Here is a 144,179-nt window from a genome sequence, read left to right as displayed (position 1 = left end):
ACACCGAGCAACTGATGAATATAACTGGTTTGTAAATTGGACAGCGTCTTAAGTGCAGTTTAAGCAGGACCCTGAAACTGAAGCAGCTAAATGTAATTCATCCATTTTTTATTTTGTTATATAGGCCTACATCTGTGCTTTACCTAGGCTGTGTCCGAAATCACTCCCTACTAACTACGTAGGGCACTATATGTACTGCCATTTTATTTGAGTGTCTGGATTCTACGTGTGTAACTCTATCCACTCTTAAATGCCATAAAAAATTCCACAATGCAATGCTATGAATTTTACAGATGCAAAAATTACAGTTGAGCGACCATATACCTGTTAGTGATGACGCAAAATGATGATTAGAAAGTGTCCGAAATCATTTACTGCTCACTATTGGGTAAACCTATTGTCTGTTATATCGGGAGCAGTGAATGAATGAACAAGGAAGTGATTTCGGGCACAGCCCTACTGTGACATGTCAAAATGTACTCTGTGAAAAGGCCTGTAATGATAAGTGCTTTTACTTTATAAGTTTCTAAATGTTAGATTTATTTTCATTGAACCCCAGTGAGCAATGATCCAACTTTGCTGTCTTCGGGTCAGTTCATTTGTTTCTCACTCTGAGCTTGTGATGAGGTTGTGTGTTGGTACATTTTGCAGGAGTTTCCATCCTCTTACTAGCCAGGAACAGTGCCCCCATTTCAGGGAAAAGCTTGCAGCACAGCAGGGGTCAGACATTGGATTGAGTTTACATCTAGTGAAGTGTAGCTGTCCACAACGTAAAACCAACACAATAAGACGTGCTATGTATGTATAAAATATGGATCCTTTTTCAGGTTTACAGAGATTATACTACTCACATGCTTAAAGTTGATATTGAGGGAGCCTGATCTCATTTGAACAGTGATCATGCTGATCACAAAGAGCCTAAAATCAGACCAGAGCTGGATGCAGTTTTGCGAATTAAAGAAGAATCATGACTTGATGGCAGATTTGAGTGCCTTCTAGTTATTTTTGCTGACAAACCATTTAACCTGAGATTGATGAGATTTCAGAGTATTTCTGACAACACACTCCTCCTTTGAATAATGAATTTTCACCTGTGTGTCTTTTATTTGTTTTTCTTTTGTGTGTTGTCTCTCCTTTGTCAGAGGGGCATGGCAAGTGACACATCTTATTACATATACAGTAAATAACCTGGGAGGTTTATAATGTGGGACTTTAATAGAAGATCACTTCTGTTCCAGTGGATTTTCTTACCATTTGACATAAAAAAAGTGTCTAGAGAGCTCATTTACAGATTAAAGAGAAAGTGCTATATGTCACAGCAGGCAGCGCATGAAGTGAGCCTGTATTATGTTAATAACAGTATCTGCATAATACCTATACCCTAATGTTTTACTTCTAATGAACAGACAGCCCTTAAAGCACACACTCGACCCATAGTCCACCTACGTAGGTGTTTTCACTTAATGTTGCCTGATAAGACCTCCTCTCAGGACTGTATGGGTGTGTACAGACTGTGCTTGATTGATAGCTCCCTCACTCTTCTGTTGGTTTTGTCACACAAGTCAGACAACTTACACTGTTTTCATTCCTAGCACATAGAGTTTGGTGACATTACATAATGCCCTGCATAGCTCCACCCAACTTCCACCTGTTATTAAACACACCTGAACATGGGATAGTTCCCATACGGAACTTTATGTGAATGAGGAAAAATAAATTGAAGCCACGGATCCAGAGATGTTCTGCCCGACATCCTGAGCTTGCCGTCAGCCTCGAGGCGGCACTTCACAGACTCTACTAACAGAGTGAGAAAGCCAGAGCCAGGGCATTATAAAACAACAGATTGGACAGGATTCAATATATTCCAGTATCAGAGGTAGGGAGTTAAATGTATAAGGTAGGTACAAACATCAGGGTTGTTTCCTTTTTCAGTAATTTATACAGTGTGTGTGTATTTGCAGCAGAGTGTGGTGGTAACAAAATTTTGTTGTGCAGTAGTTAAAAGTTCATCGACTGATTTCAAGAAATGATAACCGCTATGCAGGTTACATAACTATAACATAGTCTCTGCAGACAAAATGACACAGTGAGTACAAACAGGTCAAATGTGGGGCATTAATATAATTGTATTATCACAAAGAAGAACATAATTGGAAAAAAGCACACAAATATAAGGAAAGAAATACCCAAAAAAGGAACAAAACACAAAATAAAGTGTGACCTTGGCTTTCTAGCTGCCTGTTAAATGTTAATCCAGTTTAATGGGTTTTTGTCTCTGGTGTGGGTCCACCAAACTAAAGGATCAACAGTATATTTGTGTTCAGAACGTATGGGTTTAATATTCACATAAGGAACTCATAAACCACTAGTCTATGCTTTACAATAAAGTAGTAACATCCATTAATTGGCATTATTCCACCTGGGGACAGAGGAAAGCTAAACAACCTAATCAGGACTGATGTATTAGTGTGCTTCATACAGTAGTTTGTTCCATACACTCTTGCCTGAGAAAACATGTCTGACAGCTATATAGCCACCTGCTAATATCTGCTGAATAGCTGTTGGCCAAAGGTCAAAATTCTCTTTTTAAGTGAGGAAATTATAAATTTTCTTTCCCCACATTGTTACTTAATAGAAAGGTAAACACAATCCTGGAGGCAACCTCCACCAACAACAGCCTTCTCTTGACCAGAAAAAGGTTACATCAATTTGTAACTTAAACAAAATTAAAATGCACTTAAACCTGCATTCAACTTGGAGGGAACAATCTGACAACCTATCATAGAGACCTGAGCTGTCAGGCGTCAGTCGTATGTTTTGTTGTTATGTTGCATTTAACACCCACACAATGTAGCTTCCACAGTAATTGCTGTGTTGCTTTCCTCGGTAGGTTCTTCTTTCTGATTAGCAACTGATTCATAAGTGACAGCACAGTTCATGGTGCGTGGCAAACTATTGCCATTTTCTTCCTCGTCGTAACTATGGTGAATATGAACTGGTTGCCTGGGATTTTATTTGTTTAGTTTTATTTACTCATCATTCCTTTGCCCCTCTCTTCCTTTCTTACTGTTTCCTCTGTTTGCCTATCTTTTGAGATGAAAGGCAGGGTATCAGCCTCTCTCCCCTTTTCCAAAGCCAGTCAGTTGCAGACCCAAGCAGTGAGAGGGATTATCCCTCTATTTCTATTAGTCACACACTCATAAGCCATGTATCACTCTGAAGCTTTGTGTCAGCAACTCCACACCCGAAGTGGAGAGACTTCTCATTATTGGCGGATTGAGAGGTTTTAGCTTACACAGGGACAGCAATATTCTGAAAGTCAAGTCGTGTTTGAAGCAAGGCAAATGCATTTCACAGATTACGACATGGCGTAATATGTTTTAACTTTCATTGCTTCTATGACTCCTTAATTGGTATATTAGTTAAACTTAGATACATGTGGATATATTAGAAATGGTCCTTAATTACACACATTTGTAAAGAATTGTTGTTAATATCTTTAAAGGGTGATTAACCACATACTTAGTGTCGGTGTATACATGTAATATTGGTTTTATTTTATTTTAGCAGTATAACAATTATCATAACTTGATCATTGTTGCAGTTATATAAGGAAAGTGCTACTTCACCAATGACAAGTTGATGCATACATTTAGCCGTTCTTAAAGGCAGCATTTTACTGCAACGGTTTTGATAATTGCTGCCTGGAGTAGTTACCCACAGCAAACATACAACTACTACCACCACCTTCCTCTTCTGCAAACACATGCCATGTTGCCCTTGTCCAGCATTTTCCCTCATCCCTGTGATGACGATGGTGATGCATGTGTGTCTGTGTGTGGCTGTGATTTACTCACTTCAAATTACTTCCCTGGCAATTAGAGTAAAAAAAGAGTAAAACTTCATTATTTTTATGTCATATATATATATATGACATAAAGTGGAAAGAAAACTGTGATACATTTTCTTTTAAAGATTATTTTTTTTGCCATTTTAGACCTTTTTTTGGGGGGTCTTCAACGTTTTTTTAAGCCAAGGACCCCTTAACTTAAAGAGATATAGCAGAGACCCCCTACTACATATATTGTATGAAATGAAGTTCCATAATAAATTGGGCCTACAATAACGTGTAGGGTGGCCTAAAGCCTCTATACATTATACTATACCTATACTATACCTTTTTGTAATATCAAACATACATGTAGCACGGTGAATCCTTAGGATTAACTGTATCTGTGGATGACCTTAGTGACTACCTCACCGGCCAGTAAGCAGTGGGGGTTTATATTTGCTAATAATATGTTGGATTCATGTTAAGACTTTTTAATTTTGGAAAAAACTTTCAAACTTTAACAATAATTTGAAGGCCCCTCCTGCATTGACTCTGAGAACGCCCTAGGGGTCCCGGACCCCCTGTTGAAGATCCCTGCTTTATTTGATAGGACAGCTTAGACATGAAATGGGGGAGAGAGAGTGGGAAACACATGTAGCAAAGAGCCGCAGGTCGGAACCAAACCCATGGCCGCTGCAGCGAGGACTAAGCCTCTGTACATGGGGCGCAAGCTCTACCAGGTGAGCTACCCAGGCACCCCACCGTGATACATTTTCACATTCATTCTTCAGGCACAGGAAACTGTTGATGACTGTTGAGTCTTTGTGCATTCAAATGTGAAAGAAGCTCCAAAGGCTGATGCAGAGGATAGTTTGATATGATTTAGTATACAGAAAGTCAATGTACCATGAAAAATCCTTTGGACAATGCTGCAGGGAGGAATAAACATTTAATGAATCATTCTTAGGTTTCTCCAAAGGCATATGAAACTGAAGTCAATCTTTGTCTCAGTGAACATCCTGTTTGTATTATCCTGTTTTCTGTGGTGCATCTCATTTTCAGTGATGTGACCTGATTTTTGCCTAAATGTAGTGCAATCACAGGAAACCTTCAGGTCTAATTCATTTAAATAAAGTAAAAACACAACAAGAAATTCAGTGACCTATTTTCCATTGAAGTCCCTTGACTTATAAAAAAATGTTAATGTGAAAATCCATTCGATATAATACAATACAAAAAAAGTCTAAATTCACAAGTGCAATATCAGCAATGGCTTCGTTGTCTATTCAAGTGCCAAGTAAGCAGTGAGCCAGCATGCACAACCAGGACCCTGAAACTTAAGCAGCTAAATGGAAGACAGCCATCATTCATTTTATTATTTACACCTGTGATTTTCCTACTGTGACTTGTCAAAATGTCTTCTGTGAAAAAGACCATCAGTGTGACACTAAATGAAAATATCTTGATAGGTCAATGTGAATTGACAAATAAAACATAAGAAATTACCACAAACATAGTAACATAGTAAAAACAAAAAATGTAGACACACCGCTATGTGATGTCAGATTTTATGTTTCTGCCTAATTGCATTTGATTTAGTATAAATGTATTGGTAACACTTTATAATAACCATAACCATTAATAAATGGCAAATTGATAATTAAACTTTAGTTAATTTTACTGATAATGATTAGTAATGTTATAATGTAATGTTATTATTAATTTAGTGTAATATAAAATAAGTTTATAAATTTAGATTAGTTAATACTTTGTCAGTGGTTAATTGTTTTGTAAACCATCCATAAACATTATTTGGATGGCTATAATTAAAAAAAGTTGGCTGTTTGCAACTTTCAGTTTGTGTTGATTCCAGCGACCCCTTTGGACAAAAGCGGTAGTGTTTTTACTACACCTGCTGTTGTAAAGGTCTTTTCTTTACGGTGCTGTATTGTCCACTGTATTACTGAGTTAGCGTTGCGTGGAGGTCATGTAGTTGCGTTGAATGTTTTGCTCGGACAGAAAATCAATAATTTATAATAAGAGAACACGTTACAGATGCATTATTGATTTTCAAGTGTTGCTTACGGTAACTGAGCCTGTATCGTGAGCTAAACTGGGTAACGTTATCACTGTCACTGTGTCACAAGCCAAAGCATTAAGAGTTTGTTGTAGCAGCCAGTGTAATAATAACTAAGATTTATATAGTGCATTTCATGAAACCCAAGGACGCTTTACACAGGTACAGGGGGACAAGGGAAAAAAAAATAGTAGGCCAACACAAACGCGGACTAAAAGGAATAACCCCTCAGCGCTAAATGGAAGGGGGATGTTGTTTAATGTCGGCTACTGACGTACGACCACATCGCACAATCTGAAGTTATTTTATGAATGAAATAGACATATTAACGTGCCTTAGGGCCAATTCGGGGTGGGTTTAAAATAATTTACAATCTCGTAATTGTCTCCATCTGTTGAAAGCCCGACCAAGTGTGATTGGGATTTTGCACGTTGTCTTTCACTTTCCCTTTTAGCTTTTAGTTGTTCTTTGTTTATTTCCTTTTTTGGAGTCATGGTTCCACCTGATGAATGTAAGTCCAATATGGAATTCTCTTTTTGCTCTGTTTTAGGTCTCTACCAACTCCTGAGGGAAATATCTGTCTCTTTAGCTCCCAAATGCTCCTCTATGTTCACTAGTTGCTAACTATGTCTTCCTGCTTTCAGTGTCATTTGACGCATAGGTATTACATAGATTATAGTCCCTTTAAAAAGGAATAGAAGTAAAAACAATGAATGAATTACTAACACAATGAATGGACAAGATGAGGGCAAAACCAAAACGCAGAACAACTTAATCTAGTAGTTGTGGCTCTGAATGGCTGAGTGGCTTTCAATTTCACATAGTCATGTAAGAAGACGTCAGTGAGCCTCATTCCTGATTCCCCACACATCTTTCTTTACAGGGATCAATATTGTTTCATGTTCTCCAGTGAATGTGCAAGAGGTTTAAATTTTGGACTTCTCTACTTTCTGTCACTTGATAATAGACTAGATTTAGATGAAGTAGTTAACCTCAGCGTAGACTCTATTTATCTCACTCTACACAAACATACATTCAAGACTGATAGAAGTCAAAACCAAAATCAACTTTATGCTTTGAAATTTACTGCATACTTCTGCTGTGAACCCTGGAGCCTTTTAAACTCACCCAGACTTGAATGCAGGCAAGGTGCACAGGTCCATTTCTTGTGAGTTATATTGTTCGCTCACAGTTCTCATTACCGATGATTCATAGCTCAATTATCATGTGTTTTTTTTTCAACACATGCAAAATAATGACTAGGTCGTAAGCACGTTTGAATCAGTTACTGTTTGTGTGTGCTTGCACTTTAACAGAAAAATGTGTCTACACGGGTCTTAACGTGTTGACATGTGAATGCTGAGCTGAAACGTGACGATAGATCGCTTACACAATGGGTACATCCTCACCTGAGAAATAAGAATCTGGATCTGCCATAACTGACTTGTTTTTATTTTATTTATCCAGTATGACCACATCCACTCTATATGTATTGAACACTTAACACTTGTTGAATTCTCTCCTTTTTTGTGCTGAAGAATCTCTAGAGTCATTATCTCTAGGTCTCTGTGTCAGACTGAATCTGCCCTGTGGTGATAGGCAGGAGGGAGGTATCCAACACACAAAAAAACAGTGTGAGATAGAAACGTGTGTGTGTGTGTGTGTGTGTGTGTGTGTGTGTGTGTGTGTGTGTGTGTGTGTGTGTGTGTGTGTGTGTGTGTGTGTGTGGACATATGTTGCTGCTTGCTTGAGTGCACAGTGTGTGAGCCAGCTGAGATTATGATTTATAGGTGGATGACATGTGAAATAGAGGTCACTTCTTCATCTGAGCTATGTTCCAGTTATTACAACTCCATATTGATTAGTTTTGATTAGATTGAAGTGTTTTGTGTGCATTTATGCTCATTATAGATCCACAGATGATATATAATTAAGAAGTATAGACTGTAGAGGAGCATAGTACATCAGCCCCCTTTAGAAATCTGACATTGTGCAGCACACCTGAATCCAAAATGCCTCACTTTCCCCACCACCCCCCACCCACAGCACAGACTGAAAATTCTGATCCTGTCCTCTTCGGGCTGGCAGAGTCACAGGGCTGAGCGTGGAAAACCTGGAGGCGTCGGCACAGGGGTGGATGATTCATTTATCTTGGATAAAGACTCCCACCTTCTCTTCAATAAGCTGATGCAGCTACATGAGTGCAGGAGTGCTTTAAGTGTTCATTTGTACCAACTGCCATCCGGCTTCACAAAGCTTTCTGCCACACACAGTATTTCTATCTACGCCTCCACTGGCTCTCTCTATTTTCACTGTAGTCCAAAGCAAACTATAACACTCATATACATTTTACATTAAATATGCATGTTAGCAGAATACTGTATCTTTGTGTAAATCTGTCTGGATATAATAAATATAATTAAATGTTATGAACAGCTAATGGTGCTCTTACCTTTTAAATGTACATCTCTCAATCTTAAACATTAACTGTGCACATCTGCACAGTTCTAGCATCTAGCCGTTCACAGGATCTACCATATACTTGTAGAATAATCTGGTTGAGTCTGAAATGATTAGATTTCAAAAGCTAAATTCTTTTTTTCCTCATCCTACAAAGAAACTTGATTATTAAAGTACAACCAATACTTAATCTCGTGATAATCTAAACGGCCTCCAGTGTACACTAAATCTAAAGATTCAAGTACTGGGAACGGAAACGAACATACTATACCAAAAAACAAGTGTTTGCCTTTAAATCTATCAGTGAATACCAGATGTATGTGTTGCATTATTCTCAGTTTGTCCGCTTTGTCCCTTTTTGCTCTGTTATCAATATGTTTTTCTGTGCAGATGCAATGACCTCATTTCCCCTGGAGTCATTAACGTTTTATCCATTTATCTAATCTAGCCTTTCTGATTAGGATACAATGCAAGCAAAGGTTGAATTCAGTCCACATTAGCTGATAGAAATCAAAGGATGAAGACCAACATCAACCTTAGATCTGGATCTTTTGCTCAATACAAAAATAGAAAACAAGGTGGCACATGGGGAATGAAAAGATGGGCCATTCATTTGTAAATGTTCTGAATTAATGTTTGTCTGATCCCTACAGCACAGAGATGAAAATACGTTCCGCTGTTTTAAAACATCTGGTTCTAGTAAAGTGGTAATTACTGAGCGAGAAGAGACAGAAACTTTGAAAGATTTGGAAGACATGAGGAAGGGAGAGGAAAATGAGGTAGGCACAGGAAGTGAAAGAAAGAAGGTGGGTGTGCTAGAAGGTGTTTATTATGTGGATATAGTATGAAACAGCAGGAATGTAACAGGCAATTTTAAGATGTTGTCAATGTTCAATAGCAGCCTTTCTACAACAGCTTGTAATTATCACACCCACACTTTTGACAAACGAAATAGCAGCACTTAGAAAATGCAAATCCAAGGTTAAATACGCTTTTCAGAAACCAATGTGTCACAGATGTTTTTTTAATGTTTCTCTACAGTCCAAGGCACTGATTTGGATGCTGGTATTGCAACAAACAATCCAGACGCACACACTTTCTGTCCCATTTTTCTAGAGAATAGGATAACCTCAACAGCAGAGGATAACTCCCTCTTATGGAAAATAATTGCAGCTTTTCCTTAATTAAAATTGTGATTGAATGGGCTAAATGTGCCCTGATGTGCTGCAAGCTCACACCTCAGCATGACACACACAGAAGTCAAAAGTTTAAAGGAACATCAGTGATGAAGAGGGCGAGCGGAGGGTAAGTCCATACACAAACACAGATATTAGAACAGCCATACTGTAATGATTTGTTATGATATGTCAGATGTATGTACCATTGAGCTTGTAAACTTTTGTGCAATGAAGGCCTGGCCAAGGTAGCAACATAGAAAGTTTTCTCCATGTCATTGCAGACCTGCTGTATTAACATGCATTAGTTATGGTAATAAACTGGCAAATTATTGTATGTACCATATTGTATGTTAAACGCTATTGCCAGCTGCATTACCAAGAAGCTTCAGTGTTAATAAGAGAGGGACAGAGAGCCTGTACTGTGGCTCTGGGGTACAGTTTGAGTGAAATCCGGTAATTTGAGCAAGAAGCAGCTGAGTCAGGGGTATGGTTCAGGGGTTATAATTGTCTACAAATAGCCTCATGCACAACTTACTTTTTTTCTGTAGAAAGCCTAGGAAAACACAAGCTAACTAACACACAAGCACACTTCAAACCCAACAAAAGCTGCATGAGCTGTCGACCTGTTGTGTATATATGTTTGCTTGCAGTTAGGGGCACAATGCTCTCAATCACAATCACAGGGATTTTTTGTTCTTCAAGCAGTTTCTTTCAGCACTTTCACCTCTCTGGAAGGTGCATCATAGTTTAATTAACTTTGAAATAATCAAAGTTAATTAAACAACGATTATGTTTTTTTTTAATAAGCAGCAGAACATATGAATTTGCTTATTGTTTTTAGTGAAACCACAATAATACAAAATCATGTTTGAGGCTGCATTATTACATCCCTATAATATAACAGAGATTGCTGCCTGTCATGGTTAAAGCCCTCTTTCTACTTCCAGAGGTTCTGATAAAACAAACTGAAAAATGCAAACTGCTAAGCACCACAGAGGATGTGGGGGCCAGAGCCAATAATTATGATTTCTCATGATCAAATTAATTCTGTGTGTGTGTGTGTGTCTGATCTTATAATCAGACCCAGAATGGAGGCCAGAAGGTCTTCATCCCTTCACCTTCATTACCATTTACAACTGCAGCTTTAGATAACTACGCTGATTTCATCTATTGAAACAAAACCACAGATTTCTTCGTTTAATGACCTTGGATGGCTTCATGAGACTAGAGGTAACTTATTGAACCACAGACCATAATGAAACGGTTGAAAATAGATATTTAACTTTCAGCATGTCAACAGCTGAGGTATGTAAGCTAAACATGTATTGGTTTATGTAATGAAATTTAATAAAAATAATTTGTCAAAACAACCAAATCATTCAGCTAGCCAGCTGCAATTGTGTTGACAATTATGAAACTAAAAGCATTACCATCAGTTTTCACATCAGTTAAAATAATAATTGAGTCGTGTAAGGCTGATGGTAATTAGTTTTGCAGTGTATTTGATTCTAAACCAAAGTATTGGACAAATTAAAATGAAAGGTCACCAAAGTGATCACAGTGAATGTTTGTACCAAATTATGGTATGGATTGCTAATACAGTAGTTGTTGAGACATTTCCCTTAAAGTGGACATATTATGCTTTTCCGTGTTTTCAGTCATACATACAATGTTATAATGTTGGATTTTAATGTTAAACGTCGCCAAAACATATTTCAGAGAAATCCCCGTGAGCTAAAACGTTCAGTTTTCCAACTGTTCTGAACGCTCCGGTTTCAACAGTTTTTTTCTACTCTCAGCTAAGTGCGACTCTAAGCCGGCCTGCTATGATTGGTCATCTGCTCCAGGTAGGCAGGACTGGAGTGTTTTTTAAGCTACTGCGTTAACATTGTCACATGTAGGTACATGCTAACGACAGTAAAATATGTCATCTTGGCTGCCAGTGTTGTTAAATTCTCCCCAATCCCGGGTCACATTACTCCTGAAACATTTCTGGTTATGTAGTATTTTGTTTAAAAGCCTTTATCTGTGATTTTTGACTGCAGAAAGTGCTGCTATATTCTATGAGTGTCCACTGCTAACTATAGTAGCTACATACTAACAGCAGTAAAATATGTCATCTTGGCTGCCAATGTTGTTAAATTCTCCCAAATTTTGGGACGCATTACTCTTGAAACATGTCCGATTGGGTAGTGTTTGGTTCAAAAGCTTTTATCTAAGATTGTTGACGGTAGGAAGTGCTGCTTTGTTCCATTACAATCTAACGTTAGCCTACTGTGTAATCTTGGTGGCAAATGTTGGTAATTTCTCCCCAATTTCGAGTCACATTACTGCTGGGACATGTCCGGTTGTGTAGCTTTTGGTTTAGAAGCCTTGGTTCAAAGTCCTGCTATATACTCCGTCGCAGTAGTTCCAGCTTCAACTAGTGAAACAACAGCGGACACTCTGTCTAATCAGAGCAGACTGGGCTTTGTCGGCATGGGGGCTTAAAGAGATAGGCGCTCCAACATAGGATCTCATACAGAGGGTGAATGCAGGTGCAGCAGCCATGGGCAGTATGAGAAAAATAAAGGTTTTTTTTTAACATTAAAGCATGTGAACATGTTCTAGAAAGTTCTCTACATGTACATGCCTGTGATTTCTACATTGTGTTACAGGCATGGAGCAGATTCTGCTGGTCTTCATAGGTTTAATGGGAACAGTTTGGGTAGACTTTGGGTAACAGATTTTATAGCCATCTGCCGCAGTCTGTTATTCTGTTAGTCTGCATTTTCTTTTTGGAGTTTGCTCATGTGAAATACATCAAGAGCTGTCAGTTGCCTTATCTGTCTTTATGGTTATGTTCTGCCTATGTGGGCTAAGCTACCCCAGAATTTTTTTGTTTTTCATTAATTGCATCATATATTTAAATTAGGGCTGTCAAAATAACGCGTTAATTTCGATTAATTAATCTGAGAAAAAATAACACGTTAAAAAAAATAACGCAGATTAATCAAATTAAATTCCATATTGACGTTTGACCCGGAGCCGTTCTAGCCACCATTCGACTGAAAAATGAAGGAGGGAGACGAGAATGTGCTGCCTGGATCATTGATTGGAACATTTACTTGAATCTAAATCTGAATAGGGTTGGCTACCGAAATCTGGTGCCACTGATATGTCTGCACTTCTCTCTGATGCTCTGAAGACGATACAGGCAACACAAACACCGCTGCACGTGACGCTAATTAACACTATACTCGACAGCAGCTAACGTTAGCCTACCGCTAGCTAGTAGCTGGATTAAACACGGTTAAAATGCTGACAGCTAACGCTAAACGGTGTAAAGTGTGACTGTATTTCACTGTAGAGGATTCAACACTGGGATGTAACAATCTGCAGCTGCCGTTGTCGGAAAAACAACACGTTCAATGAAACTGGTAAACTACAGCCTTGTGGTGCATTCAAAGTTATTGTTAAATGTCCTTTTCCCATCTGGTGGTTGTTTTTGTCATTCAACAGCAATTTACTAGTGAAATAAGTTATTGTTATACATTATTATTAAATCATTTCATTTTGACCATATGGCCTTAGTAATAAACAAGCTGTTCTTTAATGTCGCCGACTGTTGTTTAGTGCCCTGCTTTTTTTTGCTTTTTTTTTTAACTTCCTTAAAAAGTATCGGTTCAGGCACCGTTAATTATGTATGCGATTAATTTTGATTAATTAATCACAGAGTATGTAATTAATTAGATTACATTTTTTAATCGATTGACAGCCCTAATTTAAATGTATTAATGTATTATAGTGATTTAAATGTAGTTATTTACAAATGGGAAGTGTTTATAAGGCATCATTTTGTTTAATACTGTGTTTTCCCCCTGAAGATAATGAAGATGTTGAGGTAATATATCATATCTATGCCAACAATTTAGCAGAAATCCCCCTTTGTTAGGCACAGTAGAACAGAAAAGATTAAAATATTTACTATTCTTATATATATATATATATATATATATATGTTGGCCACACACAAACAGATGGGAATGTGAAACCTCAGAAGACTATCTGTTTATAGAAAGCCGTTTATAACACTTAAAATGTATATAATAATTCCCTTTTATGACATACTATAACTCAGGAATTTAAGAACGGAAGCGCCAAACCAGAAGGATGATTGGCATGAAAGTAATTAATCCAGTTATAATGATCTCAGGCTGTCAAAAACTGAACTATGTCTGTACATGCAGCACCCAGAACAAAGGGTTTACCTTTTGCAAGCGTGAATTTGCCTCATTATCATCATGAGAGGTGAAGATTGGGCAAATGACACATGAAAAGAAGAGGTCAGTGCTTGCAGGCTCGAATGGCAAAAATATGCATTTGCATTGCTCACACTGATTGTTGAATTGACAGAGAAGGCACTTTATGAATAAATTAATTATAAAAAAGATTTTCTTGGCACGGAGTGAAATTAAATACAGATGATAGATTGAAAGTGAAAAAGATTATCAATTTGAAAGATTGGCTGTATTTTCATGTTGTGTTTCAATAAAATATATATATATATATATATATATTTTTATGAGTGCATCTGTCTTTGACTTTGATGCAGCAGACTGGAATCTTGAAGGCCCTGATCACGTTCAAGGTTATTTTCAAACACAATTGGATTATATGCCTCAGATTAAATTTATCGAGGACAACAGAGAATTGTGAGAAAGATATATATCATAATTGGCAGGATGGGGAGGTGGTTGGCTCTAAAAGCAAAGTGAGCAACACACCATACAGTAGGTGCAATATATTCAAATAAAGAGCACAGTAAGTGTTTGGGGCACAACTGACCACTCCTCCTTAGTTAGTGTTGCAGCACGTGTGGTTTACAATGATAACAGTGCCAGATTTACCACTCAAAATTGTTAATAATTTTGACAGATGTATTACAGCTGCTGAGCTTAGATTGGAAAATAGCTGTTTGGGGTAGGGATTTGGTAAATTGTCGTTGAAACATTAGATGCTCCAGTAAACAGACCTGTTGCATTAAACCAATGTACATTACTATAGGTTCTTTTTCAGAATATCTTACATTTCACTTTACTGAGTCTCACAAAAGTAGCTGATCAGTGATTCAGTGTCCTTGAGCAGTGGCTTCGTACAAGACATGACATCAATAATGTAAGTGGAGGAACGTATTGTTTGCACACACCTGCTTGCATATTTCCACTCATTCATACAAGCACACACACACACATATTTGTTCTACGCTGATGTGAGTGTGCTGTGAACTAGTCTGGATCTTCCGCCGGGTGTTGGTTTCGGGAAAAAACAACAAATTTCGAGCTAGCAAGCTATTTGCTGAAAATGGCAAGTTCTTAAGAAAATTTGGATTGTGCAACAAGGCAGGCCTCCTTGGTTCCTTCAGGGAACGATTGTAAAGATTTACAAAGAATATGTTTACGGCATTTACTCTAACTGGGACGTTTTGGGACTGCTAGGGAGTTGCTATGAACATAATACACATGGCGATACACTGGTAAAAGCAAATTACGTTTAACCTTTACAAACTGGCATTAAAAACTCATTCTAGCCTGAGACATTAATTGCAACTACTTTGGTAATACAGGTTTGTCCATTACCTTGTATTTACCCAGATTGTGATTTTCCTTCTCTACTGTAATTGTGATGTTTTGGATGTTGGACATGATTTGCTGTTGGAGTGATCAGCTGTGAGCTCAGTCATGGTTAGAGCTGGGCGATATGGAGAAAATCAAATATCCCGATATTTTTGACCAAATACCTCAATATCGATATTGTGGCGTTATTATAGGGTCGATAATTGGTGCCTTCACAAAATATGCACAATGAGATTTTTGATAAATAATCATCAGTTATGTTGATATAACTGGATAAAGGCAAATAATGGAACAGCTAGAACAATCTGGTGTGTTTAGAAAATTACATCACTACTGTAACGCAGCCTTTAAAACCAGGAAAAGACAACACTTGTCATATCAGGATATTATGACATCCAAAATTTAAGACGATATCTAGCCTTATATATCAATATCGATATATTGCCCAGCCTTAGTCATGGACATCATGATGGGTTGATTTCAGGAAGGTTAGTTTTTTTTCTGCTATCTGTGTGAATGATGAACTTCAGTTTTGCTTCTTGTGTGTTTGCGTAGTCTGTCTTCTTTCCGGGTTACATGGTGAAGAGGAGTTTGCGTGGCTCAGGCTCTAGCTGTTTGGCAACAACTGGAAGCTGCTTGACATCTTCCTAGATTGATCTTTTTCACATTCTATCGTTACGACCTGATGTCTAGGGGTAAACCGGACGCAACATAACGTGTCACACACACACACACACACACACACACACACTCTCTCTCTTTTCCCACTCCCAAACACGGCCAGGACAAAGAATTGCAAGGTAGCAGTTTCTGTTTATTTCGGAGATGAGGCCCCAACACAACAAACAAAATAACTCTAAAGGCAAACTAAACTTTCCTAAACCAAAACAAAATGTAAAGAAAAGACAAAGCTCTAACCTAAGCTTCTGATAACAAAACAGGAGAAAAAGGCAACAAATCAAAAAGGACTTCTCACTCCTACCAAACTGCTACTAGCAAAATATGACAAAGAAAAACATATTCACAGCTAAAACAAAATGGCTGAAGGATAACAAATCCAAAAGCTCAAAACCACCATTTTGACTGAAGGCTGTTTAGACTACTCACAACAACTTGAGCACAAGACACAGGTTTACACAGGCACATGTTGGGAATGGCAGAGTGAAGAGAGAACCTGAGTTCCTGTCTGATGAGGCTTAAAATGGCTGCTGTCCTCCAGGCGACAAATCAGGAGACAGCAATCAGCCCTGCTGGACCAATCCGGCGTGCGCACCTGTTCTCCATTACCTGTGTACACTCAGAGGAGATCAACTGATAGTGCAGGGTGAAACAAATTACAAAATATGACCCCAGGGTCATAACACTATGTGTAGCATTTTGTGATATGGATTATCTATATTGTAATTATATTATGTTGGTCTATTCTGTACACAACATATATTGTATGTCTGTCCGTCCGCCCTAGGAGAGGAATCCCTCCTCAGTTGCTCGTCCTGACGTTTCTTCTATTTTCCCCCCATTAAAGCGGTTTGTTTGAGGAGTTTTTCCTTATCAAAGCGAGGTTTGAAATGGACAAAGAGTGTCATATGCTATACAGATTGTAAATCCCCCTGAGGAAAATTTGTGATATTGGACTAAAATTGACTTGACTTGACACCTCAAGCTACAAGCTGCTCAAAGTAGACTGCTTATCCAGATGAATGACCAGAGTTAGGGATGGAAATTGTTCAGTTGAGCCAGCCAAAGGCAAAATGTTCCCAGACTGGACTCATGGTTCCCACATGCACAGTTTTCTGTATGCAGGAAGTGAGTGATGCAGTGCAATGATCTTCTCCCTTACAGTCCAGTCTAAATCATATTTCGTTATCGGTTTATGTTGGCTACTCCCAGAGGTTTTCTGGCACTGTTGTAGATGAGTCAGACACTTTACAAATGAGGAAGAAGAGATCTTGCAACCAAGTGGTGTTATTGAATAGCTCTTCACAATGCATTTATCTTTCTTCCATCTCTTTCAGCATTCGCATTACCTGCACTTCTAGTACTTCCTCTAATCAAACACCTCTCTTCCTGCTGCTCGTCTCTTCTCCTGAGAGTCTCTCTTTCTGTGTGTAAGTATATGTTTTTTTCAGTAGTCTCTATATGGTTTTCAATACAGTTTCTCTGATACCACTCATCTTTCTGAAACTTTCATATGATAATTCAAAAGGCATTATTCAGTACTATTGTTCAAGGTGTTTTGATGTATGGACAGATGCACGCAGAGCAGGTATGACGGTGAGGATGAAACATGAACAGGAGAGGCCCATACTAAAGAAGCAGTGACAGAAAATAACTTATGGAGATGGGCAAAATGCATTTTATTGTATCTTAAAGGCTGAACAGGCTGTTCTACACTAAACTTTGAATTTCATAACTAATGCTTAGGCTTGCATAGTGGTTCATCCTGTGGGACTAAGTATAGGTATTTTATCATATAACAACACCTACTAATAAAGCACTCAACATTTGTTTAATGTAGTCTTAGAGATAAATCCTACTTTTCACATTGAAATGTTAAATCTCTGTAAATCAAGGGAGAATAAAAATATGTTCATGAAGGCTGAACACCTTCATCTGCATTACTTTTTAAGGATTCCACATGTTTTATTTAATGTAAATAGTGGAAATATTACCCTAAACTTCTAATTTAAGTAAATCCAGGTATGGGTGTCTTGTAAAATTGTATACAATCTGAAATAAGGTAAGACTTAAATGTGTCTCATAGCCAAAGACTGTATTTTCATTTGCCTACCACATACCACATTCCATCGCCCCAAACTCAATCTTTAAGATATTTCATTTCCACATTCAGTTTGGTTGTCCAAGGGAGATTAGGTTTATCAGCAAAGCAATTACCATTTCAAAAAAGAGCCTGTGGTCGTATTTAAACATAAGGATGATGTGAGAGAGAACTCTTCTGATACCACATTTCCTTCTCTGAATTTTACTCTAACAGAGCGGTAAACAGATTAGGGGGATTATAAAAAGCTCTCCTTCGCTCCTCGGTGCCCATACACAGACTGACATAATAGTCATATTCTAATGTATTGTCTGGAAATGTGCCGGAATGTGTCATTCATTTCTGTGGTGATAAACTGAAAAAATCTTGAAAGGCACACTGTGATGGCAGTGCTGCAGCTACAGTGGGTGTTAATAGGGCACAAAGAAAGAGTATTAGATATAAAAAAGGAAATGGGGAAAGTTGGCCTGTATAGAATGATTTTTTTTTTTCTTTGTCAATATTACAACCATGTGCATGAGGCCATACAGGGTCACTGATCAAAATCAGAAATATATGGGGCATAGCAGTCACAATAAAAACAGTAAGAGAAAAAGGAAAAAGCAAGTACTGCAAGTCAAGAATCATGATCATAAAATAGAAAAGTTTACAATAAAAATATATGTTTTGAAATGAAAAGAGAAAGTTATACAACTTCTAATAAACTTTTCATTCAAGGAAGCATGGCATTATTTTGGAAATCTGAAAACTGTAATGATTAAAAAGAAAAATAGGATAAAAACATTCATGGCTGAGAAACTACATTTCATATGATGATGCATTAAATATATTAATTTAATGAGTAATTAATAAAAAAAAAGTGTTAATTTTTGCAAACTTCAGAATGATTTTACAGGTTACCACATTCACAATAATGACACTGCATTATGTAATTTATTTGCAGCAAGGCAGACCACCGCAAAACTGATCCATTTCACAAACATTGAAATCTGAGCTGGTGTTTCCTCATGTGTTGTTTTCTATTCTGTTATCCTACCTATAACATTAACACCCCTGCCTCTGTCAGTATAGAGCCACTGTTGCGTCTATAGAGCACTGAAGAGTTTAGCTCAACAGTGTCCAAAGCCTTCAGCGTTTCAAGACTAATGTACCTTACTTCTTTGAACTGAAAGTAATATGCAATAGATCACAATTAAAAGTATATTCCCAAGTGCAATACAGCAAGGTTAAGCAGCCTAGATATATAGCTGTAGGCTGGTTTGAACTTGGAAGGCAGACATAGAATAGAATACAGCTTTATTGTCCAGCCGAGGCCAGAAAATCCTCTTTGGTCTCACCCAAATAGATAAAAAAAAAAAAATTGCAATGTTACCAACTTTCTTCTTACCCCTTGTGTTTTTTCACTTCAATCGAACTTTGAGCTTGAACTTATTTGCATTTCTCCATTATCGCTACCTTCAGAATTGTGTACTTCAAGGACCTGTCTAGATTTTCTTCTGAAGACTCACTTAGGAATATCTAATATCTGCACATCTGGATTTAAAAGATAATTCAAACAGTGACAGCTGTTTAGCAAAGACATTTACACTGATACATACTGTATGAAGGATGTTTTATCTTTCTACAAACACAAGCTGGCCCTGGACGTGGGTCATTTACTGTTTGTTTTGAATTGGTGAAGTGGAAGGTCATTAAATAAGCAAAATGGCCACATATGAGGCTAATTGTGCCATTAACGCCAGATACAGTACATGCTGTGCGCTTTCAAATTACAGAATAAAAAGAAGTAAGGAACTGTTGCAGAGTACAGCAAACAGATGAGTCCTTTCATCCTGAGCAATTATTGCTTTTGTCTGTAGCAGATGGGCACAATCATTACAAGGAGTTTTATTTATTCAGGCTCATTTACTATGTCTAAAAAGTGCTACTACATTGTTAATTTTAGATGTATAAGGCTGAATGTTTGACTAATTAATGCATGGTTGGATGGAAAGGTTGAATTGACTCCAAGATTAGAAAACATCAACAGAATAAATAATCCAACAAATGAATCTATGGACAGTGATTTATTTACCTCCCTCGGCGTCAGACATGTCAGCGGAGAACTGCTTGCTGAACAGTTTCTCCTTGGATGCATCCATCCAGTTCTGAATCTGCCAGCAATGTCAGCCTCAGGATGTCAAAAGGACACCAAAGTCATTTGTGTGTGTGTGTGTGTGTGTGTGTGTGTGTGTGTGTGTGTGTGTGTGTCTTGACCTCTGTGAGATTGTGTGTCCTCGATTTCATGACATTTCAGATAGAGTAACAAGACCTAGCATTTGTGAAGGAGTTAACATGGTGAACATTTGCATCAAAGTCACAGAGCACTCCAGGCATGTGTGGCCAGTCACATCAGGTTTTGTAGTAAAAGAGTGTGCACATGTAACATTTTGTCTTCTATTTTCTTCTGTATCTGTTGTTTTTATTCCAAAATAGAAGAAAAATCAGGACAATGGACCTTATTTGTTAATGTTTACTAAGTTCAGCCGCAAAGCAAAATAATTCCATACTAACTGTTTGATTAATTGAAAAATGGTTAAACAATAATAATTTAAAGAATGAAATAAAGGTAGATATTGTTTTTTTTCTTTCACCTGAAGATTGACTTAGTTTAAGTTTTCCAGTAGCCAGTCACGTCAGCCTCGGGACTGTGAGACAGACAACAGTACTTTATGTGTGTGTCTGTGTGTGTAAATAGGTAGAGACTGAGACAGTCAGACAGAGAGGTTCCTGTGCTCACTGTGTGTGTGTGTGTGTGTGTGTGTGTGTGTGTGTGTGTGTGTGTGTGTGTCCTGTGTGCAAATCAGAACATATCTGTACCCACTGCATGTTACTGTGGCTGTCAGAGTAAGATCTTGAGTCAATGGCGCAAACCTGTCATGTCACGAGTATGAAATCAGATGAATAGGCCAAGAGAGAGAAAGAAAAAGGGACAGCCTATCTCATATGTGAGCTGCTGTAGCATCACATATGGTTTATGATTCAATGTATCATGTTCATATTGTAAAACAGACTGCTAAATCCATACACCTTCACCATATGGGGCATGAGACACAACTATAGTATTTCTGTAATAATCATTTGCACAGTTAAATTCCAGTTTTTCCTGTTGAAGTGACACTGAAGTGTTTGTGTGTTGTGAAGGCCTTTTCAAATGAGTAGATTTAGGATTACTTAACAAATTAGGCAAGTGGACCAAAAAAGAAAGTGCAGCGTCCCTCAAGGCAGATGTGATTAAATGCCACAAATAATGTGATACATTTTGTAGCACTCAATCAACAGCAGTATCAGAAATGTTGGCTCTGTACAAAGTGCAATTACGCTAGTAATGCTGTATTCAAATGCAGTTACTGTATATATCTGGGAGTTTCAATCTAAAGGAAATGTTTTTACAAAGAGAAAAGCATTGTATTAGTCTGGTATTCTAAGTGGCTAAAATTTAGTTCACATCGGTTGAATGTGGTGAAAAAAGAATGCTAGAATGTATGTGTCATTAATATACTCTTTTTTATTGTTAGGTACATGCAAATGATTTCTCCCTTTTAAGTGTGAACATAGTGATAGCCAAGTGCCTGTGGATTTTATATTTTTGTCATAGTTCATTTCATCAAAGCCTGCTGGGCTTTAATGAAATAGCTTCATTATTTTTGTTACACAATTAAAGCATCTTAATTTTTTCTCCTTTTTTTTCTCCTGAATGTAATTGGAGAACCATTTATATGTTAATTAGAAGCCAGATGCACATTTTGTCTTTATTCTCTGCCCAAAATGTCTTTGTCATTTATTCTAAAAGACGTGATCAACCGGTGATCCAGCTTACCAAAGGGTGATAACAGCCTACTGAGCCAACTGAGGTAGAGTAAGGCCCTACAGCCTTACATCTGTGGTAGTGAGAACAACTGATAACGCCCATTTAATCGTTGTTTTCTTTTTTATATATATATATATATATATATTTTTTTTTTATCCCATTCTGCACCTATGGTAGTCACTATGTCAAATCTCCGCAGGATGTTCGAAATAGTAACTGCCGACTTCAGGAGAATTCTGTGGTTTCTCCCCTCAGGCTTTTAGCTTCAGTTCTTTTTATGACTAAAGCTTTTTTTTTAAAAAGAAATGACAATTTAACGATTTAATCTGAATTGAGAGTTTCCCCCTTCTATCTATATTTGATTACATCATTGGGAAACAGGTTTACTGTATGTATGGAAAATATTATCTGACCATTGTTGCCTTTATGTTGTCTCTGGTTGGTTTTTATAAATAAAGAAGCATGCAGAAGGGCTTAAAGGGGAACTCCACTGATTTTAAAAAACCAACACATTAGCCTAGTGTGCAGGAGAAAACCTTTACTCATCAACAAGTGACCAGATCATCCTCTCCTTTCTTCTTTCTAAAAGTAGAGTGCGTTCTCACTCTGTAATTATCTCACTTCCTCTGTGGTTAATCCACAGAGTGACTCACCCTGCTTTCCTTTTGCTCCTCATGTTTTATTCTCCAAATTACTTCTGGCATCTTCTTCCCACTGACTTATTTATTTATTTATTTATTTATACAGTTTAAAGTTACAGGGACAGTGCACATTAATATACATTTTTTGTAAATGTGCCATTTTAGCCATCTTGGAAAAATTTTAACTGCAGTCCCTGGGCAGGTGTAATGACACATTACACATACAGCAATACTATAGCAGAGCACATTTCATAAGAACACGTGAAAAACTTTAAAACAAGGACAACAATACCTAAAACATATATACATTCTAAATATATACAATATATATATATATATATATATATATATATATATATATATATGTGTGTGTGTGTGTGTGTGTGTGTGTGTGTGTGTGTGTGTGTGTGTGTGTGTGTGTGTGTGTGTGTGAGACATTCAAGCTCCTATATAGGAGTATGGTCACATGATGCTTGATTGCATTTTAACCATGACTTTGAATCAATTTTAAATGAATGAATGCATGTGTCACAGTCTCTGATGAGTGATGGCAGACTTATCAGAGATTATGATTTCTTAGGCAGTAACAATAGTTTCAGTGTTGTACACAAGGCTTGTGCCCATCCCTGGTTTCTGCCATGGTTGTAGAAATGATGAGTGGAAAATGTGGTCGCCCCTGTTTCTGATGCAGAATCCATGGTACTATATATTTGAAGGAAGAGAGACTAGTTGAATGCGTAAGGTTTTTATTGAAGTTCAGCAGCAAATCAGTAGGGAAGAGATAACCTACCTGGCTATTTCCCTCTGTCTCTTTCTCTCTGATCAGGTTTCATTGTCAGGTGCCGGTGGGATGAGACAGATATGCTGTTAAATGAAGTCCCAATTACAGGACAATTAGAGGGGGACGTGAAGAGAAAAGAGAAGAATAGAGGACAGAGGATGGTTGAAGAAAGTTGTGAATACTAACTCAGAATGAACATCGCTCTGACTTTTAATGAGCACCAAAACCCAAACAAGAGTCATGATATAGTCACTTGAAAACGTGTCGTTATTCAAATCTCCAGAAAATAGCTTTGTTAAGACATATGCATAAACTGATAATGACTAGGCAAAGATGATTTGATTTATTATGGTTGTTGAGTGAACCATGCACATCATCAATAATCCAGTGAGTTGAAGCCAGCACAAAATTGCATTTGTTAATTTTCCATTTAGTAAAGGGATTGGCTGATTAATCAATTAGTCAATTCAAACACCTACTCAGTCTACTCATCTAAACAGTTAAATATAATATAATGCAGTCCACATCAATAGCCATGCAATAAGTACTACCTCTCTGAAGTTTTGTTTAAACAATGCTAAACCTTTTTAACACAATTATTGAGACGTGTCTGCTGTTGATTGAAATATGCTAGCTTCAAAGGCTGTGGTGTGTGATGTATTTGTATTAGATTGCATCACACAATGAAGTTTAATTTTACATTGTTAGACAAAATCCTGTGAAGACTAACTTGAACCCTGGTTTCAACATTTTCTTTCTGTTTGTTTTGCTATGACGGCCACAGCAGTCTATTTCTATTTTAGCTAAAGGTTTAAATAACCTAAAACGCTATTTTTATTCATTGGACAGACACAGTTACGGTCTGAGATTGTTTCCTAAATTGATCATTTGAGGGATCAGATTGTTCTGGACCAATCACTGGAGCAGAGTGATTTGGTAGAGCTGGGCGATATGAAAATCAAATATCACAATATTGTTGACCATATACATCGATGTTGATATTGCGGCGATATTGTTGAGTTGACTATTGGTGATTTCACAAAGTATTTACACAATGAGATTTTAGATAAATAATCATCAGTAATGTGGATAAAATGACTAAGTGGGTAAAGGCAAATAATAGAACAGCAGTAAGTCTGGTAAGTTCGGAAAATGACATCACTTTACTGTAATGCAGGCTTTAAAACCAGGGAAAGACAACACTTATGTCATATCGCGATATTACGATATCCAAATTTGAGACAATATCTAGCTTCATATATCGATGTCGATATAATATCGATATATTGCCCAGCCCTATGATTTGGTGTCATGACTACAATTAAACAGTACCTTGTCCATGTTGGCAGGTCCAGCCTCTTTAGAATAAGCATGAGTCATAAAATGAACACACTTGTAGCCAGCAAGTGCACATGAAATGCACCCAGGCTGGTATTTAAATCTGTCATCTCTTAGTAATTTAGTAATCCCTGCTCTCACAGAGCACAGTTTGCTGTCTGCATCACGGTGTTTTGGCATCCATTCCTAAATATGACTGACATCTGACCAGGGATTATACCATTGCCCCAGTTTCACTCGGACCGTTGAGCAGAGAGTGCTGTGTCGCAAATAAGCTCCACAGACTACACAAAGATCAGTGTGTGTGTGTGTGTGTGTGTGTGTGTGTGTGTGTGTGTGTGTGTGTGTGTGTGTGTGTGTGTGTGTGTGTGTGTGTGTGTAAGAGTGACTGCCTGAATGTCTGAATTAATTCATATTCCTTTGTGTGTGTTTGCCTCTTAATGTGATCAAGCATGAATGTCCAAACAAATTCACTCAAGTCTATGTGAGCATATGTTTATTGCTGAGGATCATACACCAATGTTTGCTTTCATACAGTGAGTGTGTGTCTGTGCATGTCTAAGGTAGTTAAAAAAAAAAAAACTGTAGGCATGACAAATGTATTTGTGGACCTATGATCTAATGAATTTTCTTTCCTGAAATAATATAAATAATAAAAACCCAGTACACTGTTGAGCCATCATTTCTGTTTATTGCCATAACAAATGCTGCAGACAGCCAGATTATTATGCTCTGATGCCGCTCCCTGAGAAAGAGGCAGGACTTACATCCCTTACCCAGACATTTATATTCTAAATAATTGAACTGTGCTCAGTATTTTGAATATTATATGTACCAAACTCAGCAGGAGTGCCCCAGCAACAGTAAGGGTTGGACATAACTGACATCCCCCTAAATGGGTGGAAGAAACTAGGCCAGGACAAAGTATGAACACACACTGACAGGGAGACACACACTTAAATGCATTAACATTTGAACATATATATGCTGATTTAACTTAGCAAACTACACTTTCATTATGGCATACTGCATTTAAATATGATAGATACACCCTGACCATCATCAGGGTCACTATTATCATTTAATGCTGTAGATTAGTACTGTATATTTTCTTGAGTATTTCGTGGCTGGCTCACTAACATCAGTAGTCCGACAGGCAAGCCAGCACACCAGTGGACTGTGAGGTAAAGGGTGATGTGCTGTGAGAGACCAACTGTAGCTGATAGGTCATAGTTACCATCACTTGTGATCACAAGAGTAACCCTTTCTACCACCAAAGTGGCCTTGACAATGAACCTTTCGGTTTCTGTATATGCCTGAATGTGATGTTCATTTCTCATTTACAGTACAGTATTTTCGCCCGTTCCAGGTCCGGTTATCTCTCTTACAGTAGACTCGGGTTGCTAATGCTGGCTATAGTAAATACAAGTATAGTCCTGAAAAGGGTCAGACAGCCTACTATACATCCCTGAAACTTGGGAACACACGTCTACATTTTACCATATGATCTGACAACCACAAACAGAAAAATCTTCGGCGCAAAGTTACATCAGGCGGCAGGCGATAACAAGCTTACAACTACCTGTTCAAATGCTTAAAACAACCTATGGTTAAGTTTTCCTGTGGTCATGACATTCATTTCTGTGCTCTCTGAGTCAACAGTGGAAGTAACATGAAGGTAAAGCACTGCAAAGTCTCCGACGGGAGCATGCTGGGAGGGTTGGAGCGTACTAAGTGACTTTGACACTAGAAACTGCAGTTCCCATCCTGTCTCCAAACAGTTACATTTTATAAACTAAACGTTTAACCATGACCACAATGTATACCAATGTGTCACACAGATCCTGTTTTGAATTACTGTTATCCCATACAATGGAGCAGAGGGCTCGTCACAGTGGCGGATCAGAACATGTTCGGGTGAATTGTTTTTTTAACTGTCACATGGTTCGTTTTGGAGGGTCGTGACAAACAATCTATTTTTGTCAGTCAGGTATGAGGTGTTGTTTCAAGAGAATGATGTTGCAAACTATAAACAAGCTTTTCTGAGAAATAAATCAGATCCTGACAGAACAACAGCACATTTTGTGTTTTGCAGTGACTCACCAGTGTGTGTAATCCATAGTGCATAAAGTCTGTGTATTTGTGATTCGGATGGAAGATTATATATTATTCTGTTCATGGAAATTACTGTTTGATATTGTTTAGTTTATAGTATAGAAATGTGACTGACTTGTAAAAAAAACTGTAACACCAAGGAAAAACTCAGCTCAGACTTCATTTCAGACACTTGATTAATATCAAAACAGATGTTTCATTATTGTAGCTAAAACACAGTGTTTTTCAACATTAGTCAATAGAAAACATGGATGAAAACATGTTTTTTTTTTCTTCACTTTGTTCAGAACGGCACTAATTTTATGTTAAAAGCACATCCGATTCCACAAAGTACTGTACAGCTCCCATGACAAGAGCGACTCTAAGATCCCTCAAATCAAATTCTTTTTATCATTTATGTACATTGACAGGAAAAACTGAGCACAAAAACTTTGTATAACACTGAATACAAAACTGTCAGCATCTGCCAATGTGCATGTCTCGATGTCTGTCTAGTGCAGGAAACACCTGATCTTACTTACCTGATGACTCCTCTTCTCCTCTTGTAATTCCCTCCGGGTCTTTCACTCTCCACTGTTATTTTTCTCCTTCTCTTCCTTCGGTTTTCCTTCTCTACACCTCTGAGGGCCAACTGCTGAGAAGCAGCCTTTATCTGACAGCAGAAGAGATGGCCGAGGGAAGGGTTGGAGGTCTAGAGCATAAATTACACAGATGGCCATATGTGTGTACATTTGAGTGGTGTGTGTGTGTGTGTGTGTGTGTGTGTGTGTGTGTGTGTGTGTGTGCGTGCGCGCGCGCATTTACAAACAAATATTTGGCAGAGAAATTTAAAATAATTAGAATAAATTGGTAAATAAGACAAAAAATAAAGCGATGATGTCATATTAATAACTGAGGAGACTACAAAGCTATTGTAAAAAGATGGTTAAATCGAGATTTAAATAATGGCAATAGAAGGGGAAGATCAGATTGTTTGACAGTCTGGAAGTAACAATGAAAGATTCTCTGTCACAGTTTTTGAAAACCTTCACCATAACAAATATTTCACTCCAGTGGTTTCAGTTGTTTCAAATATTACATATTACATATACATATTAAACAGTCTGCAGCTGTTCATTGAAATATGTACAATGATAGTACATTTGCTGGCCTTGGTATTAAGACTTGTTTTCACCAAATCAAAAAATCAAAACAGTGCTGTCCATCCGCAGTAGCTGAGAGCCGAGGGAAATGGGAGATGACAGCAATGAAGTATGTGTTAAAAAAGAGAGTGAGGAAGAAAGAAAAAGACAGACAGACAGAAAGCTTGAATATGAAATGAAGAAGACAAAAAAACGAGGACTGCGAGAGAGAGAGAAGCTCTGAATACAAAACATTGGATATTTTCCTGTGTTGGGAGACAACAGGGTGGACATATATGGCTGTTCATTTCCACATGTCTGCCACATGCCCCCCCTTCTACTTTCTCCCTCCTTCCTCCAACTTCCCTCTATACTTTGACAAAACATCAATGACTGGTCTGCAATAATCAGTCCTTCTTCACATCAGTATCTAATATTCTGCACTGGCATTAATTATAGCACTGGAAGCTATTTTCCATTATAATTAGAGAGCCAAAGAAAGGATTAAGCCACAGTTCATTCCATATCTGATTGCCAATTGTCCCTAGTAAGTAATCAGGGCCATAAGGTCTTTTAAATTAATGGTCTAATAAGCCTGGTGAGGATTGTGCTTCTCACAGTGTGAAGAGAAGAAAATTATCTTACATTTAGCAGTTATGCTTAAATTAGTGATCATGTGTGGTATTATCATCTTGTAACGGTCTCAAAATGGAATGAGAAATTGCAAGTGAAGTCTTGTTTCTATATCATTAGATATAATTTTCACTAATTTCTTCTCAGTTTAGTCATTGCATATTTCAAAGGTATACAGTATCGTGGTTGTTTTGTTGCCCACCTTTGTTGGCCTTTGAAGGAAAGAGACAACTATGTACCTTTTCTTGCCCATACATAGTCACCAGCTGCTTCTGACCCTTTAATTCACAACGTCAGCGTTGTGTTAGGGTTGTGTAAGCATGTGCAACAATCTGTCACCTTTGTGCAGACTCTGAGTCAGTTCTGTTGTGTATCCACGTGGGGTGGGAGTAAAGAAAACGGCAAACATCAGGAAAACTGTGAAAACCTTATGATCAGTACTTAATATTTAAGTGTCTGTTGTAACTGAACAACTTAACAGTAATGAGTTTTTTTGCTATAATGGTATGGCAATAGGGATAGCAAAAGGGATGGTCTGTAAGTCGGTCCACCACACTGGTCAAGAATGAAATGTCTCAACAACTATGAGATGGATTTCCATGAATTCTAGTACACACATTCAGGTCCTTTTCATCATGAACCGTTGAACGTTGGTGATCCCTTAACTTTCCATAGTGCCATTTTTAGGTTGAAATTTGAATGTGAAATCTTTGGGTTTACCTTTGGTTGACATTCCCATCAGCCTCAGCTGTATTTTGTGTTCAGTACTACAGTAATTAGCAAACAATAGCATGTTATGCTATACAATGATGGGGGAACATGGTAAACATGATGCCTTCTTAACATCATTATGTTGGCATTTTCATTGTGAGCATGTTACAGTAGCATGCTGATACTGGCACAGAGCCAATTGTGTAGGTGTAGACTCATAGGGCCCTATTTTAACGATCTAATCGCCTAAGTGTTAATTAAGTGTTGTTTGGAGATACTTTGGTTTTTACACCAGGTGACAACACACTATTACTGATTGTGTGCAATGGTTGGCTTTGGCCTATCTATTATTGAAATAGGAGGACTACAATAATAGTAAGACAATACAAGAAAAAACAAAGATTACATTATTGCTGCTGCTATGTCTTATCAATTATACTGATTTGCCTTTAATTAAAATCTTACATCGCAGACACTAATGATGATGCATTTTTATTTTCTGTCATTTTAGTAACACTACTGGGAATTATTGAAATGCACACAAGGTGAAAACCTTTAGTATTATTGACACACTATGTCTGATTATGCTTAACACGGCAGGATGGTGTGCGTCTCCTCTTACTGATTGACTCATGCCTGCATCATTCATAGGAGATTTTGAACTTACTTTATGGTATTTGAAGCCAATTTCCTGGACATTTAAAATGTTGAATTTAACGTGTGTTTTTGTCCAAAGAGATACACCGTTTATCTTTGTCTTTTCCTCCATGTTGTTTTCTTCTCTCTTTCTCTGAAAGCTCTGTTGCATTCAGTGGGCGTTTCACTCCTCAGTGGAGAAAAACACAGACAGCTGACGGATTCATTAGAATACAAGCCTCTAATTAGAAAAGCTAGATATTCTTGTCACTCACTGAATACACTGTTGTTAGTACTGCTCATAAGAAAAACAAAGGCCTTATCTGCCATTCACAGAGGACTCTGTAGATGTATAATGTATCCAGTAGCTATTACAGATACAGGTATTCTTCTGGTACTTTTTTTTTTTTTTTTTTTTGCTGTCAATCACCGCTGTTCATCATTACAGCCAACAAATATCTCTGCAGCTTTGGAACGTCCTATGCACAGCAGAATACATATCTAATGTAGTTTGAATTTGAGTAGGAGTATGAACATCTGAATAATATAACTTGCTGTCATTCACACTGCACTGCCTCGGGACTGCATTAGGCGACGTGTGAGCGCTAAAGAGACACAGCGGTAAGTGGGACTGACAGACACACTCGGCACAGGTCACATCTTGTTTTATTTTGAATTCAAACCAAGAGAAGAGTGACAAGGATGCACACTGATAAATTACACCAGGTATCGCTACATATCAACTAACAACATCACGATATCTCATAAAAGCACTCCCGACAACAGATCCAACGTTACAAAATGAAAAATAACAGTACAGGAACAAAACTCGGCTGCAGTTGAAGCCCATCGATAAACATAACAAAACACTGCGGAAAATAACGGCAAGAGTTTCGGCAAGAGATGTTGATATGTACGGTATTTCCTTTCCCATCTGTAACATTGTGTTGAATGGAGCTACAGTACATGTACAAGACTGAAGCAAGTCTGTAAAAATCAAAAATCAAAAACTCCTAATAATAAGCTTATACAATGCATACACACAAAAAACTAGCCTGACCGCACAGTTGTATGTACAGCTTGGGTTATTGGGGGATTTCAGGATTTAAAATGTATAGCACAGCACATTGAAATATCACTGTATATGAGCTATCAAACAGCTATGATGGGAAAATTCATTCAATCTGGTCAAGACATGTTGCGGATGTGGACACTGGCGTCAAACTTTCCTCAGACAGTACGGCTGAAATGTTGTGTTTAAAAATGTGTTACAGCAATACAAGATTATACTAACATTTTTCGGGTTGGAATATGAAGTTGTGTGTGTGTGTGTGTGTGTGTGTGTGTGTGTGTGTGTGTGTGTATATATATATATATATATATATATATATATGTGTGTGTGCGTGCGCGTTTTTGTGTCGGACGTGTGTGTGTGTGCGTGTTTTTGTGTCGTGTATGTGTATATATATATATATATATGTGCGTGTGTGTGCGTGTTTTTGTGTCGTGTATGTCGGACGTGCCTGGGGATACGCTGTTTGGACAAGAAAGAAAAGGGGCTGTGAATGAATATACATTAACTACATTATACACACTTGCAGAAGAAAAAAAGCCTCCCAAATTCAGAGATCTCACAAAGAGGAAGCATGAAATTCAGCATTGACTCGTGCCTTTGTACAAAGATAATCACATACAAATCATTCATACGTTACAGTAAAAAATAAATATATCAAGACAATCAATAAATAATAAATTAGAGGAAAGGACTAAAAACATGGTAACGAGAGAGCAGACCGTGTGTGTGTGTGTGTGTGTGTGTGTGTGTGTGTGTGTGTATATATACGTGTGTGTGTATCAGCAGATGATGATCCCAAGAGAGCAAAGGTTCAATGGGAAATGCTCCTCGATAAGAGAATGAGCACAAAAATGGACAGTCAAGGTAAATCAGAAAATGACCTAGCATGTGCTTGTGTGTTCTTATGTCTGCATGCATGTTTTCACTCTATATTGGCTTTATATATGTAGCTGTTGTGGATATGTGTGTCTCTTATCTTAAATATTCACCTACATGTTTGTGTGTGGCTGCGTCTATATCTGCCTGTGTCTGTATTTCTTCATGTCTGCATGTGTTTACAACACCCTCTAACCATTCAGCTAACTCAGTGGCCCTCGTCACTCGGAGGTTTAGCGTCGTGCTGCTGCCCCGCCGCCCCTCCAGGCAGCCAGGGGGAGACAGAGTGCGAGGTGGTCTGCTTGGCCATGCTGTAGTGGCTGATCACTGTGTAGAAACGGCCCCTTGAGTTGGCATCCTGAGCAGCATAGTAGGCCTCCAAAGAGGCTGGGATACACCGCTTGTGCTGTAAGGGAGAAAGAGAACCATGAGGTTCAGAACATTTATCAATTAATTCATTGTTAAAGGCATCTACGTTTTTCACAGGGTTGAACGATTTGAGAAAAATATTTAAATGCAATTTTTCTTACCGTGATTTAAAGTCTAGTTGTGGTGTGCATAGTTTTAAACGAGATATGTTTGCACTGAGCGTAATCACATATTTATCTTGTTTGTACGTGAATAGAATCAGATAAAATAAGTTAGTCGGAGAAAAGTCTATATCTATAGAAAATTTACTAATTGAGCTCAGATCTATTAAGATATTACATTAGTGGTATACTTGACATTACTCAGTAATGTTCAAATATATTTGTGATATTCAAAACTGGCATGTCTAAGAAGCTAACATCGTTTACTTGACAGACAGAGGGCAAGCTGCTTTGTGGCTTGTGTTTTTTTTTTTAAAAAGTACTCTTTTTTATATCTAGCTAAAAAATATACTGCGTGGTTCCCAGTAAAAACATTTTTCAGAAGCAGAGAAAAAAATAAAATTATCAGTTATTTTTATCCAAAATAATGACCAAACCAGCCAAAAATGTCTCATGACAATTTAAGATGATGGGGAAAAAAACAGCCACAAGCCTATCTGTATACATTCCTGTTTTTATTAGAGGGAATAGGGAAGAGATAGAAGAAGCCATTTACATTACAGCTGTAGGAACGTATAGAGGGGAAGGGGACAAACAGGCCGTAATACTGTAATGTAGTGCATATGCAGTATTTTGAGTCCGTAGAGCATTAGAATGCGTTTGAGTGTGTATACATTTACAACCTTGTGTGCAGTCGTGTGTTGTATGTGCCACACAGTATTGTGTGAGTGTGTGCAAGTTTTTCTATTGACATTTTTGCACCCGGTGAACACATGCATGTGACACTGCTAATAATACCTCTGCAGGCTGCAATCAGAGCCCCTGTAGAGGCTGTGGGCCTGAAACTAGATTTATTCCACCTTAAAGACCAGATTTGTCCGGTGACACAGAATCCCAAGGTGACCTCTCACAAAGTACAGAGAAACTTACGTTATAAGTGCAGTGCAGTGGAAATCTATAAGTACCAGGGAGGTAAGGAGAGGCTGTCTGCATCACATTTGGAAAAGTGTAGAGATTCAACACTAATACTGTACATATCTGGGCAGCGGATTGTTAGATCAGAATGGGTGTTTAAGCGATTTCTTTTATGAGCTCAGCCATATAAATGGGGGGTTAGTGATCACAATGTGATAATTATTGTCAAATAGGCAGTTAGTTTAATTTTCATCTAATAGTCGACATGGCTAATGACATATGAGAACGGCCTCAATGGAGTTTCTTTTTTTGGCTTCTGTGTCAAGGAACAAAAGCCTAACATTACACTTGATTATACTGGTCATAACAAAATCACTGATGTCATTGATTCATGATTGCCTGTCTGATAAGCCCTGTTAGCCTCTTCTTGTAACATGACCTCAGAAATGAGTAAAAGTAGGGCGGGAGTTTTTTTTTTCTTTTCTCCCATAGGAGACTGGTTGGTGCACCCACCTTTTTATTTTTTTTTATTTAGGTAGGAAGGGAAGTAGAGAGGGAGATAGTAATGGGCAGAGAGGATTTAACCAGTCAAGGATTAGTCCAGCACATAACCCCTCTTACATTGGAAACTGTTGTTCTGCACTTGGGTTTTTGTATGGATTAAACAAATGATCGTTATAATGTTCTAATTACTGAGCTTTAGAGTTGTTGGTCTGTGGATTTTGTCTCGTTTCACCTTGTTTCCAGTCTTTGCGCTAAACTAAGCTAAGATAACCAGCTCCTGGGTATCCCTTCATATTCAATGGATTTCCCATCTTACTCTCCACCAAAAAGAGAATATTCCAAAAATGTTGAGCTCGCTTTAATTGACAGAAAATAAAGAATAATGAATTAATTAATCTTTTAAGCAAAAATGCCACTAGCATCTCAAATTTGCTGATTTTCTACATTTTATATCATTGCCAATTTAACATATTTTGGTTTTAGACTGTTGGTTGGACAAAACAAGTGATATGACGATGTAACCCAGGGCTGATGGAAATTGTGATGGACAGTTTGGGATATTTTATAGACTAAACAAATCAGAATTAGGATCTTAACTCATCCTGTGGATGCTAACGTTCACACATTTCACACATTTCAGCTGCCCTGTTAACCACCTGACTATCTCGGGGCTGTAAATAGGTGTATTGTAATGCTGTAAAATATAATGCAGGCCACTTATGGGTCTTACCTTGTAAATGAATCCATCTGGGCAGGCGTGGTCATAGGTGAAGGCCTTATAAACCACCAAGAACACGATGCAGGCGAGGAAGGCCAGGGCCAGGATGATCAGAATAGTCACCTGGGGGGAGGACAAATGCTGGTCAGTGTGTGTGTGTGTGTGTGTGTGTGTGTGTGTGTGTGTGCACCAAAGTAATAAAGCAGGATTGTGAGTGTACGGTTTATATACTGTATGTGAGGCAGGGTTAGGGTTAGACAGTGAGAAATATGGAGCGTGTGTGTGTGTGTGTGTGTGTGTGTGTGTGTGTGTGTGTAGCATAATAAATGGTACAGTAAGATGCTGCTGACTGAGGTGTGTGGGAAGTGTATCAAGTTGCAGTGGACTAATAGTATGATATTACATTCATTTGGCTTTTGTCCAAAGCAACTGAAATATTTTTGCATATACATACAGTATATTAAGAGCAATTGGGCATCTTGCTCAAGGACTTTATTATTATATTGTATTTTTATTTTAATTATAAGCAAATTGTTAATAAAAAAACTAGCAAAATGAGTAACTGAAGTTTTTGTTTTTAATGTGAGGGTTTTGTTTCATGAAATGCACAGCAATGCCATTGCATTGAACATCAATTTGATTATTAAGTCCGCTATGAAAGTTATGTTTTCAGTTCGCTGTGTCCGTCTGTTTATTGGTTTGTTTGTCTGTCAGCAGAATTACGGGAAAAACTACTGGCCTGATTTCTATTAAACTTGGTGGAAGGGTGTATCATGGACCAAGGAGAAACCCATTACATTTTGGAGCGGATCCAAATCACAGGGCATCACTGATGATGATTGCAGATACACACACTATACACTAATTTTCACTTTCATTAACATAATGAAATAGGGCATTTGTGCTGCATTCATGTGGTGTCGGAATAATCGGACTGGGAAACTTCACACATGCCTGGCCGGAGATCTACGTTCTCCAAGTGCCTTTCCAGTTTTTTTCTGTGATTTGCATACATTTTTCCATAATATTATATAGAGTATATCGCCCAGCCGTTAATGAAAATCCACACTGACTTTGCCGTTCATGATCGTGAAAAAAAAAAAGTATTTCAGTTGTTGGGTACGTTTTTTTTTTTTTAAATCAGCCTCCTGAATCAATCCGCATCTTTCTTGTCACCAAACCTGTGCCTATTGTCAGTGCACTCAAGTCACCAAGAGAAGCCTACTGCGAGAAGCAGAAGAAAGAAAAAAAGCTCTCCCTTTTCTGATTGTAAATATGTAGGTGGCAAACTGATTTATGAAATGCATTTTTTGAAACTGCAAGCAACTCTGAGGTGTTTAAGAGTGCAAATTAAGCTTTTATATTGCTGGTATAAATAAAATGTATGCAAAAAAAAAAAACTGGAACTAACTAAAACTTTCTGGTCAGTCTTCACAACATGGAACTAAAGTATGAAATGTTATCAGCATTTACTTGGACAGAATCAAAACACATCTGCAGTGTGAAAAATGCCTAATAGCAGCCAAAAGCAGAGCTAATCTAAAATGATGGAAATAACACATGTATTGCAGAGTACTGATGCAAATAAGAATGCCTCTGTGTAGTTTGAGGTGAAATATTCATTTCTCTGGCAGGCTAGACAATGTCGTAGTAAAGCAGATTAAAATATAAAAGGATTTATTTCCTCCTACTTTCTACTTGACATCGTGATTGGATGCTTCTGAGCGAGCATTTAATTAGAATTATGCAAATCAAGTGCAAAGGATAGTTGTGTTTAAAAATGGTATTGTCTGCCAAGTCACAAATGCCAATGTGTGTGGTGCATGCATATGCTTGTATCTGCACGTGTGCATGTGTCTGTTTTCCCCACACGCTCCAAAATAAAAAGCTGCCATTATCCCAGTGAGCGAGCTGAATAAAAAAACAGAACCTTCCATAATGGATGGTTTCTAATTTCCAGTTTCCATTTCAATTCTGGCATTAAAGTCCTTCCCGATTTACTGCTTTCTATATGATCTGTCACTGTGATATGTCAGAGCAATTACACATGGGTGTGATCATTAGTCTCCATCAGTGTTATGGGGGTGGACAGGGACACGCAAGCTAAGTGACTGTTTACTTGGTGTCAACTTGGGGACATGACTCTCAGCCTTGGCTGCTGCTGACACTCATCTTCCACACATCACACACTGCAATATACTAAAATGACGCATTTAAAGTCATGGTGACTCGCCTTTTGGAGGCGAAATAGAAGTTGAATGACTGATTAAGACCCACCCTGACCCCCTTTTTGAATTGTGATGCACATGAAACAGCTTATTAAGGAGGGGGATTAGTGTAAAGCTCCTCATATCATGCACCGAGCAATCAGTGCTTTATGCATTTGGAGACACAACTTTGCGTAGACACTTTGAAACATGAAACAAAGACTTAAGACGTAAGCTGCTAATGACTGAAGAACTAAAATTGACAAAATTTAAACAGCAAAGCATTTAAATTATTTATCTGTAAGGCCCACCCATCTGAAACATTCATTCGGCCGATTATTTATTGAATTAAACTGCCTTCTTTAAAATATATGATCTGACCACTCTTTAAGGATGCTTGGAATTAGGTCATGACCTAGATTAGTGGTATTAACCCTGGCATGGAAAGTGTAGCCTATGTTAACGTTCGGTGACATTTTCATTGTAGATTCAACACAGCAGCAGCAGTCAGAGCAACAGTTCAGGCCAGAACATACCCTGCCCTTTGTAATAGAAATGATCGCTCTAGAATCCCTGTTGATGCAGCCATGGCCATGTGGTGTATAAATCCATTAAAAATCTATCCTGACCTTTCTCCATTATTCATAATCTGGCTGAACTCAGCAGTAAACCTTAGGAAGTCGTCAGGGTAACGCTATAGCTCACGGATGAAGACTCCCACCGGGCATGAAGTGGATTCGTACATTTATCTGCCAGTATCTACTGGTCTGATGCAATATTCCTCTATGATACGATAATGCTCTTATACTTCTGATAACAGCTGAATCTGTGCTAAGGGTGCAGCCATATTAAACATAGAACAGAAGAGAATAGCACAGTAGAATCCAATGTAATAGAATAAGGCTTTTTCGGTGAATACAAGCTTATGATATCTCCCATCATGGCAGCTTCTCCCACCCACATAAACATCATCCTTTTTTCTGTTGAACACAGTCGATAGTGCTGTTTTGTCATTAGCGCTCCACTATGTGCCATCCTACACAACTATCACCACCAACACAACCATCATCCTGCTTGCTATGTGCGCCACAGATAACAGACAGACGTTTGTTTTTTGTGGATGCAGGTACAGTAAAAGCACAGCGCGCTGCGATACTTTGGACGAAGAGCACTGTGTCCTTAACAAGAACTGGCTCCATTAGTAAAGATTGGATTGACTGCATAACAGGTGACCCTGCCTGCTGGGCTTTAGTTGTTTGACCTAATCCACCCAGGGCCGATAGAAACCCCTTGTTTCTATGCACATGGATTCATTCACATGGTATTTAAAGCTGCACTGAGCAAGGATTTTATGCAAGAATGCATTTCACCAATATCTCCCTGTGCACTTAAACTGTTTGCTACATGAAACTGGAACTGACAAATATAAACTTGAGAGCAAAATTAAAACAAACAAAAACGAATCAGTATAATCCCTCGCCTCGTTTATCCCTATGTTGCATTGTACTGAAAGTGATCACACACAGGCTCCTTGTTCTTTATGCAGCATTACATCTTATTTCAAGGTACTTACGCTTATTTTATTCAACATTCATCCAGGAAAATCTGAGTTGAAATATCAAAATTTTAAGAGAGTCATGGTCAAGAGTAAGAACAATACGTTACAGACAACATAAAAAAACATAACTTAAACTTAACAACTTTAAATATGTATTGAGGAATAGTGAAAAATGCTCATCAGTTTTCTGCAGCCCTATTTAATGTCATCTAACTGCTTGTTTTGTCTATCGCTGGATTTATACCTGCTAGAGTACACATTATAAACATTTTAAGCCTTAAGTGGCCCTGATTGATTTAAACTCAAAACTATTCTTGGTATTAATATCTAAACAGTTATCATTCACAGAAAAGAAAAGGAGCGAATCTTTACAACTGAGAAGCTGGAACTGGGGAACATTTGGCATTATTGTTCAAAAAATTACATTTAATTGATTATCAAACTTGTCTATTAACTTTATTATACTGCATATTTCCATGCACATATTTCCCCATCCTTTGTTCTTGCATCACAGAGTTTGCAGCTGTGTATTATGGAAAAAGACAAACAATCATACCAGATTATAAAAGATCCAGTAGGATTGTTCCTCCATAATGTCCAACTGCAGAATAAGCATCTACAGTCTACCTATTGTTTATGTTTACCCATTTCTTTCATAACACACACCTGCTTATTTTCTCTACCGCTGCCTCTATTTGGATTGTAGAAAATATTTGATTTATAATTGATATTTTCCACAAATTACACTTCCCTTAGATTAGTTATGGCTGCACAGTGCCACAAAAGTTCAAAGGCAGTTTCCCTAATGGATGTGCTTCTTCACAGCCTATTTCACCACCATTCCACATATGATTTCTCTCCTCTTTTTTTCACGCCTATGTTAGAATGCAACACACCGCCCTCACTCTCACTGCTGGATCTTGACAGGCCATATGGGGGAGCAGACACTTCCTCACATTGGCTCGAGGAAAAGAGGAGAATATGTAAGAGTGTGTCTGAGAGAGCGAAAGGGAAGGTGGGTGTGTGACAGGAGAGGGGTGCGAGAGAAAAATGATGCTGATAAAAACAGATAACAGAGTGGCAGAGGGAGCAAAGTGAGAAATAAAGGAGGAGATGACAGAGACAATAAAGCAGCGAGCAAAAGGCAGACAAAGAACGAGTGATGGAGATCCAGGGGCAGATAAAGAAGCTTGTTCCCTCTCTTGGTAGCAGGTGACACACACAGACAGACGGACGGACGGACGGACGGGCGGACGGGCAGCCAACACAATTGGATACCGGTTGATGCCTTAATCAATACATCACTGATGGAAACATAAACAACTATTTTTCATTCATCTTCCTGGTATCCTCTGACACCTTCTCTATAGCAGCACAAAAGGCAGCTCAATCCACCAGGTCTTGGATTATTTTCTGCTACTCTACAGTGAAGCCTTGTGCTGACATGTTGAGATAGATGCATTAAAAAAGCTATTAATATCAAATTAGAAAAGTTCTAATATTAAATACATTTTATCTTGGCTGTAAATAGCCTCTGATGCCTTTAGGGAAGTTTGTTGATTAATGAAATTAATGAACTTGGTGACAGGGTGAGCTAGTGCGGAGAGAAAGCATCCCCTAAAAAGATACATTGAAAAAAGAAAAGCTTAAAAGGTCACTGGTCCGATGCATATGGCAGCAAAAGCCGGTATATGTCCACCAGATTCGACTTCCAACAGTAAACAACAGACAAGTGAGGAGTGCCCCCTTAAAGGTTTGGAGCTTTGGCCTTCAATTATATCCATTATAAAAACATTGTAGTTAAATGGAAAATGGTGATAATATAACCTGTCTGTTGTAAATATCCATCAAAGTTTACTGGTGTAAATTTGCACACAGTTTTATTCTGTTCTGTGATGTATTATTACCAGAATTACAAGTGCTCCCACAAATAGTGGTTTTGGGTAATCTGATCTGAACTGCTGGCTGGTTTACAACCTATTTGATCACCTGAACCACTAAGTCTGATGTCTTCTGTGAAAAAGGGGCATTTGTCAAGTAAAAATGGTAAACATTCTCTGGTTCTAGCTTCTCATACGTGAAGCTTTGCAGCTTTTCTCTGTTTTATATCATTGTAAATTGCATATATGCAGGACTAAAACTGTTGGACCAGTCAAAACAAGTAATTTGAGGACTATGGGCTCTGGGTACATGTGGTGGGCATTTTTTTTTTTTTACTGTTTTCCTACAGTTTATAAAGTAAATCACAGTTAAAATAATTGTTGGAGACATAATCCTAACTATGACATCAGAAAAAAACTGTAAAAGTAAAAAATATTCTTCATTCATTCTTCCCTCTGGAACAAACTAATCTAGCCTCAAGATTCAACAGTGGAGATGGAAATGTGTCTACTCGAGACACTAAGCCCTCACCTACAGTATTCATGTACGAGCGTTTAAGTCAGGGATCAGCTAGCTACATAAAAATGTAAATGAAATATTCTCTTATCCTCTAAGGCAGTCTTGTAATGATGAAATTAATGAAGCGAGTGATAGCATGCGTGTTAGGGAAAGTGGTTGGAAACTACAACCGATAACTGAAAGGTCATGCATTTGATCCCTGTATGTCCTTGAGCAAAACTCAGAGCCCCTAGCTACTCTGTCACATGGAATATAAATGTGCAGGTTGTGAAAAAGGACGTTAGGTAACTGATGCAGTCTGGGGCAACAAATTCAGTTCCTTTACACAAAACTCCACTTTGAGTAAAATTCCTGTATTCAAAATCCCACTAAAATAAAGGTACAGCAGTATTATAAGAAAAATTTACATAAAGTAGCCTATTCATAGAAAAAGTACAGTACTCATGTAGAACAGTTGCCCCTGTGACTGATATATTTATATTAGATTATTAGATTAAGACTGATGCATAAATAAGTATTTTACTGTTTTAACTGGAGCTATTTCTAACTACTTTTACACAGTTCTGTATAGTCCAGTGGTTCCCAACCTCCTGAACCTCTTTGAGCCTGATATAATTTTTTATATAAAACCATCATAAGCGGTTTGGAGGAGAAATCATAGACATCTGAAAGGTGAAAAGGAGCCCCAAATAAATCTTGCTTTTTTGTAAAGGAGCACAAGTCGAAAAGGTTTAACACCACTGGTTTAATCCTTAACAATGTATTGCCTTTATTATATGGTATATGGTTTACATACTAGTATGAAAAGTAACTGTTGCTGTTACATAAATGTAGTGACGTAAAAAATACAATTATTACCTCTGAAATGCAGTGGATTAGCGGTAAGGAAGGAACTTGTTTTGGTGGAACGTGTATGTTCAAAGGTTGTTTTATTCGTGCAACAGAAAACTCAGATTGGACAGATAGTCTAGCTAGCTGTCTGGGTTTACCCTGCAGAGATCTGAGGAGCAGTTAACCATAGTCCTCATAAATCGACCAGAGTTTAAAATTACAACACAAAGTAAGCGGAAGGTAACGGGACATCCGAAAACTGACATCTGAAAAGAGTGACATCGGGCGGAATTTCTGGCGGAATTTCCGGCAGAACGAGAGCAATCCCAGAAGTGGAACGTAGTGGATATAGACTAGGTAAATTGTATTAAAAAAACAAATACAAGCACCTAAAAATATGCGTATGTATCACTTTAGTTTTTAAACTTATGTTCAGAATCCAGCATGATGCCAGTTTAAGAAAAATGAATGAATTGATATTTCTGCTGTATGTGAGAAGAGCTCACTTTCTTCTTGATATTTTTCTAGGATAAGTTTTGCAGAGGTGACTGCTAATCTCTTTGCTCTTAAAGCATCTCAGTGCAAAGTTCTCTTTGTTTTTAGTCAGTGAAACAAAAGACAACTCTCAAAGCAGGGATCTCTGGGGAGCCAGCTACCTCAGAGCAGAGTATCTGATACTGGGCACGGGGATGTCAAGGAGACCGTGTACAGGGATTGGGGCTCTTGAGGACTTGCTATCCGGTTGAGATGAGCACAGCTAAAGTAGTGTGGCAACAAAGTACAAACACTCCACTGTCAAAATGCATTGCGTCTCCGATGGAAACACAAACCGTTAAAATGTAGGCCTGACAAAACACAAGATTCTCTTCTGATCTCAGGTCAGATCAAGCCTGCACACAAGAGCTTGTCTACCTCAGAGCTTTGCAGGAGGTTTTGTGAGCTTTCATGTAGTGAGGTCATAAAGCTACATGTTCCATAAACAATCAATAGAACATGCACTGATTGAATACTTGCGCTCATGCGGTTTTTCTTCGTATGTGAGGGCATGTCATGTCAGATCTACCATTTCATATAATTCAGCAACTCTTACTGCATATATATTCCTGCTAGCACACAGCTTCCCTGTCAAACACATGTATTTCTTGAATTAAAATAATCAAAATATCAGATCGGGAGTCTCTCTCTCTCTCTCTCTCTCTCTCTCTCTCTCTCTCTCTCTCTCTCTCTCTCTCTCTCTCTCGTCTCCTCGCAGCAGTGCGCGCCGCACACACAGACACACACAGAGGCAGACAGCTCCTATCCCAGAAAGTTTTTCTTGTCTTGTGTGGAGGTGAGTGGTGATGAACAAAAGACTAAGCAGCCAGTGCCTCGAGTTTACAGCTAATTAGACGAAAGACAAAACAAATAGTTAACTTCTATCGTGCTAACATGCATGAGCTACTACCTTATGTAGGTAGCTAAGATTTAGCTGAGGCATCATGGCCCTGCAGGCTAATGTACTGTCCTTAATGGAGACACCTCAGGTGAACAGCTACAGTAAAATCTGTGCCTAATAACAATAACAATCGCCACATTGATATGCAAATTAGGTGTTAACGAATTAAAATGCACTAATTTGCACACATTTGACAAGGCACTGCAGGTGAACAGGATACACAAAATAACTTAAACATATCACCACAGAACTTCCCCAGTTAATGAGTTAAGAGTCTTTGCCCCTTAAAAGTTAGGTTTAAATATATAGATTCATTTAGATGAAATCTACAGATGCAGCCTAAAACAAATACCATCTAAATATGTATTTTGGAAGTTCTATTTCCATTAGAGTAAAAGAAGACATGGAAGCAAAATAAATCAAAATCTCTAAATTGACCACAACATGTAAAAAGTGTCCTGCATTAAACAGTAACTTCATCATTTGGATCGTAGGCTCCTCATCTTATAATAACGTTGTTTTTTTTTTTCTTTATTGGTGCAGTGTTTTTTTTCTGTAAAATTAACAAAACAGCCTTTTTCAGTTTAGTGTCAAGATATTTGTTGAGACTTTTTATAAAAAAAGATTTTTTGAAGTGTTATTTATTCCAATAACACTAAAAGGAAATGAAAAAAATAAGATGTATTAAATGAGTTATTGCCATATGCAAAATAAACAAAACTATGTCCCTCTCCTTGGTGCTGTCACTTATTCTAGATATATACTTGAAACTAGTAGCATAGAAAACATGCACATTGTGGCAGAGTTTCCCCTGCTGTTTGTGATTAACCTGGTCAACACAAAAAAGTATCTGTGTGAACTGATTATTTTGTGAGTATTTATTAAATAATTGCGTAAGGGAAATAGGAAAAAATGGTAAGGTAGTCAGAGTTGTGTTAATATATTTAACGTTTTGTTTAAATTTAAAATAAATAATTATTTATTAACTATTAGGCCTTTTTTTTCATGAGCTCCTGCCGCCCAAAATGTCTGTACATGTCCCTGGTCACACAGATAGCAGTCTTAGATCACAGAATTCAAGAATTAAGACAGATTTGGTCATGTTTACCACTTATACAGAACAAATACAGAAACACACAAGATAACAACTGTTATTCTGTCTGGTATGAGCAAATAATCTCCCCCTCTCTCTCTGTGACTGCGTGTGCACACCCAGAGGTGAATGACTTAGAAACACTCGACTTAGAACGTCCTCTGCAGCTTACTCCCAAAAAGTGCAGTAAGAGTTGCTGAATTTTGTTTTAAACCAGGGTGGCCAGTGCACTGACTTGCAGCAGCAAAGTGAGGCCTCTGCATCCTACAGAATGTGTTCAAGCTATATTTGTGCAGATTTGTGCAGATTATGGTCGCCTCAGTTCAACAATTACAGTTTTTAATCATCTTAAACCACAGCATCACATCCATATTAGTCAATTTGACTTGTAAAAATCAGACGTCTTCGATTTAAAGGATCCAACTGCACTGATGATTAGCTGGGAGACAACAGATTTGAATCCTGCACACTAAAAGATAACATGCTGACTGTCCATGGTGACTTGGCCTATTTTTCAGAGACTGGAGCAGACTCTTTACAATCTCAAAAAACAGTTTTCATGGGAAAGTTAGGATTATAGCCTTCATATCATGCAATCGTGTGTGTGTGTGTGTGTGTGTGTGTGGATAGTGTTATTGTGAGTTTATATGTCCTCTGCTGCTTTGTAATAAGACGTGTCATTAAGGAACATCAAAAGTATTTCTCTCACATGCACGCAGAAATCCATGAGTTCAGTAGCGAGTGAGACAGTGCATGTTCAGCAGGAGATAGATGCTAATTATGCTAATGAATCCCAATTAAGCATGGTCTCTATGGAGACAAATCTTCAAAGGTTTTGTCGGAGCACGCTGTCATATTGGTTAGAGGAGAATGTGCTCTTGGGGTATAGACTCCAAATCAAATAGCAGGTGGGCTTAAAATGACAGAAATGAGCAACAGAAAAGAGTGAAAGAGACAATACGGAAAATGCATAAACAAGAGCACAATTAATACACATCACGTTTCCCTTTTCCAGGGTGGTCCATAATGATGCTCAGTTGCTCTTAAAATATGATCTGAAACCTACTGTAGCCTCACACCTATAAAACATGTGCACTGAGGAAATAGACAATACCAATCAATAATGACAACAAATTCAAATGCATCCTCAATAATGTGAACACACGAGCGCTCACACACAAAAACACACTCAAACAGACACTAATTATGAATCAGTAATAGTTCCCTGATGAGACACTAAACATCTGGATTAGATTTGCTAATCAGCTCTATACTCTGCTGGATGAAGATGTTGCAAGATATTATATTATTTTATATTAATATTATTAATGCAAGAAACCGCCTCTACGCACGCACGCACGCACACACACACACACACACACACACACACACACCTCTAAAATGTTGTTTACATCACAAGACAAGGTTCATTACTCTAATGTATCCCCAGCTCCCAGTCTCCTGGGTAGGTTTTATGTTCCTGCATATGTTCACCAACTGTGTGTGTGTGTGTGTGTGTGTGTGTGTGTGTGTGTGTGTGTGTGTGTGTGTGTGTGTGTGTGGAGCAATTTACAGTGACTACAAAACTAAAATTGGCTTCAGGTATTGGATCGGCCGACATTACATGCAAACAATGGGAATGCCATGAGAACCTAACAATCCTGCTGTTACAATCACAAAAGAACGCTGTTCAGAGAAGAAATATGAGAAATAAAGTTGAGCAGACAGATAGAAAGGATTGTTGTACTCTAAGTAAGTGAATGGAGAGATTTGGGTGAGGGGAGGATTTGTCTTGAAAAGGAGTCAAACAGATGATGGGGAGAGACTATAAGCTGCCTGTTGCCCTAATACATCATTTGTACAGTTTCACAATCAGTTGAAAGTGAGGAGAGTCAAGTATGTCAGCCAACACACTTTACAGTAAAAACGATGTTCAGAATATGTGGTTTATCAGCCTTAAATTATAGATGGGGAGCCGAAGGAACATGAATAATAATTATGATAATAGAACAGAAAGACAATTAATAATACTCATAATAAATAAAGACAGTGATACTGCTGATGTCTGGCCTGCAAAACAGCGTGAGTAACATAGAGAGATGGTTGGATCGATTGCAAGGACAGATGTTAAAGTGGGAGGAAAAAACAGAGAAGTGAGAAGTGGAGGGTCAGACTAGTCATCCACAGTCCGTCTGTGTCCTAATTGCTCCCATGGCTCAGCTTGTCAGAACTACAGCAGCAAGGTGAAGGACTCTGGCTGAGGACAGGGAGCACAATGTCCGCTCGCTATCTTTTATCATTTTCAAGATAGGGACATCAAAGCCTGGCTTTTTCTTGGGCTCATGTCTCCTTTTCTATCAATCTGAAATTGACTATGAAACGAGCATGCTCTGTTGAGCAGCAGGAATTTGTTCTTTGAGTCTAATCTGCCTAAAATTAATCATATCTGCACAGGGCTTCAATTAAAAGATTACATTTTAATCCCACAGTCTCAAAGGTAATGGCAATGACACCTGCTTAAATCTGATCAACCCACACAACTACAGATGATGAAACGTGGTCTACAGTATATCTTTTTTTTTTTTTTTTTTTACAACATATTTTATTGAGATCAGAATCAAGTTCTGAAAATAGATTTTTGTACAGTTTAGATTTTAACAAAATTACAGAGCACAACATATTATACATAAAAGGCAAAGAAAAAGAAACACAGAATAAATAAATAAAATAAGGCACACAACTCACCCACCCCACCCCACCCTGGCTTAGTTGGGTCTACAGTATATCTAAGCTATACTTTTGTAAACTATTAAAAATCTTGTTGACTCCATTTAGTGGTGTTTTGAAAAACTCAACACAACTTAGCTAAACAACAGCCTGCATTAATCATAATATGCATGTGGTAGTTTTTCACTCAAGTAATTCCAACAAGTCATTTAAAAAATGCCTTATCTTGCAATGTTAACATCTTTTGAATATTGCTAGATCAGCACCAGACACTAATTACTTTTTCCTCTGGCAATGGCCTAATTTTCCACCACATTTTATTGAAATATGCTCACAAGTTTTAGAGATATCCTGCTAGCTATCAAAACAAAAAGGCAAAGATGATAATTATGCTCACAGGCAGTTTCCAACCAGCCAATTATACCTAAAGAAACTGTGACTTGGTATGATCCTCTCACTAAGAATCTGTTCAAACTGAATTGGACCACATGGTGTTGTGATAAAGAAAAACAAAAGTATTTGCAAAACATCATGGACTGTTACCGTTCCTATTCTGAGATGACTGACACAGAACACATAAACAAATCAGGCTGCATATAAATACTGTATGTGTGCCAAGATGTTTAATGCTGTCAGACTGCAAGGACTTGTTGGCCATCGTTCGGGCTCAGAAATCCTTTTTAGCCTTGGCAACCCCTGACAACTGAGTTTGTTAAGTTCTTCTGTACAAAAGAGTTTGGATAAAACAAAACAAGACAGGATGGTCAATCTTAGATGGATTTAGGATTCTTTTTCAGTAATCACAAATTTGATTCTCTCTTTGGCCTTTAGGATAAAATAGAAAGTGCAGAAATATTTGATTCAAGAGTTCCTCGTTTATTGACTGGCTAAGAGATGATTTATATGTACTGTGTATGTATTCACGTCTGCTTATAATGATAGGCAGACGGTGATTGACATCTGCTGTCCTTTGAGGTTCTGCTTGATATGGGATCTCTAACAACAAGTAGAGCCGAACGGAAGCCATCTGGACTTATAAATCATCCCAAATATCACTCACACAGCAGCGATGTCTGTCTCTGTTGTTTTCTGTCCGTCTGCCTTTCTATCTGGTCTAGAAGATTGCGAGTTGTCTGTCCGTCCGGCCTGTCTAAGAGTCTGTCAGTTTACACAGGGGACCTTTTTGCAGTGACAAATGACTCAGACTTTACTCGGCATTGGGACGGCAGGCTGACCTAACCAGGACTGTTTGTGGTTCAGTGGAGCGTGAAGACGCACGTACGGCACCATCCAGCTGAATGCTGGTTTTGCTTTACGATTTTCAGCCTGTTAACAGCATCCTCTTCCTTTCTGTTTTACACTGATAAACGATTCTTCTGCTCACATAAAGCCAATAGAACCATCATATTCACCTGAGGCATAAACTGAACATCGCAGCCTGAACTGATTCATAATTTAACAATGACAGTCAGCAACTCAAAGTGTGTGTACCTGAAGTGTGTGTGTGCAAGCCAAGGCTAGGGATCACATCTGGCTAGTTCATTTTATCAGAAGCCAATTTTGAACAATAAGATGTCTGAGAATATCTGCCAATAGGAACTGGCATGGTAATAACAGGAACTGTGTGTGTGTGTGTGTGTGTGTGTGTGTGTGTGTGTGTGTGTGTGTGTGTGTGTGTGTGTTTGAAATGTATAATGCTTCCCAGAACTGAATTTGATGAATTTACTGCCACTAATTGTTGGCTTGTTATTACACGATAAAGAGGGAGAAAAGAAAATGGCAAACAAAAGTGCGAGCTGGACAGATGATGAGAGGGAGAGACATTTTATCAGAATACAGCATAGAAAATCTGCTTTGGATATAGGATATAACAACATAATGTAATTCTGCTAAATAAAACATTACATTCATTATTAATTTCACTTGTTTTCATTTAAACAAATTGTATAACCGAATACAATACACATTTTCTATAGGCTCAGTCTGTCACTTTTTTTTAAAAACAATTCCAGTGCTGGTTCCATGGTAACAGATATTTGGATAGTCATCATCAACATTAATTGGTCCTGTGATAAGGGCTACGGAAATTGGCAGAACAGGCTGTGACAGTACTCTGATCCAACGGAATCACAATTGTCAGATTGACAACGCTCTAGCCCAATGGAGGGGCTGGGGTTGTGGCACCAGGGGGTATCATATTTCGGGGGGGTCGGTGCCACCCTGTGCCCTCTTTCTAGTCCCACCCCTGTACATCAGGACAAATTTCAAAATTGTCCACTATACTGGTTTACGACCATTTATGACCAAGTACCTGAAAAATGTATACACTGCCATCAGCCTCGGCTTAACTTTGTTTATAGCACTAATGATAGCATGCTAACATGCTAAACATTATACCTGCAATTAATCAGCATGTTAGCATTGTTATTGTAAGCAAGTTAGCATGATGACATCAGCATTCAGCTCAAATATAGACTGACAGAGGCATTACGTGGCTTTAGACACTTAGCAAAAAATAAATCGGGGAATTGAAAGTGTACATTAAATTATTAATAAGTAGAAATCCGATAAACATTAATTGCAAAATATTCAGAATGTTTTAAAAACCATTTGCAGCACACAACTCTGTACTTAACTAGATTATTGTTTATTTCCTTCCTTAGAGGGACTCTGGTGCATAATCAGCAGCTTCATTTACCTCTCTTACCTTTCTACTACTGGGACCAATCTGACCTGTCTTTATTACAAGAGTGCCTAGACTTAGTAAACTGTGGTCATCAGTGTCTTCATGCAGCAGGAATCACAAGAACTTTTAGATGCATTGGGACATCAAATTTGAATGAAAATTAAACAATGAAATATGCAGTAGTTTTAAATTGATAGATCAAAAAAATAGATGACCAGTGGGAGTTGATGCTCGCGTACAAACACAGTATGATCTCAGTTTTCATAACACTTGCTGTACTCCAAGTGCAGCAGAGGAGTTTAGATGCTGTTGCTCCCACACCAGGAAAAATAAAGTATCTGCCCTTGTCTTCCCCTCCCTCTATGTTCTTCCTCCTTCAACAGCACATAAGGTTCAGAGTATAATAGTAATGCTGAAGGTAAATCAATTGTTCCCCCATTGTTCACTTGAATGTCTGTGTGTGTCTGTGTGTGGGTGTTTAACTGAAAGCCGACGACTGCTATAAAACACTCCCTGTAATGAGCGTGCTTTTAGTCATCCATACAAAACAAGGAAGAGGAGGCTGTGCGAGGTTACGAAAGACAGCAGTAATTACCTCCAACCTGAAAAACAGTGGAGGTTTTCTGTGGAGGCGGCAGATTGCTGCAAAGCTTTAGTCAGAAGGCGAGGTGGAGGTAATAATGGGATAATTGTTTTGGACTATGGCTGCCTCTCCCTTTTGCTACTTGCACAGGCCTGCTAACTTCTGCTGGCACCGAGCGGGTTCAGCTTGGCAGTAACGGTGCTGTCATGTGGTCACTGTCTGTGTGTGCATGATCAGGTTTGTGTTGGAGTGTCAGTCCCTGAGTGGGTGTGTGCATGTGGAAGTGTCTGTGTGTGTGTGTGTGTGTGAAGGTGAGAGCCAGCCAAGTACACCATGTTTTCTGGGTAGCAAGCGGGCCAGAAACCAAGCAGGACAACACAAATTAAATCTCCCTTTCATCAATCTTTACACCTGCATCTCTCAATCCCTGCCCTACTGTGCCAGACTAATCCTTTCCTCTCTTCCAAGTCCTGGTTTTCAGGGATGCTCTTCATGGCATTTTTTCTCCATCAGAAAGTCTGCAGTTGAGCATGGTGGCAAAAATGGAAGAGAAAGAGAATATATATATATATATAAATATACTGCAAATACCACAACACAGCAGCTTTCCTCTATCCTAATGTTAATCTTTCTCATTGGATCCCAGGCCAATGCAATTTTGATATTCGAATATCAAAATTATATATATATATATATATATATATATATATATATATACTGTATACAGTATATATTTGCCATTTGCACATTTTTGACAAGGACATACAGTATCTAAAAAATATCACACTAAATTAATTTTTTCTCCTAGAAATCACATATTTGGTCAATGATGACCTGGCAAGTCACACGAGAAATTAAATTAGTATCACTAAGAACTATAAACTCCACCACAAATGTGAATAAATAAATAAAGCTGAAATGAGGAAAACATTTTTAACTACAAAAAAAATGCAGCCTAAACCTATAATAGATTATACCATACTATAATAAACATCAAATGAAGTAGTATGTGGTGTTGGCAATACCGTATTATAACACAAAATGATTTATTTATATTTAAAATCAATTGTCCCCAGTGGTTAATTCATCTTTATGTATTAACTTTAAAATGTATCTTTAATTCTACGTGACTCTAGCTACAGGAGATGTTTCACAAGCATTATATATGTCAACAGACTGAACTCTGTCTCACTGAGACCTCTCCAGGTTCTGTTTAAACGACATGCAGCTTGTAGTCTTTATTTCAGATAGTTATGAGAGGGGAAATGTGCTCTCCTAGGTTTGTTAATGGAACAAAACAACTACAGGGAATACACTGTATCTCAGGTCGGCTGGGAGTAATCAGGAAGACAGAGAAAGAGAGGGAGGGAGGAGAATAAAAGTAAGGCAGCAAGGGAACGAACAAGAGGAGGGAAAAGGGAGGGGACTGGGGCACGGTAAGCAATGACACATGAACCTGCTCTGAAGGCAGGAAGAGAATGGATGAGAGAAGCAAGGAGAGACAGCAGGGAGGAGGGAGCTCTTGTGAGAATCAATTATTGTGTGTATGCTATTGTACCCTTTGTCCACCAAATTACAACTGTGTTTCGTATTATTGTTGCTTTATTCTTTAGGCAATAATGCACTGTGGATATTAACATGTCTGCATTTTCCCCAACTGCTCTTATTTCTGTCTGCTTTCCTTGCAGAAGGATCACTCTGAAGCAGTTTAAATCAAAAAGGAAAAAAGCAATGCAGTGAGCAAAAACGTGCGAGGAAAGGAAAGAAAGTAGCGTCAGGGAAGGAGAGAGAAGTGGAGAAAAGGATAGAGAGTGGTAAGCAGGAGCGAGGCGGTGAGGGAGGGCAGATTAGAGAGCATTTTACACTCTGAGCTCTTTATCCATCAACACAATCTGCAAAGCTTTGAAGAGAGAAGAGATGTGCAAGCTTTAATCCAGAACTGTTTGCTCGGCACTGCACAGCATGCTGTGTGTGTGTGTGTGTGTGTGTGTGTGTGTGTGTGTGTGTGTGTGTGTGTGTGTGTGTCTGCAGAATCAGCTCTGTCAGTCAAGCAAAGCAAAGCGGTTCAGTTGAGCACCCAAAACCAACCGACATCGCACAAAACCACACAGACTGAAATGCATTTCTACAGAAGCTGATGCAGAGTGGCAAGTCAGAGATGACATTAAAGTCTGCTGCAACATTTTGGAGCATCTCTGAAGAGCAAGTTGGCTCAGCATTGCTACATGGCAATGTGGACAATTTTGACACTGTGTCCTGATTTGTTTCTCCTAAAAGATCTGCAGATGTATCATTGCACTCTTACTGTATAATATGTATATCAGACTCATGATGGACTGTTTAATAAATTATCAAAATCGATGCAGCAGAACTAGAGATGTCGTATTTTTTATCCCACATATTCTTCGTCCTTGTCAAAACCATGGTGCTTACTTACCCACAATGCAACTTAACTACTGACAGTTTGGTCAGGGCTTCAGGGGTGTTATGCTACTAACAGCTCAATGTAGCCTTTACTATTTGGCCTATTTGACGTGAATTCAATGTAAGCACTGAACACCTCCTTCCTCTCTCCTCAAATGTTTTTAAATACAGACTTCTCATAAATGCTAATCGCTGTACAAGGTTGGGCGATATGACAATATACACCATGAGATGATGATACACCATGAGATGAGATATTCCTTATGCCTTTGTGGGTAACATCAATGTGAAGCTGTGAAAATGGGCGTGGCTAAAGCATAGGGGGCGGGTCAAACCATCACCAATTAAAAAGGAACTCTGTGCTGAGTTCAATGATACCTCACACAAGACTCTACCTTAGATGGGTCAGCATTTATGAAAGGGGGCTTGGCTTAAACATAGGGGGCAGGCCAAACCATCACCAATGAAGAAGGAAGTCTCTGCTGAGTTCAACGATACCTCACACAAGGGTCTACAACAAACGGGTCATTAGTTATAAAAGGGGGCATGGCTAAAGCTTAGGGGGCAGGTCAAACCATCACCAATGAAGAAGGAACTCTCTGCTGAGTTCAATGATACCTCACACAAGACTCTACCTTAAACGGTTCAAATGTTATGAAAGGGGGCGTGGCCTGAGAAAGGGGCATGGTTAAAGTATAGGGGGCGGCTCAGTATCACATGTAGACCACACATTATAAGTTTCATGTAAATCGGATGATGTCTGTCATATAAGGCGCATTTCCTGTTGCCAGCGGGGGGCGCTATGACCAAAAGTCAATTTTGGCCTGTAGGTGTCCTCAGGCCTGGACCCTTGTCAATCGTGAGAAATTTCGGGCAGATACGACAACGTACACTCAAGTTACAACAACTTCTTTGTTCATCGCTAAACACTCAAAATGCCCACCACGCCACGCCCACACTGTTTGACGAAAAGTTTTTCTTTTAATAACTTTTCATCTTTAAGGTGTTGAGATGGTACAGACCAAATTTGAAGTCCATCGGCTGAAATCTCTAGGAGGAGTTCTTTAAAGTATCATCATCATCATCATCATAGCTTTATTTGTATAGCGCCTTTCATACACAGAGTGCAGCTCAAAGCGCTTTACATCCAAAACATTCAACACAACTCTCGCAGGAGCACATTTAAAGCACGCAAACAGTATATTTGCACTGTTGCACTGGTATTTTGCTTATTAGTTGACTGAATAATAATAATAATCACATACATAACATAACATAGCAGGGACAGATACAGCATGACATGAAGGAGAGGAGAGGGAAAAAAAAGCAACTCTCAGACTATTCTCATAAAGATAAGAACAGTGTGGGAACAGGAAAAAACACCTCAGCACATAGGCACACAAGCAGTACATTTGCACTGCTGAACATAACATAACATAACATAAATGTACAGTTGCACATTTAGCGGCGAAGGCGTGGGACTGGGGAGGGGGTAGGTTGGGGGAGTTTGGCCTGCTGAGAAACGCACAGCCCGGCAGTCCCACTAGTGTCCCAGTCCGCAGAATGTTATAGCGATAACACAGCACGTTGCCGTGGTGACACCCTTGAACAGTCCAGAACCGATACGACAATCAGCAGGAAGAGAGTCTCGCTTGCAGAGCCCCAACAGGGTGACTGTTTGTTCCAAGAAACGGCCTTAGCAAGGCCGTTCAGGATAAGGGAGCCGAAAGATTAAATTTGTTTTGTCTACACGAATGGCTGCTCTAATTTAGACATACATTCTATTGTTCAACTGTTCAACTGGTCAATTTTTCTTTCCAAATCCATGACCTTCCTCATGATGGTATCCAAGCCGCGGGTCATTACCATGTTGTTTTCCATCACGCGATTAATAGTTCCAGTTTGCGAACTGATCGCTTTTTCGACAGCTTCAGTCAGGCCAGGCAGCTTCCTTGGGCTTTGGACAGCTACCAAAGTCTTTCCAATTTTTCGATAAACCAGAGCGAAGCATCCTCCAATCAGCAACATTCCAGTTATCAGGGTTCCAAATAGGTAGATATCCTCAACGTCCTCCACGGAAAGAGCAGAGAGACACACGACACGCCATTTCTCCCAGCCGTCCATCGTATACCCCTCAGCAAACGTCCCGTCAGGACATGCTGGCTCACCCGAACCAGTGCTCCTCCTCGAGAATACAGTGTCAATTGCGTTGAGAGACCAGTTAATCAATTCCATGATTTTTAGGTATTTGTAGAGCCTTGCAGGGAGAGTCTCTAAAAAGTTAACAACAGACAACACAAGACAAGATAGCAAGCAGGGTAGGCCTGGGAGGGAGAGGGAGGAAAAAAAGCGACCGCCTTCGCTGAGAGCTGGAAAAGAAAAGCGTATAGTACCTTGACTTTAAGGCCTACTTCCTGTTGCCACTAGGGGGCACTATGACTTTGAGTAAATTTTGTCCAGTAAATGTCCTCAGAGTTGGAGTGTTATGAATCCTGAAAAGTTTCGAGCCAGTTGAACAATGTACACTCGAGTTACACCCACTTCCTGTTTCGGCGGCGAAACGCACAAAATGGCCGCCCCGCCACGGCCACGCCCTATGACGAAAAGTTTTTCTTTTAACAACTTTTCATCTTTAACGTCTTAAGATGGTACAGACCAAATTTGAAGTCCATCGGATGAAATCTCTAGGAGGAGTTCGTTAAAGTATGACGTGGAAATGGACAAAATTGCACTAATTTCGAACTTTGAAATCAAAATGGCGGACTTCCTGTGGGGTTTAGGGTATGGCTCTAATGACGTTTTTTATACGTCTTTAATGCTACATATGTGTACCAAGTTTCGTGAGTCTACGATAAACGCACTGCAGGGGCTCAATTTTTTAAGTTTTGTAGGGGGCGCTAGCGAGCCATTTTTGTGCGCCTATTCCCGAAACCCTTAAAATACGTACATTTTCACCAGACTTGATGCGCCCGCCAATTTTGGTGAGTTTTTGAATATGTTAAGCCCCTCAAAAAGCCAATTCATTTGCAGAAAATAATAATTCCTTCAGTTCCAATAGGGCCTTCGCCGCTGTCGGCGCTCGGGCCCTAATAAAAGTACCTCAAGTGTTCAGGTATTAAATTCATTCTATTAGTCAAAAACATAGTATGTATAAAAAGTTCTCATCTTACATTTCTTATCATGATACTGTATCAATATTGTGATTTGACATAAAAAAGGTATATTACATACTGTGGCAGAAGATTTTATCCATATCCCCCCAATTCCTATCCCAGCTCAACCTGTCTGATGTCAAATATGGCTCATAAAAGGATGGATGGCTTCTTCCCCTTTATATGTCTGTATATGAAATTAATAAGGGACTGCAGGACTTCATGGACAAAGCAGATTCACAACAAAACAGAGGTTTCTCTACACAGAGGATTCCTGACATGTTTGTTCACCGATGCTGCCATTTCCAAAACACCAAGCTCATTGCATCGCTTTGGAGTGCCATAGAGGCCCAAGTGAGTCCGTATTCTACTTAACCTTGGCTGCATGCTCTGACACAGCTTCAGTGTAGCAGTGTGTGAATATACTGTAGCGTGTTCACTGCCTCTTGTGATGCCTGAGATCTCATTCTGTTATCCTCTGCTTTAAAGGACATTTCAGGCCAGTTTTACACCTTTCTTTTACACACACACCTACACTTAGACATTTGCACACCTCTGCTTGCGCACTTTCTCTCCTCTCTCTCTCTCTCTCTCTCTCTCTCTCTCTCTCTCTCTCTCTCAGTCAGGGTTGCCATGGAGGGAGGTTTTCTTTGCTGCCATGACAACGTGAATTCTCTTTGGTCTCCCCTAACGACAGAAGAATGGAACAGACAGTGCCTGGGTGATGTAGATGTTTTGAGACTGGTAGCTTAGTGATCCACACACACAACTTAAGTCACCTGTCCTAATCTTTGCCAGGCAAGAGGAGTGGAGGAATAAGTACACAGCTCCTTTACTTAAGTAAAAGTAGGAATACAACAATGTAAAAAATACAATCTAAAAGTCCTGTGTTCACAATCCTACTTAGCCTACGTGAGTAAAAATACTACTTCCTGTCCTGCATGAGATGATCATATAATTACCAATTCTTCCATTTGTTTGTCCGCAGCTCTGCTTGCATCTCTAGTTCCTGAGTATTTACATAGCAACCTGTCTGAGTCGATTGCAGGTGTATTTCTAAAACCAAACTGGCAGTTCAACGTGGTCGCATTTAATATTTGGAAACTGAGGGGGAAAATGTCCGATGAATGAATATCCTGCTTCCAATTAGAGACAAAAATTTCCTCAACCCACACACAGGAAATGTTCTACTTGGATGCCCATTATACTTTTCAGTCACAGACCAAGTACAGTAGGAAAGCACTGATCCAAACATTTTCTCTTCTGATATCAGAAGTATAGTGTATATATAGTGAGCATAGATCCGATACCAGAGCTGAATGAATGCAACTGATGGCGGAAACATATGATGACATTGACAAAGAAACTGTATTTACATCATAGCCAATCCCCCATCCCCTTAATAAGGTCAGGATCAGTGCAAATACAGATCCAGCAAATCGGATCTTATTCATTCTTACCTTAAGTCTCTCAGACACCCCGTCAGTAAAGCTGATGTTGAACTCCTCCACCTTGGGAACCTTCAGCCTCTTCTTCTCTGTCTGGTACTCCGTGCGAGTTTTTACCACCACCTGGAGGAGGGAGATAAACCGTTAAAGCAGGTAAATACTCAGGGAGGCTGAAGGCAATGAAGGGTGGATGGATGTTATTGTAGGAGGACATTTTTGAAAAGTCACCACAAAAGGTCTTACTGTACACTTAACATTAAAAGACATGAACCACCACCGGAAAACAAGATGCAGAAGCACATAAATAAGACATATGAGATGTTCGCTGCACTCCAGACACGATGCCAAGGTGCAAGAAGGCCAGAAGAAAAATCAGATGTTGTATGTTGTCTAGAGTTTACTAGAGGCATAGGACTTAAAAGACAAAGTTTAGAAGATGTCTTCTGAGGTGTTTGACAGTAATAAAGCATTACCTTGGACATAAAGACTTCTTTAGTGCATTAGTTTTGAGATTTACAGATATTCCATTTTGTATTGTTTAGATATGGACTAAAAATGTGCTTCCTCTAAATACTGGATGTGCATAATGTAGCTGTATGGGAACAAAGGAAAAGATATGACACTGATCAGGAGGTCATGAAATGCATAGGCTGCTGTTAGAGATACTGGATCTGGAAAACATAAAACACACAGATACACAGATAACACATACAATAGCACAACTGTCAATAGAAAGTAAAAATGTAGTATATTGTAATAGCAGTGAATTCCTGGACTCTGCTTTTATTTTGGCATAGGATCAGAACTCAGCTTCAGAATGTACATGACACCCAACACAGCTAAAAACCATCCTACAGTAACCACTGGTGCCAGGCATCTGGTAGAGCTCGACTGTATGCTAATGAGGTCTAGTGCCTAGAATCCAAGACCACAATCCAAAGGGAAAACATTGTGCTTTGTGCCGGAAGTTAGATGGAAAAAAAGAGCCAGGCTGCCCCAGTACTGTCAGTGTAACACTCCTCAAGCAAACAGGTTTAAAGGGGTGAGATAGGCACAGGGAAAAGAGACAGAGTGAAACTCCCAAACTCTTAGATTTGTCTACTTATCAACTTTCACTTGTGTTGTGGTAGGTACTGGTTCAAAAACAGTGGGAAGGAAAAGTGGATGGGATTTCTCCATCAATTCAGCAACTACAGAGGTTCCCTTGACCAAAGTGTCAAACTCCATTTCCCCAATTAAAGGATGATTCTGTGTTTTAACAAAACATGTCTTTTTTGAGATAGCATCAGTCGTTTCAGCAAATACTAAAAAACATGTTTATGTACAAAAGTGGCAAAGCTCTAGCCTGGAAATTCAGACCCAAATCCAAAAGATTAAGGGTCTGGCATTGAGTAATGAAAATGGCTCAACTCGAGGGGTGGCACCAAGCATGCATTTGAAAATCTCACTGCACGCAATTGGATAACACTACGCCCAATCACAACAATACACAGGGTGACGTATCCAGAGCCCCATACACTTAGCAACCAGCGGAGCTAACTGGTAGATTAAACTGTTGTCATCTGTTTAGCTCGCCTCTGGCCCGCCTATACGAATACGAAAAACTTTATTGTCCACAGATGTGACATTTTTTTCTTCGGTTTCGCCAAGAGTACAAGTGAGACAGGACATTACGAACAATACGTAGCCAAGACAGTAAGACGGACAAAAACAGACAATACATTTCATAAATAGTGACTTTACAAAGGTTACATTTACATTACATTTACAGTACATCTGTTTAGCTCGCCTCTGGCCCGCCTATATCAGATACACCGATGTGATTGGTGCAGCTCGGCTACAAGGGCATAGTTAATGAGCATCATTACTCAATGCCAGAGTGACTCGCCGAGCAAATTCAAATTGTGCTCTTGCGAGAACTCTGGATTTCCAGGGTAGCAAAGCTCTCTGGCTGCAGTAGGAATCATGACTCCTGTCTGTCAAGAGCAAAAGACAAAGTGGATAAATGGGTCGACAAAACGTTGGTCTTCAACACGGGAGATTTGTTTCCCCTTTCTGACATGAATGTTTACAATAGGGATTTTAGGTTATAATTAACCTTAGTAGAGGTCGACCGATTTATCGGCCGGCCGATTAATCGGCCGATTTTTGGCATTTTTTAACATAATCGGCATCGGCCAATATCCCAGTATATCAAGCCGATTAATAGGCAGGCGCATCTGCGGGCAGCCTAGTGTTAAAAACATGAATAGGCGACATTTTTTACAGCGTACCCAGACCAGCTGCCTCCAGCCCCTCCCCTTGTGAAGTCTTGCCGTGTGTCTCGCGCAGTCACTTCAGGTTCAGACCATAGACTGTATATATTAATATACTAATATATACAGTCTATGGTTCAGACGCTACCGTTAGCAGTAGCATGTTGCTGGTGTTCTTGCCTTGGGATTAACTGTACTAATAAAACCGTACAAAACACCGCGGCCACACCGCTGTGGAAGCTCCCCGAATGTCATTTATCAGAGTCTGGTTGTTACCCCTGTCCGTGGCAGTCTCATCCACTCCTATAACGGAGCTAACTGGAGCTAGCTAACCGCTAACGGAGCTAACCGCTAACAGAGCTAATCGTTGCTAACAGAGCCTTCAGTTCTCCGTGCCTGTATCCATTAACTGCATCTATGGACTTGAGCACGAATAAAACCCTTAATTTTATTAAATTGGCTGGACGAGTTTTAAATTACAACTAAGAGTTGTTTGAATGACAGAAATCTGCTCAGATAAGATCCTAATGAGGTCAACAGGACATGTAGCCTAACAGTAGGGTCCCCAAAACACAGATTAAACACTTAAAAATGAACAATGATCTAACAAACAAGGTGAACAAGAACTGACTTTAGATAGCCCTAGTCTTATGTGATTCAACAGGAGTTAGGAGGTAATATTGTTGAGATTAATAACATGTCACTTTCTGTGAAGCTTGCAGATTTGTATTCTCAGAAGTTTAATAAATGCTGCTAAGTGAACTAAACTTTATTTTTTTCATTCATTTAAAAGTTTATTTGACAAAGTTTATTTTCTTCTTACCTGTTTCTATTAATATATTTTTCATACATTATTTATACAATATACAGTATGTTTTTACATTATACATTTTTAATTGAAGTATACAAGTGTAGATTGGTGAAGTGTTCAATAAATGTTTTTGTTGAGAAATTCTGTGTATATTAGTGTTACAGTTTATCTTTCAAATAGAGGTTTAAAAACAAGCACATATCGGCCAAATATCGGCCAAAATAAATCGCAGCATTAATCGGCCATCGGCTGACCCTGATTTCTAAAGATCGGCATCGGCCAGAGAAAACCCATATCGGTCGACCTCTAAACCTTAGTTTTCACTTTCTCAGCAATTAACTTGATCAGTACAATGTTATCATTAACAATGGGAGTAATGGTCAAAAAATAAGACCCAGGTTTTGATAAACTGGAATTATCCTTTTCTTTTTCTGTTCATTGGCCATCAGTCCAAGACACCAGGTGGACACTATATGCATGCACTCATATAGTATCACCTAAATAATTTCTTCACGATTTTGCTTGAAAATTAACTTACATCCTTCTTGCATACACTCCTTACATACACTTTTTCTAATTCTGATGCAACAGTCTGTACGTAACACTCATATAAAAATCAAACTATGCATATATTGTGACCACTTGTCCTGTTTAACACATAACAGAGTGATGAACTTCTAGCTAGCATGATATACAGCACAATTATTTACTTACTTCAACAATAGAATTAATAAATCAGGAATTTTTCCATATCTAACATTGAATATCTCGGTTACCCTCTCAACACTGACTTGTAAAAATCTGAATTGTTAATCCTAAAAAACTTAATTAACTTGTTTTCTCAGCTTAAGCATAATTTTTTCATATTTTCCGGCACTGACTTAATTGAACAAAAGAATCGCTTTTTACCAGGTTTCACTTCATCACTGCACCTACGAAAGAGAAAAGGTGTCACTACTGTTTTGTGCATTCACTAAATATTAATGTGCAAAGGAGGACGGGGCAGATAGAGAAAAGGTGTACAAATGACAAGGCGGAAAAGAGGTGGAAGAAGAGAAAGAGAACAATGTCTCAGTGTCCTTTTGGCTAATTGCGCTGCTTCTGAGCGGCTCTCCTTCACTTTGAGACAAAGCCACAAACTGCTGTGCTCACAAACGGGCTCCACTATCCGAATAACAAAGCTGTCAGTTGGCTCTAGAAAGCCATTATCTAAGAGTTGAAGGCCGCAGTAGGTGCACTGAAAACATGCATTTGATTGGACCCCTGAGGCTCTGAAGCCTCGTGGCTTTCAGCGCAGCAACACCAAACACCACAGTCCTAACTAATGTCTCAATGCCTAAACTTTCTCTTTCTCTGACCCATTTCACAATAGCGTGCTCAGGGCCTCCAGGTTCAAACACAGCAACGCTTCATGTGGCTTCATTACTCTCTCCCCTCCTGTACCTCTCCTTTTTATTTCACATTACCTAATGACGTGGCTATCAGTCAATGTTGCCTCATTTACACAGCCCTTAAGCTATCAGCAGCAGCTAGGAATATACTAAGCAAAGTGCTACCTTCTCTGATTAGAGAGGTCCAACTACTCTGTGGGAAACCATAAATTTATGAACAATTAAATTTCATTTACCAAAGCTTGATGTAAAAAAACCAAAAAAAACAAAAAAAACATCACATGAACGATGCAGCCATAAACAGTGGTGATATGACTGAAAATGTAATTACAACTTGCTTACTTATGATTCCACAGAGGTAGCAGCTCATTTTTCATTTGTGATTTCTCTTGACAATTCATTTATGTGTAGTTTATATTTTAGCCAGTGGCTTTTAAGGAAGGCAATGTTGGTCAGTCGGGTGAAATGTCTTATTAAGTGTTGGGTGAATTGCCATGAAATGTTGAAGAGACATTCATGAAAAAAATCCTCCAAGTACCCAAATCCCAATGCCCTGACCTTTCCTCTGGCACTACACCAGCAGATTGACAACTATGGGATGGATTTCAATGGAATTTGGCACAGACATTCATATTCCCCACAGGAAAAATTGGGTTAGACTCTATAACACAGCCTGCGATTTATTGTGTAATTTTGTTGCATGAATGAGGTACCAATAAACCCCCTACCCATTCCTATGTGTACTTAAATGCGCTCTAAACTATATATACAGCACTTTTTTTGTTGGGGCAAGCTTACCTAATAATTGCAATGAGCAAAGGGTAAAATCATTTGTTTTTATTGCACTCTGTGTAGTGAAATAACTGCTGCCACACAGGATGTTTTTGAAGTCAGCAGGATGTGACATACTGTATGTTTCTCTCTCTCTCTCTCTCTTTTTTATATATATATATATATATATATATATATATATATATATATATATATATATATATATATATCATGGTATTTTTTTTAGATTTGATATTCCCTGTGGAAGTGCTGTCAAAAAATGTCTTTACTCCCTGTCTTCTCCAGAATGTTATTCCTCAGACCTGTTATCACTTTGATTGCTGTTTCATTTCTCATCCCCAAAGACTGAGCCGTGGAAGAGTTGGTCTTTGGTGAGGTTTCAGTGCGGAAGGCAGCTGCAGACATTTTTTTTATTGACGTTTTTGTCTTTTCTTGTGAATAAAACAATGAATGAAATTCATATAGAATTCAGAAGGGAGACCCCTGCAGACATGAAATAAAATAAGATATGCTCTATTTGGAATCCTGTTCTCACTAAAATATAGGTTTTCTAAATGCTCAACTCAACTAGTCGCTACCTGTGTCTGTCTGCCATTTGGTGCTGGCCAGATGGCGTAGAGTGAGTTTTAGTGCTTTTTTCAGCTGCCTGCTGCCTCTGAAAATGACACTAAAACCAAAACAATTAGCTCAAAGATGCTAAAGGGCTCAGTAGAGCAGAGGAGAACTGCAGAGTTAGGTGATAATGCTCTGTGGGTTTGTCACTACAAGCAACACTTTTTTTTACATACATGTAGTGATCTGATCTGTTCATATGAAAATATTGTTTATAGCAGCTTAAAAATGAAAAGCTACAAAATAAGTCATTGGGCTCTCTCCAGAAACCATTTAGAATAAGCCCTGCTGGTTCTCTTCACCCAGGTAAGTAAGTTATTTGCATTCCTTTGGCATCAGAGGTGTAAATCAATTTCTATCTACACAGCTAGAATAAAAACCAGCAGAGGAGCAGGACTGAAAACCAATGGTCCAACCAACAGGCAGCACTACAGTACTGTTGGATTAAACAGTATATACAGTACAAGAGTATGAAATAAAGCAAGAATGACTATTGAAGGCACGAGATGCATGCTGTTTTTCACTACTTTTCATTACCTCCACCAAGGAGACTATGTTTTCTTTTCGGTTTGTCTGTTGCTTTGTTTGTTTGTTTGTTTGTTTGCTGGTTGATTTGTGTGTTTGTTGGTTTGTCTGTTATTTTGTCTGTCAGCAGGATTATGGAAAAACTACTGGCCCGATTTTCATGTACAGAATGTTGTTCATTTACAGAACTGAGGGTTTAACTGAACGGGTATAGTATATACTGTACTTTAGATTTAATGGTTAAATACAAAATGTAAAATGAATCTGAAAAAAAAGCTTTACATTACCTGTTACAAAGCCTGCATTTGATTAATCAAAAACTAAGATAACAGGCTCTATCAGTGTGCAGGCTTTCCTTTTCATTAACAACATGCTATAGAGTCATTAATATTATACATTTGGTTGCATTCAAAAGTCATAGTTACTCTCACAGCCTCTTTGCACAGCCAGCCAGATACATTTACAAATCACTTATGTATAATTCGTGATCATTTGTCAAATTAAACTTGGATGCTGGCACATCTGGTTATGAGGCCTTACATCATCACAGCATGTAAGAAATCATTCATCGATCTATTACTGATTTAACATTGCTGACTGAGGATTCCTGCTCCCAGGAATTCCTCCCTAATTCATGAGGGTGAGAACACAAAGGCGTAAAGAATGAATGAGACTTAAAAGCTGCTCCAAAAGAACTGAGGAGAGAAACAAGAAAAGGATGAGGGTGTGTAAGGGGACATGTTGGACAGGAAAAGAGAATGGTTATAAGTCTGTCAAAGCCTTTGAAGCAGGTCTCTGTACCTCAGCTTTGTTCTCAAAAACAAAAACAAGCAGAAAGAAAATCTCTGTCTGTGAGTCTCTCCACCCTCCTCTGATTGTTGTTGTTTTTTCAAACCACCAATCCAATCAAGATATTGGTGACCCATTGGTAGCTGTGACGCGTCCCTGCCCAGATGGAATCAAATCTAATACCTCTCTAATGCCTCAGCCTCTGCAGGCCACATGTGTGGGTGTGTGCGTCCGTTCGGTATGAACTTTGCTGTGACTGCACATCGCCCCTGCAAATATCCGCGGGTAACCCTGTACTCGGGGAGGTCACATAGTCATGAGGCAAGATCAGGGTGAAAACAGCTGGGGTTGTATTTGAAAAGCTGCTCAGAATCGCACGCTGCTGATCTGGGGTACTAGTCAGGTCACAATAAATCTGGCTTTACTTATAAAGGACAGAGCGAACAAAACTGGTCACAGGTCCGATTCTGAAAGGCTGATAAAAGCTGATTAACCATCAACTCTTTCTGGGCGGGGCAGGTGGCAAAACCAACAACCTTAAATACGAGAATATAGAGATTTTCATCACAAAGATATTATTGGTGTACCATACTGTATTTTTAGGTTTAGTGATATAAATCCACACAAAGGGTATGGCTTCCTACAAGACTGCCATTGTCCTTTAAGTTGCTATAATAAATATAAAAAAAAAAAAACAATGTGACAAAATGGTAGGGTAGAGTTCACAACTTCTTTCCACTTCCCCAAGTGGCCAAAAAAAAATTAAATTTAAAGGGGTGGTTCAGAATTTTGGACACAGGACCTCATTTCCAAGTTAGCCAGTGTGTTATTTATCAGTGGAGACAGTTTTCAACATGTTTCATCCAGTCCTTCCAGTTGCAGAGTTCGCTGGTGCTAGGCTAGTGCAAGTCAACAGTATCTGCTAGCCTGCCACTAAAAACAGTCTTACACACTCCATAGTACACACAAGACAAATACATTATAACGCCAGACTATCGATGTAAATGCATGTTGATAGAATAATGTTAGAATTAAAACTACCCTTGCATCGCATTGCAATAGTTATACTGTGTTCCCTGTAGTTGGTAGCATAGGCTACAGCAGCGGCGGAGTGCTATTACCTAGGCTACCAAGAAAGCCGGTTTACATGACAATCACACAAGTTTATTTACCTGCCGCTGTGAGCTCCACCTAATTCCACTCTGCCAGGCTATAACTCACATAACGTTACCGGTACATGAAAGCACACAGGCTAGCAATTTGCATGTAAACTGTCCGAGCTTACATGACGTTTCTGTCAGCAATTACCTAAAGTTAGCGGTTCGCCTAAGATAAACAGTTAGACTACAAACAGACAGCTTTTGTTTTAGCTTGTTTGTAAAAATTCGCTATTTGCAGAGTAGAGCTGTGTTCGTGTAAAACAGCGTGGTGGACAAGAGTGGACTGAGCAGACAGAGCAGATTGAAATATCGCTTTCTATATGTTTATGCCTGTCTATACAGGTGAGTGCATTGATAAGTATTGACTTTTTACTCACAAAGGTTTTATTGTAGCCTACTTACGGTAACGAGACTAGCGTGAGTTGATCTGCCCCAGCGGCCATTGGTAATCCTCTTTGTATCATTCCCAGTCAGGTACTGCGTGTTTTAACGCACACACATCTCGGCTCAGCTGTGTGTGTGGAGCGCGGGCATTGCTGTACAGAATCCCGGCATGTGAACAGAGATGCAAATACAGGGGCTGGGTTTGTGCTCTATCTGTGTAATGTTACCTGCTATAAATGCTTGAAATGCTAAATAATAGAGGTCGACCGATATGGGTTTTCTCTGGCCGATGCCGATGCCGATTTTTAGAAATCAGGGTCAGCCGATGGCCGATTAATGCTGCCGATTTATTTTGGCCGATATTTGGCCGATATGTGCTTGTTTTTAAACCTCTATTTGAAAGATAAAATGTAACACTAATATACACAGAATTTCTCAACAAAAACATTTATTGAACACTTCACCAATCTACACTTGTATACTTCAATTAAAAATGTATAATGTAAAAACATACTGTATATTGTATAAATAATGTATGAAAAATATATTAATAGAAACAGGTAAGAAGAAAATAAACTTTGTCAAATAAACTTTTAAATGAAAAAAATAAAGTTTAGTGCACTTAGCAGCATTTATTAAATTTCTGAGAATACAAATCTGCAAGCTTCACAGAAAGTGACATGTTATTAATCTCAACACTATTTCCTCCTAACTCCTGTTGAATCACATAAGACTAGGGCTATCTAAAGTCAGTTCTTGTTCACCTTGTTTGTTAGATCATTGTTCATTTTTAAGTGTTTAATCTGTGTTTTGGGGACCCTACTGTTAGGCTACATGTCCTGTTGACCTCATTAGGATCTTATCTGAGCAGATTTCTGTCATTCAAACAACTCTTAGTTGTAATTTAAAACTCGTCCAGCCAATTTAATAAAATTAAGGGTTTTATTCGTGCTCAAGTCCATAGATGCAGTTAATGGATACAGGCACGGAGAACTGAAGGCTCTGTTAGCAACGATTAGCTCCGTTAGCGGTTAGCTCCGTTAGCGGTTAGCTAGCTCCAGTTAGCTCCGTTATAGGAGTGGATGAGACTGCCACGGACAGGGGTAACAACCAGACTCTGATAAATGACATTCGGGGAGCTTCCACAGCGATGTGGCCGCGGTGTTTTGTACGGTTTTATTAGTACAGTTAATCCCAAGGCAAGAACACTGGTCAGCAACATGCTACTGCTAACGGTAGCGTCTGAACCTGAAGTGACTGCGCGAGACACACGGCAAGACTTCACAAGGGGAGGGGCTGGAGGCAGCTGGTCTGGACGCGCTGTAAAAAAATGTCGCCTATTCATATTTTTAACACTAGGCTGCCCGCAGATGCGCCTGCCTATTAATCGGCTTGATATACTGGGATATTGGCCGATGCCAATTATGTTAAAAAATGCCAAAAATCGGCCGATAAATCGGTCGACCTCTACTAAATAACAGAATGCATTTTTTCATCTTCACATTTTCTGAATTCATGATTATTCTGCGGGCCAGACTAAACGCTTTGGCGGGCCGGATGTGGCCCGCGGGCCGCCAGTTGACGATGGCTGATTTACGGTAACAGCAAATTGACCTTTACAAGTCCCACACAATCTCATGTAAAAACAACCCATAACTTGTTTTACATGTATTTGTGTGGGAGTTGTACAGGTCAATGTAAGCATGTATGTAAGCAAGTGAGCAGCATACAAAATCTGCATCAGCTGTCAGCAAACAAGCAACAAGCAATAGCAATCTTTGTGTGTGCGTTTCCCAAAGGCATGTAAAAATCCACTGCAAACAAACAATCATACAAACAAAACAGCAAGCCTTCTTCTCTGACCACTTTTCCTTTCAAATGTCAATGACAATAACTCGCTGTTATATCGCAGGAGCTCATACTCCACTCAGCTTATTCTCTATGTCTCTCTACTTGTTCAGGAAATCAGTAAAATACACTTGAGCAATCACACAGTATGTGTGTGTGTGTGTGTGTGTGTGTGTGTGTGTGTGTGTGTGTGTGTGTGTGTGTGTGCTATGACGGCAGCTTCAGCTACAGTACATAGCGATGTTCTCGAGTCTAGTGGGACTGATTTAATTATAAATGTCTGACAGCTCTATGAATGTCATGTTAGGAACTGGAGAAACAACTTGCCACTCACACACAAACATGCTCACATGCCTGCATTGTGCACACACACAGGAAGGCACCAAGCATGCCTCTGTGTTCTGCGTGTGTGTTTGTAAGCGAGTGCAGTGAATGACAAGACAGTTAACAGGTATTTCAAATGAAACAAGATTGTGCCTCCCTCAGCAGAATACTCAGTGAGGGTTCCAGCTGTACCGTGTGTTTCTGTCTGCAGCAGCATAAATGGCCATTATGGGATTATTTTTTCTAAGTTTTTAGTGAATCCTCGACAATAATACCACTTGAAGAGATTCATCTCAAAATAGATACATTTTCATGATTTTTAAAGGCCAGGCTGATAACTTGGGTCCATATTTCTTGGACCTTGTACAAAATGCTGTAAAAGGCTTTTGCCCTCATAAATTCGCTGCATTTTCAAGGTCCCACAAATCTATGTAATGCTTTACTTTTTTCCCAGGGATCGCTCCAAAGTCTTTTATTGAAGGAGAGAAAGCCTTTCTCTTTCCCTCTCGTTTTTTACGATAGAATGGGCAGAGGGGTTGGATTTGTTTAAAAAAAACTGATGTAGGACTGCAACAATTCTACATTTTCATTTCAATACATCTGTAAAAAAATGTTTTTGATGAGGCAATTGATCATTGTCTATAATGTGTAAGAAAATTATTCGAAAAATGACACATTTTCACAGCCTGAATGGGCATCTTTAACAACTCGTTTTGTCAGAGCAACAGTCCAAAACACAAATATATTTAAAGAAACCCCTCATGTCTATATCTGGTAAATAAGTACAGTAGCCGGAGCCAGGAGCAGTTAGGTTAGCTTAGCATAAAGACTGTAAGCAGGTTGAAATGGCTAGCCTGTCTCCATCCAATAGTTCTTACGTGTCCAATGAAACTACAGATAATGCTGACTATTAACGAAGTATAACTAAAGCCTTGAAGAGTCAATAGCATTTCCATTGAGTGATATTTTTCCCATCCATCCAAAGATGCACTTTATGGTTTCCTCTGTATCAGCACTGACTAAATATATTGTAAACAAGTTGAGTAATAGTGTTTGAGTTTAATTCAAACCTGAAAAACTTTTTAGGTAAGAGGATAAGATTTAAATTGGTTCATATTTATTCTCAGTACCTGCCCAAGATCTCCCCCGTTGTCAGTGTTTTGGTTTATTTTGTAAAAATAAAAATAAGTTTGATGAAATCTTAATAACAGAGGTAAAAATATTGTCCTACTTTGTAATCTGAAAGTGCCTTTATCATTTCAAGTGTTAACTGTAAAAAGAAAATGTTATTTTTGTTTGAATTGATTGTCCTATTAGAGTCCAGCTTGAAGCCCTATTTGGAAGAATGTATTGGTTCGAATAATGTTATCTGTCAATAATCCTTCTGACATCTAATAAGGTGAGTTAATAAATTACATCAGAGATCATTTCATCTTGGTGCTCTATAGGTAATTGATCAAGTTTAGGGTAGAAATATGGGTTCATATAGCTGCAAAATGAAATCATCACAATGTAACCATGGTCTTTAAAACGAGCCAAACACTATCACGCGATTGATGCATAATAAAACGTTCATATGAGCATGCCTGTTGTCTAATTCCATTCATTTTTATAATTTGCAATCAGGTCAGCTCTCTGTCCCGACCCCATAGAAACACCAATCAGACTCTCCACTTTGCGCTGCCACCATGGTAACTGGATTAACGAGCTGCGGTGCAGTTACTATGGGATGTCGAGATGATAAATGACAGTCTGTCTGGCACCAAAGCTGTCTCCTAATCTCAGCTGGAAAACAAAGGACACGGCTGGGAAACAGCTGAGATGAATGAATTTGTAAATGAATGAAAGGGTGTGTGTGTGTGTGTGTGTGTGTGTGTGTGTGTGTGTGTGTGTGTGTGTATATATGTCTGTGTTTGTGGGGGGGGGGTGTTATTCAGCATAAGAGGGTTTGAGGACAGGTCAACAACATTGACCTAGTAGAAACATGCACAAACAAGCAGGAAACTCTCTTTTTCACAGCCTCACACAAACACAACCAGGCTTTAGTCTCTCACCTTGTCAGGTGCTTGGCTCTGGAGACTGCCGACATCCAGTGGAGTGATGAGGGGCACATTCTGAAAGCCGTCCTCCACGCTCACAGGTTTGGCCCCTTTGTCTTGAAGATTACTCCCCAGTTTCACCATCTTTCACCGCCCTTATATATATTCCCTTTATTTCCCTGAAGACTGCTCCTGAATAGAGGAGATGTTGAGAAAGGATGTTTTTTACCTCAGCCTTTCAGGTCAGTGAAACCTGGCAGACACAGGCTATTTGATGGAGAAGATTCTAGTGTAACAGGAGATTAAATATTGAGATTTTAACTTTATTATAGCCTTCCTTAAAGCACACACTAGCTACACAGCCTATGAGTAAATGTTATCAAATGTTTTGTCAAGCGGAATCAAATTCGGGGCATGCGATTAATTTGTGAACGATAAGAGCAGCAAAACACTCCAAAAAACGGACTTTATTTACCAGAAACCAGAAAGAAAAACAAACCTCCGTCTATATCATCTTCTCCACCTTTCTCCATCACAAAAAAAGCAGTAAAAACAGTTACTTACAGCTGACCGTCCTTGTATGTCCGTCTCCTGTGTGCTGCGGCAGTGTTTGTGTCTGACAGAGGCGGAGGGGAGCACGGATGAGGAGCAGGTGAGGCTGGAGGCTGCTCTGCGGTGTCGCTGCTGCTGAGGCTGCGGGAAAGCAACGCTGCACCGCCGGAGACAAACTGGATGTCTGGCGGCAGGTTTCCTACCAGCAGGCAGCCCAACCCCCTAATCCAAACACAGCCTCCTCTTCACCGCGCTGCTACACCCAGCCGCTGGAGCTGCCACTAGGGGGATTCTTTTTTCTTTTTTTCCCGGCAGTCTCGTTTGTTTGACTAAAGTGGAATCCGAATTATTGTTGCCTTTCTGGGCTCCTCGTAAACTCCTGTAGCCTACCTGAGCTGACAAGGTGGAAGCATATCCACTGCATTTATGTCTAGTCTAACAATTAAAGCATTTAGGCTGTAGCCTGGTAAATTATTGTGTCACGGTATAGGCTACGTTGCAAAAGTACTTTTATTTCTGTTTTATTTTGAGAAATGAATTAGAGCAGTTGAATGTTCTATTATGAATTAAATATATAGCCCAAATATGTGCATGTATCCTATCCTGTGACAGCTCAAAGTTAGCCAGAATTCAATTAGAAAACAGTCAACTTCAGCATAATGCTTAAAAATGACCTACAATTATTTTATTCCCAAACAATAAGGTTCATGATTCAAAATCGATTATCTGTGCCTTCCTGAACATCTAATCCCAATGTCTCAGTAATCATAGAAAATCCATTTGAAGGGAGAAAACAAAATCCTAGTATAATAGATTAGATATTAAAAATATGTCCCACAGTATATGAAAGCAGGTGAAAACCACGTGGAACTAAAAACTCTTTGGTCATACAGCGCCACCTGGTGGTTAAATGAGTGACACACACAGTCACATTTTAGGGAATCTAAAAAAACTACATCAATAATCCGACTAACAGTAAACCACTTGTTTGTGTGGGAAACAGATATGCTTCATTATGATAAGTTGTTTCTCTGTAGTAATTATAGTGGTTAAGCAGATTTGTCTGATAAATAAATCAATAAAACATAAAAGCATATAAGACATGCTCAAATAATGTGAATATAAATCAAAAAAGGCAAGTACATGCAACATTTCAAAAAAGATCATTTAAAAAAAATATATGTCCGAAAGAAAATGAATTAATTAAATAAATTCCCTTCTTTCTCTATCTCTGTCCCATGACCCTATTTTTCAAAAAAAAATAGTCCTTCAGGATCTGTGACATATTACACCCTAGATTCTCCTCGTTTGTCCTGTAACCTATAAGGACATAATGGCATAAACTACATTGTCAACTAGAAAATGCATTTCCTGCAGAAAATGCTTCTGAATGTTGAAAAGCTAAACTGCTAAAGCTAAACTGGATTGGTGTGATAATTGCGTAAGAAGAAGGTGAAGTAGTGAGAACAGTTGGAAAAGTGTGAATGGTTTAAATTAGTATGAATTTTATTAAAATGTTGAATAATACCAATAATGTATTAAAGAAAAGTGGAATATTTTAAGTTTTTTTTAAAGAAAAGTCATAGTATAGCATGTTGAAAAGTCATAGTATAGGTGTGTCAAAAAAAGTGATAAAAAGTCACAGTATAGTTTATCGAGAAAAAAAGTGATAAAAAGTCATAGTATGTCGAAAAAAGTTATAGAAAAGTCATAGTATAGTATGTCGAAAAAAGTTATATAAAAGTCAAAGTATAGTATGTCAAAAAAAGTTATATAAAAGTCATAGTACAGCATTTCGAAACAGGCCATTAAAAAGTATTAGTATGGTATGTCGAAAGAAGTCATAAAAAAGTCATAATATAGTTTGTTGAAAAAAGTCATGAAAAAGTCAGTGTATAGTATGACAAGAAAAGTCAAATTATAGCATGACAAAGTCATAAAAAGTCAAAGTATAGTATGTCGAAAAAAAGTGATAAAAATGTCAAAAATCATAGTATAGAATGTTGAAAAGAGTCATAGTATAGTGTGTCAAAAAAGTAATATAAAAGTCAAAGTATAGTATTAGTATGTCGAAAAAAGTTATATAAAAGTCAAAGCATAGAATGTCGAAAAAAGTCATAGAATAGCATGTCGGGAAAAAAAGTCCTAAAAAAGTCAAATTATGGGGCGGCTTCTAGCTCACCCAGTAAGAACATTCGCCCCATGTTGGCTGAGACCTGCAGTGGAGCAGGTTCGAATCCGAACTGCTGCCCTTTGCTGTGTGTCATCCCCCATCTCTCTCCCCTTTCATGTCTATCCACTGTCACTGTCTAAATAAAAGGGAAAAGCCCCAAAAAATAATCTTTAAACAAAGTCAAATTATTGTACGTCGGAAAAAAAAATCATAAAAACGTCATAATGCCGAAAAAAGTGATAAAAAAAGTCATAGTATGGTATGTTGAAAAAAAAGTCATAGTACAGCATTTCGAAAAAGGCCATTAAAAAGTATTAGTATGGTATGTCGAAAGAAGTCATAAAAAAAATCATAATATAGTTTGTCAAAAAAAGTCATGAAAAAATCAATGTATAGTATGACAAGAAAAGTCAAATTATAGCATGACAAAGTCAAAAAAAAGTGATAAAAATGTCAAAAGTCATAGTATAGAATGTTGAAAAGAGTCATAGTATAGTGTGTCAAAAAGTAATGAGTAGTAATGGTAGAGTGTGTGCCCCATGTACAGAGGCTCAGTCCTTGCCGCAGCGGCCGCCAGTTCAATTTCAACGGCGGTTCAACCTACGGCCCTTTGCTGCATGTCATTCTGCCTTTCTCTCCCCTTTCATGTATAAGAAGTCCTATTAAATAAAGGCCTAACATCCCACCAAAAAGCCTAATAAGAAAAAAGTCATGGTATATTATGTCGAAAAAAGTCCTAAAGTCATAGTATAGTATGTCGGAAAAACTCATAGTAGAGCATGTCTAAAAAAGTGATAAAAATTCTTAGTATAGTATGTCGAAAAAAGTGATAAAAAGTCATAGTTTAGTATTTTAAAAAAGTGATAAAAAGTCATAGTTTAGTATTTTAAAAAAAAGTGATAAAAAGTCATGGTATAGTATGTCGAAAAAAGTAATTATAAAGTCAAAATATAGTATATCGAAAAATATAATAGTATAGTATGTCGAAAAAAGTCTTAGTATAGTATTTAAAAAATAGTCATAGTATTGTATGTTAAAAAAAGTTATAAAAGGTCATAGTATTGTATGTCAAAAAAAGTAATGAAAAGGTCTAGCCTGGACTGGGAATCAAACCTGAGTCAAAGTCTGCAGTGAATACATTCTGGTGGCCTGTTGGAGCAGTGCAAACCACTGAGCCACTGTTCCACCAGATAATTTATGTTGAAAACAGTCATAGTATAGCATGTTAAAAAATAATAATAGTATATCGAAAAAGTCATAGTATTGTATGTCAAAAAAAGTAATAGATTAAAAAGTCATAGTATAGTATATCTATCTGTGATTAACTAAACAAGCCCTGCTAAACTCCCATTGAAAAACTGCTACTATATGCTTTCATCCAGAAATGTTGAGGATGTTTAAGAAGGGCTGTCAATGAAGGAATGGTTGTGGCTCGTCATTTGGAGGCTCACTGAGCCAAATTGCTCAGTGAGTTATTGTGCTTAGTTATAGTACTTAAATGAGCACATTAGCTGAAAGTGGTATATCTATGTTATGACGTGTGTAAGATGTATGTATGTAAGACGTATGTAAGAATTGTGGCCGTGAGAGTAATTAACATGGATGTGGTAATTAAGCAGAAGTTTTCCCCTATACTGTAGCTGTGACATCACCCACACTGAGCAGCCCTTAAAAACGCAGAAAAAGCCTAAAGAAGCACTAAACCTAAACAGTGATAACACAAAAACTGTGAAAGATATCAAAAAGCTGAATATTTTATATTGGTAAATGGTAGATAAAAGGTAGATAAAAGTTGATTACAAGCAGAAATGGCCTTAAAGAGCTGAACATTTTGATATTTGAATGGTTTGTGTATCTGGGTACTCTTACCTGAAAGATGAGTTTTCTACTGCACTTTTTTTTTACTCTATTATCTAAAAGCTGCACTTTATGCCAATGATAACCCATTTAATTTTACTTAGTTGTTTCACCTGCTCCAGTTCACACTGATAACAATTTAATCTAAGATAAGCTAATGAGCTGAGAGCTAATACATCCATGAAGATACAGACCGTGTAGGGACAAACACAACAGTGGAGATGATAGAGCTGGGGAGGTAGTGGCTTGCTAAATTGGCTAATCGTGCTAACAGGGTCAACAGGGTTAACGCAGCTCTAAGAGAGGGCGGCTCAATACAGGGAGTACAGACCGAGCGTCAGGTCCCACCTGAGCTGCACCTAGAACGGCTGCAGTCGATGGCAGAGGTTGACATGTGATCTCAGGTAGCATCAGCTAGGTCCTCCTGTGGGTGTGGGAGTTTATTTTTTGTTTATTTTTAATTGGACTCGAAGTTGAACGGTCTTCTTTCTCTGTTTGTTGGTCCCCCATTGTGAGTCAGCAGTAATGAAATGTAGGCGCCTCGCGCCTGATTAACGTACCCTTTCTTTACATCTTTCCTTGTCAGAAGTTCCCAATTTCCGAGTACAATGGAACGCAACATAATCGGCAGTGACAAGCTCCACCTGGGGCAGAAGCATGGATGTATGGGAAACCAACCCCTGCTGACTGACATAATTAGCGTCACTAACTGTGCGCTCCATTTAAATTTAGGGCGGGAAAGTCGCCACAGACACTCAGATTGTATTACTTGACAAAGCAGCAAATACAAATGCTTTCATCAGTGGGTCATATGCTCAATCACCATTGTTTTACCTCACTTTTTGATAGATAGGTACTTTCTAAACAATTAAACCACATGAAAATCTTACGGACAATACCTTTAAACAAATTATCATCAGTTTTTTTAAAAAGCTAATTGTACTGTAATTATCAAGAGCTCTGCTGCTAAATCCTTGGCAGACTGACATTTCAATGACTAATGATCACACTTTCATGAAGTCACACTTAACAGTACAAGATGCAACCAGCTGGTGGTGTCACTGAGCCGTCAGACAATTTGTTCAGTTTTTCCTGGATTTTGAGAAAACACATGGCCCAGTAAGCAGTCTTACAAGACATTCGTCTTGTTTTTTTGGATTTTATGGACCCTCGATCTGAGTCTATTTAAGTCCATTAAAAAGTCAATCCGCCCCAATGCATACAGCCAGTGGTGTGCTATTTCTTTGATGGCCAGCAAACACTGCACCTAGGATAAGTGCATTTACAAACAATGTTGGAATACAAAGCTAATAAAATCCAAAAACAAGCTAAAAAAATAAATAGAAACTAAGCAGATATCCTAGCTAAATGCTACATAAACTAAAGCTGCACTGATAAAAAAAAAAAAAAAAACTATCAAAAGTAAAAAATGCTAATATCTTACTCTTCTCAGATCTCGCTAATCTGTCTCTCAAATGACAACTCCAAACTTTTCCCATAGCTGACAGTTGATTTGTGTTTTTATGTCTTGACCAAAATTAGTGTTTACTTCCTTTGACTGCCTTTTCCTTCAGGGTCATGTCATATATTCTTGTTTTTTCGGTCCATAAGACACTTTTTACTGGATTTTCTCTGGAAATAATTTAAATGTCTGCTGTATTTAACACCATAGAAAATGGTTCAGAATCAATTGATAGTATAACTAAGTTTCTGTACATTTAATTTTCTACCTCAGTAAAGTTGATTTTATTGTTAAAGAGCAAAATCACAAGCTGAACATCTATTTCGGCTGACCTTCAGTAGTTTAACTCCTCAATGCTGCAGTGATGTAGTGTACTCCAGGGTGTGGTCAGTACAGAATAACAACACTGCTGGGTGTGGACAGAGGTACAAGGCAGTGAAGCACCACCTTTCAGTCTGATGCTAAGTTACTGTTTGGATGGACTGTTCATACACATGGTAATATTACACTACATGAGAGCCAAACTGTGATTACAACACTGTAAAATGTGACCAAATATAACAGGATCACCTAGTTATTGAGACTATCCCATAATGGCTTCAAATGTCCCAAGACTTGACATAAATAAACACACCAAGCACATATATTCATCACAGTTAAGATTTATTTCATTCAACATTTCACATTACAAATATTTAAAAATTATGCATACTGTTATAAATAGTTGGCTGCAAACAATTAAATAACATTAGATTTGTCTTTTTCGTTTCACTAGCACTTCTACAGACCAACTCCTAGAAATATGGACATATCCGTAGTACATAACTTAATTAGAAAGGAAAATACAAAAATAGGAACTTATAAAGTGAAATGACAATAAAAATTAAGGTGATATCTTAAGTAAAAAATGCTATTAATAAATACATCAACCTTCCCATACACAGTTAAAAACTATTGAAATCTTGCCATTAAGTAACATCGTTAACAGACAAATATTTAAATATTTATTTTCCTTCAGAAAATGTGAACCATATATTGTGGAGCACAATATAGCAATTAGTAAAAACTAGACACTTTAACATATTAAAAGCTTCACCTCAAAAATATAACAAAAATCTGATCAAAATTATAAAAATCAATTATACATTCCAATTAAAAATATACCAATAAACAGCTAAATACATTGTTGACCTAATAATTACAATGCAATCAATCACAGTAGCTTAAAATAAACAAAAAATAAAATGAGCAAATGAGCACAAAACCTTTAATGTTTTAAAAATAACTTCAATTATTTATATTAGTACAAATAGTTTGATTTCTTTTCTTTTTTACAAACACCAGCATGAAAAGGATTACAATAACAGTAGAAAATGACTGTGAAAAACATATTAACATCTTCTTTAATTAAATGTCTGCAATTAAAAATGGCATTAAAGAATTACATTGCAAAGAGTCTTTATCTGGAAAAAGGTTCAAAAGAAGTATTGCACATAACAACTTGAAGTTAACTTGCAACATTTACCACATTCAAGTCTTTAAGCTCCCCTTCCTCCAGATAGGTCTATATAAGATCACCTCGACAGACTGCGGGGATGAGTTCTCAAGTCTTTTAAAACAGTGTTCTATAAGGATGCTCAAAGTCCTGCACTGCCAAATCGATTTAAAAGTTAAGTTTCTGTCTTGTTTCTCGTCTTATCTCTCTGTCATGTGCATCCTGCAGAGGTCTGCGAATGGGGAAGCGAGGAGATCAACACGTGGGGAGGGAAGAGGGGAGAGGGGAGGGGGGTGAGGTGAGAGTGGGTTTGGGGTGTCCTTAACAACTTAATAGTTGAGAAACATTTGGTGCACACCACAACAATTAGTTTTAATAGCTAATTCATGTACTTGTCATTTTCTCTTTTTTTGTCATGCATGCTAAGGATTACAATAGGTGCTAGTTGGCAAGTTCAAGAATATATATATATACTTTTTTGAAATATTAAAATATCTAAACACCAAACATCCATTCTTGTGATACGAGATTCAGCATTAAGCATGAACCAAATTTTGCATTCTCCTTATAATAAGTTATACTCCATCTATGGAGAGGAAACCAAGACAGAAGTTACCATTTTCCAACTAGTATAGCCATGTTTAGAGACATTAACATCAATTTCAAATTATAACTTTTTTTTTTGTTTTTTTTATTCTCGCCATGCTGTTATTGACCAGATTGACTGGAAACATCTAGTGTAAGAAAAGCTAAGACCAAGGGAGCAATACACTTTGGTCTCTCCTCGGCAGATCTGAAGTCGCATCAACACAAGTGCGCACTTAGTTGTAAAGTTTCCTCAGCACTGAAATGTATAAAAAGCATAATTGAAAATAATATATATTGAAATCACTCAACTTTTTTTCTCAAAATGAACATTTCCATATATGCAGATCTCTCAGTAACAAAAGTACAAAAGCTACCTTTCACAATGTGAAAAATTGAGGTATTGCAAAAAGGAGTTTTCCCATTTGTGAAAAATGTGCCTAAAATGACTGTTGGAAAAAGAAAAAATATTTAGAAAAGTAGTGCATAATAAATGTTTATATGTGCATGACAAAATAATTTAGCTAGAAAACACTGTACCAAAAATCAGCAGGCCATGTATAAAATAATCTTTTTTTTTTTTAAATCTCATTTAACAGCAAATTCTTCACAAAGTGTTTTAACTTCTAAAATGCTCACCCACCACACCCACAAAACTAATGTCCAGGGTGCAAAACTGGTGCAACGACACCACGCCGATATGAGGATACGTTTCTCACTAGTGTGTATAATCAAGTTTCTGTACTAACTCCCTGACATATTTAAATGCTCGGCTAGTAGGTTACCACTGAGTGACTTAAAACATCAAACAAATGAGAGGATTAGTTATACTTTTGCTGTGTGAATGTGCACTTAAACTTCCAGCAGACCTATTTGAGATAAGAAGAACTAGTGCCTACCAGTGTGCACCTCTATTTTGAGCTATGGAGAGTGTGAGGCCGTGTGTGTGTGTGTGTGTGTGTGTGTGTGTGTGTGTGTGTGTGTGTGTGTGTGTGTAAGCTCTGTTGTTTTTTTCCACTGGTATTCTAATGGGTTTTGACTGCACTGTCAAATATATATATATATATTATGTTCAAGGCCAATCTTTGGTTTACTGGGCTTGACAGTTAAGCAAAACTGGGTAGAAGTGACAGAATTTAAAAAATATATATGAAAAAACGTCCTTAAAAAAATAAGAAAGAAATAAGAATAAAAACCTAAATAAGAAATGAGCTACAGTATGACCCACTACTGCACAGCCATCTTTGGTTCCCAAAAGCCACTGGGTACGACTGTTACCAAGAACAAACTGCATGTGGGTCACAAGTGTGTAGTAGTAGAGCACACTGCAGAGACTATCTTCATTTATGCTTCAAAAACACTGGATGCTGAGTTGGATTAGCTTGGCAGGAGAAAGGATAGAGGGTTCGCCGAAAGGGCAGATCCCTCTATGACTCAAATGTGTGCTGACGATTGGGAAATCAGATAAACTTTAATTGCTTCTTTCGTTAAATGTAGCTGACTCTCGGATGCAAAGTAGAACTTTTTCATTGAAGACGGGAGAATTGCACAAATGCATTAAAAAAAAAAACAACTAACAAGGACAAGCATTTCCTGTTTGGTGGTAGCCCCGTAGAAACTGCAATAAAAAGGTGGCCACTTGACCATCCTTCTCTCGAGGAGTTACCCTAACCTCAGTCCTGAAAGATCCGGGTCCAAACCCCCGCTGTGTATTGACAGCAGGGTTTGAGCCATGAAGAGGCCCTACCCTCTGTTAGCTGCTAGCTTAGCAGTAGAGGCTGCAGGCAAACGTGAGGAGGGGGGAGTTGGGCTGCACTTATCTCTTTACCAGGAAGCCTGTCTGTCTGTCCTTCAGCCTCCCTACGCCATACATTCCCCTAATACACTGTATACTGTACGATGCTCTGCTCTGTCCCTAGCACAACCCTGGGTTTAATTACAAAAATAAGGAGGTGATGAAGCAAGTGAGTACAAAACTGTGCCAGTCACATCACACTCTACCTGTTGCATCACTTCCCTTTGATTATAGTTCTTAGGAAAGGAGAACACGAACGGGTGATAATGTTTTCTTTCTTGCTTTTTTTTTTAACTTTCTTTTTAACTGTATCTGGCACATTAGCAGCTGAGTTTGAGGTATTAGTTTTTGCATGTCAAAATGGAGATCAAAACCCAAATATGTGTTGCTAAATGTTTTGTTGCGATTTTCAAGTTACATCAAAATATTCGTATGATGGTTGAAATTATAAAAAGAGAGGTTCAAACATTTTGATATGGGAGGGAAAAGAATCCATTTCGTTCTACAGTGGGCCCTCTCTGTTCTTCAAAGTTAATTCAAGATTCAGCTTTGGTTAACCAATAAGAGTCTCGTATACTGTATCTGCACTCTTTAAAATTGGAAATAAGTGCACTCTTCTTTAGCAACACCTTTTTCAATTCACATTTGCTCTGGAGCCTCTTGTATCAATAGAGAACTTAATCACACCTCTCAGAAATAAATAGCCAATGATATGCTGTTGCAACAGCATTTGCTCTGGAGACTCAATACAAAACGAAAAGCAATAGCTCTGCTACAAAAGAAGTCAATCAAATGTCAAATGAAGTGTATTGTTTTGGGGACTCTTGTATCAAAATTAAAATCAAATTGTTGTTTAGAAAAAAAAAATTCTAATTGAATAGCAGAGTACCATATCACACCTCAAACATTCCTATATATATATATATATATATATATATATATATATATATATATATATATATATACATATGTATTTTTTTTTGACAACTAATAAAAATATTTCAAAAATCAAACGCATAAATAAAATTATGTTACACATCTTTTTTCCTTGCTGGACATATTTGGATATAATTCCAGTTTTTCTTCAAAATATATATATATACATATACATATACATATACATATATATATATATATATATATATATATATATATATATATATATTTTAACTTAAAAAAAAAAATGAGAAAAAGGTTCAGTGAAATTAGAGCAAAAAGGAACCAGCAACAGAAAAGTGCATTTATTTGTACAATGATTTGCGACTCCTGCACTACCTGGCCTCCTGTTCCCCTGTTGCCTCTCCCTCTCTGCCATCCGCTCAGTTCCAGCGGAAGGAGATGTGACGGGGTCGGTCGCCTCCTTCCTTCACCAGGGGTTTGTGAAACTCTCGTCCAGCGCGTGAGTGGATTGCCGCCCAGCAGTACTCGCAGTAGTACTGCAGACAGGTGACGTTGGCGCAAAAAAATGGTGCAAACTTCCCGCCGCAGCGAGTTCCCTGGCACTCATCGCACAGCTGGTCATCCAGCACGTATGGCTTCACTTCCACCTGCAATCAGAGGTGGGAATAATTCAAATTTAGCGATGTTATTTCCTTTACAATATCTTTGTCTGCATACTGCTGTGTCTTTATAAATCCTGTCTCTGTCAGATGTTTTTAAGCAAACTTGCAGAAAATTTAACAGATGGCACCTGGAAGGTAGGAAACTCATCTGAAAATGTAAGTATACTACTGGTATGGTTCATTAAAATCCTTTAGGTTTCCAATCAAACCTTTTTTGACACCATTTATGGTCAGCTTACCGTAATAATAGTGGTACTAATAGTAGCTGTCATTATTAGTGGCGGAGTTTAATATTGCAAGGAGTAATGAAACAAGAAGTTCCAGCCAGTTAGCAGGCTGGAATGTTGAAATTTGTGGATTTCAAACTCACTTTTCCAGACCTATTGTACACCTTTCACTTGCTTTTCCAACTGCTCAGTGATGAGAGATTGGGGTATTAGCAAGTGACTGTCACTGAGGCACTCTACAAATTTTGCACAGCAATTATGCAAATGAGAAAGCAGCGTGCTATTATTCCAGTATTTCATATTGTGATGTTACCTGTTCACTAGATATTTCTGTTGGATTTCTGCTCACGTTATCTAGTTCACTCACCTCTATTGTGCAAATGTGAATAATATTTGAGTCAAGTTAGCGGCCACTGTAAGCTGTGTTACTGTAATTCCTTGGCTGCTGACAACAGTGGGTAAGTCATTGATAGCCTTAGCTTAAAACTGTACACTGGGCAAGTGACTGTAAAGACATAACCTACAGTACAGTGCATTATGGATTGTTTTTTGAGGAACAGAAGTAGATGACTTGAACAAAACAGCCAGTGTTTAATGTTAACTGCAGTGGTGTTATGGAATAATCTGCCATGACATCTAAAAATCAAGAAACCTAAACCCCTTTAACTTCATCACTATTCTCAATAACCACCCTCCCCCTGCCTGTAACTCTGTTAATTAAATCTGCACTGGAATAATCTGTTCCGGGGTTTATTTGTTTTTTACTTCACAGTAATTGTTAACAAGGCATTGCTGTAAAGAACCATTTGAACCTGTACTGTGAAACTAAAGGAAGATACATTGTTTATGTTGGATTTGATGTAAAGTCTTTTTGACACTGTTCTGTGCTCTCACTGTACGGTAGACATTTTGGTTGAATGTAATTTTGAATTAGAGTGAAAGTCCCTTTTTGAAGCTTGGAGTCAGGACAAGTGTTACTACTTGCACTTATCTTCTAAAATGCATAAACAATTATGCCAAATGTGTTTCTCTACTACACATTATCTACTAATAAGCAAACACATTCTGTATATAGTGCTGTATTTTTCACTCCTAAAACAAAAATCCAGTAAAAAATGTCTCTCCTTAAGCACAACTCAGAAAACGGGCCATGGCGAGGAGAGTTTGAGAGAAACCGAACAGAAAGTTGAGGTGTGGGGTGACAAACGAAGAAAGAAAGAAGGCAGCCAGAGGGGAGACTGAAAAACACTGAGCTCTCTTTTCTTTTCACTCACCCGTTTATCGATTTCTCCATGCTGCAGCTGTACAAAGCGAGCACTGATAGCAGCAATGTAGCTCTGCTGATTAGAGAAGGCGACCCGCCCTGCTCCCTTGGGGTACTTCAGCTCAGGGTCTGTGTCGATGCCAGCGTAGCAAACTCCGCCATACAGGCGATCCATGATCATGGCCAGCTCCACTGCAAAGAGGGAAAAAGACACATTGAACTAGCTGAACAAAATATTCACAAAAACAAGTTTGACGCATGGAAGCAAAAGATACAATAATAAACATTTTGGCAAAATCCACAGGATTGAAATTCAGCAGAGTTTGATGGGGCAAATATAAGAGTAGTGTCAGCTAAAATGGCTGCAATAAATCCCAATTTTATTCAAGTTTATTTTCTTTGTGTTTTTCTTAACAAATATGCAAATTGGGGGGAGATGACCTTACACATTTGCAAGGCAGCTTTACTAGTTAGAACATAAAAACTCAAATGGCAGATTGTAGATTTTATTTTTTTTATACATGTAAATTTTGATCCAAATATTACACAGGGTCATAAAACATGTAATGCACCACAGTAGGGCCTTATGACCTTGGTCATATCCACAACTACATCACAGAAGTCTAAAACACAGCTACCAGCGGTGCAGAAAACATGAACACACAGTGCACATAACATTGCTAACAGGATAAAGAGGAATTTAATATTCTACACAGCACAGCGTGCCACAAAGGGTACTTCCTGACGGGACCAGTATAGGTCAAAGCCGATTTCAGCAGTACAAAGCCTCTTCTTGCTCTACCCTCTAGCAGGTCTAATGTTTATTATAAACACAAGCTGATCACATTGCAGTGTCTTACAAAAAGGAGAATTATGTTTACAGCTGGCATTTCAAAGATTGGGATGAAATGAAGCATGAGAAATGAAGTACGGCTACTTTGTGATAAACATATGCAAAAGGATTAAATGCATAGATGGATTGAAAATGTATTCAAGGCCTTAGATAACAGGCCTTGAATACACAGAAAAATATGGGAATGGGACATTAGCACACACATGGGATTCAAGCCGTATGCACAATACATACTTCAAATGTAAGTGTTGATCCACCTGGTGGTGGGTAATCTTATATAAAAAGACAAACAATCAAGGATACCTGCACGGAGCGGACGAGGGACACCTCCCACAAAGATGGTTTTCCTCGGGTCCAGAGGCTGAGATCCATCCATCACAAAATCGCTGTCATTCAAGTTCCAGGGCCGGATCTGAACCTGTTGCACACAAAACCAACAGGTTTCAGCACTAAGCAGTTAGTTTAGTACAAGCTGGTTGTAAAGTCAAGTAAAAGTCATAACCGCAAGTTTCACTGAATTTAGTGGACACAGCGAGAGATTTGAGCAGATGGGTGTGTTTGTGCGTGTGTTCCCACTGACCGGCTTGTCTTTGATGGTGGGGCTGGACACACAGAGGTACAGCTTGCCGTCCTCTTCGATGCAGGCATCGATCAAAGCCTGCACTGAGCTCTCATCTTGAAACAGCAGGAAGGCATAGCCTACACAAAGTACAGCAGGGTTATTCATGCTGCTGGAGACTTTAATGTATTGACAAAGATGATTACTTTGACTGAACAAGACATTCTGCATTCACAGCAGGCAGGCATAAGCTTTTACAAACAGACAGACAAACAAACAAACAAACAAACAGACGAACAGTCCACACATGGTTACAGAATGCTTCAGATAATAGACAAAACCAGACTGCACAGATATGAATAGAGGTAGTGCACAGATACAAGGCCAACAATGCTGTACTGAAGAACACTAAAATCAGTTACCGAAAAACACATCTGTTTTTTTTCTCACGTAGAAACACAAAGAAACTGAAGCAATAACTGTAACCTATCTTTTGTAATAATAAATTGGATCAGGAACTGGTATGTCAAAAATGGTATTACAGCTACCCGAACAAAAACAGTAAACAACTGTGGGCCAAAACAGCACAGAATGAAGAATTCAACAAACCTTTGGGTGGAAAATAGGATTTGCTCTCTGCTTTGTGAGGCCAGTCCACAAACAAGTGTCCAAAACGCCGGAAACTGGCTGTTATCTCATCTGAAATTAAGCAGACAGAATGCATGTTCATTGGCAGTTTGCAGGATTTTTTAAAGAAAACACTGAAGATTTACAGGCAAAGTCCTGCCTCAGATGTCACTGTATTGTATAGTATAGAAAGTATCATCAATAAACAGTATGATGCTTGTGTTTCAGGTGTAATTTTCTAATATTATCTTATGGTGTACCTTGCCCTCAAGTTTCCTATCTTCGGAGTTTCAATCATAACCAATAATGGCCAGAAATCTTAAAGCTAAAGTGCGCGACTATTTTATAATAATCGTCCGTTACATTCAAGCCATTGCCAAATGAGTTGATACAAAGCTAATTAAGCCTTTCAGCTCCACAAAATTCTCTCTGTATTTCTCAGTATGGCTATGTTTACAAAATGGTGTAGTCCGCAACAGAAACTACGCACTATAGCTTTAATGTAACTACTTACCTTCATCTATGTCCGGGGGCAATCCTCCCACAAAGACCTTACGTGAGTAGCGTTCGACCCGCTCTCCATTCTGGTGTGGAAAGCAGTGTGGAGAGCCCAGGCCTGCAAGACCCTGATCACCACGCTCATCGTCAGGGAAACCATCCTCCATGGGGAAGAGAGAGGAGTGGCCTAAGAAGAAGAAGAAGAAGAAGAAGAGAGGTTTATTTCTTTGGGGTCGTTGTCGTCATGGTATAACACTTGGGCAGCAAGGACAACTGTACATAACAACACACAACATGGGTGGAGGGGGAATAAGCAAAGTATTTCTTTAGGTCTTGATCTGACATCACTTATCATTAGTAGCATGCAATGCACATGACTAGGGATGCATTACAAAATACTTATATTTCCTTGGGCACTTTGGGACTTTAATAGCCACGGACGGGAGTGAAACTTTGCAGGTATTTTTCTAGACCCCTTTTTCTAGACCCTGCAAATGTGTTCAAAACCTCAGACTATTATTATGTAAAAGTAGTACATTGTAGTAGTATAGTAGTAGTAGTTGTAGTAGTAGTAGTAGTTGTTGATGTTAGGAGAGAAGGGTAACATGCAGCACATAAAGGTTAGTAGGGGATCAGCTCAAGCTAAAAATAATTGTATGGCTGTTTAATCAAAATTAGGAGAAAGAAATATAAACATAAGAAATGTACAGAATGTCACACAATCAGTTGCCTTGACTCACACACTGCCAGCAACTGTAATGTCAATGAAGGACTGAACATGCATGCAACAAACACAGAAGTCCTCTCAGTGAGCAGGTTTCACAGTGGACTGTGCATGTTTGTGTATGTGTTTTAGAGACTAAGCCCTCCCTGGCCTATTCCTCCTCCTATACAACCTGCCACGGGGCTGTTTAATAAAGATTTATGCAAGAGAGTTAGCCTCAGCTTATAGTATGTGCTGTGCTGTGCTGTGCTGTGTTGTGTTGTGTGTGTGTGTGTGTGTGTGTGTGTGTGCATCCGGCCATGCGCCTGGCCATGTGTCTATGCTTCTGTTGCAGTGTGTGTAAATCGCATACTACACTTGGTGTGTCTCTGTGCCTCATCAACTTTCAGCTAAATGTGACAATAGCAACTATTGTCTGATTAAACAATCTTGCAAAATGTGTGTGAAAATGAGAAGAAAAAAAAAAGCAAGCAGAGTCAAGCATAACGAGAAACACGCACTAAAGGACGAAAGAAGCATAAGATCACTTCACAAGCTGATGGCAAGGCTCGACACTTCACAATCATGCAGACAAACATTTCACTTTACTGTACGGGTACAAAGCGCAGAGTCATTCCAAAACGTTTACATTGCATTCATTTAACAACCAACACCCTATAACCAATAAAATCACAGCATGGCTTGACATCACAAAGTCAGTCAAAAATATTGAGACCTAGAGTTTTATTTATGCAGGAAAAGTGACATAATATACCCATGATTATATTTTACCTCGTCTCCTGTTATAATTCCTGGCTGCATGTGGAATAAGGACAAATCAAAAAAGAGGGTGATTACAAAAGATGCATAATACATGTCCTAACAAAAGTGCCAGGTGCTTCATGACAATGGACAGATTATTCATTGTCTATCCGCCCTTTATTTTATCAATCAGCTGTAAATTATAATTAGCCTGTGGAACTATTACAATACCACTGTACCGACACTAGACTATAACGTTAAAGTACAAGTCGATATTTTGAAGGCCTGTAAACAAACGCTTCAGTGAAAGAAGGTAACGACTTGTAGCTTGATCATGTTGACACAATGATTTTATCTCACTGTATTTTGAAAAAGGATAAAGATGTTTTGCATGTTTCAGAGTGGACACTTGTCACCTGGCTATTTATGCAGTACTTTCAAAATGAAGATGCAATGTGCTTCATTATCAATAAAAGGATAAAAGACAAAATCCAAAGAAGACAAAGGACAGATCAGTACATCAGTAACAAAGATTACATGAATCCTATAGCAACAGAACAGTAACAAGTAAATACAGGCATCAGGATTACAACATTAAAACAAGGCAACAGAGGTTAAACAGTTGTGCAACTTGACTGAACAGTACAACTGTGTAATATCGTGCGTAACAATGGAGATTTCCTTCATTCTGATTATGACCAAGAATCTTATAAAGGAAAAGAAGAAATTGTCCAAGGACTGAACCTTGAGGCACACCACTGGTAATCAGGGACATGAATAAGATAGTCCAGAGAAACCCACAAACATCTGCATTATAATTGCACAAGATCTTGTACAATTCTGATAGCAGACACAACAGCAAATTCGGTGCAGTCCCACTGACAAAAACAAGACCGAAATGCATCAAGTATGTCACTATAATCTTAGCGTTCCCAGTGGCAGGGGTTTTGTTAGAGTCTGTTGCTGATAACAAGTGCAGAGGAAGCACTAGTGTGGCTAACTTCCACAATAAACGGAATGAAACTGCCAGAAGTAATAATAGAGCAGAGTAACCATCAACCATTAAGTTTCTGGACATGGCCTGCCATTTCACAATGTGTGATTTGCCCTCCTACAGTCACGCTTTAGACTTTGAGGAGGTTGAAGCATAGACCCATCTAAAACTGTAAGGACATGGTGAGGATGAAGAAGTGGCCAGGACACACAAGCAATAATCCTTGGCTCCCTCAGTGGACTCTCCAACCCAGATGGACATTAACTCTGGGGGGGAGGTCAAAGAGAGCTAGAAAAAGAGAGAGAGAGAGAGAGAGAGAGAGAGAGAGAGAGAGAGAGAAACAGGAAAGCAGATTGAAAGAGAGTGGAGCATGCTATAAAAAGATGTGTGTGTGTGTGTGTGTGTGTGTGTGTGTGTGTGTGTGTGTGTGTGTGTGTGTGTGTGTGTGTGTGTAAGATTGGAAGAGATGGAGAAACAAGCTGATAAAACTGTGTGGGGATGAGAGAAAATGAGAGAGACCGAGAGAGATCAAGAGAATGAGGAATGCAATCTGTGTACGCTTATGAGACAAAAAGAGAGAGAGAGAGAGAGCTGGTGTGCAACCTCTGAATCCTGCCTATGCGCTGACACCATCTGTCTCAGGGCTTGATGACAGCTCCTGACCATGTGATCTCACCATGTGACCCAGTGATCTCGTGAAGAAACTACTGGCCTCTCGGGTTTTACATTCTGGCCCAAGACCAGAAAGCAAAAGCTACAACAACACAATTACACAATGATAAAGGGAATGAGAATTTGCAAGGGCAAAAGAGATGTAGCTGAATATTAAACTGCTGTTGTGGAAACTGCGGCATGTCAAAGGGATTTGCCAGATTTTATTCAACCCTTGGAGAGAGGCATAGTTATTTATATACAGTTTAAAGGCATTTTTTCTTCTGTGCAACAAGACCATATGAGGAAACTACAGCACCTAGAAATTAAATGAACTACAAATCTGCATCTGTATTTTTTAAGAAACACAAGCATGAAGGAATATATGTTAGAGTATCTAAAAAATGTAAATGCAAAAGAGCCTTGCATTTTGCATCAAAACTATAGGCTTCATGGCCTATATACACATACCACATAACCACAACATCCCTGGTTTGCATCCGGCAGGGGGACCTTTGTTCAAAGAGTCGCTGTTTACAGGACAAAAAAAAACTTTGGTACTAGGAGTTAAGCTAACACACATGGAGCTAGTCCCATGCTAAGGCTATTTTTGTATACCATTCTATCCCTCAATCCATCCACTTATTTTCCCATTTTCAAAAACCACTACATCCTCTTCCATTCTTCTCTTTCTCATCTATTTATTTGAGTGACGTATCAACAGTCAAAGGAAAGGAAAGGACCCGACAGAAGTTCTTAGCTAGGTGAACGGTCATCAACAGAAATGCTTATTGGTTAAAACTATTTTTAAGAGGCTAGTGTGGAAATTGTGTTTCATGTTGACATTTACAAGTGGGGGAAACTGAGCAGAGGCACACAACTTTTTGGTTGGATTAATTACAAAGGCAAGCAAGGGCACACAAGGCTTCACAGTCACCAGACACAAACACTCAAGGTTATCTGGCACCAGCCAACTATCTCCACCTGCAGCACTTATGGCGTTTTTCCATTATATGGTACCTACTCTACTCTACTCTACTCTACTCTACTCTACTTTACCGCGGTGCCCCATCCTCCATTTTCCATTGCAGATTTAGTACCACCTCATGTCTGAGGAACCTCGACAGATGTGATACTAAAAAAAGTACCCGTTGGCAGGTACCAGGGACTTTTTTTCGTAATGGAAAACAAAAAAAGACGGGTAGAGTCGAGGCGAGTAGGTACCATGTAATGGAAAAACGCCATTAGTGTCACCTACACAAAGATGTAACAAAGACAAAGTGATAGTCACAGAAGTCACTAAAATTGGTTGAATCATACTTTATGTATGTCCCTCATGATTTACCTGAGGGAACATGACTTTAGTACAGAAACTAAAAATGATCTTGTTTTGTTTCATTTAGCCTGCCAGGTGTTTGCATATAGATTAATGAGGAATTTTTAACATTTCATTAAATTATGTTTTAAATGATATCATTTTTCATGTATTTTGTCAAACAAATTATGTATACACTTTTGCACAGAAACTCCCTTATGAGTTAGGATTTTAATCCCTGATTTGCAGTGTTAGTGGGCCCTTCAAAAACTAAATAGTTTGCCATACGTACCATTGAGGGGCAGAGGGTTGTCTCCTCCTGGATGGGGGAACCCCAAACGACCTGCACAGGGAGACACAGAACAGAAATATTTAACATGATGGGGCCTACATATCAAGAAAATGTGACACACGGAGGAATCCAGAAGTTTTGACGTTATGTCAGTCTTTCTACGAATGGAGTAGGGCTGAATATATCAGGTCATTGTTTTATGCTATGATTCATTATTCTAAACAAAAATCTGTTTCAGTACAGGAGTTTCTATTTTGATGACTCTATAGTATACACATAATATCCTATTATTAATTAAGGCCAATTTTATTTTTTACAAATTTAACAGATTTAACAGAAACATATCTATAAAAAAGTACAAATCACAAAATGGCAGCCACAAAACTTATAGACAAACAATCTGAGGAAAACTAGCACCACTATTAGTTAAGCAGTTTTTAACCAATTTGACAAAAGGTTGGGACTATGACAATGCTCTTGATTATTGCTGCAAGTGCAGAGATTTACTTTGCTGATGGGCAATATTTGAACAATTCTGCACACAACGTAGGACATTCGAAAAAGCAGCTTTGTACAGAAGAACATAATGAACTGTCTGAAAAGCCAATTTTCAATAACAACGTTCATACAGAATAGGCTGTGGCTAGAACAGATATGAGAGCACTGAGTGTTGCTTTCACATCAATCTCATTGGAGACTACATCTGTGGGACACCAACCATCTCTCTCCCTCTCATCGACCTCCATTTCCCTATGTGTGCCTCTCTCCTGCTTTCTCTGAGCCTCATATCATACATTTTACATTGAGCTATTTGCCAGGCCCATCTCTCTCTCTCTCACACACACACACACACACACACACACAAATACATGTTATGATGCCAAACAAGCTTCAAAGTTATGCAAGGCCCGCTTGCTGCAGAGGGATAATGAGTTGAAAGAGCAGAAATAGTACAACCATTGTTGTATTGGTACGGACCGCCCTGTGATTGGTGCATTCCGATGCCTCAGTCACAAGGAAATCTGCTGGCCCCTCCCCCACACCTCGCCTATTGAGCCCCACAGTACTCAGTAAATGTGGTGCATAAAACAGAACTAGACCACAGAAACCAGGACGGACCACCCGTGGAGCTACTATACATACATCGCATTACGTTGTCGGCATTAAAATACAAGTTCACTTATTCAATAAAACGCTCAGTTTAATCAAAATAAAATTAGAGGTGCCAACCAAAACCAGATTACGCAGACAAGCTCAATTCCTCTAGACTGCACGGCAGAATTCAACAGTTTATCTCCCTCTGTAATTTAGCTGAGTAATATATATGTGCTGATAGGTGCACCACCCAAAATCAAAGTCCATCTGAGCACAACCTGTCATATTGGATTTTAAGAGCCTTTAATAGTCTCTAAGGAGCAAATGTGCAGGCACGTAAGCACACCACATCCCAGTGTGTCTGTAGGGCTGTGCCCGCTCTGTGAACCTCATTTGCAAGCTGCTGGCTGTGTACAGTCCAGTACCAGTTTAAGCACATACGTGTGTGTGTGTGTGTGTGTGTGTGTGTGTGTGTGTGTGTGTGTGTGTGTGTGTGTGTGTGTGTGTGTGTGTGTGTGTGTGTGTGTGTGTGTGTGTGTGTGTGTGTGTGTGTGTGTGTGTGTGTGTGTGTGTTGGCTGAACAGAGAGATCCTTTCTGTCAGTCAGGACAATGCTGGAAGCGATTCAAAGCCACTTCTACTGTAGACATTTTGTCTCGCCTGTTCCCTTGCTTCATCGCACTTTGTTCAATATGTTCTGCTGGAATGATAAATTTGTGCTCTGCTTACGTGTATTTAAAATGTACTTGTGTACGCATGCTGTCTGTGTTTATTATATTTGTGTGTGCATGCTTGTATGTTTGTGTGTATGTGACAGAGAGCAGGAGGGAGCGAGGGACAGTTGGCCTGGAGAAGAGTCAGTGTTTAAAGAAAATGTGCTGTAATTATGTTTTTCTTTTTACTTCGCTGTGAGGGAAAAGGAAAGGACTCACTTAAGTCACTGCTACACTTGGCACAGCAGTGTACAAGCCTGTACTATAATTATGAAAACAAGGAATAAACAGAATAATATTTTGTAAAAGGCCCAGGGCTAAAAGATGAAAAAAAAAGATAAGGAGTACGGGATGAGATATGGTGTGATGCATCATGTGAAAGCAGTCAAGAATGGGGCACTGTATAAGAACATATCTGAAGAGGACGGCTGAAGAAAAATGAGGTAAAATAAGAGGAAAGAAAGGTAAATGTGTGGTGATACTATTGGACAAAGCATAGAATTAACTGAAATGACAGAAGAAGTAGCTGTATCACATATAAACACTGCCAGACCTAAAACAGAGCTGTGAGGGAAAAAAAGGCCAAAGTCTTCACATTCAACTATTAAACAAAGTTTGGGTCAATACTTCATCATTTCAAAACCCTGCATGGTTTCAACCCTAATGCAGCAGAAGATAAGAGGGTTTTTTACTTTAGAAGAAAACTTGTTTGGTCTTCAGGTGCCAAATTCTTGGATCTAATCTAGTCACAGGAATCTGTGCCAGCATGGCTGGAGCTAAGACACCAAAATGTGGCTAATGAGGTAACCTTCCAGTCTTCTTCTCTTAATATTGAGGGAAGATTTACTAAGGTTTGACAGCAGAACATTAGATCACAGCTGGATGTGGCTGAGCCCAGTGGGTGTGAGGCTGAAATACATACAAGGTGATAGTGAAGTGTCTGGTGCTCAGAGTTTTCACACATCTTGTTGTTCTGGTAGTGAAACTGGTACGAATGTGTGTTGCGTCTTTTTTTGTAGAACATGTGGGAGTATATACATTCAATAATATTAAACCAGGGACAAGGAGTAATGTGGGTACTATGTTTGATTTTCATTTTCTGCAAAGTAACATTTAAAAGGTACAAAGATAAGACAAACTGTACATGCAGACTAGAAAAGGAAAACAGCACATTGTTACTGGCATTTTGAGATCTTTGTACTGAGCTTTAAGGTCATACAAAAAACCTACGTTATTCCATTTTCCGTACTCGGCCCATTAGACTGTGATGACGTAAAAAGAAAAGATGGTTGTTAAGTAGTCGTTGTCTAGCATTAAGCCTTGCGGTTGGATAAACTACTAAGAACTGTGGCTGACAATTTAAACTCCACACCCAAATCCTTTAAACTCAACTAAAGCCTGGAAAAATCCAAGGCGTTTCCTTTTGAACAATGATCATTACCAAAACTACTACTACAAGCTACTCCTTCTCAACCAACGGCTAATATTTGCCACAGTATTGCCTGTATTCAATAACCCATTTCTGGGTTACCATTGACCAATGTTGCCTAACACCATTCAGCCAATAACAGACGTTGCTGAGTCTCTATTCATCAATAAACCTAGTCAGTTATGGCCCTTACCCACTGCTAGTACCGGCTCTATTGGCTCTGCTCGGCCGCGGTGCCCCGTCCTCCTTTTTCCATTGCAGATTTAGTACCGCCTCATGTGTAAGGCGAGCGTGGCTGGTCGTCATAGCGACGCCACAGGAAACTGCCATGACCTAACGCGACACACACTCAGAACGTCGAAGGTGTGTTGTCTTTGATTCTCGGAATGTGGCTGTTGCCACAGCCAGAAGACAAATTTTGTTTCAAAAGAAGCTGGAGGCAGCAAAAAAATTAAAAAAAACACTGCTGGCTAAACTACTTAAAAAATGGCAGGTTTGTTCACGACACCCCCGTCTGTCGCTAGCAATGATGACGCAGTGATTAGTGACGATTCTCTCTGACCAATCAGTAGTCTGCAGGTTTTCACGTCACCTTTTGCTATCGCCTCAGCTCGCTTGGAACCTGGACGGAGGTGATACTAAAAAAAGTACCTGTTAGCAGGTACCAGGGACGTGTTTTTGTAATGGAAAACCAAAAAAGGCGAGTAGAGTCGAGGCGAGTTGAGCAGGTGCCATGTAATGGAAAAACGCCATTAGAGTCCAATTTCTGATGAATCTCTTTTTCAGAAAATAACAAGTGATAGCTCCTCCTTTGTAATGTATATAATATGTACTCACTTGCCAGTTTATTAACTAGTGAGTAGTTTATAAACTAGTTTTAGTTAGTTGTGCCTCTTTCTATTATTATAGTAATTTCAATTCATTATCAAGGAAGGTAGGCTACTGTAAATAACAGCAGCACCTCTCAGTTTCAAGTAATACAGTTCAGCCACCTCAGAAAGTTGAATCAACATTATAATCTTCAAAAAGGTTGGGTTTATTGCAGGACTGTTGTATACTACTGCATCAGTTTTAGCTAGGTGTACCAAACAAACTGGCAACTGAGTGTATGCACATGTATAAAAATTCCCAATGGTAATAATCAAATCCATATACAGTAAAGTTTCAAAGGCCAGGAATACATGGATTTACACTGACCCAGAAATAAAAAATCTGTTTGCCAAATGTTTCCTTTCCTCACTTTTTACTGGCAATATGTGAAAAATATGTGCATTCTGATTTGACCTGACATTAATAGATAAACAACCACAAATTCATACTACAGGTAACAGAAGCGTGCATTTGTGTCTATCACAAATGGTCCAGACTGTTTGGACAGAAACACCTGTGTGGAATGTGTTTGGAAAAATGTTATCATCCTTCAAAATGGGAGCTTCTGCAGCTTAGACTACTAATAACTAATGATGGCCAACAACTTCAGTTCAGATCATCTCTCTCACAAATCCGCTCTTCAATACAACGCCTAAGCTTCCATCAGCCCTGTATTCTCTCTGCGTCGCCTTCTTAAAATGCATGAAAAAAAAAGAGGTCAGATTCATTGCACTGAATTTTCTTTAAAAGTGAGAAAACCTTTGTTTCTTTTTAATTCAGAGTGGGAAGGAGAGAAAATGAAGAGGAAGATGTGAACTGACCTCTCATGTTATTGTTGATCACAACACTAAAAGCAGACAAAAGCAGTGTAAACATCTGATCTGTGGAGGAAGTGAAACTTCTCTGTTAAGAAGGGGTGTTTAGTTGTGAATAAGTGTGTGTGAGCAGTTATCAGCTCTACCCTGAAGTGCAACACTCCTAACGGATGCTTGGCCAATGAAATACAATAGTGACACACACTTATTTTTATCTTTATCACATATATTTGATGTTAATTTATGAGAGTAGGGTCGATTAACATTTAATTTTATTATAGCATATGTTGCCATAATACTAACATCTATTTAGGGTGCTTGACAACATTTTTGGAGGCTTAATCATTATTTTGGAGCTTTCAATTTATATTTTGAAACTAAGTTAAAAGAGCTGACACATACCATGGATAAATATTGTGCTCCAACCATGTATGGAAATATGTCAAATGTGCATCAAACGTGCTAAAAATACACCTCGAGAAGGACTGCTAAAGCCGGAAAATAAGTAGGTACAAACTCATTTCCTCATTAACGCTTTCCTATTCAAAACTACATGCTACGGTGGTCGGGTTGGTTCAGTGGGTAGAGCGGGCGCACATGTAGAGGTTTGTGCCTCGACGCAGAGGTCCAGGATTCGAGTCCAACCTGTGACGATTTCCTGCATGTCTTCCCCCTCTCTCTCCCCTTTCTCACAAAAAAAAAAAGAAAACTACATGCTACGTATGGATCATCAGAATTAATGAAATACTATAATTAATTAGATATTTATAATTTTTAAATTATAATAAATCATTTTGTTTTTTCCACGTCATGTCATTATGTTAGCCTCTATGCACTACGTCTCTGCTGCTAACAGAGTGAAAATGGTAGTACAGCTAGTTGTCTGCTTAGTGTTTCATGTTTTTGATTGACATCTTCACCTTTCAGGGTGTCCTGCTCGGCCCTCATGATGTCGATCAGGGAGCTCTCCAGTGTGTTCATGTTGAAGCTGTCAAATGACCTGGTGCGTTCCTAAAGAGAGGAGAGAAAGAGGAGAAACGCCATTTACATTTCTTTCCATGCTTCAAAGACATGCAGTTTTTAATAAAACTAATTCAAAATGTGTGGCAGTCAACAGTCTTTGTCAACATTGCCTCAATTAACCCGAGCTGGCCAAAGAGCACACACAAGACAAGGATACAGCATTCATCTTTATTCACACAAAAAAAACATACTGTTTTGCAAACCTGACTGCTTCACAATTCAAACTACGGCTGAAACGATTCCTCGAGTAACTCGAATAATTTGATTACTAAAAATCCTCAATGCAAAATGATTTGCCTCGAAGCTTCATTTAATTAATGTTACCAACGTTGTATCGCTCACAGTGTTTCCGCACGGAGGATTATTACTGTCGCACACCGGGCTGACGCTGCTTGCGACACATGCCATGAAGACCGATTACAAAATGAAAAAAGAGTGTAAGGGGCTAAGAGAAGAGACAGGCTTGAGAAAACGACAGAAAGTGTCCAAAATTTGGAATCAGTTCAAACGTAATAAAAACGAAAACTCTGTACAGTGTATCTACAGCAAAATCTAACTAGCTTACCACAATAATAGCACAAGGTCAATGCTTCAGCATCTCAACAGAAAACATTGAGTCTAACTTAATCACCCATTCCACGAAGCGGACCCGACAAAAGTAAATCACAGAGTCGTATGGACGATGAAACTACACCAAACACAACAACTACCAAAAACAAAGACAAGAAACTACGTAGTGGTGACCACGATTTGATCTAAAGAGCCGACTTGTTGACTATCCCTTCAGAAAAACACGGAGAAACAGCTGATCAACGATCTACTAGTAGAAGTGTAACAGAGCTGTGTAGCATTGTAATCAAATATCTAAATGAAAATAGGTTGAGAATAACTAATATTTACATATAGGCCTATATATAGATCAGTCTCAGGTTGAAACTTGTAGTTCTGAAAGTTAAGTTGCACAACTTAAGGTAATGTTTATGTATGTTTAATGTATGCCTTAGTTTGAGGTTGTTAATTGCATTTCAGAAAATGTTTTCTTTAAAACAATGTAATATGGCATTAAACGCACTTAATATGTTTAGTTTTTTGAGAGATGATATTGTAAGCAATGTAGGCAATAAAAATTGAGCTTTTCCGAAAATTAAACCAAACTATTGTATATTATTGCTCTTCAATAAAACAAAAGTGTTTATTATCCTATTACTCGATTAATCGTTGGAATAATCGGTAGAATACTCAATTACTAAAATAATCGATAGCTGCAGCCCTAATTCAAACATAGCCTGAACAGCCGGGACCAAAGTAAGCTATTAATTAATAAGTTACAGACACTTTCCTAGTTATCCATGAAGGGTTTTTTAATTCAGTCTTGCTTTAGTTTGAGCGTATTTCAAAGAAAAATACAAAAGACATGACATCAGTTTCAATTCATATTTCTTTCTACCTTGCTTTGAATACAGGCAATACCGAGATATTGTGAGGATTCAAAAGCATGATGGTCTCTTAATTTAAGATTCTGACACTTTTGGCATTGGCATAAATAGCGGGAAGGACAAACAAAACAAATTAGCCATAGTTTCACATATGTGAAATTTCAAGTGATTCACTAATATATTCTGCAAACTGATGTAAAAACTAGAAACTAACTTAAACTAAAATAAAAAGAAGTTGGATAAAATTTAAATAATTTACTTTAGTGTTTCTTTCTTCTTCTTATTTGGGTTTTTCTAGCCACCAAACAGGAACTCAACAAAAAAAACTCAGAGACATCTCTATATACCATTTGAGTGATAGTATTTCTACAAGTCACTCCTTTGTTTATTTTATTTAATTTCTGTTGTCAGCATTTCATTTATCTTTGTATCTTATTGTTTGGTGAGATTATATTGTATTTTTAAAGACTAAACACAATTCCCCTCTTCACATGGGTATTTTGTGTGTGTGTGTGTGTGTGTGTGTGTGTGTGTGTGTGTGTGTGTGTGTGTGTGTGTGTGTGTGTGTGTTTAACTGCTGCATTTCTTGCGAACCTAACTGACTGAGCTGAAAGTTCACTCATTCAACTTCATACAACTTCATACAAACAAGGGCATTCTTGGCATACCAACCATACTGGAAATGTTTGTATGCATACGCAAAGATGTGTAAGAGAACAAACAACCATTCCAATATGTATACACAAAATATGTCTACACATCGAAAACATGTACACACACCCCCACACACCCACACCCATATAGTGCGTTTCACTATCTTTGTGGTGACCCGTCACTGACATAATGCATTCCCTAGCCCCTTAGCCTAACCTTAACCATCACATACTGTATTCCCGGTTTTTGGACCCCACGAATATAGTTAAACAAGAACCTGCACGCGCATGCGCACACACACACACACACACACACACACCAAGTGCCATGCTGATAAGGCTTCTGTTTTGACCCCACCCATTTAGTTTGGCTGACCAAACTAAATATACAGCCTCTGACAACAACTTTAACTGATAAATTCTTTTGGTTTTCCTTCTATCCAAAACAACCACAATTCAGGCAGACACTGCTGCTAAAGACGACCATATACAATTCATATCCTCCTTGTTTACATTTACAGCTGGTGCTAAATGTCTCCACAACATCACGCGATTGATTGTCTCATTCCTTCCTCTGTCTCTTCCCCATTTCCCAGCCATTCTCCAATGCCACCTTAAAAGCAGAAATACCTTTAAAACAGTTTTCTATTTAAATGCGTCAGAGATCTCACACTGCATAGAGCCAATGACTCTTCTGGCTATAAGTTGTTCAATAAACTGTACATCGTGACTCAAATGCTTAGTCATGAGTATTTTTTTTTTCTTAACTGTCTGGTCAGGACTGAAATAAACTTTCTTTTCCTTTCTGCATCATAGCCATTGTATCAGCCACTTGGTTATTTTATTATTATTATTATTATTATTATTATTATTATTATTATTATTTATTATGTACTTCTGTGGAAAAAAAGAATAATGACATACTTAAATAATATAAATTGTAGAAACCATTAACTAAATTTGATGGTGGCCTCTCTCTATCAAATTTTAGAGTTTATTATTGGGCCACGAATATAACTAAAACTATATTTTGGCTAAAATTGGTCAACATACCTTGGTGTCAGTTGGAAATACAATCATGTCCCTCATCCTCTTTACTGGCAATACTGGCTGGCGCGGCTTCAGTCAACCCCTCTGACTTTACTAGTAACCCAGTGGTCATTTCCACATTAAAGATATGGTTTCAATTTAGGAAGCATTTTAAATTTCTTACTCCCACCATATCAAGTCCACTGTTGAGGAATTATGCGTTCAAACCGGCATTTACTGACTCTATTTTCACTTTATGGCATGATAAGGGTCTGAAATGTTTTAAGGATTTTTATAAAGATGGGGTTTTTTGTTCTTTCACAGATCTAACTAGCGAGTTCGGCCTCCCACCTTCACATCTTTTTAGGTATTTTCAAATTAGGAACTGTGTAAAATTTTTATTTCCTAATTTTCCACAAATTCCTCCTGAGCAGACACGGGACAGTCTTTTACAATTGAATTTTTCACAAAGATCTTTAATTTCAAAAGTCTATGGTATTATCCAGTCCTATGATGACCATTTATCCACTAGGACGAAGGAGGCATGGGAGAAAGAATTGGGTCTGGCCTTTGATGTTGACTGGTGGGACTCTGTTTTAAACGGTATTCACAAAGCCTCAATCTGTGCCCGCTTGACCTTAATACAATTTAAAGTAGTGTTCAGATGTCACTATTCTAAAACCCGAATATCACTAATTTTCCCTAATGCAATTGATGTCTGTGACAGATGCTCTGGTTCGCCCTGTAATCTTGCACATATGTTTTTCTTTTGCCCAACTCTAGGAAATATCTGGCAAACTTATTTTGACACCATGTCTAAAGTGCTCCTCAAGACCATTGATATTTCTCCGCATGTAGCCATTTTTGGCACTCCTCAAGAATACCACCGTTTTTCATCAGTGCAGTTAGAGGTCCTGGCTTTCACTTCCTTGATCGTGAGATGCCATCTCCTTCTTAATTGGAAAGCAACATATGCCCCGTCCAATACACTTTGGATCACTGATGTCATGTCCTTTCTAAAACTGGAAAAAAATAAGATACTCTATACATGGTAGTCTCGCCAAATTTTACAGTAAGTGGCAACCATTTATGCAATTTTTTCAGGCTAATTGGGCCTAACTCCAACACGCACCCTTTTTGTTTTTCTTTCTTTCCCTTTCACAGGGTTTTTTTTTTTCTTTTTTCTTTTTTAACTTTAATTTCATTTAATTTTATTTTATGGGGGGGAAAAAAGAAGAAACATTTTAAAAAAAAAGTTGTATACAAATATGTTTGTTATTGTTATTCAAGTGCTTTCACCATTTTGTGTGTGCAAACCAATAAATATATGAAACAGAAACCATTAACTATTTAATGACAGTATTTGCAGAGATATCCCAACAATACTCTAACCTAGGCATTAGCATTTCATGTTTGTGTGGTATTTGCAAAACACACACACATGAGCAATTTAACACCAGAGTAACACTATTTAACACAGGGACAAGGAGGAGAACCTCTCTTAACTATAACGATACAAGCTTGTAAAATAGCAATGCCTGAATACATCTCTTGAGCTTAGTTTTTGCTACGAGATTTATATCTGCAAAACATCCGCTTAGCATTGACTGAGGCTGACAAGATGCTGACAGACCAATCGGGAAACAGTTTTTTGATGATGACATGACTCACAGCCTCTTGAAACTTGCAAAACTGAACAGTAAGGTGTTATAGATAGGGTTGGGTACCGTTTGGATTTTTACGATTCCGATACCGAACCGGTACTTTTAAAATGATTCCGATTTCTAACCGATTCTTGAAAAACTGAAAAATGACAGGCTCTTTCATGGAGTTTTTTTAAAATTGAAAAATATTTAAATTTAACAATATATTAACATTTTAAAGTACTTAAATATATAATAAGTAAACCTAAGTCACCTAACACATAACTACAATAATTTAACAAATAACAGTTTCACTATTAACAACAAAATAAATGTTGTTGAGTTGGTATGCCAACCAGCTTCAAACATTAGCAGTTATTTTGCAGAAAAATGACCATATTTGCCTTCTCTGGCAAGATACGACACCTCTCCGAACTTATGGCATGTTCTGCACAGGAGAAAACTCTCTCAGATGGTGTCCAAGAGGCCTGTACACACACACACACACACACAGGTATGAGTTTGAAAGGGCAGAAAATTTAGGGAGGCTGTCCCGCTTCCCCCACCACAAGGCTACAGGGTCTTGTCCTGAACGATAGACTAGCAGAGCAAGTGTAATATGTTTACTAGCAATCGTGTGCAGTGAATGGTTAATATGCTTTTACGTCAGTTTTGGTGAGCCCCGAGGGAAAATATGGCATTTTAAAAGTAGCCAACATTTACGATAGCTAGCTAACGATAGACTACAGAGAAAGTGTGATATTTTTACGTCCATTTCGGAGCGTGTACAAAAAGCCGTCTATCAGCAGTGATTGTAGAGTGCATGTAGGAGAATAGCGCGGACACGCGCTTCACACCACTAGCGGGCACGTGTGCCACTTGGCAGAAAAGGGAGAAAGAAAAAAAGAGTCTGCCGCTGTCTGGAGCGACAGAGGGAAAATATTTCAGTCGGAACCAAAATGAGGAACCGAAATTTGCATTCTAATCCGGTCCGAATACTACCGTTAGCATAGGAACCGGATCCATAGTGGAACCGGGTTTCGGTACCCAACCCTAGTTATAGATAATAAAGCTTCACTCTGCAACAGCATGGCTTATTTGTCTTCTACCCTTAACTTAATTTGATGCATACTTTAAGAGAAAATCCAGACATTTCCAGAACAGCCACTATTGTTTGCCAGTTTAAAATGAATAAGCAGGTGTAGCAACAGTTTGAATTGAGGTCTGATTGAGGTCTATTGTGCAGCCTACTTGACATCACAATACAAATAAAGCTTGAGTGTGAAAGCCTGTTTATTAAAGTGAGCTATAAGTCAAAATTAAATCTACAATCCTGACAAAATAATACATAATAGAATTTGCAATATGTCAAATTGACCGCCCCTGAAAAGTCTGAAACCTCCTGACATCAACACTGCGTGATCAGCTCTGCCCTTGACCTGACTGATAATGGACCGGCCTAGCACAACAAGAATTACCCAACATGCCTGTCAACCTGTAAGTAACCAATCTGTATAGTCAATCACTCACCATTCACCACATTGTCTTTCCAACAAATAGGCATTCATCTATGCATAACCTCTGTACGCATTTGTCCAGCAACCAGGTCAAACCCACATTACAAAAATTAGTCCAATGTCTGTGGAGAATGGTCTGAAAGCAAAACCACCTTGAGAAGAAAAGTTAATATCATACCGTGTTGCATCATGAACTCAACAGGGGTGAAATGCTTAAGGGTTCAGAAAAACAGACCTGAGTCTGTGAACTATATAACCAAAGGTCGGGGCAGGCAGGCAGGGAGCACACTTTTTTATCTACTGTCTGCTGTCTGCAGTGGCTCCCAAAATCCAATAGCTACTTTTATTATCTGATCAGTCAAAGAGCGTCGTTGGATGTCTGGCACACACTGGCTGATGAAACAGCCAAAAATCCCCAGCTGTAGCCAAACTTTTACCAGCATTTTGGCTGATGTAGATGTGTAGATTTCCCACATTGACAGAGGGAACATACTAACACAGGGATGACATGGTAGAAGAATACACCCAGTGCACACTCTCTCCCTCAAAACAAATATCAACACAGGGATATAGGCCAGACTAGGTCTACTATTTTCTCATATCCGCCTCAGTATCTTGTGTGGACTTAGGCTATTGCTTTAGGTCAAATAAACCAAACATTCAAAGGCAAGGGAGGCAGAAACAAGTGAAGGACTGGTTACTGTGGGAAGTACACCACTAGTGGGTATATCTGAGCATAGGCAAGCACATAAACACATTAGACAAACACAGACAGGTTTAACATGAGTGCAAGAATTCTGGGATCTGCTGCATTTTTCGAGGTTATGGTATTGTTGTAGTATACTATGATAACTGGGCAGAAGCAGCAAGCAGAAGCTGTTCCTGCTCAAAAATGTAATGGTTTCATCGGTTATCATTATTCTTTATGGTACCATCTCCTTGGTACGGTTATATTTTGGCTGATGTAGTACTGCAAGGTAATCCTATTATGTTGTTTAGAAGAATAGGAATTCATTTTGTGGCCGAGATGGAAGTATGGCGGGCATGAGGCCTGGCTGGTGCTCTGCAGTTGCTAAGCATTAGCCTGGAGAGGTGCAGAGAGTGATTAATCATCAGATTCATGCATCCTTCTGTCTGTCAACAACTGGCCAGCTGACCACCAAAGTACACACATCATCATCTTCATTTTTTTGTAACCTAGACTTATATTATTAATTCCTTGTTCTTTGTAAATTGGTTATACTTACATAATCACAAACACACACACACACACACACACACACACACACACACACACACACACACAGTATTATTTGTGGGCAACAGTGAAATGTAGCTCAGTACATGTGGGTAAGCAGAAAAAATACAATCACCATGACTCAATCTAGTTAAAGCTAAATGGATTAAAAATGGTGAGACACAGTGACACCTCTTTTTTACAGTGGCCATCAATAAAAACCTGCATGATGGATCGATTTACATTAGACAGCATGGCAAAGTGCATCTACCAAGCCCTGTTACCATTTTTGAATATTTGACCCTGGATCAACAAATAGGTACTGAATTGATCTAAAAGTACTGGGATTAACAAGTAAGGAATGCATCATCAAATTTGGAATCATCACTTTGAAAAGAGGCAGCGTGTGCTCAGTGGATCAGAGACTGTGCATTGTGGGAGGCATGAACTCAAAACTGGGCTTATTAGATTCAATTACAAAGACCTAGTATAGGTTCATTTATCCGTGTTTATAACCAAACATTCTAGTCAATATAAAGTACACACATTGGGTCTGTATGAATTAGTTTCTTCATATAAGAGGTAAGACCAATGTGTTTTCATAGCTCATCTGAAACACCTGACAAAATAGTACTGTGATCATTTGGTCCAATGCAACTTAGCCAATGACACCTGAACTCTGAAGAATACTAGCTGCAAAGATTTGTCGATTAGTTGATCGACAGACAATAAATCAGCTGTTGATAATTGATTTATCATGCCAAAAATATGATGTTTCCAGCTTCTCAAATGGGAGGATTTGCTGAGTGTCTTTGTCTTCACATTATTTTAAACTGAATACATTTGGATTTTCAACTGCTGGTCCGAAAAACAATACATTTTGATGACATTAACTTGGGCTCTAGGAAATTGTGGTGAGAATTTTTCATTATGTTCTGATGTTTTATGGACTAAACGATTCATCAACAAAATAATTTTGTCAGATTAAAAGGTAAATGGCCGGACAAAGCGCTTTACAATTTGTACCAAGACCTAGCCAGTTGGCCTGCTTGTTGCTTGCTTCACATGCCCATAGTCATCTCAAACAGCTGCCACAAATCAACGATAGATGATGGTATTGGGCATTTGTTTAACTGTAGAGTGAAAAAAACCTTGAAATAACAAAGTGGATCAGATTGCTTGTAATGTACACAGCCTCTCAACTCTATACATGTTTTAATCTTAACCACCACAAAACAGAGAGGACAACCTCCCAACAGATTTTGATGACATATAGGGAAGTAAAACATGATTAAATACAGCAAGCTGTGGGTGATTAACTCCAACATTAATCTTCCATGTCACCTGTCTGTTAATGAAAAATGGAAGTTGAGGGAGGGTGGAAAAGGGAACAAGGTAAAAGACATAAGAATATGTGGGCGCAGTAGGATTTTTAGGTTTTTAAGAGGCAAGAGATTATTACACCATCCACCTCACATTCATTTGTGGGAAGGCTGATGTAGGGCTGGGCGATATGGAGAAAATCAAATATCACGATATTTCTGACCAAACACCTCGATGTCGATATTGCAACGATATTGTAAGGTTGACAGTTGGTGCTTTCACAAAATATCTTCCACATTTAGATTTTAGAAAAATAACCATCATAATATGGATATAATGTCTAAGTGGTTAAAGGCAAATAATAGAACAGCTAGAACAGTCTGGTAAATTCAGAAAATGACATCACTTTACTGTAATGCAGCCTTTGAAACCAGGAAAAGACTAAACTTACCATGTAACGATATTAAAAATTTTCAAAATCTAAGACGATATCTAGTCTCATATCACGATCTCGATATAATATTAAAATATTGCCCAGCCCTAGGCTGATGTTTTTTCCCTTATTTTTTGTGCATCGAATCACATGCCCAAGACAACATGGAGAGAGAGGAAGGCCAAAGCAATGAAGGGAAGGGGAAAATAGCAGATGAAAGAAAGGGGATGATGGAGAGAAGGAAAGTGAGTAGTGAGGTAAGGCAGAGTAAAAAGAGAAGAAAGGAAGGCAGGCAGGAAAGGGAAGCAGGTTGAGCTTTTGATGCTTGCGATTATGTTTCTTCCTGGGTCAACGTATTTCAAAGGCCTGCTATGACATTAAATACCCCCAACTGTCAAAAACAACCTATTACCCAGTGTTGGCTGAAAGGTGTGTGTGTGTGTGTGTGTGTGTGTGTGTGTGTGTGGGTGTGTAACAGGATGGATAAAAGCAGGGGTTCCAGCAGTATTTGCACTGCTTGAGGATTTAACTGAACTGACTCCTTTATTATATGCAATGAGCTAGGCTAAATGCAATATGACACTTCCGCATAGACTCCACTTTCTCTTCTTCCTTTGTTAAGACACATGTGAAGAAGACATAGGCCAGGGACTAATTAGGGCTCATGCACTCATGGGCATGAGCACATACACATACACTCACACACAAGCTTTCTTTTTCCCCATTTCAGAGCATCTGTCAAGGGTGTGAGAAGGGCACAATGAGGCTGTATGAGCAGCAGAGTTATGTGCTTGCCAGCACAGCTCAGGCCGCTCATTAGTCTAAAAAACATTTCTCTCATTTAACACAAATGTCACAAGGACCAGAGGTAATGGCTGAAACCTCAGGCCTCTACAGTTAGATGGCTCTGAGTGTCTGTTTGTAGACAGGCAATGCTAGAGAATTTACGTGCACACATCGTGAATAAGAAAAGGAAGGCTACCTGAAAAGATTGAAGCTTTTTGCTTCAAAGTAAACCCAGGCACTGACAATCACTGCATGATTTATAATACTTGCCTAAAAACTGTCATATTGATTAGATTGCCTTTCAAACAATCAGAGGTAAAAAAAGAAGCAGAATGCTCAAGTCAGACAACAGGTGTTTAACATTTGTTTCCACTGCAGGCCTGAAGAGCTAGTTTAATAATGTACCTTCATACTGTGTAACAGCACTGTGTACAAGGCTGCAGTATATCTAAGCTACACAAACAGTGAGTAGGGAGCGGTAACCAACAGTTACCCAGGTAGCTTACTGAGCCAATATCCTGTCCTGGCTTGCTCGCCTTCAGGCCCTGCAGGTCTTGGTCTGGTCACAGGCCAAATTTACCAATCTGAATGATCCCAGTACACCTGGCACAGCAGCAGACCTCTGACCGTGAATTTCACAGGTGAGGAGGAATTAGGGAGGTAGAAAAGAAAGAAAATTTGCATGGGTGATTTGGTTTCCTCCCACAATCCAAAGAGGTTAGGTTAATTGGTGATATAGGTGTGAATTATGAGTGTGAATGGTTGTCTGTCTCTATGTGATAGCCCTGTGATTGACTGGTGACATGTCAAAAGTGTACCCTGCCTCTCGCCAAATGTCAGCTGGGATTGGCTCCAGTTTCGCCGCAATATTAAGGATAAGCAGGTATAGCTAATGGCTGGATGGATGGATGGATGGAAAGAAAGAAAAGCACGAGAGGCGAAAAAGAAAAGTAAGGAAGGCTTTCGTGGCCTTTAAAAAGTACAAATTTTTGGCCTGAGGCTAGTTACTAGCTGACCGGTGTATTAGCAGTTAGCAGCAGTGTGCCTGGCCTGAAGCCCATCCCAAATACTAAAGCTGCTCTAATACAGCAGTGGCCCTGCCTGCTGCAGCAACAGCCACAGTACATTTTCTCCCTCTGTGTGCCATAGTGCTGTACACCATTTTGGATCAAATATCCACCTAACAGCATATGACCTTGCTCTCAAACTGCATCTACACATTTCCTCATATACACACAAATAAATGTCATGGCCTAAGGCCATTACAAGACAATGCCAAACCCATGAAAGTGGACAGAAAGAGGGATTGTTGCTTTAGCAGCTAGCTTTTGTAACATACCTCACCAGTGACATATCGCTGTTTTAATGTGTGTTCCTATCTACTGAATAGCATCTAACTGCAAATGTTACCGAAGTGCAACTATCTGTATATATGTCTCTGTAGAGCTGTGTGTTACAATCACATCTAATCCAAAAGTGTACAGATAAACTGACACTTTGATGAACAAACTTTGACTGTACAGAGGCAGAAAAAAAATATTGAATTCTAAAGCTAAAGCCACTCATCCTTCATCTGTTGTGTCAGTGCTAAAATGGAGACAGTTGGAGAGGGCTTTTAGGGAAACCGTGTGACAACAGTTCCTCATGGGGTCTGTTTAGTTCAGAGTTACAGGAGCTACTGTATTTCAATTACCAAACCCGGGGGTGCCTTGTGTAAGGCAACATGTCGTCAGTCATCTGAACAGTGCATGATCTCGACAAGTCCGACAAGTACAGTTTTTTTTTTTTAAACAAAACAAAGCTATTGGTCTAACGGTTTTCGTTAGTGCAATTCTTCAGCAAAGGCAATAAAATGGAAGTGAATGTAAATGAAATGGCCTAATGGCCTTAAGATCTTAAAGACTGAAGTACACTGAGGAGGCCTCTGACGAATAAACTTGACACTTGGTTGCCTGTGTAATAATTTAACAGGAGTTTCTATAGTGCAGGCTTCAACGTTGCAACATGAGTTATCATTTGATCATTATTTTTTTACAAGCACGTCACACAGAGAGACAATGCTTGCTGTCACAGTCACCAGTATCTCTGCTGTGAGTCTAGAAACTCGTCCACTGGCTCTCAAAATATAATCTTATATCACCTCAGATCTACCAATTACAAGCCCAATAGTTTTTAAAAGGTTAAGTGTCAATATACATCTTCATTTTTTTGTAACCTAGACTTATATTATTAATTCCTTGTTCTTTGTAAATTGGTTATACTTACATAATCACACACACACACACACACACACACACACACACACACACACACACACACACACACACACACACACACACACACACACACCATCTGCCCTTGCAGTATCAAGAGGGCAGAAGGACAATGCTACTTTGGCTGATCTGATTCAGCCACAATGAAGAGCTACATACTGCGGCTAAAGTAATGCTAGCTTTAGTTTAAATCTGACATGTGGACGTAACAGGAGAACTGTCCACTGCTCAAAATGGACGCAGATTTACATTTAGATTGAAAGAGAATTTGCTAACAGACCTAGGTTCTTTTTTATGCAGCATCTACAACCATTTACTGTCACTAATTAAGTTGTGAATATTCATTGAAATGTGCTGCTTGTAGGAGTCAATTTTACCTCAATATATCATACTATTAACAAGATTATGCCCTAATGATTTGGAATAGACCAAATATGAACCTGGCCCCATGACTACCTACAGTAATTAGGCTGTAAGCTAATGGTAAATATCTACTTATTCAGCAAATATACGCAAGACATGTCAATACAACAACCTGACTGTTTGGCCTGAGGTGCTCTGTGAGTCATTAATTGCAAGTAGAGATAGGGAAATACCTGGGAAGGTCATGGCAAGCAACACTTTCTAAATTATAAATTGAGTTAATATGCTTGTTTTGGAGATTTTTGGTTCATTCCTGAAAAAAAATTGTCTTAATAAAAATAGAGATTATGACGTAGATTTGCCCAATAGATGGGCATGGCCAGGAAATGAAGTAGCCCCTCACTGGTGATCTCTAAGGCCAATTAATAATGCTGTTCGGCTATTGACATACAGCTGAAACAACACAGGCAAGCAATTATTCAGACAATTTAAGACTGTCTATTCCATCCAAGATGACATTGGGAACCAATGGCAATCAAGTAACTATGACTGACCAGAAGTTAATGTGACAGAGCAAAAGGAACAAAGGTAAGAATGCAAAGGATATGCAAAGCCTTTCATCAGGTCATAAGGCCTAGCTGGGCCTATAGCAACCTTTCTCTCTTCACTCCCGCCTCCTTGTAACGACCGACACAATCAATCATGAGCTAGATCAATAAAATTAATGTATCTCCATGCTCCCTTTACCTCTCTACATCAATCCTATCGGCTGTTTTCTACATGTGATTACACAATTATTCAAGCCATCTTCATTGTGAGTGGACCCGGCTATCAAAATTACATTATGAATAGGCTGGCATTTTGAAAACGAGTTGCTAGGCTATGGCAGCCACGACCTGGGTGATTAATAAAGCGGTAATCCTGAAAAATCATTGGGTATTAGGCTTGGGTCATAAATCCACAGTATAGCTTTTTTTTCTAGCCAGAATAAAATAAATCCTATGATGATGTCTTCTTCTTCGCTGGTGTATCTAGATTTTTCTTTACATCCTAGTCTCTGACATTTTTGGTCATCCATTCCTATGATCGTTCTCCTCGCACCCTCTCTTGTTTTCCCCATTGCTAACTCCCTCTTCCTATCTTTTTTTTTTATCTCCATCCATGATGCCTCCCCCACTCCCCACACCCCCACTACTCACGCCAACCCCCCAGCTCATATACGTGTCACACACCACTGCAGTGACAGAGCCACATTAGTCATCATCAGGGACTTCCACATACAGCTATGGAAGTACAGAGCCCAACGACTGCTTTCTAAACTAACACGATACCAAATGTATCATGTAAATCCATACCCTCCCCCCATGTCTAAAAATAGCAGCTATACCACATATTGTAATAAAATCAACAGCTAACATGAATAACACATTGGTGTTTAATCATTCAGGCAGCAAGCGGCTACTGCTGAAAAATATTCACACAGAATTAGGGATGCACCGATACCAGTACTTGGGTGTCGGTCCGATACTGTGCTCGTCGTACTCGTAAAACTACCCCGATACAACCGCACCCGATACCACTTTTTGGCAAAGTGACGTTTGGCCTAAATAGATGGATAAATATAATGTTTCGCGTTACGTCTGTGTTTTAACATTGATGTGTTTACCACTATTTGCCAGGCAGCCTGCTTTCCTTTACTTTCCTTCCAGTTTCTTCTTCTCTACTACTTCTTGCTCATTCACAGATTATTTTGTCTGTACGCCATCTGGTGTTTTGGAGAGTACTGCAACGAACAATGCGCTGAGCATAAACATCTACGGCGGCGCGAGTATACCCGCGCCTAACCTCTCGTCTTGTCAGTTGAGCAGGTAGTCGAGTAATGTCAGCAGTTTGGAGATATTTTACATTTATGTGAAATGGGCAGCAGTGCCATGTTTGTTTAGGAAAACACAAAGTTGAATGTTAACATGTCAGCAACAGCATCAAGTTGTATATTTACTTTGTTACAGTCAGAAAGTGAAGAACATCTGATGAAAATAAAACATTGTTAGAACTGTAATAGTATTATTAAGTACTCATATCGGTACTTGGTATCGGCAAGTACCCAAATGTAAGTACTTGTACTTGGTCTGAAAAAAAGTGGTATCGGTACATCCCTACACAGAATAGCATGCCAGAATTATTGCTAAATCATACAATGAGACTATCACAGGAACTGACCTGAAAGGGGAAGATGTTATCACTGCGGCCGACTCCATCATCCATCCAGGACTTGGGGTTGAAGCCTGCGGGACTGTTTCGAGGGTACTTCTGGGATGCCACATGGTTGTTAGGGAAGGTCTTCTTCAGTGGAGAGATAGAGTTGATGGGGGTCATACCACCATTCAGCCCTCGGCGATAATCTCTGCCCTGAGACCCTCCCCAGCCACCGCCACCACTACCATAGCCTCCTCCGGGACTCCAGGAGGTGGAGGAGCCAGGGGAGGGAGAGGGGCTCTGGTAGCTGGCTGGACCCCAAGGGGACGGGGGTTTGTTCAGGCTGTTGGACAAATGCGGCAACTGGCTGAAAGCCGGATTCCTGTGCGGAAAGGGCGGTGGAGGGTGTGGTGAGGCCGGGGAGCGCCGATGCTGCTGGTGCTGGTTGTGGGGATGTTGGAAATGGGGGTGTGGTGGGGGAGCCGGGTGGTGCTGGGACAAGGCTGCCGCTGGTCCAATCTGGGGGGAGAAGTTCCCGCCAAACCCTGGACTGACATGGTGTGAGAAGTTCTGGAACAGCAGGGGCCCATTGTTGGCTGAGGCCGCGTTGAAGAAGCTGACGTCCTCATTGATGATGGTTGATGGCGCTGGCGGAATGGCAGCTGACCAGTTGTTGAAGCCAGTAAGTGATGACGAGGTTGTACTGGATTGGACCTGGCCAGTTCCCCCAAGACCAGACGTCTCCTGGTAATCAAAGCCTGTCAAGACAGGAGACTCAAGACGTAACTGCTTCTCTTTTCCGTTACTTCCTTCAGACGTGCCGTTGTCTGTCTTGGCTTCGTCTGACCGGGCTTTTTCCAGTTCTGAAATGATCCCACCACCACTCCCACCATCCTGGTGACTCCCAGGGGACAACTGCTGCTGCTTTTCTTGCGTTTCTTGCATTTCCTGTTGCTGCTGTGCTTTGGGCTTCTCTGGCCCCCCCAGGATTTCGTCTTGCACGCTGTTGTGGGTGGCAGAGGCAGGGAAGAGCCATGGAGAGCCTCCCGTGGTGCCATTCCCTGCGGCTGTGGTGCTGTTTATGAAAGCAGCAGGGCTCTGCGACACATTTTGGTGGTGGTGTGGGGGCTGCAGATGCGGGTGGATTCGGACCGGGAATGCAGACTTGTTGCCAGTGTTGTTTTGAACTAGGACTCCAAACCCGTAATCCCCCATTTGTTTTCTGCCCCCACACACAAATGCTATCCCGTGATCGTTTGGTCCTATTGAGAGAAGAGCACACAGGATGGCATGCACTGAGTTAGCAGTCAGCCCCTCTCATTCCACTATAGATCAAGGGATTTAGAAACAACTAAGTGATGGCTATAGACATTTTCTAGTGACATAAAAGATCTTTCTTTCTGTTGGGTCTGTTTTACACCCTCAGAGGATTCATAGACATATGATAATCACACAAGACTGTCATGAATGAGCTCATTCTTTTACAGAACAATCTACCCTTATTACTCTGAGCAGTTGAAAAAACCAACCAGTTAACATTACATCTTTAGCTAATTATAACCCCGTGACGTTGCCAGCTTGTAGCTAAGTCTTCAGCTGAGCTGCTGGCAGACACTGCCGTGTCGAGCCGACACAATCTCCATTTGGAGACGTTTTCCTAACACAAACCAGCTGACAGACAACAAATGACCCGCACTATAACATTAAAGAGATCCACGCTCTACAAAATATCAATGAATTTTGAGAATATTAACAATAAACCGTCATAACGTTCTGAGGAAAAACACTCGACCTTGTTTGACAGCTGTCAGGAGTCTGTGGAGTCCAACCTCAAAATGTATCAGACATAAGTCATACAATGTATAGTGTCAGACATTATTGCTCGTTATTACATTGTTACACATCAAGTAACCGTCGATAGTGAAGCGGTTTATATAAACTAACAGATTAGACATGTCCATCCGTTGCTAACGTTAGCTATCTAGCTATCTACCGTTAGCATACATGCTAGCTAGCTGGACAGCCTGAATACAGGCGAATAAAATGTCTTTTCACCTTCTGATCCCCACCTTCGACCTCGGCGATGTCTTTGTCGAGATCCTTTCCTCGGTTTGAAAGCAAGGTGTCCTTGAAAAGATGAGTGCGTCAGACAAAGCTTTTACAGAGGTTATTTGAGAGCTGGCTCGTACAGTGCAGTTGGTCAGCTTTTTTCTCCCTTCTCCTGACGTGTCCTGCCTGCTCAATGACACAGCTCTCTATCTGCTGCTTCTAATCTGGACGGTGTAATCAAAGAGCTTTGTTAACGTGGCAATGGGTGAAATATATCCGGCCGCTGTTCTTTCACAAGCCTTATTCGATCGGTTTCATTGTTCGTTTGATTTTCAGTATATTTTCTCGCTAAATGTCTTTCCTACAGAGCCAGCCGATTACTGTGTGCTTCTTTGGGCTGCCCCTCTATCCTGAAACCGACCGTGGCCGAATGACAGCGAGAGATCAGCCGAGACACACTTCCGCTTGTAGCACCACCCTTTCCACCGTGACCACTCCCTCCGAGGGCCACACCTCGGTATGTGATTGGCCGGACGACCGGCAGCCTCGCCTAATTTCTACAACATTTCAAGACCATGCACCAATAATACATCCATGCCATCCATAAGTACTGCCCACTGAAAAAAGGAGTAAAAAAATCCTCCCAGCACGGTCCTGTCCTTTCACGATGCAGCCGGTATCAGGTCGTGAGAAAACTGAGATCCCCTTCCTCGAAAGGATGGCAATGCCTCCGAAAAAGAGCATCCTTGGCCCAAGCATTTTGATCTCATGCTCCATTGTAAATATGGAAATTAAACAGGAAGGTGTGGTATCATTTCAGGAGCTGTTTTTGTTATCCCTTTTTCTAGGGTAACCCAATATATATATATAAATTCCATATCCCATAAATTCTACTTTTATGATGCCTGTAATGTTCAGTTTGTGTGGACACATAGTTTTTAATTTAATTATTTTTTTTTATCATCTGAGTCATAGTAAGTGGTGGTGTTGTACTGCTCCACTGTGGAGACCATAACCCTCTTTCATGTCAGTAAATACAAAGGACAAAATATTAGAAACACCTCTCAATATAACACAAAGCTACACCTTTGGGGTTATAGGCTATAACATTATTAAAATCATTATCTCCTTGAAAACCATATGTGCATAATATTCATTTGTCACATGAAGCATCAAACTACTACTCAAGTGAAATGGTGTTCCACATAGGATGAATGTGAAATATGTTTCATATTTGATACATTTACATTTATTTTTATATATCTTCAGGCTGTTATTTGTGTTAGCTTGTGTATGTTTTTAATTGTTTTTAATTGTTCTTTCATGTTTTATGTAAAGCACTTTGAATTGCCTTGTTCCTGAAATGTGCTATATAAATAATGTTGCCCTGCCTTGCCTTACCATAAAGACTCCTCTTATATTTAAAAACTATACACATTGCAACTATTCCCTGCACGCATGCACAGTATTCTATCTGATATTATTAGTTTTAATCTTAATCTCTTCCAGTTTCAGTACAGTATACACACTATGTTCAGCTGTGGCCCACTACCCATGTGCATGTGTCTGCTTCTCTCTACACCGCCAGATGTCTGACCATCCAACCCTTTTTCCCTCATCACCCGCCCACACCATTTCCCATGTCTCTTTATCTCCCTCTCTGTCCTCCTCTGTGTCCTTCTCTCCTGTACGGTCATTATCACCTCGAGGTCATCAAACAGCTTTGACTCTGTCAGTCTCTCCGACCCTCAACTGACAGTGTTACATGCAGCCGCAAATGGCTATCTAATAAATCTGTCACTTCAAGTCCAGCTGGGAGAGAGTGATAAATTAGGGAATCCGTAATGTTCTGCATTATAAAGTGTGTACAGAAAGGATGAGCAGGCAATGGGAGGTCGGTGATGGCAGGTGTTGGCAGGGTAAGGCAGTGACCGGCTTAAAGTAATCCGATTAAAAAATAGATTACAGATGTCTGATAGTAATACTAGTCACATTTAGCTTGCAAACCAGTGCGAGCTGTGCAAACGCTCTCACATGCAATAGACTTTGAAGGCCTCAAATGTGAATTTGAGTCATATATTTAGACAGTTATAAGTTGATAAATATTTTTAAATGCAAGCTCTTCACGTACCTAAAAGAGAAGACACATGTCAAACTTTCCATACTTTTACTCTTCACCGAGACCATCCCCTTAACCAAAGCAGAAATTATTGAATTTAGAGTGAAACATATTCCGTCCTCTCTCAAATAATATAATTAGTCTTTTGATTGTCTAATAACAATGACATAATAATGCAGCAGCTATCTTCCAAAATAGATAATTTTCCCTGCATGGCTTTTTAATCAATGTAATAGGTCCAACACTACATGTGCAGTACAGCAGCTCTAGCCAACACTGCATTTCCATTTCTATTATATATTGTTATTTCTATCTGTGACCTCCATTTCCTTTCTTCATTTTGTAATGTCTGTTTTGTTCCACAAACGAAAGTGTTCAAGTGAAATCTTAATCATATGCTAGAGGGCGAGAATCAGCAGGAGAAAGGCGTAATGTTTGATAGTCTTAAGTGTTCCAGCTTTACAGTATCTCTTGCATAGTAGGGCAGAGTATCCTTCTCACAGTGGGATGGATGTTTAGGCAGAGTACTCGGTACAGTTAAAGGGTTTCTAAGACAGAATAACCAGTCTTACAGGCCCCACTTTGGAGACAACACCCTCTCCTTCTTCTTTCCCTTTCTCTGCCTTTCTTTCACTCTGTCACACATTGTGATCAAATTCCCCGTGTCCAAAGCAACCCAAAAACAAAGCATAATTGTCAAAATATTTATGGAATCTATATGTATGTTACTCTGTTCAAAGCTACTGAGATGTGTTATTTGCCTACTCAATGAAATAGCTAATAGCCAGTTTTTTCTGGCAATGGTTTTGTATGTTCCAAGACTAGATAGGTGCTATGAATAAAACATTGAATCCATTAAAAAATTAATCGCCTTTTACCTTGGGCATAATTATGGTGCAATTCCTCCCAGAGTGCATATGTGTGTGTGTGTGTGTGTGTGTGTGTGTGTGTGTGTGTGTGTGTGTGTGTGTGTGTGTGTGTGTGTGTGTGTGTGTGTGTGTGTGTGTGTGTGTGTGTGTGTGTGTGTGTGTGTGTGTGTGTGTGTGTGTGTGTGTGTGTGTGTGTGTGTGTGTGTGTGTGTGTGTGTGTGTGTGTGTGTGTGTGTGTGTGTGTGTGTTTGTGAGCATCAGTGTGCACAGAGGTGCCAGAGTGCAAATGTGCACATGCTAATAATTTCACAACTCCAATGTTGATGATTTATATCGTAACATTTAAATTTGTGAAACAATTTCCTGCTACTCTGATGGTAGAGAAAATCCTGCAGCCCTTTCACTTTGACTTGGGAAACCTGCTTACTTGCTTGGACAAACTCAAAAAATGCATTGTGATCTAAACGCATGGCTGTTTTCCAAGTTGACATTTGGGAAATACAAGGTTTTGACCTGTCAGCAATTGTATTTGTGTAAATTATGCAGATGTTTGATAGATAGACGGTTTCAAACGATGTAACAAAGCCCCATGGTGTGCTGTTGTAGGGTGTGTTTGTGTCCTATGAAATATTCAGGGAGTGTACATGTTGCTAACAAAACGGTGTGGACGTGCTCCTGGGTGGCTTTGGGACACAACAAGGACCTCTGGGTACAGGGTGGAGTGGGAGGGGGAGATAATGCAAAAAGCAAATATGAGAGAGGTGGGTAGAAGGATACAAGAGCTGTGGCAAATAAGGATCAGGGATGGATGCAGAAATAAATATACAGTACATGAGTATAAAGGCTCCTATCTGAAAGGTCTCCAAAAAAACACTAAACCATTTGATGACCTAGTTTTGGTTTCAAATGTCTCTAACAAGGAATTTAGTTCCATTGACTTCATTTTTAACACTATTATTTATAATCTTCACACACAAAAAAAACTTGATAGATGTGGCAGAGCCTCAGTCAGTTTTCCAATAATGTTCCATAGTCATATTGATCTGTCTAAATCAATCATTCATAATCATTGATTATATATATATATATATATATATATATATATATATATATATATATATATATATATTTGAAATATGAATAAAAACATCACTGCCCTTCTTTTTTTTTTATTATAGAGCAACTCCTCTCCTCAGTGTTTTTTTCTTTTTCTTTTTTCTGACAGCCTGAGACCTTTCACATCCTTCATCTGTCCGGTGTATTTTGCCCTGTTGTGTTCTCCCTGAGGACTCTATACTAATTAAGCCAAAGAGGTCTCTGCCGAAGAGGCCATAATGACTGTTTGAAAAAGACGTGTGTGTGTGTGTGTGTGTGTGTGTGTGTGTGTGTGTGTGTGTGTGTGTGTGTGTGTGTGTGTGTGGTGTCGCAAAGGACAGGCTGAATTCATGACTGCTGGGTACAGAAGGCATAATAAATTAACAGAGCAGCAGATGGGGGTCTATAATGTGAGTGTCAGTGTATGTGTGTGTGTGTGTGTGTGTGTGTGTGTGTGTGTGTGTGTGTGTGTGTGTTTGTTTTCGGGCACACTATATTGAGCAAATATGTAGTTAAGTGAGTTAACACATGTTTCAAAATTCAACATCTTGCACTGGAAAATCTGCAGTTTGACTCATTTTTCAGTCGTCTGATCATTGTGTGACTTCCCATATTGCTGTAATGAAGGAAAATATCACAGGTAAATAAAGAAATCTGTAATTCAAAAGAAAATGTGCTTAACAATTTACAAACTGCAAAATAAAAAAAATCTTTTTTCGAGGGGCACCAACTTCAGGGAGTAAATTGGCAGAATTACCATGATTAGCTAGCATAGAAAAATAGTACTCGTGGTAGTCGCAATAATCAGATGTGAACTGCGCACATTACAGTTTTTGCCCGTTGCTTGAACACGTTTTGCAAAACTTGGCTCATTGTGTCAAAACTCTACACACAAGCAAATAAGACACAACACTGGGAAATAAACCATTCACATCTATGTCAAATTGAAACTCTGCTATCAAAACCTAACAATCCTTTGTCAAAATGTCACTCTGATGACAAAATGATACCCACTTGCATCATATGAATACACTTTCAGATCAGCAGCAACACACTAGTCTACTTTATATAAAAAACTGCAGTCTTTTGTTTTCAATGTTTTTATTCAGTTCCACAGAGGGCATGTTTTCACAACAACCAAAAAATGAAATACTGAATTAAAAATCATTACATTACAGTAGTATATTTTACAGTACAGTAAATTCAGTTAAATCAAAAATAAAACAAACAATACACTACTGTAAACACAGAAAAACACAATTGTGCGCAAGTGGGCTTATGGATCCTGCCGTCTGTTGGGGTCTGGCCACAGGATCTCATCAACATCACAAGCAATGTCTTCTCTCGCTAAGCATCGGGGAAAATATCCCCTTGTGTGCCGAATCCATCCCTGGATTGACCTCACCTCAATGTCTCCGCAGGCCTGTTCCATTGCCTGCAGAAGAGGCATACGGGCATGTGGTTGGCGGTCATATATGTGCCATCTCCAAGCAGAAAAAAATTCCTCCATAGGATTTAGAAATGGCGAGTAAGGGGGCAAGTACACAACTTCAAATTGATCATAGTTGGTGAACCAGTTCTGGACCAGAGCAGCCCGATGGAAACTAACATTATCCCAGACAACAACAAACCTGGGCTGCTCTGGTCCATCCTGTACAACTGCATCATGAAGTGCATCTAGAAATGTGATTATGTGTTGCGCATTATAGGGACCCAGTTTGGCATGATGGTGCAGTAGCCCTCGAAGACTTATGGCAGCACACAATGTGATATTTCCCCCACGCTGCCCTGGGACGTGCACAATTGCCCTTTGGCCAATTACAGTTTTTCACAATTGCTACTTTTTTCAATACTTTTAACAACTTTCCTAAACTCTTAATGCACCAACACACCTACAACACACGATTGGCAAAACAGTTAATTCCATGCTCAAAATCACACATTGTAAACTAAACTCCAACACTGATTTTCAAAATACAATCATTTACTAACACAATACACTATGTCCACCAAAACAATGCAAACATGTCTCAAAATCAAATAATTCTTCCAAAACACTAACACATGTTCTCTTCCAACAGGAACATTTAGTCAATCATAGCACAATGTCATACAAAACACTAACATCAGATGGAATTACAGAAACTACATTATTTGATATGTGTCAGGTCTGCCCTTATATAATAGACAATAGTATATTGTATCGATCATAGATTGTGTTTTGGACTGCAGTTTCTCTTGAAGCCTCTCTACATTTTTTTTTTTTTTTAAAGATTATATCTTTTCTGCCTTTATTTGACAGGACAGCTAGTTGAGAAAAGGGAGAGAGAGAGGGGGAAGACATGCAGGAAATCGTCACAGGTCGGATTTGCGCCGAGGCATAAACCTCCAAGTATATGTGCGCCTGCTCTACCCACTGACCCAACCCGGCCACCGTTTTGTTTCTTTTGCTGCAGAGATTCAATACAAAAAATTAATGACCCATCTCAGAGTAGCTTTATAGAATGTACGGTTTATGAAAAAAAGGAGACAGAGACAGAATGTCCTGGTACTCCTCTTCCTCTACCTCGTGAAGGCATTTTTCTTATTTTCTGTGTTCATCTACAGTATTTTGTTCAAATAGGACCTCTTTTACTGTACTACAATATGATCATGCGATTGAAAGAACCTCAACACCTGAGTGTGTTTCCTAGAAGGGAATCAGCTGTGATTGATCTATTTGCATAACTTCAATCAACTGTTTCTCAATAAATGCATGTATAAAATGCAGGAGATATATTTGTGTTTCAATTTACAATATGATCAGCTGCAAACTTTGACTTTAGCCTTTAAGTTAGGTTGAGAACATAATGTTATCTGTTCTGACATACAGTGTGAAAGCATTTGTAAATTTGTCAATAATAATCCATTGTTTTAGTCTTGGTGGAGCTTGTGTGTAAAAGAAGTTCAAGCATTTTAAATTTGTGTTAACTGTATGCATTTTGTGTCAAAGCAACAAGAAATGTGTTAATTGTATAGCCTTCACAGACAGATGTTGTGCTAACTGTGTTAAGAGTTTAGGAAAGTTGTTAAAAGTATTGAAAAAAGTGTCATAGTGATTGTGAAAAACTGTATATTTCGTCCCCGTTGTCTGTTTTTGCTAAGGTTGAATCCAGCCTCGTCAATGTAAATACATTCATGCGGCTGGGCAGCTCCATCCATGTCCAAGATTCTCTGTAACAAAAAATACATATTGTGGATGGCTTTACTCAAAGCACACACCTACACTACTACACATACAGAACCGACCCACCCCACCATACAGGTACCTGTGTAGCTTTCTGAATGTATCTATGTGGTACTAATCCAGTGGTACATATTCATCTGTTACTGGACTGCACCCATTCTTTATTGTAAATGTAAAGGACTGAAACACTTACCTGTACATATTCATGTCGAAGTTCTTTGACCCTGACACTGTTCCTCTCAAATGGGACCCTGTACAATTGCTTCATGGTCATGTTGTGCTTTACCAAGATGCGTCTGATAGTTGTAATGCTTACTCGATTTATGTTGTTGAATACTTGCCTATCTGCAAGTATTTGTTGCTGTAGCTGGCGGAGACGGATTGCATTGTTTGCTCTGACTAGGTTCACTATGGCAAGTTCCTGCTGTTGGGTGAACAGGCGTTGGCGTTCACCCCCAGTAGGTCTTCTAGCCATTCTGTAGAAAAATGCAACCACAAATTGTTCTCGTTTGCTTCTTTTTTACAGTACTGTGTATACTGAACTTTACTGTATTTACCATACACAGTACTGAAACATCTCAACACGTTATCACGGTATGTTTCACAAAACTACCACTTTTGTTGGAAAAGGAGCATTAGCCACCCTGGATTACAATACATGTGATACAGTAACGTGATATGGTACAGTACTGTAAATACTCTAGATACAGTCTGAGTAGTGAGTTGAAGACATACCTGTTTTCCAGTCGGAATGTCCTTATTATGGATGAAACTGTGAAACGGCTTAGATTAGGATGGACTCTCTGCCCAGCTTCCCTCATAGTCAGGCCATGGTTTATGACATTGTCCACCAAAGTTGCTCTTATGTCATCCGAAATAATGGTCCTTGCGTGGCCTCTTCGACCACGTCCTCCTCTCTCTCGGTCTTCCTCTTCCTCTGCCTCTAGCTCTCCCTGCCTCCATGCTTGCAAAGTTCTCAAAATGGCTTAACTGAGACCTTTTTGTAGCTGGCTGATTGGTGTTCAGTTTTGTAAGTAAGTATTTTCAGGTGTGTGTCTACATCTTTTCAATTAACCAATGTGTGTTGTATTTTGAATAGATGTGTTTTCCTAATGGTACCCTGAGATTTCATTTTTGAACTAAGTGTCTTATGTATGAAATAGTATGTAGTGTCTAGGAGCAAGTGTGTTGCAGAAAGGAGCAAGTTTGTTACAGAATTGCAACTAAAGTGCAAAGCATGAGCTTTTGTTTAAGGTATGGTACACTTTGTTTAAGGTATAGTAACAACAACTTCAAGTTATGTTACTTTGGTTTAAGCATGTGTCTATAGTGTTCAAGCAACGGGCAAAAACTGTAATGTTTCCAAAAGAACTCCAAAGAACTGGGACTAAACGTCTAACCAAAATGTTATTGATCCATCCATCTGGGGAAATCAAGTCAACGATGTACAGAAAAAAAGTAAAATTGTGTTTGTCTATCACTACGCCTCTGTATCTTGAGTGATTCTTCTTCTTATATGTGGCAGTCTGCAATATATGAATTTGTTGTTGCCATGGCAATGTCAAATTTGGGCTACTTGTTCATTCATTCACTGTTGATGACACATAAAGGGGATTCTGATTCTGCTTATTTTCATCTATTTGCATCTTTATTTTTCTTATGGGTCAACATAAGAAAAACATTTGGAAACAAGTATTGATCTGTCAAAGGGTTGTGTGTGTGTGTGTGTGTGTGTGTGTGTGTGTGTGTGTGTGTGTGTGTGTGTGTGCGAGCATGTGTGTGTGTGTATAATTAAAGTATGTGCACAGATGTGTGTGAAATCAATTGAGGAACTGTGCCCCTAAAGCGGTGGTGGTTTCATTTACCTTCTGGGCACTTCTCCATGGCTGATGAGTCTGGCTGGGTGACAGGCTGAAAGCAGCCAGGACAGCAGATGCTGGATGGATGTGGTGGCCAGCTTCAAGTACGAATCCACCATTGCTATCATCTTCAACTGTGTTTTTGTAGTCATATGATGTTCAAGTCACAGATCAAGTCAAGTCTCAATGAGTCATTATCTCAGGAGTGTTGTAATTCTAATATCATCCAGAATATGATCATGTGTGTAATCATATTCCCTCAATGTGCCTAATCCAGTTCTGTTTCAGTTAGTGATTTTCTTTGTTTCCCAGAATGAGTTTTAGCCATCTCCTGGCATGGCTCTAATAATAATAATAATAATAATCCATCCATCCATCCATCCATCTTCTTCCGCTTATCCGGTAACGGGTCGCGGGGGTAGCAGCTCCAGCAGGGGACCCCAAACTTCCCTTTCCCGAGCCACATTAACCAGCTCCGACTGGGGGATCCCGAGGCGTTCCCAGGCCAGGTTGGAGATATAATCCCTCCACCTAGTCCTGGGTCTTCCTCGAGGCCTCCTCCCAGCTGGACGTGCCTGGAACACCTCCCTAGGGAGGCGCCCAGGGGGCATCCTTACCAGATGCCCGAACCACCTCAACTGGCTCCTTTCGACGCGAAGGAGCAGTGGCTCTACTCCGAGCTCCTCACGGATGACTGAGCTTCTCACCCTATCTCTAAGGGAGACGCCAGCCACCCTCCTGAGGAAACCCATTTCGGCCGCTTGTACCCTGGATCTCGTTCTTTCGGTCATGACCCAGCCTTCATAACCATAGGTGAGGGTAGGAACGAAAACTGACCGGTAGATTGAGAGCTTTGCCTTCTGGCTCAGCTCTCTTTTCGTCACAACGGTGCGATAAATTGAGTGTAATACCGCACCCGCTGCGCCGATTCTCCGACCAATCTCCCGCTCCATTGTCCCCTCACTCGCGAACAATACCCCAAGGTACTTGAACTCCTTCACTTGGGGTAAAGACTCATTCCCTACCTGGAGAAGGCACTCCATCGGTTTCCTGCTGAGAACCATGGCCTCAGATTTAGAGGTGCTGATCCTCATCCCAGCCGCTTCACACTCGGCTGTGAACCGATCCAGTGAGTGCTGAAGGTCACAGGCCGATGATGCCATCAGGACCACATCATCCGCAAAAAGCAGCGATGAGATCCCCAGCTCACCAAACTGCAACCCCTCTCCACCCCGACTACGCCTCGATATCCTGTCCATAAATACTACAAACATGATTGGTGACAAAGCGCAGCCCTGGCGGAGGCCAACTCTCACCTGAAACGAGTCCGACTTACTGCCGAGAACCCGGACACAGCTCTCGCTTTGGTCGTACAGAGATTGGATGGCCCTGAGCAAGGACCCCCTCACCCCATACTCCCGCAGCACCTCCCACAGTATCTCCCGGGATCCGGTCATACGCCTTCTCCAGATCCACAAAGCACATGTAGACCGGTTGGGCATACTCCCAGGCTCCCTCCAGGATCCTTGCGAGAGTAAAGATCTGGTCCGTTGTTCCACGACCAGGACGGAATCCGCATTGTTCCTCTTCAACCTGAGGTTCGACTATCGACCGAACCCTCCTTTCCAGCACCTTGGAGTAGACTTTACCGGGGAGGCTGAGAAGTGTGATACCCCTGTAATTGGCACACACCCTCTGCAACTTCCACCAGGGAAATTGACGACAATCCCCCATCATCCTCCAGCTCTGCCTCTACCATAGAGGGCGTATTAGTCGGATTTAGGAGTTCCTCAAAGTGCTCCTTCCACCGCCCTATTACCTCCTCAGTTGAGGTCAACAGCGTCCCATCCTTACTGTACACAGCTTGGATGGTTCCCCGCTTCCCCCTCCTGAGGTGGCGAACGGTTTTCCAGAAGCACCTTGGTGCCGACCGAAAGTCCTTCTCCATGTGTTCTCCGAACTACTCCCACACCCGCTGCTTTGCCTCTTTCACGGCAGAGGCTGCAGCCCTTCGGGCCCTTCGGTACCTTGCAACTGCCTCCGGAGTCCTCTGGGATAACATATCCCGGAAAGACTCCTTCTTCAGTCGGACGGCTTCCCTGACCACCGGTGTCCACCACGGTGTTCGTGGGTTACCGCCCCTTGAGGCACCTAAGACCCTAAGACCACAGCTCCCCGCTGCAGCTTCAGCAATGGAAACTTTGAACATTGTCCACTCGGGTTCAATGCCCCCAGCCTCCACAGGGATGCACGAAAAGCTCCGCCGGAGGTGTGAGTTGAAAGTCTGTCGGACAGGGGCCTCCTCCAGACGTTCCCAATTTACCCGCACTACCCGTTTGGGCTTACCAGGTCTGTCCAGAGTCTTCCCACACCCTCTGACCCAACTCACCACCAGATGGTGATCAGTTGACAGCTCTGCCCCTCTCTTCACCCGAGTGTCCAAAACATACGGCCTCAGATCAGATGAAACGATTATAAAATCGATCATTGACCTTTGGCCTAGGGTGCTCTGGTACCAGGTACACTTATGAGCATCCCTATGTTCGAACATGGTGTTTGTTATAGACAATCCATGACTAGCACAGAAGTCCAACAACAAACAACCACTCTGGTTTAGATCAGGGAGGCCGTTCCTCCCAATCACGCCTCTCCATGTGTCTCCATCATTTCCCACGTGCGCGTTGAAGTCCCCCAGCAGAACTATGGAGTCCCCCACTGGAGCCCCATACAGGACTCCATTCAAGGTCTCCAAGAAGGCCGAATACTCCGAGCTCTTGTTTGGTGCATACGCACAAACAACGGTCAGAGTTTTCCCCCCCACAACCCGCAGGCGTAGGGAGGCGACCCTCTCGTCCACCGGGGTAAACTCCAACGTAGCGGCGCTCAGCCGGGGGCTTGTGAGTATCCCCACACTCGCCCGGCGCCTCACACCCTGGGCAACTCCGGAGAAGAAAAGAGTCCAACCCCTATCCAGGAGTATGGTTCCAGAACCGAGACTGTGCGTAGAGGTAAGCCCCACCAGATCCAACTGGTAGCGCTCCACCTCCCGCACAAGTTCCGGCTCCTTCCCCCACAGAGAGGTGACATTCCACGTCCCCAGAGCCAGCGTCTGCTGCCCGGGTCTGGTCCGTCGAGGCCCCTGACCTTCACTGCCACCCATGTGGCAGCGCACCCGACCCCAGCGGTTCCTCCCACAGGTGGTGGGCCCATGGGTTGGAGAGAGAGGTGCCACGTAGCTTTTTCGGGCTGTGCCCGGCCGGGCTCCGTGGCAAACCCGGCCACCAGGCGCTCGCTGACGGGCCCTCCATCTGGGCCTGGCTCCAGACGGGGGCCCCGGGCTTCCTCCGGGCAGGGTCACTCCATCTCTACCTCGTTTTTTCATAGGGTTTTTGAACCATTCTTTGTCTGGCCCCTCCCCTGAGACCACTTTGCCTTGGGAGACCCTACCAGGAGCACAAAGCTCCAGACAACACAGCCCTCAGGTTCAAAGGGACACACAAACCTCTCCACCACGATAAGGTGATGGTTCCAGGAGAGGATAATAATAATAATAATAATATTAATAATAATTTATACTTTATTGTTAGAACACACTACTCACAGGCCTGAAATACACACACATGCTCAGTACCTAGCCTATACATGCACAAATGGCGAGATGTTAGAGTCAGGGGGCTGCAGCTGTCGAGGCACCCCGAGCAGTTGGGAGTTTGATGCCTTGCTCAAGAGCACCTTGGCAGTGCCCAGTAGGTAAACTGGCACCTCTGCAGCTGCTTATCATCAGCATGGTAGCATTGTCATTGTGAACATGTTAGCATGCTGACGTTATCATGGATTGGTGGTGATGTGTAATTCCAGATAAATGGAAATTAAACCGAAATTAGATTTTTTTTTTTGTAATGAGATATTTTAAGTGTTACATAATGGTAGCAATTCACAGATACTCACTGTTTTTTGTTGTTGAAAACAAAAAACAGTTTTGTTTCACCAAGCAGGAGATATTTTAGCTCTCAGACATTTCCCAACTCTCTGACTGTAAAATAACGTCTAGAGAGCTGACATTCCCACTCAGCTGCTAGTCAACTTGTTTGTCATATCAATGATAACTTCTCTCACTCAAACCACAGCATGTCTTGTATGGATGTTGGTGGACACATTTGTATCTCTGCTATGAGTTCTGTCCTTCAGTTATGATCAGCTATACCAACACCTGAGGTTTGCCACCAATGAAATTTAATTTCCATTTATTCCCCTGGAAATTGTTGTCGACCAACAAACTAGGATCCAAAAGTCTGTTTGTTGTTTGTTACTAGTTGTACACCGACTTGGGCTGTGCCTCTTGTAAGGTCTGTCTGCATGGGGTTCATTGTGTGTGTGTTTGTCTTTCTCTTGTTTTCTCTCTCCTGTGTGTCTGTAGACACACACACACACACACACACACACACACACACACACACACACACACACACAGTGCTGACAGAGGCTAAAAGAAAGAGCAATGGACAGAGGAATGCTGAGTCAAGCAGACCTGAGCCACCCCCTGCCCCAATAAAGGTACAGAGCATGTGGCCTCATTAATAATGAAAGTCCTCCTTAAAGCCCTGAAAGTCAGTGACATATGTATGTGTGTGTGTGTGTGTGTGTGTGTGTGTGTGTGTGTGGTTATTAAGACATCAGGCTAGTCTGTGTGTGTCTGTGATCGGGAGGGGGACACAAAAAGAAATGGTTATGGTATGGCTTATGGGATTTCCAGATCACTTTAACTGCAAGGTGGAGCTCCATGTGTCTCTTATCAGTCGACACAGCTGTACCAGGATACTGTGATGTACTATGATATGTGTCTCAGTCAGCAGATGTAGTGAAAGCCAGTTGGAATGATGTGCAAACTGTGACTACCAGCCAGAGGTTTCCAGACATGACTACACGTTTCTCCCTCAGTTCCTTCGACTGTGAAATGAGAATTAAGGAATTTGTAGTAAAAGTAGTCCTAAAGGCTGAACCCTGATACCTCATGCATGCAAAGTGTAACCATTTCACTTTGCATTGCTTTGATCTATCAAAGTCATCACTTGTGGACATTAATTGGGTATGTTTTCTGGGCATCAAGTTTCTGAGCTGCTTCTGAGTTTATTTAGCATTGCATGCTTAATGTAAACATAATCGTATTGTAATATTTTCTGCATTTTAATTTGTCCAAACATAATTCCAAAGAATACAAATAATATGTAAATTAAAAATCTTGACATTCTTTAGTGATTGAGCCAGCTGATGTCAACATTTTTTGTTTTGCAGATAATAAAAGCCTTAATGCTGATGGTCTTTCTATTGGTTTTGTGGTGAAAAGACTTGACATTTTTGGTATTCTGGTAGTTTAGAAACTTCAGAATTTTGGCATGCAATAACAACTCTGTATCTTATGTTTCTTTTCTTCTTTTAAAAATTACTATAGGTAGGTCTTAAAAGATTTCTTTCAAGGATGGGTTGTTTTGCATTTGAATATGCCAATGATTTGGAATAATGTTCTACTATTTGGTGTATGTAGTGCAGTAAATAAAGCGTGGCTTAGATTTGGAGGGTTTAAGGTAGAGGTAGACTTTTGGGATGAAAGCTTTGAGCATGAAAAATTGTTTTCCAATCTGTCGGCCTGGTGTAAAGAGAGGACAGCATGTAAATCATGTAAATCAAGAAAATCTATTTCCTCAAGTCTGTAGTTAATTGTGAATCTCAGGCCTGCACAATTACCAATGAGTCTGTGAAAATATTCCAGTGTGTCAAGGATGTTTTGCTATTTTGCCATTTATTTTTGGAAAAAAATATTATTATTTTTAAAAACAATGTACGAGGGCTTATGTGCTGGACTATTTCTTGGATAGGACCAGTTGCCAGGCAATCAGTGGTGACTCCAGGAAGTTACTGGTCCCTTCATATTTACCACAGAAGCATGACAGTGGTATAGATCTTCTCATCTAACTCTCCGCAAAAAAGTGAAGTGCATTTCCCATAATGTTAAACTATTACTTTAAGATACCTCACACCTCAACAAAATATTTTTTACAATGTATTAATAAGCTTTTTTGAAAAATGTTTGATTTCACCTTATCATCCTTGGATGAGAATTTTAGATGCTTAATATTTTGATTTTACTACTACTTTTATTTTGGGTTGCCTACAGTATTTGTTCAATAAAGCAAACTGCCCTCTTGCCTCCTGTGGCATAAGGAAATCCTTGAGTACATATATCAAGTTTTCCATGCATTTATACAATGCATTATCCATAAAATCAATGCTTAAATTTCACAAATGCATATTGTGGTTATCGCAAGCCTGCTGAGAAATATTAATATGATGGGTTTTATTAGGTTCACTCGGCATGGTCTTCTATATTAGGAATCAGTGGGAGTTAGGAGCCTTGGAAAGAGTAAGTGATTCCTCCCTGCCATAGATTTATGCTCTAAGAGCCAGATTGTTCTATTTCAATTACTCTTCCAGATGTTTCTGTCCTCACTGTGGCTCTGCCAGCCGAAAGCTAACTGAGGTTAACCAAAGCCTTGCTCTCTTTTACCTCTACTTTCTCTCAAACTCGGTTTGGAAAATCAAACTGTTTAAACTACAATTTAATCACTGATATATTATTTTAGCCTGAGCCTGCACCAAAAGGGATGTACATGCTTTGCTGGTTGCTGCATGTAAGGGCCAAGTTACATAACATAATATGCTCCATGACTTCTTAATTTGAAATCAAAATGCTGATCTTAGACAATATCTCAAGATTTTCAAACAGATCTGGAATAAGGACATAGGGAAGGTCACATGAGTTTACAGGATTCCATTAATCCTATTGGATGTCTGGGCGGGTGATGATGGCTGTTCGAGCTGTGTTGGCATTATTATCAAGCATAAAGACTTTATGACCTTTCCAGTGAGCGACAGTGCGAGGAGGGGCACTTTAGTAAAGAGATTGATTCCCCCCCACCAAACCCTCAGGGCCCCCCAGGATCTGTTGTGTGTTTATTGACCTCCGTTTGCAGAGTTCACAATCTGGCCCATTGGTAGTTAGAGCCATTGATTGGAGTATAACACATAGATGATCAATCTGTTAAAATCGCACTGGCTAGGAGCTCAGCCAGTCACCAGCCTCTGGGGTCATGCGAGGCACACAACGTGACTGATTTTGGAACCTGGGTCGTGTACGCTCTGCACGCATGCAAACAAAAAAGCATTTTGTGAGAATTCATGCATATCTATTCATGATACATTTATTGTAGCATGTGCACTGTGTAAACATACATTAATCATGAACATGCCATATAAACTCTCAACACACACAATGTCATGGCACCCACCAATCAATACCTCACAAAATCCATAACAAACTGTTTAGCATATTTGACCATCTGCAATGCTGCCCTCAGAACAACCTTTTAAAGTAGATAAATGTATGGCAAATGTCACAGTATTCTTTGTTCTCCTTCACTATTTTAATTTTTAGTTATCCTAGTGGCATGGCTCTGGGGATGGCAATGTCTGTCTGTCTGTCTGTCTGTCTGTCTGTCTGTCTGCATGAGGGCTACTGTGTCTCCACATTATTTGGATCGTGATTCAGGTTTTTAATTATAATGAATTGTAATTGTATAGTTGTACTGGATGAATGTGCTGGTATTTATATGTTGATGTGTGCTTGAAGATTTTTCTGTATAACTGTTAGTGTGATAGAGACTATGTAATGGTGTCACATGTAAATGAATGTTTTTAGTGTCTGGGGATTGTTCTGTGTGTGCAGGGGCTGCAGAAAGAAATTAGCTAATAGCTTAATCTCTCATTTGTTTATTGTGCATGATTCTTGTTTAATAAATCTAATAACATGTTGTATATTTGTCTAATAATAATAACAGGAATAATTGTAATAACTTTGGTGATTCCCTGACTTTACATAGAGTGCCAACAAAAGTAATGACATTCCCACGGCCTCAGCTGTACTTTGTATTTTGTGCTAATTAGCTAATGTTAGCATGCTAACACGCTAATGTTTGGCTCTGTAGCTTTGTAGATTTATAGTTTGCAGAGGTGAGTTAATGCCTAAATTATGAGTACATATAAAGGGAGGGTCTAATAGGTGCATTTGGGTATTTAGCTAAATAAATACCCAAATGCACCTAGACCCTCCCTTTATATGTATATACAAAGAAGATACATACAATGCTACAGTAGGCCTATATGCAAACATTCGATAAATAAGCCTAACATACTATGTCTTAATGTAGTCATACATTCAATAATGAATGGTTAGTCCTCTGTAATGAGGCTTACACAATGACATGCTAACATTTTGATCTTTTTCTTTGTATCATTGTCTGTGTTCATGCTGGCTACTGTAACCCAGTCTCTCCTTCTCTCTTCCTCTTAGCCAGGAGAAATGGACAGATGGTAGGATCAAACCCCATCAAACATTTACAACCTCACAGACACGAGCATCATCGCACTCACTCCCTGACATCAGAGAGGTCCACCAATACCACCCCCACATGTACCCCCACATGTACCCACACACACACACACACACGCACACGCACACGCACACACGCACACGCACACACACACACACACACACACACACCTTCCCCAGCAGCAAGCGTGGAGTATTTTCAAATTAAGAGTTTGATGGAGCTTTGGCAAAAGTCTGATAGATGATGATGGTATAGTAGCTCTTCCTCTCACTGACCAACTACATTTTTCAGCAAAAAGGATCCTATACGCTCTGCTATACTTCAGTTTAACGGTGTGTTGCCGTTATATTGTTGACATTTTGGTCAAGGACTTTCATCAGGACATACTGAATCCATCAGACTTGTTTTACTGCAGCCTTGAGTCCCCAGGGTCCTGTATCTCAAACAAAAGGAGGACGATAGATAGAGAGGAAGGGAGGACAAGGATGATGAGTCAAGGGAGAGAGAGAGAGATAGAGAGTAAGAGGAGGAGGAGGAGGATGACAGTGTTGAGGAGGATGGTAAGAGAGAAACAGATGATTAGCAGGCGGGGGAGAAGGAGGAGTGGTGGAGGTGGAGGAGGAGGCACAGGAACTAAAATGGATAGCTACATTGCTGTCATGTTATGTCCTTCAGGCTTTCACTGAAACAACAAGCACCCACTGAATGATGACGATAAGATCCAGCCAACTCTTTACACAGAAAAACTCAATCCGACATGACTTGCAGAACCATGGATGTATGTATAAGTCCAGCATCATAAACATAATTTCCTAAATGTGGAGCTGCATTGAACAATGTTATTTAGCCTGTGCAATTTTTTTTGTTTTTTTTACATTGATGTAAAGCACTCCCTCTGCATTCTTGCATGGAGAGAAATAGATGCACAAGTTTAAAAAAAAAAATCTTAATAATGACAGTCTGTTTCTGTCCCAACAACCCCACAGAGATTTGGTTGCCAAGTCAACCATGGTCACCTTGATGACAGTGCAGTAGTCAGCTTGTCTTCATTTCTATTCAACTGAATCATTCCAGCTGCTTTTCTCATCATGAATTTGTATTTCAATTATCATGCTTTGGGGATCATTACAGGCTGGCACAGTGACATCACTGGTTTTGATTAGAAGATTACACTGTATGTTAAGTATATTGTACCTGATAGTGAGTCAATTCCTCACTCTCAGTTTGGCTTGATCTACCCAGGAGCTTTTAATAATCTGGTAAGCAATGACTACAGTGTCGAAGAGAGCTCTCCACATTTCTGTAAAATACTGGTCTAACCATGCACCCAGAAAAGCACTGGAAGGTGCAGTGAATTGGCATTGTGGCCATTCTTAAAATCGCAGGTCACTTTTGCTTCAAACCGCAAAAGGCAAAGTTTGCGACTGACTGGTGAACATAGTGGAGCATTAAAGGTGCAGTAGGTAAGACTTATAAAACTAACTTTCTGTCATATTTGCTGAAACTGACCATATGTTCGAGTAGAACTACATGAAGCAGGTAATTTAAAAAAAAATCTGGCTCCTCTGGCACCACCTACAGCCTGTAGTGCGATTTGCAAAAATCCACAGCTCCCTGTTCAGATGCACCAATGAGGGCCAGGGGGGGGGGTCTAACTGCATGTCAATCACTGCTAATATGCATTCATTCTCCCTTGTGGGGGGAGGGGCTTAGGAGACCGTTTTGGGCTTTAGCAGAAAGGGGGGAGGGACTGAGAAGTTATCAATGTTAACATTTTTTGGCTAAGTCCTGGATCTTCACAATCCTACCTACAGCACCTTTAAGTAGCTAAAGAGACAGAAGATATTGCCCTCATGCGTTGGTGGAGACCAAACCAGAGCTAAAAGAAGACATTCAGAACATTAATCTGACAGCAAACAAATACTTGCTATGTAAAGATATAGTGGAGTGATGGCGTCCTGCAGAGAATGAAGTCACAGTCCCTCTGAGTGTGTTGTAATCCAAGATTCTCTGTTCTTTGTTTTGATAGCCAGTCCGGCTGTGCGTGCATGTTAGTGAATGTGGCCGTGAAAAAAACATAGGTAGTTAACATATTTTTTTTAACCTTTATTTAACCAGGAAAAAATTAATTGAGACTAAAAATCAAATTTTCAAGAGTGGGGAACGGTCTGTGAGAGCTGTGTGGAGCCAATCCTGAAGCGCAACGATGAAGAAGTGTGTCACACACACTACATTGTTTATGCCTGACTTTCTATTTCTGACAGACACACCTTGGCTTAAAATTATGGCAACAGCTGCTAAAAACACCACTACCTCGCCGTCCTCTACCCGATTTACAGCTACCCTTTCTTGGCTTAAAATTACTCACCGCTTGTCGGCTATGGCCGCTGAAAAGGCCACACGTTGTAAACAGCCGTGGCCCGCTTGCCTGGTCCTCCGGTAACGTTAGCAGTTATGGCGTAACCAGTCGGGCTCACTTCACTGGCTGTGTCTCAATTGTTTTGCAAGTAACTAACTTGAGTAATGTTACTTCACAAAATTCAATGTGAGTACACGAATGTTGAAATGACTGAAAATTCCCGTCCCTAGTAGCCGTGATAAATTATCCTAAAGCTAATGCTTACCTGTTCAGGAGGAAATTAACCAACTCAACAAAACATCCTTTTAGGCTCTAACCTGTCTCCATCTTTCATTACATCTCCCATAATTACCCGGGGTTTGTTACGTCTCTGGTCATGCAACTGTTAGAAACATGCCAAGGTTTTTTAGGTCAGGTACAATCTATCTCCATTGATCCCGTTGTTTGTTTGCTGCCTCCATGGCTGTACTACAGCTGTAGCACGCTGGGGCTGCGTTTTTACAGAAAAACTGGCAACTCGCCCCGGCTGTCAGAATGGCCAGTTGATAACAACACACAGGCCAAAACACAAACAGACATTCCGTCACAGAACGGAAATTTCAAAGGAGAAAATACTGGCTTTAGCATTGGTGTCAGAAAACATAGTATTTCAGCTTAGCATGTTACCTTAATATCTGATGACATGGTGTGGTCATTTTTGGATTTAATACAGTAAATATATTACATATTGCAGCTTTAATAGAAAATTGATTGCCTTGGTGTTTTCAAAAGTTTACTATTAATGTCAAAAAACACTGGTACTATACAGGCTGGCTGCTGCATGATTAACAACCCAAACAGAGATACAACAAATGCATGAAGTATGAGTTTGAAGAGATTTAGTAGAGCACAGTGAAACAGTCATGGCATGTACATACCCAAGTCATGCATGAACTACAGAGAAAATATTTGCCTGCTCACACATGCATGGATTCACTCACACACTCACTGACGCACAGACACCTTCGCTGTCCATGCTTCCTATTGTCACACCTTGGTCTATAATAAGCCATATGAGTCATCATGCCATTTTTTCAGACAGGTAATGACACTGGGCATGCAGCTCACCAGAATAACACAGGTGCAAAATAACACAGAGGTCACGGTAACACAGTACCTTTGCCTTTATGCCAGTCAGTGCGTCTGCTGTTTGCAAAACCAAGAAGGTTCCAGTGTCCTCTGACCTGATTAGACACACATTTAAAGTCCATCTTTCTTTTGAGGTATGTTAGAGATATAGGCCAAAAAGATTTTTTCTCTGTCTTTCTCTTACACACACACACACACACACACACACACACACACCTCTGCATTTAGAAACTTAAACCTAGAGCCAGTGATGAGTCTGAATGCTCTCCCAGTGTTGACAGTGCTTGACTTATTCTGCAGTGTGCCTGCAGTCATTGAGATGCATAGTGATGTCTAAAAGGAGTTCTGCCAAGTTGTAGGCAGCCATTTAACTACCACACACACACACACACACACACACACACACACACACACGCATGCAGACGCACAGGGAGGGCGAGATACAGACACAAGGATCGTGTGAAAGTCAATTCACTAGAACCTTTTGTTTCTAAGGTGTAAATTCAAAAAATAGAATGTGTTTGTGTTGATATTTTTCAAGAGGAAATCAATTCATTGTACAGTGTTAGCATGTATGCTGCCGGGGTGGTGTATTGTACCTACTCACCACCAACATTGGTAGAAAAGCTACGCTAGCAGCACTGTGAGGTTGTAGGCCTACTTAAGAGCAGTGGTGCTTTGAGCTAAATGCTTATGTCAGAATGTTTTAATTAAGAAAATAGTGTCTCACACTCCATATGCATTTCTCTATTTATTCTGACAGAGATACAGAGAAATGCATATGGAGCCAGAGTGTGCAACACTTTTTTCTTTTAAGTCTACTTCCTGTTATCAGCACCTCATGACAGCCCTTGGTGTGCGTTACTTTTCTATATTATATAATGTCCAAATGCTAACAAGTCTAGCATGTTAGCATGCTAATATTTGCTAATTAGCACTAAACACAAAGTGCTGCCGTGGCTGATGGGAATTTGTTTTGTAATAATTTGCTTTTAAACCAAAATAGGCTATTCATTTAATTGAAACGTTGATGTTATTATAGTGCTGTATGTAAATTTAGGGGATCACCAAAGTTATTACAGTTCATCCCGGTTTTGAAAAGATGAATGGCGCTGCTCCTTCAAGGAGAGGATCACTCAACGTTCCTGCTGGAATGACGAAACAATAGAGAAACCATTCAACACGCTTCTTTACCGTACATGAGGAGTTGATGTGAGTTTTATCAATGTGAGTCTGGCATTCAGGTTGATGTTGCATGTTCTTTTGCTCCCCTTTTTACTTTAAAATGGTATCAAACTAACCTTACTTACTTTATGTTTGTAGTCACACTGTTGGTGTGGCTCTAGGGATGGCAATGTCCAACGGTTCGTCAGTTGGTCCACCGCTTTGGTCCAGACTCAAATATCTCAACAATTATTAGATGCATTACGATGAAATTTGGTACAGATATGCATGCTGATGTTCATATTTACCTCAAAGCTGCTAGCATGGCTGAAGACTCTTAGTCTTATTTTATTTTAACTCTAATAGAGGTTTTATCTGCCAGTCTGGAAAGTAAAGTAATTACAGTCATTGAGTTATTAGGAAATTACACCTGTATACAGGGGATACAGATGAATACCATCATAAAAAGTATCAGTCATCTATTATTTTCATTTCATTATTAATATCCATGCCCTCTAATAACCAGATACACGGTTAGCTAATTTTTATTATAAAATTTGTTATCACACCTCAGATGTTGCTGTTAAAGCTGCTGTTGAACTCAGTAAACTCTCCGTGAAACATCAAGTCCAATCCGATGTGGCACACATAGGAAGAAAGAGAACGTGTGGACTCAAACACATATTTAGCTTTAAAGCTTGGTGCATTCCAAACCAGAAGCACAAAGCAACACCCTGATCTATAATCTGTAAAAAGTGTTTAGTGGAACAAAGGTCATAAGGCAGCAGTTTATCTGCATGCATGTTTGGGGGGAGGGTTTGGAACGATGAAGGGATGATCAGCCGACCAGAGGGACATGTCCTAAGCTGATAATTTAGCATATTTACTCAGCAACGTTTTCATTATGTATAAGCTTCTTGTCTTAGTGCTTTAGAGGTAATTACACATCAAAAGTGTTAAAGAGGAGCAATAGTCCAGTATGAATATATGTTATAGTACAATAATTGATGTTGTAGTTACCCTGTCATTCAGTTAGTTTGTTCGCCGCTTCTAAATCTACTGGCCAGACCATGACAATTAGTACGGATATTCATGGTCCTCAGAGGATGGATTGAAATTATTTTGGTGATCCGACCTTTCATATAGTGTATTAATGTTAGTGAATAGATATCTTTCGAATTTGGTGCAGTTATTCAAGGTCCCTAGATGATGAGGCTTATTGTTTTGGTGACCCCCTGACCTTTGTTCTGGTGCCACTGTCAGCCAATTATTTATTTTTGTACAAAACAGACATCAAATCTAATGTGAAGATTTCCATAACATCCATGCTCTTGCTGTGATAAGGAAATCCCTTTTGATTTGAATGACCATATAGTCTTTCCTCTAGCATCATCCTTAGGACACACCACTACTTGTCAGTATGTTGTTTGTTTGTTTAATTCTAATATATAGCCTACATATGATGGAGTGTAATGGTCATTGCAGCTTTTAGCAGGGCTCGACATTCACAGCTATATTTAAGCTATTATATGGATTCAAGACATTTAAGACTGTGGTTTAAAATGATAATTCTTTCTAAGAAGGGGTCATTTGTGTTTTTTGGAAAAATTGAGATGTGGATATCAGGTGGCTTTTTGTGGTTGTTATTTGAATGTAAAGCCAATCTTTCTAACCGTTGAGCTTTGCTAGCAATAAAAGACAGCATTTACTGTCAAGTGCCATGCACTCAATGCTTGAGAAAGATGAACTGCCGTTGCATCAGTGTGAATGAATTGGCGTTTTTTTCTTATTGTGTCCATTACTATTCATTCAGTTAATATTCCTCTCTGCCTGCAACCCTCACATCACTTTTTCTTTTTTTAAAGAAAAATAATAATCACCTGATCCTGCTGTTATAATTGGGGTCAAGAAGAACTCATCATTTATAAAGAAATATCCCCCTTCTCATCCCTTTCTCTGCCTCTCCCTCTCCATTTTATCATCTTCTGAGGAGAGGGTGTCATGGCACCCGGAGAAAACTGTGACCTTGCTGTTCCACTCCAATTCATATCCATTTGTGTGTGTGTGTGTGTGTGTGTGTGTGTGTGTGTGGTTGTGTGTGTATGTGTTCGTGTGTGTGTGTGTGTGTGAATATGATTGTATGTGCATATGTGTGTGTGGTCATCTAAAAAGACCTCATAGGATGTTTCTGTCACACATAGGCACCTGATATAAATGTTTCAAAAGCCCCTAATAACTAGACCACAGAGTCTACACACACACACACACACACACACACACACACACACACCGGAAGGCAGAAACAAAGGGAGGAAAAGGACAGTATCAATGAGAGAACTGCACTGTCAGTATACATCCAGCTTCAATTTCTAGGAAGCTCTTCAGTAATCCCTCACTGAAAGGGAAACTGCATTGTCACTCCTAACAGGGATGCCATTTTGTTTCACAGGCAGTGCAGCACCAGAGTATCAGGACTGGTACATAGGCACATGTTTGTGTCTCAGCCTGTCTATCCCTCTCTCTCATTCTTAATTCCACTGAATTTCGCTCAGACAATTTGACACTTGAATTTATAGATTTATTGCAGTGCAGCAGTGTACATGTATATTTATGACTGTTCCATACTCTATATCTTTGACTCAAACATGCTTTTTTTCTGTCACACCCGCTCTTATCTTTCCCTCACTCTCTCTTTTTTTCAGTATTTTATCTTCTATCAAAAATAGGATGATGAGATTACCATGACAACATGAGGGAGTGACATGGGGGTTATTTCTGAGGTTGCACAGTCCGTGTAGAAGAACTTGATGCCACTGATGAATCATCAAGAGAAGCAGGACCAGTATGTGTGACACCTCCTGCTTATCCAGTATGCACGTATGCATGTAAACTGTATGCTGTTTAAACTGTAGGAGTTTAGCTCTATTTATGTTAGTTTTTTTTATGTAAATCATCCATGAATGGTTGTTGAGTATTCATGGTCTTTTTCTTAACGCCCTTATTCACATTGCACATTGATAGTGACACACCATCACACTCAGTGGGGTTGAATGCTTTGCTCAATGGCACCTTGTCAGCAGTTGTCAAGAGAGGGTAGATCACTACTCATTCAGTTTCCTGCAACTGCTTTTTCAGGAGAGGTAGACTGAATTTCCCTCTTTAACCTTTATAATTGCAGACTTGTTTTACACACTTTCCTCATTTTTGCACCCCCATACCCGACTTGTTTTCTTTAACCTTTCTTCCTCTTCCTGTTGTTTTCTCCACCTCCTGCTGTCTCAGACTGTCCCATTTTGCTTTTGTATTCCTCCTCCTGTTCATCACCACCATTATTCCAGCCCTTCGCCTTTCTGACTACCGTGGTGGTCTTGCACCTCCATTTTCGCATCCACAGCCTCGCCATAGCAACAGAAGTGACTGCGTGACAGCCTGCATATCAAGGAATGGAAAAGAGAAAGATGGAGGAGAGGAGTTGCAGAAACATTCATTTGCTTGAAGAAAGATAGTGAGGGAAACGCTAAGCTTTGCTATCCGAAAAGATAAGTAGGTCAGTCCTAATCTGGGGTTGAGTTTAGCGTATAAATAAATAATGAAGTCAGCTTCACAGTAAAAACACCAACTAGGTGGAAAACCCTCTAAATATGAAAACCCTCTGTTCTGCATTATGACATACAGTATACACATGGTTACATGGTTCACTATCACTGTAAAGCATCATACTGATGGATGGACATGTAGTGATAGAGACAGATGTAGCCTGAGAGAGAGAGAGAGAGAGAGAGAGAGAGAGAGAGAGAGAGAGAGAGAGAGAGAGAGAGAAAAGCCTGGACTTGATGGCACTGTTGGAGATATGAGGTGCATTAGACAGATGGGACATGTGATAGGTCGCATCTGGTGAGGAGAGGAGAGGAGAGGAGAGGAGAGGAGAGGAGAGGAGAGGAGTTCGATTTTTTGCCTACTGATTTTTAGGAATATTTCTGTACTTTTCAGTAGGGAAACTATATATAAAAATTAAATAATACATTCATATCAAATATTTGTTTATTTTAAAGGAGTAGTAGAAATATGCTTATTTGTTTACTTTTCAAGAGTGAGAAGTACAGAGTTAAAGTCAGGCTTCGTTTATCTTAGCTTAGCATTAAGACTGAAGGCAGGGGAAACAGCTTGCTTTGCTCCGTCCAATATTTCTTTAAATAGACCTACCAACACCTGTAAAGCTGAATTATCTGCACAGTGCACGTGCTTTTCCCATATATAAACAGAAAGGAAAAAAAAAAAATCGTTCTGAGAGTTAGTTACATCTCACTTGCAGGCAGAAAGTGAAAGAGGACCCATTTCTTAATAAAATGTAAAACTCAAGAAATGTGGTCAGGGTGAAATGCAAATAAGGCAGCTCTAATTTGGGAAATATTTATTTTCCCCATTATCACAGTTGATGTCAGACACATTTCATGAACTGTCAAGGTCATATATTTTCCCCAGGCACTTGTCCTGACCCTTCTGTCAACGCACTGCTTTCTGTAATAACCTTGTTCCCTAACAATTCAATTTTCAATTCAATTTTATTTATAGTATCAAATCATAACAAGAGTTATCTCATGACACTTTACAGATAGAGTTGGTCTAGACCACAATTTACAAAGACCCAACAATTCCAGTAATTCCCCCAAGAGCAAGCATTTAGTACGACAGTGGCGAAAACGTCCTTCTAGGGAGAAACCTCGGGTGGTGAGGAAAACTTCCTTTTAGGGAGAAACCTCGGACAGACCCAGGCTCTTGGTAGGCGGTGTCTGACGGTGCCGGTTGGGGGTGTGATGAACAGTGGCAATAATAGTCACAATAAAGATAATGGAACTATGACTAGAAATAGTAGTTGCAGTAGTTCATGGCGTAGCAGGGCACTGCAGGGCGTTACAGGGTGTAACAGGGCATAGCAGGGCACTGCAAGGCATAGCAGGGCATTGCAGGGCATAGCAGGATGTAGCAGGGCATAGCAGGACATAGCAGGGCGTAGCAGGACGTAGCAGGGCATAGCAGGGCGCGGAGCAGGACCACAGCTACAGCTGCAACCATGATTTAGGTGCCACCCTAATCCAATTTTTTGCTGGCCGAAAAAACATAAAGGACTCTGGGGAATAAGCTCCCCAGAGCTAAGTTAGTAACATAAGTAACAGAAGCATTTCTGGGACATGAATGCACACAGATGGAGAGAGAGAGGAGAGAGGAGCTCAGTGTGTCAAAGGAAGTCCCCTGGCAGTCTAAAACTATAACAGCATAATTAAGAGCTGGTGCAAGGCAAACCTGAGCCAGTTCTATAAGGGTTGGTAGATGAATCTGACAACTGTGAAGAGAAGCAGAGAAGAGAAGAGGTGCAGTGTCTTAAACTATGCACCCTCTCCTGCCGGTCTAAGAGAACGCTGCAACTCCTCACTCCCTAATTATAAGCTTTATCAAAGAGGAGAGTTTTGAGTTTACTCTTAAATGTGGTGACGGTGTCTGCCTCCCGAACCCTGACTGGGAGCTGGTTCCACAGGAGAGGAGCCTGATAGCTGACACACATCTTGTTCTAAGGAACAACACATGTACTTAACCCTGTGCTGATATCTGGGACCCCGCTGTGCTGGCTGACACACTTCTTTGTCACCATCAGCCTGCACTGATTGGATCTATTTTTCTTTGCCCTAATAGGGTATTATAAAGCCAACTTTCATTTCCCCTTTGATCTGAAAAGGGACAAACAGAACAAAGACTCCAGTGGACGCGGCCAACACCTTCCCTGCTGGCATTAGGCTTCAGTTTCCTAATCTCACCTTGCAGTGGCGGAGTCATTTTGTCAACCCCTATTCACACCACACTGAAACCTCAGGGGACTTATAGTTCACCATGTATATGTAGGTAATGTATCTGAGAATAAAGGTTGTTTCCTGGAACACTTGGGGGACTCTGCTGCACTTGCATCATAAAATAACCCTGCTAGTCTTCATAACCTCACTATGTTTGTGCATTTCAGCAACGAGGAAGTGCTTATTTTTAACTTCCTGTCTACACTGAAAGTGAGAACGGGTTGCGTTGTGTACATTGACATCTGCAATAAATGGTCACATTGTGGCTACATATGAGCAAATATCTGACTCGTTTTATAATAGAATGTACAGTAAGAAGCCTGAGCTGAAAGAAAACAAGAGATGTTCTTCTACAGCAGTCAATCAGACTAGTTACTGTTATAATGGTGACCTGGCACAATGTGTTGTGTTTGTGTTTTATAATATGTTTATAACAATAGCAGCTACTGCAACACACAGTAAGCTAGTTGTAAGCAAGTTAATGCCATAACTCATCTTTTTTTTTAATCTGAGATCTGTTGTGTATGTGGTGAAGTCATATAACCTCCTCAAAAATGTGGATGTGTGTTCTCAACATTGAGAAATATATAATAATAGGTTAATAAGGATAATAGTGATTCGGATTGCAAATTTTTCCTTACTTGTCCGTGTGTTTATTATAGCCAGTTACAGTAACCGGAAGTTAAGAGACAAAACAGGGACAACCAATAATTAAATTTTTTTTTTTCAACGAAGACTAAAATTACACACGTCAGTCTGGAGGGATGTTTTTCTTACCTCTCTTTAATTAAAAGACTTGTGGCTCTATGTTATAAAACCAATTAGAAAGTGTGGACTGGTTTTGGTTGCCCAGTTCGATGTACTGTATAAATGCACCAGATCACAGAGGGGGCTGGCTGTAATGGGTGATCTGATTTCCCAGGACAATGGGTGACCTCACTGTGTGATTGAACACCAACACTGGTATCTCTAGTTACTGTCGTCGTAGCAACAAATGCTAATGCGGCATGCCCTGATCTGTGTTGATGATGACAGTCTGGTTTGGACAGTTAATCCCGTCCTATCAGCAGAATCTTCCTTTTTTTTGCTTTCCATTAACTCTCCCAACCACTTATCTTCCTCTCTGTATCTAATTCTAATCCTCTATCACTGCTTTTTTCTGCCACTCTCTATTGCAGTAGTTTCACTAAGGGCCACATTGGAAAATAAGAATCACATCAAGGGCCAGACATTTAGAGATCATTGACATGCTTTCATTTAAAAAAAGTCAACTATCTTTGACTGTATTATTGCATGTCTTATAAAGTCTTCTCCCTTACAGTTTGGTCGACATAAAGCCCTAAAAAAGTCAGCAAAAAAGTTCCTTAGCCATCATAGAAAAAAGGTTGAAAAAAGCAACAAAAACAACTTAAAAAACGTGGGGAAAAAAGTACCAAAAGTATCGGCAAAAGTGACAAAAACTAGGTGGGCCGAAATTTATTGTGAACCTAAATTGATATGCGGGCCTGATCAAAATCTGCGAGGGGCCGGATTTGGCCCCCGGGCCTTGAGTTTGACACGTGCTCTATTGTGAACGAGTAAGGACTCCTCAGTAATACTGCCAAGCAGTCCCTACACTATCTCAGGAAGGACACAACCTACCCAAACAGTTGCTGATCAACTTCCTCCAGTGCATGCCTGAAAGCATCACATGCTGTAGTACAGTGTGGTAAGCAGGCTGACCAGAAAGCACCACAGCAAGTTATCATAGTGGTGTCAGACACGATATAATCACACACACTGTAATCAAAACAAAGAATCCTGACATCAATGCCTTGATATTTCAAGTGATATAAGGCTGTTGATAATGATTTTAAGGTCTTCTTCTAACCAGTCTTTCTTTAGTAGTTATGACCCTTTTGCACTCCACTTGTAAGTCTGCGTCTGTCTGAAGTTTAAATGAGTTTGAAAAAGCATCAGATAATGATTTATTTAGTTTTTGGACACAGTGGATGTATCTTGAACCCTTCACACCTCTTTATATGTCTCAGAAGCAGATTGCCCTTCTGCCCGTGTCTCTGTCCATATATCTGTCACTGTTTCTCTTTGCTCTCGTCTGACTACAACTGCAATGTCCAGAGAGAAGATGGGGAGGGAAAAATGGCTGCAGAGAGATGAGAGAGGTGGGCAGACAGTCAGAGGCCAAGAGGGACAGAGAAGAGGAGGAGGCAAGTGAAAGGGGAGGAGGGAAGGTCATAGGTGTCTCAATAGGATGCTGCTGTGAAAACATCTCTGAGTCACAGTGTACAATCTAAGCTGAGAGAATGACAGAAAGATTGTCGAGTAATTGAATAACACACAGCCATTAGTCTTGGGTTTTTACTGTATTGTTTTTTTCAACCAATGTTGCTAACCAATTACATGTTGCTGAGTAGCATATCTTGGCAGTTGTATTTATGTTTATACTTACATTTGTATGGTATTACTTCTTAAACCTGTATTCATTTATTTTGTTTCACAAAGCACAACAAGGTGTAAACACAAGACTGGTACATTATAACCTTTTAAGTTGATCTGGTGAACTTCCAGCATTCACACATTCAGCAGACACCGAGCAACGTGTGTGTGTGTGTGTGTGTGTGTGTGTGTGTGTGTGTGTGTGTGTGTGTGCCTTTGTTGTTTCCCTCAGCTGCTCTGTGGTGTCCTAATGGGGCAGGAATAACAACAGGAGATCATAAACAGCAGCTGTGCCCGGTCAGACCACACAGTGGAGTCTACCAGCAAGTTGATCTTATGAAAACCACTCTAAGGTGACAGAGTGCAGCAGGGAAAGAAGCTACAGGAGTGTGTTTTATACATGCATCCATAAGGGTGGCAGTGTCTATTTGTCAGTTGGTGGATCGGTCCAGACTGAAATATCTCTTCAAATATTGACTGGATTGTTATGAAACTTGGTTTTGATATCCATGATGACCAGATGATGAATCCTAATCATTTTGGTGATCCCCAGACCTTTTCCTGTTCCACCACCAGCAAGTCAGATAAACTACTAACTTTTACTTGCGTAAAAATGTATCATGATGGTTTCTTTCTTGTGACTTCTTCAAAGTGAATGTTTAGGCTATTC

At 39.5% G+C, this 144,179-nt stretch overlaps 2 protein-coding genes and 1 long non-coding RNA gene across 6 annotated transcripts; 1 reads left to right on the top strand and 2 right to left on the bottom strand.

Annotated features, from left to right (window-relative positions):
* Positions 1-31,808: 31,808 nt before the first annotated feature.
* nsg2 (neuronal vesicle trafficking associated 2) lies at positions 31,809-70,703 on the bottom strand. The gene is made up of 5 exons (XM_031280861.2): positions 70,424-70,703; positions 69,875-70,051; positions 56,942-57,052; positions 34,398-34,508; positions 31,809-32,124 (listed from the first exon to the last, which is right to left on the bottom strand). The coding sequence occupies exons 2-5, from the start codon at positions 70,001-70,003 to the stop codon at positions 31,927-31,929; spliced, it is 549 nt and encodes a 182-aa protein (XP_031136721.1). The 5' UTR covers positions 70,004-70,051; positions 70,424-70,703; the 3' UTR covers positions 31,809-31,926.
* LOC118492994 lies at positions 51,329-52,276 on the top strand. Its single transcript, XR_004894922.1, has 2 exons — positions 51,329-51,429; positions 51,594-52,276. It is a non-coding gene; the product is annotated as an uncharacterized LOC118492994 (long non-coding RNA).
* A 5,844-nt stretch (positions 70,704-76,547) lies between the features above and the next one.
* Positions 76,548-113,423, bottom strand: cpeb4b (cytoplasmic polyadenylation element binding protein 4b). 4 transcript variants are annotated; one of them, XM_031280617.2, is made up of 12 exons: positions 112,974-113,422; positions 110,943-112,180; positions 95,927-96,017; positions 90,086-90,136; positions 86,864-86,887; positions 85,385-85,555; positions 84,853-84,942; positions 84,265-84,383; positions 83,988-84,102; positions 82,842-83,023; positions 81,054-81,325; positions 76,548-77,630 (listed from the first exon to the last, which is right to left on the bottom strand). In XM_031280617.2, the coding sequence occupies exons 2-11, from the start codon at positions 112,131-112,133 to the stop codon at positions 81,098-81,100; spliced, it is 2,262 nt and encodes a 753-aa protein (XP_031136477.1). In that variant the 5' UTR covers positions 112,134-112,180; positions 112,974-113,422; the 3' UTR covers positions 76,548-77,630; positions 81,054-81,097. The 4 variants fall into 4 exon arrangements, with proteins under 4 accessions (XP_031136477.1, XP_031136476.1, XP_035864621.1 ...); XM_031280616.2 differs by lacking the exon at positions 76,548-77,630 and having other exon boundaries at positions 81,005-81,325; XM_036008728.1 differs by lacking the exon at positions 76,548-77,630 and having other exon boundaries at positions 81,075-81,325; positions 112,988-113,423.
* Between the last annotated feature and the right edge of the window lie 30,756 nt (positions 113,424-144,179).

The sequence above is a fragment of the Sander lucioperca genome, chromosome 13 (assembly GCF_008315115.2).
Source record: "Sander lucioperca isolate FBNREF2018 chromosome 13, SLUC_FBN_1.2, whole genome shotgun sequence".
NCBI lineage: Eukaryota > Metazoa > Chordata > Actinopteri > Perciformes > Percidae > Sander > Sander lucioperca.
This window is presented reverse-complemented; position numbering and strand designations above follow the sequence as displayed.

Bases quoted from the DNA above. Each gene is read 5' to 3' on its own strand.
- nsg2 (XM_031280861.2), bottom strand. From the start codon at position 70,003: ATGGTGAAACTGGGGAGTAATCTTCAAGACAAAGGGGCCAAACCTGTG. The intron at 57,053-69,874 runs GTGAGAGACTAA...TCCCTCCTCCAG, and splicing joins AGAGCCAAGCACCTGACAAG to GTGGTGGTAAAAACTCGCAC. The intron at 34,509-56,941 runs GTAAGAATGAAT...TCCTCCCCCCAG, and splicing joins GGGTGTCTGAGAGACTTAAG to GTGACTATTCTGATCATCCT.
- cpeb4b (XM_036008728.1), bottom strand. From the start codon at position 112,133: ATGGGGGATTACGGGTTTGGAGTCCTAGTTCAAAACAACACTGGCAAC. The intron at 84,943-85,384 runs GTAAGTAGTTAC...GCTTAATTTCAG, and splicing joins GCCCCCGGACATAGATGAAG to ATGAGATAACAGCCAGTTTC. The intron at 84,103-84,264 runs GTCAGTGGGAAC...TGTGTGCAACAG, and splicing joins CCACCATCAAAGACAAGCCG to GTTCAGATCCGGCCCTGGAA.